Source organism: Halichoerus grypus, chromosome 1, assembly GCF_964656455.1.
Source record: "Halichoerus grypus chromosome 1, mHalGry1.hap1.1, whole genome shotgun sequence".
NCBI lineage: Eukaryota > Metazoa > Chordata > Mammalia > Carnivora > Phocidae > Halichoerus > Halichoerus grypus.
The window spans coordinates 68842930-68945310 of record NC_135712.1 but is presented as its reverse complement, the minus strand read 5'-3'; the positions used below and the strand labels follow the sequence as shown (position 1 = coordinate 68945310).

General features: G+C 46.2%; 1 protein-coding gene and 1 non-coding gene across 5 annotated transcripts; both read left to right on the top strand.

Moving 5' to 3' along the window:
- The first annotated feature begins 12469 nt into the window (after positions 1-12469).
- On the top strand, positions 12470-83515 carry HEG1 (heart development protein with EGF like domains 1). Of its 4 annotated transcripts, XM_036071645.2 has the most exons (18): positions 12470-12599; positions 25384-25671; positions 27320-27601; positions 33695-34048; positions 35199-35546; positions 39137-39406; positions 40033-41367; positions 43366-43482; positions 44106-44225; positions 48759-48862; positions 51530-51588; positions 51835-51995; positions 56226-56360; positions 61826-61868; positions 62001-62038; positions 73200-73287; positions 76103-76277; positions 78282-83515. In XM_036071645.2, the coding sequence occupies exons 1-18, from the start codon at positions 12485-12487 to the stop codon at positions 78429-78431; spliced, it is 4182 nt and encodes a 1393-aa protein (XP_035927538.2). In that variant the 5' UTR covers positions 12470-12484; the 3' UTR covers positions 78432-83515. The 4 variants fall into 4 exon arrangements, with proteins under 4 accessions (XP_035927538.2, XP_035927540.2, XP_035927541.2 ...); XM_036071647.2 differs by lacking the exon at positions 43366-43482; XM_036071648.2 differs by lacking the exons at positions 12470-12599; positions 27320-27601.
- Positions 83516-93958: 10443 nt separating this feature from the next.
- On the top strand, positions 93959-94060 carry LOC118522574 (U6 spliceosomal RNA). Its single transcript, XR_004910692.1, has one exon. It is a non-coding gene; the product is annotated as a U6 spliceosomal RNA (small nuclear RNA).
- The last annotated feature ends 8321 nt before the right edge of the window (positions 94061-102381 follow it).

The window sequence follows — 102381 nt, the reverse complement described above, 5'->3', positions numbered from 1 at the left end:
GCCTTCCTGTGGGTGACACAAGGCATATGCTCTCTCTCAGGGTTATTCTGGAACAGCAAGGTTGCTGGCAACACTAGGTATTGATTCGAAGTTTAGGTGAAGGTTGGGAAGGTTTCGTCTTCCTAATTGGCACTTCATTTAAGTTTCTCGTATTAGACACACTATCTGGTATAGGAATTAGCTGGCTTCGTTGAACCTAGGGATGCTTCCTCTAATTAGATAAGAAAAAAGTTTTTTAAAAAAATGGTCAGGCCCTCAGTAAAAACTCAACTCCATCTTCAGTAGTTCTCCCATCATTGGAGAATGCCTTGTCCTTGTGAATTTCTAAGCCACTGGCCCGAGACTGAGAAACTGAGGAACAGTAAGGGAAGGGAGGGGAGAAAGAAGCTTTAAAAGACCTACCAGAGACATAGCCATTGTGACTCTGACTTCAGATGACTTACAACGTACATTGTTTTAAGTTCCATGGGAAGGAATCAACAGAAAAGAGAATGTTCCCTGGCTTTCTCACACTAGAAAAGTAACTAAGGAACACTGTGTAGTATTCTGTGGGTTTTCTAAGTGGAGAGGGAGTGCAGGGGATTGAGGTCCTTTCAGAGGAGACACCCAAGAACTGGAGGCAGGTGTCTCTGGTTGGTGGCCAGGCATTCTTAGCTGTGGGGCCCCATCTTATTAGGGATGGGTGGGAGGGATGCTGATTTGTGGGGACACTGGTTGGATAAGGCTTGCACACGAGTCTCCTTCCTTTGCACAGCTGGGCATCCCCACACATCACAGAAAGCTGGGCTTTACAGGGAGAGGGACAGTGGAGGGAACTGGCTTAGGGGACTCAGCAGGTAAGAATTGGGGCTGATCTCCTTTGCTAGTCAGGGACACCCCGCTGCCCTAAGTGACCCACACTTCTTCATAGGTGTGGCAGTAACGCTGCTAGTCTTGGCTTTGCAACCTTCCCAGTTTGATGCATTTGGGGTGCTGAGAGCAATGGAGGCTTCAGGTGCATGAGGCTTTGGAGGAATGCACGTAGAGATCCCAAAAGCAGGTAGCAGGAGCCAGAGTAGTCCAAAACTTCTGCTGCCTGAGCAGGTCTCTCCTGGCACCCCCACACAGCCCACCCAAGTCATGCCTGCTCTTAAGGCTGATCTCAGGTGGGATGTTAGAAAGGTGAGATTAAGAGAGGAAATGGATTACCTGTTGAAAACTGCTAGAAGCTTCTAATATGGCTGAGGATCTGGTGGTGGTTCACACAATGTCACTTAGAGGGAAAAGACAATGAAGAAGAAAGCCAGCAGAAATGATTTCTGTGAGTCTGAGTTTCCTAATAAACTCTCAGGCTTTTCTTTGGACCCTTTTTGATTGGTCACCATGTCTCACAGAGTAAAATCAGTTATTTCCCAAGGCAGCCAATTCTCAACACTGAAAGAGCTTCCAGAGGCCCTCTGGTCCACATTGAGTCCCACGAGGATATCTGCCCTCCCAGCACCCCTGACAGATGGCCATCCAGGCTCTGTAGTAATGTTTTTGTGTTTGGGGAGGTGCTCGCTCCTACAGGTAATGAGCCCTAAGTCTTAGAAATAATGTGCTTCATTTGACTGTTGGGGAAACTGCTTGTAGCCCCTTCTGCTGTCGGCATCCTGGTGGTCAGTGCCTGGCACACATGGCTTGGGCTTCTGGATACATGGGTGTCCACAACAGGGACCAGAGATGTCCTTTTCTTCCTTGGGGCCATTTCTAGCCCTTTCCTCTTGGCAGAGTTCAGGACTCTCGCTGCTGAGTAAGCACACTTGTGTTCCCTCTGTGGCGTGTTTGCCTGCATTAGGCTGCAAGTCCCCCACTTGTGTACCCACCTATCACCCTGCCGGCTGTTCAGATGAAGTTCGTTGCTGGTGTTTGAGCTGGTGGAGATTGAGAAGATGCTAAGTCCTAGAGATTTTCTTTTTCTCGGTGTGTGTGTGTGTTTTGGAACAACTTAGGGCTTCTGAGCCGCAGTTCTGAGTGCTTAAGTTTATATGCCTTGATTTTTTTGTGCTCCATGGACCATGCTTTAATGGTGAGATCTGCAGATGAAAGGGGAAGAAAAAGGCTTAAGTCTTAATGAGAATCAATGCAGAAGGAAAGAACTTTCCCACCCAAAGGGGAAATGACGTTGAGTAGCTGAGCAGCCAGCCCAAGGAATAATAATCTTAGAAAAATGCAGCTCCCTCGAGCAAAGGAAGCGCTGTGAGCCCAGCCCCTCTTGGGCTGCTACATAGCTGTCCCCTGAAGTGCTGTAACTTTTCAGGCCAACTAGCTGGAGCTGCCGGGGGAGAAGCATTACACCATGCAGCAAAGCCCCAGGCTGGGCAGGAGGCGGCCCCATAGGGAAGAGCGGGTGGCTACCTCTCCCCTGGCTGAGGCTGGGAGGGGTCGTGGTGGGGGTTCCTGAGAAGCCTACTTGCTTTGATGGAGGCTGCTCCAAATAGAAGGAAGGGTGTGGGGAAAGGGATTCTCTGTGGCGTGTGTGTGTTTAAAAGCCACATCCTTTTAACCTTGCAGGAGCCCTTTTATTGCTTCCCTCGACGGGTGTGCAAATGCTGAACTGGTGTTTTCTGCCCAAGACCTGAACTGGTGTGGGTAGAGGAAGAACAAAAGAGGTTCGGTGCCCAGCTGGGCAGTGACCACGTACTTAGTCCTGGGGGGCTGGGGAAGGAGTCTGTGCCTCCTGGTGGTCCCCTGTGACTTCAGGGGCCCTGCCGAGCTGGCTGGGAGTGGTGTTCTGCCGTCTCAGAGAGTCTCACAAAGCAAGCAGAGAACAGATGACAGTTGTGGTTGTTAGCCACTTACTGCCTTCTTCCGTGGCTTCCCTCTGCCCACCCGCCTCTGTGTGAGCAGGAAGTACGGGGGAAGGAGACCGGTTTGGGGCTGTCCTTGGACTAGCAGCCTTTGAGCACCTATGGGGTCTGGTTGGCGTTTTCCCATGTAGCCCTCAAAAACAATCCTGGGAGGGATAGCACTGCTCTTTTACAGTGGTCGGAATGGAAGCCTGGTGAGCTTGGATCACATGGTACATGGAGGAGCCAAAATTCAGATGGATTTGACCAGATTCATTTGTTCTTTCCACAGTATCGTGCAGCCCCAGTTTTCTCAGCGGGATCTCCATGACCAGTGCAGCATTCTGCTTCCTCTCTTCCTTGGTCCCTTGCTCTTGCCCCTTCCTGGAGATCCAGGAGGAGAGGCGGGAGGAGGAGATGGCAGTGGTGATGGGGACAGCCTGCAGAGTAGAGAGCCAAGCAAAAGAAATTTTTTTTGGAAATTGCTCAAGACAAGACCCTAAGCCTGCCTCCATGTATAAAAATGGCATTTTATATAGACATGGTGAACCATGCCCTTTCTGTATGCCAGTCCATATGGTATTGATGCCAGAGGTAACGCCGTTAATTATCGACCCTGCTGAAATGAGTTGATGACGTTCCCGCTGGGCTCTCCGCTGGGGACGTGGCTGGTGTTAGGAGGCAGTTGTTATGAATACCCATTCACCAGGAGGAGAGGTTGGATGGTACCCCGATTCAGAGGCTATAAAATTGTTTTCTTTCTAACGGCTTTGCATGCTCTCTTCGACCCATTCCCTGTTCATCTTGCACAGACAGAACAAAGATGTTTCTATCCTGGCTTTCCCCTCTTGTTGGCGTGTGGCAGATGTGTCAGGCTGTGTCAGTTTGGCTAATCTGTAAGCCAGAAAACACTGACAGAGCCCTTTCTACATCTGGGGAGCTCTGCCAGGGGATGGGGCGGCCCCAGAGGACAGGAGCCTTGTTGGAGCACCGGCATCCACACGGTAACCAGTAAAATGATGGTGTGTTAGTGATCCAGAACTGAAGAAAGGCCACAAGGAGATCATACTGACCCAAGGAATGGTGTAGAGAGAGGTGACTGGAGAGGTGGAGAGGTTGCTGGGGGCCGCTAATCCAGGCCGGAGGAGGGTGTGGACTGGGATGTGGATAGCACAGAGTGGGTAGGCTATTGGCATCAGCAAAATCCCACGGACTGCAAAGCTCAAGACTGACACCGACCTCTTTTCCTTTTCTTTTTACAAAATTTATTTATTTATTTTAGGGGCACCTGGATAGCTCAGTCGGTTAAGCGTCTGCCTTTGGCTCAGGTCTTGATCCCGGGGTCCTGGGATCGAGCCCCGCATCGGGCTCCCTGTGCAGCAGGGAGTCTGCTTCTCCCTCTCCCTCTGTCCATCCCTACCGCTTGTGCGCTCACTCTCTCTGTCAAATAAATAATGAAATCTTTTTTAAAAAATTAGAGAGAGAGCGGGGGTGGGGAGGGGTGGGGGGAGAAGGAAGGGGCAGAGAGAGGGGGAGGGAGAAAATCTCCAGCAGACTCCCCACTGAGTGAGGAACCCAACTAGGGGCTCAGTCCCATGACCTGAGCCGAAATCAAGAGTCTGGTGCTTAACCGACTGAGCCACTCAGGTGCCCCTGAAAAGCTTGACTTTTCAATTGGAAGTGGTCAGTGGCCAGGAAGTCCGGGGAAGAGGAGACCTGTTAGGGTCCAGAGTCAGTGGAGTGGAGACTAGACTGGAAAGGAGGATTTGGGCCGATCTTGGAGGGCTTTAGAGGCCGGCTTGAGGCGTTTGTTTCTGTCAGTCTGCACTGAGGAGCCTCTGAGAGCTCTTGAGGAAGGAGTAGTACGTTTGCTTGGTCAGTGTTCCTTTGTGTTTGGTGCTGGGGCTCACGGATGAACCACATGTGGGTCTGCCCTTCCTACAGTCCAGGACTCACGTCAGAAATCGGGGAATGCAGACACGCAGTTTATCAACATGTTGGGAGGAAAACACTGAAAGCACAGACTGGAATGGGGGCAGTGGACATTGAAAGGGAGCACTGCAGGGACCATTTACAGGAGGAAGGCGGGAGAGCCTGGTCACTGCCTGGCCGAGGGGATGACGGGGACAAGGGTAGGAACTGGCTTGCCTGTCGAGGGGCTGCCTCGGTTGGAGGTGCTTTCACTGTAAAACCTGCAGCCTGTCCTGGCGGAAGTGTCATGCAGTCGTGGACGTGGACCTGAACGAGGGGGAAGCCAGGCCCAGCGCCAGCCTGGAGGGGTGATCCTCAACGGCAGCAGGAGCCACTGGAGAGGAGGAGGCAGGCTCTGACCCAGCCAGTGTAGATGGTGAGAGAGGAAGCGGCACCAGTCCAGGGCCAGCCCGGCCTGCAGGTGCAGCTGCGAGCGGGCAGTTGGGAGGCCGGCCGCGCCTGGGCAGCGGATTCAAACGTAGTGCCCGGGTTATGCGTAAAAGGCGGCTGTGGAGGTGCACGTAGGTTAACACGAACCTGCCTGGACTTGCGGGCTCATCCTGGTATTATCCAGGTTAAAGGGAAATAGGAGCCGGGGAAAGACCACGGGATTGATCCTGACAAGTTCGGGGGAGCCTGTGAGAGCGCAAGAAGTTTGCTCACCTTGGGGGCGACAGCAGATGCCAGCCGCGTGAGGCGAAGTTTAACAGGGACAGCAACTCTTGATTCCCACCCCCTAAATCTGGTGTGGACTCCCTACTCTGCCATCAGGAATTGGCAACATGATCCACTAGTTACTTAAATGAGAAGCTGAGAAGCACTCAACATGCATCTCCTTCCCCCACCCTCTGCATCTCTGTTCTAGTTGGGGAAGGGGACTCCAGTTGCTTCTGCTTCTCCCTAGATCGCAGATCTGCCCTCACAATCTGCACAGCTCTGTTTTGCTCTCCCTGCCTCCACTCACGCGCTCCCTCTGATCCACCTTCACAGAGCCCAGAGCGATCTTCTTAAATGTAATTCAGGTCACCTCACTCTCAGGCTAAAAACCCTCCAAGGGCTTTGCATTGTACTTAGGATAAAATAAAATAAAATAAAAAATCCAGACTCCCTGCTGGAATACCAGGTCTGCAGGACCTGCCCTGCTGACTCCCTGGCCTCTTCTTGCCCGGCTCCCTTTCTAACCACGCCAGGCAGTTGCATGTACGTGCCAGACCCCGTCCTGTCCTGCAGACTCGGCGCGTGGTGTCCGCTGCCCACAGTGGAACCGGCCCTCCAGGCAAGGGAAACAGCCAGTGCAAAGGCCAGAACAAGCTTGCATGTCTTGGGTTTGGAAAGAAGGAAGAGCACTGTGGCTAGATCACCAAGGGCCCCGAGAACCATGGCAGGAAGGTCAAATTTTCTGCTTGGCACCATGAGGGGGTTGAGCAGAGGAGTGATGTGGAGAGTAGACTGGGAAGACAAGACAGGAAGTGAAGGCGGAAGGCAGGGCTAGTTCGGTGCCTGACACGTGGTAAGCACTCACGGTATTTGTTGAATAAATGGTTGCTCAAAGGGAAAATAGGTCCAAATACAAAAATTGGAGGTAGAAAGAAGAATGCATGCTTGCAGTAATATTTCTCTGACTGAGCAGCCCTCGTGTTCTTGGATCATCAAACATGGGACGGGCAACACCTTCCTCAGGCTTTACCTCTCAGTGCAGTGGGACAGTGGACTGGACAGTTGTGTTCTCCAGCCGAGGGAGAGCGCGGAGACGCAGTCTGGGGTGCCTGGGCTGCTCCCTTGTTGGCCCAGGAGCTGTCGGGGGGCAAGGCTGCGTGTCCCTGGCAGGCAGGGGGCCCTCCCTGACATTTGTTTCTTCTGGAAGCCCGCCTTGCTGTCAGTCAACAGTGAGGCCATGAGGTGACATTGTTGACTTAGGCTCCAGACAAAGTGCAGGCATTGAGGTCTTTCCAAGCTGCATCGTCATCTTTGCCTTCTAAAAATCATAACATTTCTTTTTTTCCGATTTTATAAGTTTTATGTGTGTAGCATATACGATTTGGCAGTTATAGAAAAATGAAAGCAACAAATAAAATATCACCTATATTCCATTTACTAGAAGTATATTAAAACATTAGCAATTGTTACATTTTTCATTTATAAGGAATATAAAATTACGTATTTCAGAATAGGATACACAAGGGTACCTGGCTGGCTCAGTCAGTAAAGCATGTGACTCTTGATCTCGGGGTTGTGAGTTTGGGCCCCACATTGGGCATAGAGCTTACTTAAAAAAATAGGACACACACCCCCACACCCCCCACATATATATGATACATGTGTATTTCCATATGATATCCAGAAAGGATACCGTTCCATTATAACTTTTAGCTATGTCTTTATTGGATATCTAACTGTTTCCAGTTTTTCACTGTCATAAATAACGCTGTGATGAACATAGTTGTGCATCAGTTTTTATATTTGTCTCTGATTATTTGCTTAGTGTTAATTCCTGGATGTGGAAAATTTTAAGATTCCTGACACTGCTACCAAATGGTACCCAATTATTTCAACGGCATTGTATGACTGTGTAGATCTCACCACACCCTGTGTATTAGCAGGCAGATTGATTAAAATACAGTAGCTTTCTCCTGCCTTTCTTTTTCATCCAGATGTCTTCTGAGAGTGTGGGGGGTGTGTGTGTGTGTTGGGTGTGGCCAATCACAGCATCTCTCTACTAACCACATTTCTGGAAGCTTCTGGGGCTCCACCTCATCCTGTGGTGGGAATCAAGTTGAAGAGAGGATGTTTTGGTGGGTGACAGACTTTGCAGGGCGTCTGACTAGCAGGAACATGGCGGACACCGCTGATGGAGGTGGATTCCTCCAGAGCCGGCAGGAAGCTCTCCAGCATGTTGTGTCAGCGGGGCTACATCAGGGCAGGGAGGCAGCCTAGTCGAATGCTGTGGGCAAAGTGGCCAGGCAGAAGGGAAACAAGTATTTTAGAAAGAACTGGAATGCAAAATTTGGGATGGGGCAAGAGAATGCCACAGGGACCTTGTATCTTTCTAAATGAGAGTCATTTCGAACGAAATTAGATGTCTGTTTTGGGTCTGTTAGAACATTTTGAGAATTCTCTTTACATTCAGAGAATCCTAGACTCTCTGGGTTTGAAGGGACCTTTATAAAGCTTTCTTGGAATGCCTGGGTGGCTCAGTCGGTTAAGCCCCTGACTCTTGACTTCAGCTCAGGTCATGATCTCAGGGTCATGAGATCGAGCCCCGAGCTCTGTGCTGGGCGTGGAACATGCTTAGGATTCTCTTTCTCCCTCTCCCTCTGCCCCACCCCCAAAAGGCTTTCTTTATTCATTAAATGATAGACTTATTTCCAAAGTAAGCAGGGAAGGGAAGGGGGCTCTCACTCTTTTGGCTCATCTCCCCTGGTTGATTTCCAGCCAGGGTGAGTAAATTTTACTTTGTGCTCAGAAAGTTTTGGTCTCTTTGTTCAGGACATGATACAAGATGAGAGGTCACCTTAGATTGGGAGATATCTGACAAATCCAGACACTTCCAACTGAGTGATGTGACTGGCTGCATTTCACAGACATAGTTATTCCCAGAAAGGTTCTGGAAACCAGTGAAGCAATTTCACAGCCAGGCTAGTGACAGAGCTATAGCTAGGTGTGGAAATGGTATTCCAGCAGTGTGGAGTGGCCAGACGTAGAGGCTCCGACCACTCCAGAGGCACCAGAAGGCTCAGGGTCAAGGTCTGGCTCTGCCTCTTAGACATGGGGTGACTTTGGGCATATTGCTTCCTGCTCTGGGCCTCCATTTCTTTACTTAAGAAATAAGGGGTTGGTCCATCCCGTGCTAAAAGCTTCATTTCTAAGGGTGTCAGGTTTATCCTGTGAATACCTCCTGACTTCCCTGATGCCGGCCTGAAGTGTGAGGAGACTCAACACCTGGCTTCTTAGCTCAGGGTCCAGGAGCTGTAGAGCCTGTGTGAGGGACGCCTGTGAGCCTGCCGGACCTCTAGCTCCTTGAGAGGAGGCATGGGTTACATCCGTCTTCGGCCCTGGCCCAGGGAACATCTGCCCAGGTGGTACTGCGGCGGCTCCTGCTCCCACGTGACCGAGGACTCCTGTCATAAGATCTCCTAAGGAGCTACAAAGCCCATCTCTAATTCCACAGAGCCTGTTAAAAACGGACACATTCCTTTTGCTCTATACTTTGGTTCTGGGGTACTTGAGCTTCACTGTACTCTCGTGGCTTTCCCGCCATGTAAAAGTGTTCGAGGAAAGCTACCGGGTCAGGTGGTGTGGTGGGCAGTCTCTGTGCTCTTCGTTCCTGTGGTTGTGGGGGCCTCACGGGGAGGCTTCGAGCTCGCTGGAGACACTGAATAACAGCAGCCCCCATGTCTCTGCTGGGAAGGAACTGGGCTACTGGAAGCGAGGAGACGGATTTGACATGTGTGACAGATCTCTGCTCAATGTCTTTGATAAGTCGGGAGATGAAGACCAAAGAGGAAGACGGGTGACGAGAAGTGGGGGAGGCCAAGGTCAAGCTCGCTAGCTGACCCTGGGCCATCCTGGTCCATGTGCACTGAAGCAGTCCCTTTGGAGGACAGAATAGTGGGAATACAGGAGGGAGACGCCAGGTTGGAATCTGGTCGTTGTTCTTTGTGCAGGGTCGTGACTAGTGATCGTCATGAGTTAGGCTGGTATTGAAAAACCACTCCATTTTTCCTTCCCTTAGTGGTAGGGGGAGATGGAAACAGCTTCAACATGGGGATGCATGTCACACCTGTAGCCTCTGGGCCACCTGGATGTTTTCTGGAATCATCTCTTGCCAGGGTGTGGATAAGAACCCTGTGGCTTTGCAGTCACGGACCTGGGGAGGTCCGGGCTTAGGGGGCAGGCAGCCTCAGTTCAAACTCCAGTGGTACCATTTGCAGCCTATGGGACCTTGGTAGGTTACTCAGCCTCTCCGTGCCTTCAGTTTCTCATCTGTCAAATGGGCTATTAATGGGCCCTACTTAGGGAACGTAAGTGTCCTCTATCTCTGTAAAACAGATTGCTTGTGGCCGGGGCAGGAGAGCTCTGTAAATTCTGGCCATGATGATGCTCCTGAAACCAATGCCTGTGTATCCTGACCTTTGTATTGATGACAATACCCCCTTCACCTCCAGGTGCTTTGGGTGGGGGACAAGTTCTGAATGCAAGGGGCTCAAGTCCACCTTCCAAGGACATTTGTTACTTTATCCCCCTGCCCACACATGGGCCCTGCCAACCTCACTTCTTGGTATTCCTAGAACTTTCTCTCCATCCTTAGCTTCAAATGCAGGGAGGAAAGAGCAAGATTTGAAGACTTGAAGTCAGAAAAACTAAGTGCCACCCATACAGCCCTCACCCATAATCATCAGAGGAGACTAGATTAATGCACATGGAGCAGTAAGGATTCGATAAAAGCAGTATGTGAGGTGTGACTCCAAAATAATAGGCCTTTAAAATCATAGTAGGACCTCTGTGCCCAAAAGGTATTCTCCTTCAGGTCATACTCTTTTGAGGTTATTGACACACCCCTCGAAAAGCATTTGAAGCAGTCTGGAGCCACCTGTCGAGCCATGCCTGGGTCACAAGACAACTCACTGGTGTTTTCTTTGCACTTCAACATCATCCTGGACCCAAAATGGGGTTACATATTTCAGTCTCCTGCATCAGTCACTAGATTGGGCTTTGGCTTTTTGTCTGTCTCCAGAATAACCCAAATCCATTACCAAGGGATGGAAATGTGTCATTATTCAGGAAACTCGAGACTATTCCTTAGGCTCTGTTGAAGATGAGAGGATTTTAGGAAACAGCTTGAGGAATAACAGCGTTATTGGAGTAAGTATGGTCTAAATGGGGTCTCTTTGAAGAGGACCATATTCATTGGCAGGTGGATTGCTGTGGTTGATTAGGAATTATTTATAGTATAGCCATGCCTGGTGGTAACGCAGTACTGCTGTGTCTAGCCACGGGCAGAATTGGGGCAGAGAGATGCCAGTGACAGTGCAAGAGCTCTGAGGGTCTTAACCCCTTCACTTTCTAGCTACGTGGCCTGGGGCAGCTGCCTCACGTCCCTGGGTCTTAATTTCCCTGTGTTAGAAACGGGGCTAATGATACCTATCCTGCTTCCTTGACAAGGCTTTCGAGGAGGACGAGGAGCAAATATAATTATGACTGTGAATGCACTTTAAATGCAGACACAGCGAGTAATTTGAGTCAGAATACAGTGAACTGACTAAGAGCTGGGCCAGGCATCCCATCTCTGAGCCTGTTTTCCTATCTGCAAAATGGAGACCATACTACCAGTTCCGTCCACCTCACAGTGCTGTTGTAGGGGTGAAATGAAAATCCATCCACATGGACAGGCGTTGTAAGCATGGGTGTGCTGTGAACGCGGGACCGCATTGGGCCTTATTATTATTCCAAGTGAGGAGGGGCTTCACCGAGCAGGCAGATGCAGGCGGACGAGTAGAAAGTAGGGGAGGAGGTAGAGAGAGGGAGAACATTCTAGGAAATCTCACTGGCCGCTTTTCAGTCCCCTATCTCTGTCCTGTCAGCGGCCTCTGGTCTGAGTGACTAGCTCTTTCATCTGCTCTCCCTCCCACCAAGTGGGATGTTCTTCTCAGGCCCGCCCTTGACCTTCCACCTGCAACTCGGTTTAGCACCTCCCAGGAGCCAGTCTCTCCTAAGGGTCATAGAAATATGACCACATAAATTAATAGTTGTATAACACGATAACACAGTAGTCAAGAGGGAGCGAGTTCTTGGGGGAAGACTTCTTGGAAGTGGTGTTCTCTGAGCTGGTTGTGAGAAATGAGTCAGATTTTGCCAGAAACCCAAGGGACAGGGAGGGCATTTAGGTAGGGAAGACATAGTGTGGCTTCACCTGTTTTCTCTGAGGGGGTGATTCCCACAACTACCTTTCTTCTCTTCAGATATCCAGGTCGATGCCTTCAGCCGCCTGCCAAACATGTACACATTTATCATGCTTCACTTTCAACACAACAGATAACAGTTATAAATGCACACATGTCACCCCTTCCTCCCCAAGAACCTGTCCTCCCTTTGCTTGTTTATGGTCCCATTGATTTCCCCATCACACATTCAGAACCTCGACCGGCAGCCTTGTCTTACGGCTTTTCCTTACTCACGTGATCACCACCGACTCTTCGCTCCCTCCCTTGCTTTCTTCTGTTGAATCCTGTCCGTACACTTAATTCCTTTTGGACAGTGCGCCCCATAGGCTGCCAGGATGTAATATCCCCATTTGGGTCCTGAAACTGCAGTTTGGATCCCGGTGTCCTTAGGGAGATGCCCCAGAAGCCCACCTGAGGAGCCCTGCCTATGTCTCTCTGGCTTTCCCTTTCAGAACACATTGCCATTTCTCTGTAGCTCTTTGTCTTCATCTTGCGCTTTCCTTTCTTATCCTTCATTCTTTTTTTATTTCTGGGTTTTGGGTTTTTTGTTGTTGTTGTTTTTTAGGTTTTTTAGATTGGCCTTTGGAGTCAGACCTGGGCTGGGGTCCCAGTGTATTATTTGCTCTGGAATCTTGGGCCATCTACTTGATCTCTCTACACCTCAGTTTCCTTATCAACAAAATGGGGTAGTAATGGCGCTTACCTGCCAGGGTTGGGGTGAGGATTGACTGGGACAGTCTATGTGAAATGCCTGGCAGTGCTAGCATGGGCTGCCGTGGCCATCGTCATCATCATCGTCGTCATTGTCATCGTCGTCATCGTCATTGTCATCATCATCATCATCATTGTCATCGTCATCATCATCATCATCATCATCATTGTAATGACCCTGTTTTGGTCATTAATCTCCCTAACTTTAATCTCTTTCCCTCTCTAAGTTTCTCCTTTCCGTTTTGTTTTCTTTCTCTCTTCTGCCTTCTTCCTTCCTTCTCCCTCTGTTTTATCTCTTTCCTAACTAGCTGTGGCATACAACTGATTTAAAAGATATTGGTTATATTTGAATTGAGTGTCAAGTTTCCCAATCTTAACTGTAAAAGCCCATTAGTAAACTTTTAATTTATGTCTTCAAATAGGTTTTATTTATGCACCCCCACGGGCTCCCATGGGGCCAGGGGCGAGAGCACCCTGCTCTGGGACAGGCGGTGACGGCCCTGTCCTGCTCTCTCCCCCTGCCCAGCTCAGCAGGCCCTTTGTGCCGCGGCATCATCCCACTGTGTACATCTTCTAACACTGTAAACTTTCCAAACAAATGATGTTCTCTGATTGCCTTAGAGTCCCGGGCCCCATCACACAGGGCTGCGGAACAAATTAAGGGCAGAACTTAGCAAAAGTCAGGTGGCCACGCACAGCGTGTGTGAAGGCCCAGGGCCGCATCTCATTTTGTCCTCCCGCCCACCTCCCGCCCGCCTCCCTCTTCCTCCTCGGAACCAGGATGTTTTTCCTTGCCTTTTTATTGTTTCGTCAAGCTGGCAGCCCTCCTTTGGTGGAGCTCTGCCACCGGGCTTCCTCTCTGGGTGTGAGCGAATGTTAGGGTGACAACACGGGAGGGAGACAGGCCTGCTTCCCTGCCCACCCCCCCAGCTTCGCCTCCAGGCACCACAGGCCCCCTTCTCAAAACTGCCCCTGCCGAAGAGCCTCCTCTTCAGCCCCTCTGCTGGGTGTTTCTTTTTCAAAGGATGAGAGGGGCAGAGAAAACAGGCACCAGATAGATAGCTGTGCCCAGGAACAAGATAGCGCCCCCCCCACCCCCACCCCGCAGAGAGACAGAGAGCCTTTTTGTTTACTTATTTAATTGAATGGGAATCTTCTGACCTGGCCCCAGGGCTTTTTCTCCAGGCTTTTTTTTTTTTTTTTTTTAAAGCCTATAGAATTATTTTTAAAGCAAGGAGCACAAGGTCACATCAGAGTCCTTCATCTTCCTCTCCTGCCTGGGTTGGCCTGCTTCCCTCCTTAGCAGCCCCAGGCCACCTCAGAGGAGATTCTGTTCCTGGAAGCCTGACCCCAAACTCAGGGGCTCCAGGCCAGCCCCACTCTGGGTCACAGCTCAGTCCCACAAGCCTGCCTTGCTCCCCCAAGGAGGATGCTCAGCTAGACAAAAGCCCACTCTCACAGGGAGGGGAGGATAAAGCGCCTTGTACGTTTTATACTTTTCATTACTAGAGGCTGTTCCAGGGGGATCTGTTTTTAAAAATCAGATCATTGGGTCTCAGGTCTAAACACTTCTTAATGTGTATAGTTTTTCTTAGGGTTGCTCCTTTCAGGGCAAGAGCAAGGAAGGAAATGAAACTCCCCGAGAGCCCTGCACAGTCCCCAATCGAGGGCTGCCTTTTGTTCACACAAACTCATTTGGCTCCTAAACGTCCTCCACCCAGAATCATTACATCCGCAGCAGTGTTTCAAAACACAGCCCAGGGCAGCTGAGCTGAGTAGGCGGCTGCCCTCTGGTGAGATCGAGCCGCCTTCCCTCCATGCCCCCAAGGTTCCTGCCTGCCCCCAAATCTCCCACCTGCTGGCCATCCGGCAGGAAATCCCCCCCAGTTGTTGGATTCCTGGGGTGAAGGCAGTGATATGGAGAGAGAGTGCAGCCGTGGAAGGGAGGATGGGAATCTGGTCCCAGCCCTGCACCTTCCAAACTCCTAGAGCACCTTCTCCGCCCAGCTGGGCCACTTCTCACAACCCAGGGCCATTGGCATCGGCATCATTCAGCTCTCTTGGAAGCGATAGGCCCCTTGAGGCAGATTCCACAGTATCTTGTGTGTGGTTGATGCTCAGTAAATATATTTTTTCTTATTGTGGTAAAATATACATAACATATAAGTTGCCATTTTTCACCGTTTTGAAGTGTACACGTTCTTGGCATTGAGTGCATTCACAGTGTTGTACTTCTACCACCACCACCCCTTTCTGTTTCATTATCCCAAATAGGAGCTCATTAGGTCAGGACTCCCCATGCTTCCCTCCCCCCCAGCCCATGCAAACCTCTATTCTGCCTTCTGTCTTTTTGACTTTACCTCTTGCAGGCACCTCATATAAGTAGACCATATAATATTCTCTTATGACTGGCTTATCTCACCCAGCATGATGTCTTCCAGGTTCATTCATGTAGCAGGTGTCAGAATTTCCCCCCTTTTTAAGGCCGAGTAACATCCTGTTGTATGTATTAGCCCATTTTGCTTATCCATTCCTCCATCAGTGGATACTTGGGTAGCTTCCACCTTTTGGCTCTTGTGAATAATGCTGCAGTGAACATGGGTGTCCAAACATCTGTTTGGTTCCTTGCTTTCAGTTCTTTTGTGTGGTCCCTAGCAGTGGAATTGCTGGATCATATGGTAATCCTATGTGTAAGTTTTTAAGGAGTGGCCAAACCGTTTTCTGCAGTGGCTGAACCGTTTTCTATTCCCACCAGCAATGCACGAAGGTTCCAATTTCTCTAAGTTCTCACCAACACTTACTTCCCTTTTTCTTTTTCTTTTTTTTTTTCCTTGATAATAGCCATCCTCATGAGTATGAAAGTAAACATTTTTTTTAAATTTATAAATTAATACTGGCTGTATTGTGGACTTGGAACTGTTCCTGCCCCTCTTGGGCCCTGTTCCTGTTATCTGAGGTCAGACTAGTTGGTTGCTATGATCCCTAAGGGCAGGGGTCACTTTCGGAGAGGGATGGGGGCACCAAAGTCAACCCCGGCAATTTCCCAACTTTGGCCAGAATGAATGATGCAAAGCACTGCGGATGCTAGCTAGCGAAGCAGGCTGCATGCCACAAATTAGTTTGGGAAGAGTTGGCTGAGCTTCTCTCCTCCCTGTCCTCATTGGTTTCATTTGGGTGTGGTTAACTAGCAAAGACCCCAGAAAGAAAGCGCAGGGCTCTTGTCTCCAGTCTGCCACTTAGTTCTGGGTTACTCTGGGCAGGTGACCTCAGTACTGGGTCTTAGCCTTTTCTTCCTAAAATGGGGCAAGAATTCCTATCTTGCCAGCCACTCAATGTCAGGATCTAACAGGATAATTTAGCCCCCTGAAATTATCCTGTAAAAAAAAGTGCTTCCCAGATTGTAAACATGTGGTCTGCCAGGCGACTCTCAGGAAAGTCCTGGGGGCTTTGGTTGACTAATCCCTGGCCTTTCACCCTTTCTACAGGCCTGCTCGAGCCTCTCTGCTGTGTCCCGGCATTCATCGCCTTCCTGGCTGCTACTTCTAATTCATCCTAGCCTTCCCTGGTCCTCTGTCTCCTTCACAGACTCTTCTTCTCCCTCTGATCCAAGGTTCCCCTTAATTCTGTCCTTCATACCCCATCTTCTCATCCTTCCCTCTGACAGTCCCAAATTTTTAACCGCCCGTCAGACATTTCCACTTGGAAGTGATAACATCACCCCTAACTTCATATTTTGAAAACAGGCTTTTCTTGTCCCTCAAACTCATTCTCCATTCTGCTTCCACTCTTTCTTTATTATTCTTTTCATGACCCATGGAAATTATCTCTGAGAAGCTGATGTAGAGGTCTTCTTGCTCAGTCTTCCTGCTAGTAAGTGCAGTTGTAATCAAACCAAGTCCGTCAGATTCCACAGCCCATGTGACGCACACCGTGTCACTCCTCTTAGGGAGGAGCAGGGCAGTGCCAATGGGCTTGCAGCAGGAGTTTGAAGACCAAGGGACATTATACTGACCGGCCCCATGTCACAGAATAAGCTGGGATGTGATGGAATGAAACCTGCGTTCAGATTGTGTCTCTCTGCCATTGAGCGCATGACCTTGAACACCCACTTAACCTTTTTGCCCCTCAGTGTCCCCGGGTGCCATGATACCCACTTGACCAGCTGTCATTCTCATTAAATGAGATAAATGCCTGTAAAAATACTTAGCATGTGTTAAGGACTGAATAGATGTTTGTGAAATCTGAATCCAAATGGAGGGAAATGAAAATAAAGGGAGGCTGCTTTCACTCTGTGACGTAGGGCCCGCAGGAGCGGGGGATGGTGCCGTGTGGGAGCGGGCTGGGCCCTCTGGGAGGAAATCGCCTCTTTGGATGACACAGCATGCACCCGGTACACACCCACTGCACGGCTCAGAAACAATGCAAGTTGAAAACCCCCAAATCGTGGGGTGGGTGGTGAGGAGTTGACTCTGTAGCAGCCGCTAATTAGGAAATCCTACTCCTGGGCTGTGCTAGCATCCCTGATGTTGGTTCACAAACAGATGTTTTGGAACATTAAGACACTACAGAAGTGGAAGTTGTCAACAACTTGGGGGAAAAAAACAGTCAAAGCAATGAAAGTCTCTTGTTAATTGAATAGCCATTCATGGTACAAGGGAAAGGGATGGCCTGACCCAGGGGGCTGAGTGCAGAGGGAAGGATGGTACCTCCAGCTCAAAAAATACCCAGGGAATCGGGATATCTCAACTCCAATGTGAGTCTGGTTGGTGTGGCTCGGTTGCTGTGGCATGTGAGTGGGGTGTGAGCAATCGCCTCTGGCCATCTGGGGAGAGGGATGAGTGAGGTGAGAGGTGCCAGCCTCCGTTGAGCCTCAGGGTGTCCCCTCCCACTTCAGAGGCTGCCCCTGAGCATCTGGTAGGGCACAGTCTCTTCTCCTCACTCCCCATCTGGCCCAGACTCCGAAGCCTGAGCCATCCCTTCTTTCCATTTCTCCAGGGCCATTTCTCTTCTGCACTAAGTGTCAGAGCAGGTTCCTGGATAGCTTCCCCTGTGTGTGGTAGGTCCCTGCTGACTCCTGTCCACTTTACTCTGAATTTCTCTCCCACTCGGGATTTACACCTGTGCTGAATAGGGAGACACACCGAAAACAAAATTTAACCACAGTAGCCCTCAACAACTCAGGGCTTCTGAAAGGATTCATCCTTGGGCCTCGATAAATATTTGAGCATTTGACGCATTGTTGTCCCCAAGCTACCACGTGGAATCACATAAAGCACTTGTATGTCCACAATCAAAAGAGACCTCGGTGTGGCAGAGCTGGGTGGGGGGGGCCTGGCGGGCTGCGTGGTTGGTAAACCCCTTTCTGAAGAATAATTCATAGGCAATAAGAGAAGTGGAGGGACATCCAGAGCTAAACAGGGGGCAGTGGGATACTGTTCTTCTGGAACCCTGGGCCAGTGACATCGGGGGCTTGTCATGCCAGAGGTGGGCCCGGCTCTCACCCTGGGCGCCCCCAGCCTCTCCCTGAACTTGCTAGGAGAGCGTCACAGAGCAAAGCCGGAGCGAGGCCCCACGCTGCAGAGAGTAGCCCGACAGCCACTCAGCCCACCTCCGTCCTTTCACTGGAGGGTTTTGACCTCTGCTGCCACCTCAGCTGCCCAGAGAAGGATTGGGGGACTGAGACATACCTGCCAAGGTCATCTCCAAATCTATTTGTTCAAACTTGACCGAGATCCCCCGAGCAGCTGTCATGGATGTGGCGCGCACGGCGTCCCAGGTCCTCTTGGAAGCTCCCCCCTGTGTGTACTGTGTCACAGCCCAGGGCGGCAGGTGCTGTCAGTACCCCCGTTACAGATGAAGATGCCGAGGCCCAGAGGAATTCTGTGTCCTGCCTAAGGTCACCGGGCATGTACACGGTAGAACCAGAAGTCTAACGCCGGCAGCCTGACTTCAGCCACGTCTGCGCCTTACCCACAGCTTCTCTTTTGAAGCACTGAATTTCTAGGTCCAGGCAGGGAGCTGGAGGCAGGCTCGTTTCCTTTTAGACGACAGGACCCTCCGGTAGAGAACACAGATTCACAAGGTATGGGGAAAGCGAGCAACTTTTTAGTGTTGCTTCCTGTGTTCCTTCAGGAAGAAAAGGAGAGATCCCCAGGTGAAGAGGGACCCTACAGGTAGGCGTTTCTCATCAATCCAGGTGGCCGTGACACCTGCAACTGAGGGGAGGAGGGGAGAGGTGGCATCTCAAGCCCACAAGTCTCTAAGGTCAACAGGGCCAGCAACTGTGGTGCTGGGTGGCTAGGTACCCCAAGGCTGGGTGGTCAGTCCTTCAGCGGGGTAGTCCAGGCCACTCACGTGCGGATGTTTCAGAAATGGCTGGATTCTGAGCAAGTTGCAGGAGCCACCTTTATATTGAAAGTCCACAGGCTTTACCTGCCTCTGGGAGCAGGTCGAGGGACCAGGGAAAGCCCGTTATAAGGTGGTTTCCAGACCTGGAGTCCTTTTACCAAGATACCAACCTTTTTGTGGTGGTGGTGGTGGTTCTTTTTCCTAGGAGATGCATTTTTTAAACATATATTTTTAATAACATAAGATCATATGGTACAAGCCATTTTGAAATTTATGTTTTCACTTAACAGTACAGGGCGAGCATAGTACATATCTGTATCAGTAATATATTTTGGCCATCCCACTTTTTGTTGTCTCATAATTAAGTTAACCAACTTCCTATTGCAAAAATTTAGGTTGTTTCCAATTTTCATTATTATAAACAGTGCTGTGGTAAACTTCCCTGTGCCTGAAACTTTGCACACATCCTTAATAATTTCCTTGGGATTAATTTCCAGAAATGGAATTCCTGGGTAGAAATATATGCCTATTTTTAAGGCTTTTGCAGTGGATTGCTAAATGTCTCACCAGAGAGAATGTGCCAGTTACATTCTTACCAGGGCTGTGAGGGAGTGCCTGTCTTGTATGCCCGCGATGACGCAGCATCTTATCGTTTTTTGAGTCTTTGCCAATTCGATAGGCAAAAATAAATATACAAAAAGTTTAAAAAGTCTTTTCTAGCTTGGATTTGGATTTTCTTTCTTTCCAACAATGCTGTCATGTATTTACTCTCCAATTACACATTTTCTTTTGTGAATCACATATTCTTGTTCTTTGTCTGTGAGATGTCCATCTTAGGAATTTGAAAAACTTCTTTGTGTATTAAGAATGCCAAACTTTTATCATGCACTGCAGACATTGACCCTGGCTTATTATCCAACGTCTTTAAATGTAAATTTTTATTTTTTATCAAACTCATACATAGTTTAAAGATCAAATGTGTTTTATAAGGCTATTATAAAAACCCTGACCACTCCTTCCATTATCATTTTCTGCTTCCCAGAATCAACCACTTTCAACCCCTATAACAGCTTCTTTTAGTAATCATGTCCATACCTCTAAATAACATGCTTATATTGCTATTTACTGAGTCGTTGTTTTGGTTTTCGGCAATATTTATTGGTTTCTCTCAGTGGAAATCTCATATTGAAAGCTCTACAAGTTGGAAGTGATACACCCTCTTTCTATTCTTTCGGGTCAATTTGAGGAACATGAAAAGGTGTTTCTGACGCAATTTAAAGTCACTCTTCAACACAACATGATTCTGATTATCCCCTCCTGATTTATGTGCTATTATTCTCCAGGATTTGCTCTACCTTGTTTTATTAATCCCACAAATGAGAAACCATTTTATACATTCAGTGTTGCTTTGGATTTATGTACATATTTACCGTTTCCTTTGCTCATTATATCTTCTTGCCTCTTCTGGCTTTCATCTAGGATTGTTTTTCTTCTGCTTGAAATAAATTCTCCATAATTTCCTTTAGTGGAGATGGTTGATAAACTGAAATTTGACTGAAATTGTTTCTATTTTGAAAGCTAGTCTGAAGATATTTTTCAAAGATAGTTTTACTGAGTGTACAATTCTAGTTTTTCCTCTCAGCACATTGAAAATATTTATCCACTGTCTTTTGGCTTCCATTGTTGCTGTTGAAAAATCAGCTGTTAGTCTAATTATCATCTTCTGTAGATGATTTGTCATTTTTCCCCCTCTGTTTTGTGTTTTTGTTTTTGTTTTTTAAGTAGGCTCCATACCTAGCATGGAGCCCAACACGGGGCTTGAACTCACAACCCTGAGATCAAGACCTGAGCTGAGATCGAGAGTCGGACACTTAACCGACTGAGCCACCCAGATGCCCCTGCCCTCTGGTTGTTTTTAAGACATACTTTTGTCTGTGGTTTTCTGCAGTTTGACTATGATGTGGGTTTATATTTTTGTTTTATTTAGTCTCCTAAGGATTTGTTGGGCTTCCTTAGTTTACTTGGTTCATTTTTATCCATTCTGGAAAATTCTTAGCCATTACTTTTTTGAATATTGCTATTTCTCTCTTCTCCACCAAGAAATCCAGTTATATATATGTTAGACTTTCTCACTCTATCTTCATTCTCTTCATCTCTTTTTCGTATTTTCTATCTTTTTATATCATCCGGGCATTCTCTCATGATCTGTCTTGTAATTATTAGTTCTTTTTCAGTCATATCTAATCTGTTGAGTTTCCTAATTTCAGTTATTATAATTTATTCATTTCTAGAATTTCCATTTAGAGTTCTTTCATATTTTTTGATCATTATTCATAGTCTCTCTCTCATTTTCAGTTTCTTATTCCTTTTCATGTACTTTTATATACTTACATTCTTTTACTGATAATTCCAGTATTTGAAGTCTTTGCTTATCTAGGTTGCTGGCTTTTGCCCATTGATGCCTTTTTTTCCTTATATATTTTGTGCCTTTTGATGGTGATTGATCTCTTATTCCTTAGAATTGTATCAATAAATGATAAAATTGGATTGAAGGTATGTTCATTTAGAGAGCATTCACATTTATTTCTGCCAAGCAGGAAGCACTGTATATCAGAACCACTTTTCCTTCCCATTAATGAGGTATATGTGTGTACGTGTGTGCACATACGTGATGTGTATTTGAGATATAATTTACATACCATAAAATTCACCCTTTTAAAGTATAATTTAGTGGTTTTAGTATATTCACAAAATTCAGGACCAATTTTAAAATATATCCTTGGCTTGAGGTTTAGACCACACAGGCATTGTGAATTCATGCTGTACACCCACGTGAGGGCTACCTTTATGGTTACAAATTCTTGAGTGAGATTTACTTTCCTTTACCTAAAACCAAGATCAAAAGGCCACTTTTCTTTGCTGTCCCGTTCTGCAGGGCAGATTTTTTTTCTATGTGCCTCATAGATATGGTATAGCCCTGGTCCCAGCTTTATACAAGAGTTTCCTTGGGGTGCCTGGGTGGCTCAGTTGGTTAGGCATTTACCTTTGCTTCAGGTCATGATCCCAGGGTTCTGGGATCGAGCCCCACGTTGGGCTCTCTGCTCAGTGGAAAGCCTCCTTCTCCCTCTGCTGCTCCCCCTGCTTGTGTTCTCCCTCCCTGTCAAATAAATAAATAAAATCTTTAAAGAAAAAAATAAAATAGTCTTAAAAATTCAAAGAAATTTTAAAAAAAAGTTTTCTCTCAGACTCTCTCCTTAAGAGCTTTGTCTCCTATCTCCTATATCCTCATGGTAATCAGAACAGAAGTTCAGGGTCACAAAAGTTAAGCAGGTGCCCCAGGGCAGCTGCCGGTTCTGGAATTAGCTCACTTCTCTGAATTCCAGCTCTTGGCTCATGTTTGGTCTTAGAAGATTTGATTCTTTACTTGCCAACTCAGCAATGCATTTAGAAATATTTTTTTAAAATTACATTATTTAGCATATTTAGTTTGTAGTGGCAGGGTTGTTTGGGACAGTGCAAGACTACTGTCTGCTTTTCTCTTTTGTTTATAGTGCACATTTTTTTCTTTCTTCCATCTTTAGCCAACCCTCCAGGGAGACCGCGTGGTTCAGTTCTAACCACGTCTTGTTTTATGTGGCCCTTCTGTTCCTTCTGCGGGCTGTAGTGGAATTCCTTGAGCTGACTAAGGACGTTCCCAGTTCCTTGAAGAAGGGCATGTTGCTGCTTCCTCAGAGACATAGCCATATGAGCCTGAGAGGCTCAACAACAGCCAAATCTCACACTCATCTTAAGCCTATAATAGAGTGAAATTCATTTTCTTCCTCTGCTCGTGTTTTACCAGCTTCAGGGTATGGGTTTTGAGTCCTTTCTGCCTCCCCACAATCACATTTATTCTGACTTCTTTTAAGAGACTAATTTCTCTCATTGTGCCCGAGGAGAGAGAAAGCATCCTCAAACCTTTGCACCTTCTCTCTGGAGGCCAGCTTGCCTTGCAGCTCAAATAGGAAGAACAAAGGGAACAAGCTGTATGGGTGGGTCTCTGGTCTCCGTAACCCGGGAGTCTCAAGTTGAACTTACAGACTTGGCGGCTGCCCCTGGAAACACCCCTCCATATCTCATTGCCAGCTGAATGTGGGCCTGGCCTGTCTGGGGCTGGGCCCCAGAGGAGCCCAAATGCCTGGGCAACTTCCCTCCCCCTTCAGGAAGTTTCTGTTAATTATCAGTTACAGGAAACAGAATAGGAAGCATGAAAACAGCAATTCTCAAGGGATTTGGGGAGAAAAGGGTTCCCTTAGGAAAGTTTGTCAGAATCTCTTATGGAAGATTTTAAAATCACCCCCCCCCCAGACCCCAATAAGTGAGCCACACTTCTGGTAGGAGGGGACCAGAGTGCGGAAATGCGGAGAACCACTGATCTAGAACTGCATTGTCCAGTATTGTAGCCATTAGCCACGGGTGGTTATTGTGCTCTTGAAGTACAGCTAGAATAATACTCTGGATTTTACAGGTGTAATACCAGAAAAAGAAGGCAAAGTATCTCAATAATTTTTATATCAATTACATATTGAAATGCTATTTTAAATATGTCAGGGTATGTAAAATATTTATTAAAATTAATTTCACCTGTAACTTTTTAAAATAAGGTTACATATGTGGCTTGCATTTGTGTCTTACTCTATACATCTCTTAGACAGTGCTGATCTAGAAGATAACTTGTTCCTTTTGGGAAAGTGTGTGTGTATGTGTGTGTGTGATATTTTGAGCCCAAAACGTTGGTTCAGCCTATAGCCTCTACTGGTCAGATGGTTGGCCAACTTTGCCTGACTCATACAGATAGAGGTGACTTCATTCACTCCCACAGAGGTTTCTCAATAGTACCCACAGCCCCTGATCCTAGGCAGAAAGGAAAATATCATTCCCAAGTGAGGAAAATAAAAATAGGTTTTTAAAGGAACCATGTAATCAGCAATAACTTTAAATGGTCCTTGTCCTCATTGCATTCTCTAGAAACTCGTTATACTCCGTGCCCTCCAATTAGCACATGTATTTCATATTCACTTCCATATTAGTTTAGATATCCAGGCTCTTAGAAGGTTCTTTTGGTGTGATCTTCAGGAGCTGGCATCCCGGCAGTGGCGGGCTCTGGCTTCCAAGCCGTTTCTGGGCCATGTGCACACGTTGTCAGAGTAGCAAGACAGCCTTCTTGGGTTGGACTCAGGCGTCCCACCTACCTGCTCTGACTCTGAACCCCCTGCCTTGACAAATGGCACTTGACACCACCAATGATTACCTCTGTGCCCAGTTTTCCCACAACTTTTACAGGATCCTGACATTTTTAACCACTGTTCTCTTTGCCACCATCTTGGGCAATATGGCAGAAAATGATCACTTCAGGATATTTTCTGACTAACCTGCATCCATCCCTAATTTATAAATGTCAAACAACAGTCCATACAAGTAAGCACCCTTTCCTTGGCACCCCTGCATGGGACATGACCCCTCCAAAACCACAGGATTTGCTACAATGCACTTTGTCCTGCCTGCTGGGTACTGTGAGAGCTCAGGGACCTGGGCAGGGAGCAGGCTGCCTGGTGACTTGGGCAGGGAGCATGACCCCCTGTACCTCCTCTGCCTCCCATGCAAAGTAGGGAGAATGAGAGCACCTACCTCAACGTTGTGCAAGATTGAACAAATGAGGGCACATCGAGAGCTTACATCGATCGGTGTTTGGCACACACACACATACATGATGGCCCTTCTTTTTTTTCTTTTTAAACAAAATGACATCATAGTCAATTCTATTTTGAAACCTGTTGTTTTAATTTGATAATAGCTGTAGAATATCTTTATTTTATGTTACAACATTATTTTAATACCTCAGAGTGTCCTTTCATATAGATATACTACAACTCATTTAATTGATCGCCTACTGTAGATTTTCAGTTTTGTTTGTTCCTTCCTTCCTTGCTTTTTTGCTATTATAAACAATGACATCATGAATATCAGTGCAGCTAAATTGTCCACATTCTTGAGTATTTCCTTAGCATGAATATTCAAAGAAAACAGAATCACTGCCTCAAACCTGTTTATATTATAAGGTTTTGATAATATGGCCAAATCCTTCATAGGTGTTCCAGAATTATGCATGTCCCTGCCCCCACCCGCTGCCGGCAAGAGTAGGTGTCAGGGTGAAGAGCTGCTGGCTTTTACCCTCCTACCACACAGAAAACACAGTTCACAACCTTGACGCTTGGAAGTGCTTCCTTCCCTGCGCTCACACCTGACCTGCACCCCCACGCCCCTCCCTGAGCCTGCCCAGACGCCTGAGCTTCAGATGCTTGCCCCTGAGCCCCACACCGGTCTCCTTCGAGTGGTTTTCATCATTTATTCCACTTCCTGTAAAATGCAGTCCTACCTGGTATTTTTGCTTCATAATTTCTCCCACTGCATTGTCAGAATAATTCCCATGGGGGAAAAAGAGAAAGATGAAATTATTCGACCTGAATCCACTTCTTTACTGATACATCCGCTCCTGGCTTTTCTGAAGGTTTCCTTCTCTTTCAGAAGCCAGCAAGTTCTCACTGATCCATTTTCTTGTGTTTCAGCTGCTGAAAGGAACAGTTGGCCAGAAAGTAACACTGAATCCCACATAGAAAACGTCACCTTTGATCAGAACCAAATGGACTTATCCACAGCGGTCTCCAAGGAGGGTGTGAGGACTCAGACCCCCAGAAAGAACCACACTTCTTCAGATGCTCCAGAAAACTTCGCTCCACAAACTGAAGCAGCAGATGCTGGAGGAAGAAACGACTCTTCCGGGAAGACAAATTTCACCATTTCCTCTGTCGGGGCTGACACAGCAACAGCTCTGACTTCCCAGAGCATCACCATAGGTGAGTTTGTGCCAGTGATGGCCCGTTTCATGCATGTATGTCCCCTCCTGGAAAACGAAGTTTCTGCGTCTCTCTCTTCCCCAGCCTGAGCCCTGGTGCCCATCCAAGGGTCCTGGGCTGTGGGTCAGACCTGTGGCTTCGACTCCCTCTGTGGCATGCTGTGATTAACTGAGTTAGCCGTGTAGACCAGGTGAGGGTGCAGATTTGCCTGGAGGCCTGAGCAGCCCCGTGGAATTGACACTCCGTGGCCAGACTGAATCCCAGCGACACCGGTGACCATGCCACACACCACAGTCTCAGAGGTGCCGGGTCTGGTCCAGCGGGCCGTACAGCTGCGTCTGTGTGCACGTCGCTCCAGTGGTTTCTGCGTCAGTCTACACAGCTCAGTGGCTTGGCACTTTTTGCAAAAAGGTTTCAAGAAGGGGCTGGGGCTAGATGGGCCAGATTTGACTGAGGAAGGGAAGACAAAGAAAAGTGGCACCAATTAGGTACCTACTGCATACCGACACACCTGTTCCCTCAATTCTCACAGCAAGCCAATGAGGTCACATTATCCTCATTTTAGGAATTTGGAAACTGGAGGTGGGGAAGTTAATTAATCTGAGGTGTCTAGGTCAAACAGCTAATAAGTTTTAGAGTTGGGATTTGAGCCTCTCTGTGCATCTGAGCAAGGTGGGAAGGGTAGCTGAGGAGCGGGATGCACAGACCATGTGAGGAAAGAAGAGAAGCTTGGTCTCTTTGTGGGGCGGGAAGGCCAGCAGCATCCCATGGGGAGGGCGTCGGTCACACGTGCTAGAGAGGACAGTTGTGTGGATGGGGTTAGGGGCAGACATTGAGGACTTTGAAAACCAGGCAGTTTAGATTTGGTGTGGTAGGAAGAGTCACCGAAGGTTTTTGAACAAGACGGTGACACGATCAAAGCGAATTTGGGGAAGATTCAGCTGGCAGGCAGGTAGAAGACATCTGGGGTAGGAGATGGGGCAGAGTCAGGGGGACCACCCAGGCAGATGCCAGGTGCTAAGACCCATGACCTGGTGGCCTCAGGGGCAGAGAGGAAGGGATTGGTGAAGACTCTTCACAAAGAAAAATGGATACAACTTGGCAACAGCCTAAAAGGAGAGAATGAAGCCATCAAAGATGACCCCATGGTCTCACGAGCTAGTTCCAGGAGATCGGGCTGAGGGACTCAATTCTATAAAGAGTACAAGTGACAGTATTTTATGTTCCATTCATGAGTGATGGACAGAGAGCTTAGAACCGCACAGGATGCCGCCTGGGTGTGTTGGTCATGCAGATATTGGAAATTTTGTTTATGTTGACTTCAGGTCAATTCTGAGACCAGCTTTGTGGAATGTGAGTGACAAGTCATGGTGATCGGAATCGGATCTTTGGTTCCATATCGTCTGATACTTAGCTTCATTGTGCCCCTTTTATAATAACTTGACCACTACAAATGCTGTCTTTGTTGGGGAGATCTGAACACAGGCTTTGTCTTGGTTTGCGGTCTCTCATTCAGGAGTGAATTTTTCACAGAATGAATAATTGCTCCTCATTTCTCCTCAGAGAGGTCAGAGGTGAGCCCACTACCCGTTACTCAGACATTTGGAAGTCTGCTGGTGGAATTGTAATTGTTGCCGTCTGCTTTCAGCTTTGGGAACTCCTCACTTGCCATCCAGCTCAGAGTCTGAAGGAAGAACTGCCCCATCGCACACGGAGAGCGCAACATCCCGGGGTTCCCTGGCGAGAGGAAAGGGGCTCCCAGAAGAAGTGACCGTGCACAGCCAAGTGGCTGCCACTTGGGTTTTAGGCCAGTCCCCTCTTCCTGCTCTGGAGGTGGGAGAAGGGAAGAGAAACATCTCAGGACCGGCGTTCTCCTGGCTGCCTTTCTCCAGGACACCGGCTTACTCTCCTCCCTCAGAGCCCTCCTCGGGTGAGTGCTCCTATCCAGCCTCCCTCGCGGAAGTCATCCAGAATAGAAGTAGGAGATGTGCACAGCTCGCTAGTAACATCCCTGTCACAGGGGCTGAGGGGAAAAGACATTAAGGACAAATGTGAAGTATTTGGGGGCAGAAGTACCATCTGTACAATGTATTTTCGTCCTGAAGTCCATCTTTATAATGTGTTTTCTTTAACTGCGTAAAGAGGAACATAAGAGTTGGTCTGGTGGCTGCTCTAGGCCCTTTGTGTCCACCATCCTCTGCTTGTCCCCCCTCGCCCCACGTGCACGAAGTGGTGTTGGTGTGTCTCCTTGCACAAGAGGCCATGCTCTGGGGTGAGTGAAGTGGTGAGCGTTGTCATTTGATTAGGAGTTAGATTTGTGTTTCTTCATCATTGCAAAATCGTTTCTTGCAATGGCAAAGATAGCATAGATAGGCATTTTTCTAGGTATCATTAAAAAAAACAACAAACCCACAGTGCCAGTGTTTGCAAGGCTGCAGCGGTGGGGGACTCGCCTCTCTGCCTCTTCAGCATCTAGTCATCAGCTAAGGCCCCACACAGGCATTCCGTTCCAGCAAGCCCGTTCTCAGCCCTGCAAGCCTCTGTGCCATCCACCCCATCACCCTAGGGTATCCGGCACCTGTCTACCCAGAGGGACTGTGATCCTCTCGAGGACACAGGCTATGTCTATCACTTCTCTCAGGTTCCCTGCCATCCCAGAACAAGGTACAGTTGGTAAGTAATGGGGATTAGCATGTGCCCCAATATCACAAGGCTCCCCCAGCCGCAGGCCAAAGAGAATGCTGGAAATTCTGCCGGCCTTTTCTCTTCTCTGAGGTTTTATTCAGAGTCCGTGCATGCTGTGTGTGTTTTCATCCACATGCCTGAGGAAGCAGGACAGAGAAGGCTGGAAATAGAGGTTAGGTTGCTTCCGAAATTGTCATTTCCAAATTTTCATAGGTCAGGGGATTTAGGGATACTTTGAATGACCAGAGGTTTGGGTTTATGTCACCAAAGTATGAACCTGGATGTCCTTTTTGGAATGCCTATTTAAAGCAGCCAATTCCTCCTTTATGTACTCTGTATACAGTTTCTGCTGACTAGGTATGTATATAATTTATGATTCATGTTTTTGGAGATTCCTTTTAAGATTATTCTTAAACATTGGTTAGATTGGATAAAAGCTATGAGCCTATTTCTAGCTTCAAAGTTCTGTGGTTCAGTGATTTACAACCAACTTTACTAAATGGTAGAAAAGAAGCATTTTCTAGGAAGCTACACTTTGATTCTGGTCAAGGTCATTTAATATTTATAATTTAAACTCAACCCACTACTGTGGTTTGTATTTTGAAAATCAGCCTATGTTTCTAACTTTACTGGACTTGGCTCTGTTGTCACCTAGATTTTTCAACATTAAAAAAATTAGTTGGCCCTCAAGTTCCTTGAGCATTTGTCCTTTTAGAACCTTATACTTATACTTTTAGTTTTTGAAGAGTTCTGCCATATCTTTCCTACTCCTTGAATCTTTCACTGAGCATTTCTCTTCCTTTTTACTGACCTGGGTATTCTGTGCTAGGTCGAGGCCCACCTCCCTCATGTGAGTCCTGGCTAGCCAGGAGTTAGGTGCTTCCAAAAACTAGATGCTAGGGCTCAAGGTGCTGCTAAATGAGGGAATGTTAAATGACCCATCTGGGTCTAGCCTGCCAGCCTGCCCCCTCCCTGCAGAGACCTGAAGTCACATGGGAAGCACAGTTCTGCTTTTACTTTTAAAGCTGGGCTAGTAACTGCTCACCTGCTATAACCAGAGCTCTGGTATACCTCCTACCCGCCCTTTATTTTTTTTTTTTAAGATTTTATTTATTTATTTGAGAGAGAGAGTGAGAGAGAGAGAGAGCACAAGAGGGGGGAGCGGGAGAGGGAGAGGGAGAAGCAGACTCCCTGCTGAGCAGGGAGCCCGATGCGGGACTCGATCCCGATGCGGGACTCGATCCTGGGACTCCAGGATCATGACCTGAGCCGAAGGCAGTCGCTTAACCAACTGAGCCACCCAGGCGCCCCCTACCCGCCCTTTAAATCTAGATCCCGAGACCTTACTATTTCTGCCCGAGCCTGACGGGGAGCACTGAGAGCCGGCAGCCCTTGGCCCAGGCAGACCTGGAGGCGCCTTGCCCAGCTCGCACTCCATAGAAGGGAAGCAAAGAGGGGGGCGGGGTGGGGGGGGCGCCTGTTGACACTTGGCCACTCCATCCACCAGTAAATGTGACCCAGCGAAAGTGCTGACACTTAGACCAGTCAGATGAGCTGTGCTCCCCTCAAAGTGAGCTTTTGTATGGCCCCCGGGAGCCTGGCCCAGGGAGGATGGGGCTCCCTAGGAAAAACATGAAAGGATTAGACCAGATGATCCTAAAGATCCTTTCTAGCTCCAGCCTCTGTTACTCTAAACACATCCAGCCTTGGTATTCTGTGCTCCTGTCCCTCCTCACTGTACTACAAAGAAACAGGCATGTAGCACAACCTCATCTGAGGCCTGGCTAGCCAGGCTTTCCCTGCTCCCCAAAATAAATTATATGCCAGGAACGTATGCCTTAAAGCAGGTATAGGCCCAGACTGCTAAATCAGATTTTTAAAAAAGAGATCAGAAGCCATTTGAAATGATTTTTCTTGCTGCTTTATGTCTTTCTGTCCTTTCCATATGTTCCGTAAGGACCATGTACTATTTGATCATTGGGGGAAAAACAAAGCAACTAACAGGGAAAAAGTTCTCTTTTGAAGGCAGAAAGAGATATGTATATGTTGAATTGTGTGAGAATGGCTACAGTTGAGCACTAAATTTAGTCCTGAGCTTCCTGGAAACCAGGGCACAAAGGGAAACTGGGTGGGGCGTGAGACCATTGTCAGATAAAGTAAGCATACAATTTCATCCATAGGCATGAGTGTGTTGTGGGCCGTGAATTCTAAGACGACTGTTTATGTAAGGAATGTTGAGAATCGTAGTAGAAAATGCCGCCAATTGCTGTTTTGAGGAAATTGTGCTAATGTTCTTTAAAAGGCGATATTTTATATGGATTCTCAGTAGGAGCTCAGGGTGTAATAATGGATCTCAACTCATGAAAGTATTTCTATGGATAGCTGAGCCAATGTGGTCCAGGTAAATTGCTTTGTGGTGATTTCACTTTGTAAAGGAAGAGAGGATAAATAACTCAGGAGATTGTAGATTTAGCATATCTTTCTCAACTATCAGCTGCTTCAAGTAGATTTTTGGCAGGTTCTGGACAGCAGTCAAGCCAAGGTTGAGCATTTGCTGCATGCCTGAGGTTCCAGCATTTTGTGTTGAGATTGGAGAGTGACCCATATACTTTTACCAGATGGGTGGGCATTCTTTCTACCTCCTGTTATATGGATTAGGGAACTTGGCTTGTTTCTGCTCCCAAATGGATGGTCTTCCCATTTTTGAATGGGGGCTTCAAGGGTAGAAATGAGCAAGGGATGGCAGTTATTAAACAACCAATATTGCTGGCCTGTTGATTAGAAACATGGTAAATTTCCCCCTAGATATTCAGCAGGGAGAATAGTGTAAGTGGTGACTACAGATGAGTTTGACCAACCATTCTCTCCTTTTGTTAAGAGGTACGACTTGGATAGAAGTCTTCACTACTTCATAGCTTTACTGTGAGGATTCAATGAGATTATGTATATCAAGTACTTACTTAGCACAACATATAAGGTTGTATGTAAGATACTGGCACATCGTACTTGGTCCGTAAATGGCAGCTTTTAATAATGACTGTGAGATGATGAAGCAGTGCTCCACAGAGCCTTGGTCAGGGACAACATAGCCGTTGTCCTTTTGTGGTTTTCAGTGTTTGTGACTTCCGTAATTGTATTTCTGTGGCCATTGATTTGCTATACAGGTATTCGGGCTGAGTCTGCCTGAATAACTGCCACTGTGCAGTGAATCGATGAAGTAATGCAGTTGGCTAGGAATAAAAATGCTTTGAAAGAGCACCCAGCAACTGATGCGGTTGTAAGTTGGCAGATTTAGATGATGATTCTAATGACATCAGGCCTGAGAAGCTAGGTGGTTAGTGAGGATTTGGGGCACATCTATATTCTGCATTCCTTTTTTTATACTACTGGATTTTTATTTGTTTGGTTTTTAAGTAAGGGTGTGTTTAAATAGGCTAGGACTCTATTTTGGAGTCCAGTCTATTTTTTTTGTCTCAATTACTAGTTGTGTGGATTGCTTGCATCTTCATTTTGCTTTCCTAAAGCCCGGTGAGCAGAGCTGCAGGGTGTTCTAGGTACAGCTGGTTCCATGGTTTGTACAAGAGCAGGAGGAACCTTTGTGTTTCCTGTGCTCGTTCTCTCTCTAATTATATTTGATATTTATTTGCGCCTTTGGTCACAACTGCACATAGGACTGGTCTTCAAGAGACCTTTTGTTTTTTTTTTAAAGATTTTATTTATTTATTTGACAGAGAGAGAGATAGTGAGAGCAGGAACACAAGCAGGGGGGAGTGGGAGAGGGAGAAGCAGGCTTCCCACTGAGCAGGGAGCCCGATGCGGGGCTCGATCCCAGGACCCTGGGATCATGACCTGAGCCGAAGGCAGACGCTTAACGACTGAGCCACCCAGGCACCCCAAGGGACCTATTTTTTTTAAGATTTTATTTATCCATTTTAGAGAGAGAGTGCAAGCAGGGGGAGGAGTAGAGGGAGAGGGAGAAGGAAGGGGGAAAGAATCTCAAGCAAACTCTTCACTGAGCATGGAGCCTGATGCGGGGCTCAGCCTTGTGACCCTGAGATCAGGTCCGGAACCAAAACCAAGAGTCGGGCACTCAACCGACGGAGCCACCCAGGCGCCCCTTTAAGGGACCATTTATAATGAGAACTTAATTCTTCCCTTTCTAGGTCATAAATAACAGCTTGAAACCTTTCATTATAAAGGTATAGAGTACTTTTTATTATTTTTGGCTTAAAAAGAAAAATGTTTTTTCTTGTCCTTGGATCTTGCCGGCCATGTTTCTTCCCACTCACCACGCTTTCCTGCGGTTTATTCCTGTTTGGAATGAGGACGTCAGTGTGCCCTTCCGGAGGCCAGTTCTCAGGGTGTCCTTTGGAAAGTTCTTCGTGGAAGAGAGCCATCAGCAAGCCACCTTATTTCTGTGGAACAGACTGCATATTTTTACCAAAATGGCCTATAATTCAATTTTTGAGGTTCTTGACAATTAATCCAGTGTCTGCCATCCTTTTCATCAGAAAAAGTGTTCCCTACCTGGAGTCCTTGATCTCCCAGGGGTCCACTGGGGTCGTACGTAAGCTTGAGAGCCGGTCTCCAAAGCCTAATGAGGCTGACTATAATAACGGAGCCTGTTTGCTTTTGGATGGAATTAAATAAATCAGTGGGGTAACATTGAGCTGACTAGAAGCTCTGTTACTTCTTAAATGCGGTCCGGTTAATAGTCTTTCAAAACATCAGGTTTACGTGGCCATGAGGTGGGAATAATAAAGAATATAGAACCCTTGATGGGGACAAGGCCCGGAAGGATTGCTCTAGGCTAGTATTATTCCCACTGTGGTCTGCAGAGCCCTGGCCTCCCCAGGGGTGACCTGGGGGCTGGGCTCCTGGAACCGCCTTACTTTTATTCATTTATATATATGGCTTTCAATCTATAATAGCATTTGAACAAAAGGGTTACATTGCTAAAATAAAACAAAACAAGAGCCTCTACCTTATCACAATGGCCTATCCCTGTATAATCTCTAAGCTGGAATTCCAGAGTAGAAGTTTTTTCCTTCCTCTATAAAAACCAAGGCAAAGAATGTCTAGAGGCTTTCTTCCATCTTCCTTTCAGCTAGAGCCAAAGCTTTCCATTGTGCTTGGTGCAGGACCTCACCGCTTCTCTGCTTAGCGCTATGAGAATCAGAGCCCGGGAAGAGAGAATGTCGGATGTGTTTATCTGTATTTAGGTCCACATCATCTAGATTTATGCAACAAAATGTAATAAGCATTATTCGTATCTAGATACATCCCTGATTTTCTTAAACCCTTGAGTAGCCTTAAAGCATATTTTCTTCTATTTTAGCTTCTGGAAGCACAGAGGTGCTAAACAGCTCCACTGTTCTCCCAAGTGCCTTGGCGAGTCGGACAGAGAGTATGCATGTTGCCACCACGCTCCCCAGTGGTGTCCCAGGGTTGCTCCAGTCCTTAACCATCAGTCTGCGGCCTCTAAATAAGACAGAGAGTTTCCTCAAGGACTCCGAAATTGCCCGGACTTCAGTATCAGCCCATTCTTCACACTTTGAGGCAGGGTTGCAAAGAAATAGTGAAGTAATCAGGAATCCGGGGGATGGGGGATTCATTGAGCCGTCCACAGAAAATGGATTTGGCCTCGCATCTTCCAGGGTCTCCGTGGGATTCTGGCAAAATGATTCCCCAAGTAAGTATTTCATCTTTACTTGATCTATTATGGACATTTAAAAACTGTTGGATTGTCTTGAAAGATGGCTTCAAGACCATTTTCCATCTCAAAAAAAAAGAAAGGAAAAGATGTGTTCTTAGCTAGCACCATCTCCTTTATCTGGTATACCACGTTTTGATTTTCATCCTTATGAGAACACTGTGAAGTTCGTCAGAAGGCATCACGCCTCCTGCTTTTTTATGGGCGAGGAAACTAAGGCTCGGAGGGTTGAAGAAGTGAGGGCGCAGTCCTGTCTCCTGTTCCCAGCAGAGTTGAGCGCTTGGCCTTGGAGCTGGTGCTGTGGGTGGCCTCTTACCACCTGCGGGATTGTGCTTAGTGAGAGCTGGCCTGCTCTTTCAGACGGCCTGGGGTTCGTTTGCGTACAGATCATTCTCCCAAATAAAACATGCAGATAGAAATATATTCCCCCAAAGTCATCATTTCAGTATACGCCCTCCAGTTTATTTTTGGTTTGCTGTACTTGAAAATTTGAAATACCTTTATTAATAATGGAATTGCTTGAGAAGAATGCTTCTGAGCAAGCACTGTATGTAGGCACAGCATATTTGTTGGACGTAACACACTCCGTCCTTTGACCACTCTGGGGGAAAGAGAATAAAACACCCAAGCATGTAAGCTACTCATTCTCTTTAAAAGCTCCCTCCTTGGGAGATGAACCATGAGAGATGATGGACTCTGAAAAACAAACTGAGGTTTCTAGAGGCGAGGGGGGGAGGATGGGTTAGCCTGGTGATGGGTATTAAAGAGGGCATGTTGTGCATGGAGCACTGGGTGTTATGCACAAACAATGCATCATGGAACACTACCTCAAAAACTAATGATGTAATGTATGGTGATTAATATAACAATAAAAAATTTTTTAAAAAATTGAACCTAAAATAAATAAATAAATAAATAAAAGCTCCTTCCTTCACCAACGCTGCTTTTTAGTATTGCTCTCCTATTGACCCTGAAGAGATTCGAAATAATTATTCAAACTACGAAAGTGCCTGTCAGGTTACACATGTAATAAATACTGTACAAAGTCCTCACGAAGGGACTCACATCTCGGTTGTTGGGGAATCTTTCACATCCGGGTCATGACCTTTGTTTCCCCGACCCCCTCCAGCCTTGGGAGGAGACCAGCTTGCCAGCAGCTTGGAGGCAGAGCATGGAAGCCCCGTGTCTCGGACCGAGGCTGTGTCCAGGTCCGTCCCGTCGGGCAGGAGTGGAGACAGCACGGCGCGCTCCTTCTTGACCAACAGCAAGGCGTTCGCAGACGTGACAGGAAGCTCTACTTCCTATCCTGAAGTTGTGCACCCTTCAGTTTTGACCCACTTCTCAGCCTCTGCCCCCCAGTCTAGAGGAAGTGACGGAGCGCTGGGCGATAGGAGTTCCGCTGAGCCGGCCACCGAGTCCTTGTCCTCATCCTCCTCCGAGAGCCTGGATTCCTTGGCACCACGTGGTGAACGCTCGAGTGAGTCTCCCCTTCACAGGACCGCCTCCCCTCGGAGGGCGGAGGGGCCGCGAGGCTTGGGCTCTTCTGTGGCACGGTAACGGAGCCACTGGGGGCCCTCTGCTTTCGTCATTCCCAGGCCATTCTTCCAGTGTATAGCCCCACTTTTTTTCTGGGACCTCTCCCAGGAGCTGCTCTTGCCACCGGCCCCCCTCCCACATGCAGCTCGGGGACTTCTCTGTCCATGTCCGTCCATCCCCTGCAGCCCACCCCACGCCCCGCATACCTGCCTCAATCACACAGCTTCTGGAAGGTGGAAGTATCACATTCTCAGGGGTGGTTGCTCACCCCAGGTCTAGACATTCCTCAAGAGCAACTCTCCCTCCCCCTTGTTTAAGCAGCTTTATGGAGATTTAATTCACATTCTATGCAATTTGCCCATTCAAAATGTACAATTCAGTGGCTTTTAGTATATTTACAGAATCGTGCAGCCAGCGCCGCTGATTCCAGAACACTTCCACCACCTCAGAAAGAAACCCAGTGCTCATCAGCACTCGCTCCCCAATGCTCTCCTCCTCCCAGCCTCTGACAACCACTAACTTACTTTCTGTCTCTGCGGATTTGCCTATTCTAGATAGTTTGTGAAAGAAATCCTACGACCTGTGGCCTTCTGTGTTTTTCACTCTGCATACCGTTTTCAGGGTTCATCCCTGTTGTAGCCTCTGTCAGTGCTTCATTCCTTTATATGGCTGATAGTCCATTGTGTGCATATGCCACATTGAGTTCATCCTTTTATCAATTATTGCACATGTGGGGCTTTCCCACCTTTTGTCTATTATGAACAATACTACTGTGAACGTTCCAGTATGAGTTTTCATGTGGACATGTGTTTTACATTCTCTTGGAAATACCGGGTTATAGGGTAGCTCTGTTTTTAACCATTGAGGAATCATCAAACTGTTTTCCGTTCCAGTTCCTCGGGGCTCCCCCAGCACTCACTGTGGATCATCTGTTTTGATGATGGCCATCCTCATGGATGTGAAGTGGCATCCCACGTGGTTTTGATTTACATCTTCCAGCTAATGATGTTGGGTATCTTTTCACTTTGGGAGAAGTCTATTCAGATCTTTTGACCATTTTAAAATCGGTTAGGAGTTTCTTCCTGTAGTGTCTGGACCCTAGTCCTCTATCAGATATTCCATTTGCAGACATTTTCTCCCATTCTGTGGGTTTTCTTTTCACTTTTCTGACAATATCATTTTTTGAAGCATAGAGGTTTTTTAATTTTGATGAAGACCAATTTTATAAATTTGAGAACACTTTTTCTTTGATGCTCTTTTTTAATAATGTTTTTGGGTAATTTTATCAACAATTCTCGGCCACCTTGTCAATGTAAAGTGTGTGCTGACTAAAGCAAAAATGCAGTAATTTACCATTTAAGCTTATAATGGGCTTAAATCCTTACCTCTCCACCACTGATAATAGCAGCTCCATTTCCCCCATATGAACATCCTAACTGATGAGGAAAATTAGCATTTATTACTACTGATGTGATGTGGAAAAGCATATGCTTATCATGAAAGAGTACCACATGTATGGGTGGAGAATATTTGTGCTTTTTCATGTGTGCGCATGGAAAGTGCATGATCTGTCTCCTACACAAAAGGATTCATTTTCTACCCTCACAATGTGGGGCTCGGCGTTTTCTCCTTCTCAAACTGGGAGCTTAGATGCCGTGGCCTTTCCTGTGTGCATCGCCTCCATACGAGTACCCTTCGCTCCATTGTGCATGCTCAGTTGGTTTGTGTGGGAAATGTGATCTCAGTGTGAGCAGGTCTTAGGGTTCCGTTATGAAGAGCCAGATAAGGAATAGCCTCATTCCCGAAACCAACTCACTGTCAGTTAACCTAATGCTTTATCTCGTTTGCTCTGAATCACTCAAAGTGGATTCATTCTGCCATCCAGCCTTTCAGAGTTCTTGGTCTGTTCCTTTTTCTGGGTTTGGATGCAGCCCCTCTGTTTCAGGCCATGACTCTCCACTTTCTTAATTCTATAAGCCTGATGGGGTTGTTTGCCTAAATTCCATTTAAGAGTTTTATGATCTCCCCAGCCCAGGCCTTGTCCCCTCTGCCCAGGGGACTTGTGCTCAGATACACTCAGCCCTCAAGCCTCTCCTGGTGGACCCATGGGTCTCTTAAGCCCTTCAGCCCGGTCAGGTCACATCTCTCCCTGCTTCCTGGCTGTCTCAGCACTGCTCCAGGTCACTGTGTATCCCTGTCCCCACACTCATTCCTTTCACTTAATGCAAACCTATCGTGAAGTGAGCTTACCTAACATGCAGCTTTACCTCTGTTTTCCATGGGGTATCAAGAGCTAGTCTGGGGGCACCGGGCTGGCTCAGTCAGTAGAGCATGTGACTCTTGATCTTGGGGTCATGAGTTCGAGCCCCACGTTGGGTATAGGGATTACTTAAATAAATAAACTAAAAAAAAAAAAAAAAAGAGCTAGTCTGGTCTGGGAATAGGAATAAGAACCAGGGAAAGAACTTGTTTTCTCATAGAACCAGATTATGAGTATTTAGGCCAGAAAGAGTTGGACCTCATTTCCATAATTTCTGAGAAGGGTTTATTTGATAATCTAATATAAGAGTCTTTGAGCTTATAGCATAAAACATACACCCAAGAAAGGAGGGAAAGGATATTTATTCATGTGTCACCTGTCCCATTCCCACCAAGAAAATAAATGCATTAAGAAAACAAAAATTGGGGCACCTGGGTGGCTCAGTTGGTTAAGCGTCCGACTCTTGGTTTTGGCTCAGGTCGTGATGTTAGGGTCATGAGATCAAGCACCACGTGGGGCTCCAGGCTCAGCGGGAAGTCTGCTAGAGATTTTCTCTCTCCCTCTCCCTCCTCTCTGCCTTTCCCTGCCCCCACCTGCTTGTACATGAGCACTTGTGTGTGCACTCTCCCTCTCTCTCTCTCTCAAATAAATAAATAAAATCTTTCTTAAAAAATTAAAAAAGAAGAAGAAAAATAACATAGAACAGAAAATAAGCCCATCTTTAACTTCCAACCACCATGCATTTCTCATTGATGCGTTAAGGGAAAGAACTAACGCTCTAAAAGAATGATAAGCCCCATGTCAGTTCAGGCCCGACCAGGAGGAAAAAGCCTTACAAGCAATGGGGGTTCTCCCTCCTGGGCCTCATCAGAAAGTCTAAAGCCCCCGTGGGGTGGTTAGTCTTTTGCTGAGCATTCACCTCCCCCACCACCACCACCAGTTTCCCTGACATAAACTCTGTTATGTATCACCGAGCAGAAATACAGTATGATCCTGTTCACTGAAGTAGTAAACCATCCCATCAGTCCAGGTCACCTGAACGGATGTGCTGATCTGCAGGGCCTCCTGAGGTTTCGGTCACAATACGGGTTTGCAGGAAGCAACACATCGTGGTTTCCCGAGCGCGAGTTTCAGATCAAGACCCGGGAAAAGCCAGGGAAGCCCTTTGACTACCTTAGCGCGGGAAGTGAGGCTCATTGCTGGGACTCCCGCGCGGTGCTGCCGCTCCAGCCCTGTACTGATCGGCCATCCCCTTTCAATCCCCTTTGCAGCCACTGAAGATGGTCCGGAGCCCGGAGGCAGTTCTGATGTGGAAGAGAGGACTTCCCAGGCTCACCACCCGCACACTTCAGCTACTTTCACTGGAACTGGAGAGCGCACGCTGCGGTCTCTCACCAACGCGAGCACAACTTCTGGGGAAGTGAGGCACTCTGTGGTAGTGCCCAGAGAAACCGAGAGCGCCACCCAGCACGGGAACGTGACTGTGACTGGTGACGCCCACTTGGTCTCGGGCTCACTGGCGGCCTCACCGTCCCTGGGAGGTGAGGAGCAGGATCTCTGCCCACATTCCTTCAGCTCACCTGTCGGTGTACTCCCAGTCCTAGAATGATTAAGTTTGCTGTCAACCCAGAAAGTACCTTATAAGCTCTGTCTGAAGAGAACTTTCTGGGTTCTCCCACTTCCCCCCACTTGCCTCAGCCATGTGTGATGTTGTCTGCCAGGATGCTTGGACTAAAGGAGACCAGCCAGTTGTGGCCAAAGCCAATCTCCTGGGAAAGAAATATCTCATTATCATTATACAGAATGGAAAATTGGGAGGGTTTTCCTTTTTCCATTTAGACATAACAATTGTTCTGTTGGGGTCTTAAGAGCTTTTCAGATACCAATTTGCTTTTATCAAAAAAGGCATGTGGAAGGAATTTGGACCTATTCCCTATTCTTCAGCCGCTGGCCCCACTTCTCTTTTATTACCATTTCTATTGCCGCCACCCAAGGTCCTCCCAGGAGGGTAAATATACTCCGCACAGACTCTGCCCGTTCCTGCCTGCCCACACTGCTCATCCAGAGTGCTCGCCATCGAAAACCGCCTCCAAAGAAAGCATTAATATGTGTTTGGGAGATTGCTTGTTTGTTGAGTTGACCTAACTTTGGTTTTTTCCATTTGCAGTCACTGGAATTAGCTACAATCAAGTGCGTGGCACGGATATGGAACAGGGGACTTCCAGTGACTACACAGACCACACCTATGTCTCATCTACTTTCACCAAAGGAGAACGGGCGTTACTTTCCATTATAGACAACAGTTCATCCCCGGACTTAAGGGAGAGTTCTACCTCTTCTACTAAGATCTCGAACTCTTCACATTCAGACTATTCTTCCTCTTCTCAGGCTCAGACTGAAAGAAGTAATGTGTCATCCTATGAAAGGGAGTATGCCCAGCCTTCCACTGAGTCGCTGGGTCTGCGCACAGCCAACGTTCCCTCCTACGCACCCACCATTAACATGTCCAACACTTTGGTTCTTCTGGACACTGATGCTGCATCGATTGGTGACTCTTCTTCTTCTTCAGGGCCCCCTTTGCCCCTGCCCTCAGTGTCCCAGTCCCACCAGTTGTTCTCATCAATCTCACCATCAACCGGGGCCTCTACTCTTCCACTGCAGTCCACTCCGGATGCGCCCACACCGGTGTCTTCCTCACCACCACCCTTACCAGGGTCCCTGACAGCATCTACCCCTGCCTCACCATCTGCCTCCCAAACAACCCTACCACCTTCACTTTCTACCCTGGTCCTGCCCAGGGCAAGAGACACCCCTGTGACTTCAGTTCAGACGGGGACAATGGCATTATCTGTGGCAATGCTCCCCAGCGGTCAAACAGCAGATCCTAAGAACCAGAGTAACCCACACCATGAGAAAGTCATTACAGAATCAAAGCCACCAGGCCCGGAATCTCTGCCCACAGAGGCCCCTGAAGCTATAACAGTGAGATCTACGTCAGGGATCCCTATGCCCTCGACCTTAACAGAGTCCTCCACTCAGCAAACCCTTCCAGCCACGAGCACCAGCATGCCCCAAACGTCTCCAGCTTTGACAACCACCGTCCTCGAGACCTCTCATCCCTTCAGCCCTGCATCAACCACAGTAGCTCCCATGGCTGACCCCACAACAGTACAGACTACGGCTGAAAAACAGCTCTTGCCAACCAGCCCCGAAATCCCAGCACCACGGATCTCCACAGAAAGCTCTGTCACCACAGAAAGGAGCCAAGTCCATGGAGATGCTACCAGCCAGTTGATCCCCCTGACCAGTGTACCCACATCAGCGAAAGGACTGACCCCAGGACCTGGCATGACAGAAGAGTACAGCCCGGCTTCACATTTCCTCAGAACATCTCCCCCAACCACAGGTGTTTCCACGGCTGAAGTATTGACTCCTAAATCTACCACCGTCGCTGCCCAGAGCAGCACGCAGTCGCCAAAAGCATTGTCATCTCCAGCCTCAGGTAAAGGGCAGTCACACAAGCACACGCTGGGCTGCACAGGCTCGGGATTTGTGGGAACGCGTGGCAAGGGCTGCTGTCTGCAGTAGGTCCGTGTCTGTGAGGTCACCTCATCAAATAATGTCATGGTGGACCTCATGTCCTCACCTGTGAGTTACAGAAGTCTGCCTAAAGAAAGAGGGGAAGATGCTTCGGCTGTGTGTGACATCCGTAGATAGTGCCCTTGTAGCTTTAATGCCCCAGATTGCAAGAGCCTTTTAAGGTGCCTCAAAGTCTCCCAAGGCCAGAGCAGGGCAGTGATGTGGGATCGGACGGTGGGAACACTGCAGTCGAGAAGCTTCAGGTGGTCTTTCTGAGACACGGAGTGAGTATGCGCTGCTCCCAGGTCAGAGGCCTGAGCTTCTCAGTTGCAGGGAAGGCTTCTCTGGATCCAAGGGAAGCCCAGGCTCCTTGGTCTTCTGGAGAGTGTGGTGCAAGTTGGCAAATGCAGGTTAAAGGGACACGTTCCGTAAGAGGACGATGAACTAACAATTTCCCGTAGTGACAGGGCAACCCAAGCTTCTTTACAGTGCCCTTGAGCTTATCTTTATATTCGTGTGGGAGTGGCTGGTACGGGGAAAATAAAGCCATTCACGTGACTCTTCGTAATTTAAGGAAAGGTAGAAGAAATTAGAGTGATCCATCTTTCGATGTCATGTTCGGAATTGTACCTTTGGCTTGTCCAGACCCAGGAAAGGAAAACTGCTGTTGGTGCAGGGGGGGATAGGGAGACTGACACCTTAAGGAAGGAGGAAAGAAGAGAACGCTGTGTAGTGACTAGAGCACGGAGCTCAGTTAGTGTCCGAGTTCCAGCCAGTCAGCCACGGCCAGCCGGAGGGCGGGAGGGCCATCACCACTCCTGCCCTTTTTGTGCAGCGACCCGAGCACCTCTGAGAGATGGAAGGTGGATTCTTCTCCAGGGAGGCTGGAACCCTGCTTCAGGTTTCCAGGAGGAGCTTCATTTCCAGCCAAATATATTCCAGTACCAGATGGAACATAATTCACAAATCCCCCTTAAAGCCGATTATGGTCATTACAACGATAACTGTAGGGGAGAATTAGTAGCATCATGACTGGCTGTTATTGTGGTTTTTCTGACAGTATCTGTGGGACGGTGTTTGGTTATGGAGATGCTGTGCTCCAGTAGGTGATTTTAGGGATATATAAAGTAGCCTTGTAGAATAGGAACACCATCTTTAGGGTTAGCTCATTTGTTTTCGGGGTGATTTTTTTGGCATTACAACTCTTGACTTCTGCCTTCTCTTTCTCCTCCTACCAGCGATTTTTCTGCTTGGAAACGATGCAGTTATGTTGTGGGTTTCAGCTCTCCTGAGCATGTGGCCGAAGTCTTTAGTAGGCAGTTATTACATAGCTGGAGCATGACAATGCTGGTTCTAGATACCGAAACCCAGAGTGTGGTCTCTGCTTGTTGTCACACTATGGAAAGAGAGGGCACCGGAGTGCACCACTTCGATTGTTTGTCCAAATGATTGCACCATATGTGGAGGCCCGGTTATATTTTGAGATTTTTTTTTTGGAAAGGGGGGAATCCTGGAGCAGGGAGGATGGTTAATCAGGGACCTCTTCCCCCCTGACATGTGTTTTAAATTGGCATGGCTTCAAGTCGCATTTTCTAAGTGTCAAAGACAATATAATCATCAGTCCTGAACTGAGCGACCTGTAAGCGCGTAAGTAGCATTTAGATTTGAACCCGTTCTTGCATTCAGGGATCCAGTTGTCGAACACCTGTGTTTGCTCACGAACTAGTGCCGGGTTCTAGTCCCCACTGCATCTCTTCTGCACCTCCCGGGAACCTGCTCTATTTTAGTAGTGTGACCTTTCAGGGCAAGTCAACAGAAATAAGCAAAAATCAAATATTAGCTGGGAGAATTAAATATTTACCTAGAGCCACTTTACATTTCCTATGTGATTAACTGCTTTATTCCTGGAATGTGTTTTTAGTTAACAGCTGTGCCACTAACCCTTGTCTTCACGACGGGAAATGCGTTGTGGACCCCACTGGCCACGGGTATCGATGCGTGTGCTCACCCTCCTGGCAAGGGGATGACTGCAGTGTGGGTAAGAGGAAAAGTCATCTCCAGTGGTCTGTACCACAGTATCTCATTGAGATAGGCAATAACACTATTTCCCTTCAAAGTGTAGGAGAGTAAGATTTTTTTAAATTAATACCCTGCTGATTGGAGAGTTAGCATGCTTCTGTGTTGTCTGCAGAATAACGTCAACAATGACAAGCCTCCGTGATCTGGCTCCATTCTGTGGGCTCCCTGCACCCCTGCCACACTGGACCCTCTCTAGCTCCCGAAAGACCCCTATGCTTTCCTGCCTCTGGCCTTCACTGCGCTGGTGCCTCAGGCTACCCCCCACCCCCCATCTGCTTGTTAAAGTCTTTCCTGTCTTAGTTCAGATGTTATTTGCAACAGTCCTTAATTCTCCCTTCCGTCGAAATCTTCCACTCTCTCTGTACTTTCAAATCCTGATTCATATTTAGTGTCAGTTGTACACCTGGCTGCCTCCACCCTCAATAGACTGGTAGCCCCTTGAGGACAAGGGTAGCATCCTCCTTATCTCTGGGCCCCACTGTGCCTCGTGCCCTTTGGCTCTTAGTAAGTGCTTACTGGACTAGATAGTGATTTTGCTGTCTGCCGCGGATTCAGTATGGCCCGGTTTTCTGTCCTCTGCAGATGTGAATGAATGCCTCTTGAACCCCTGCCCACCCCTGGCCACATGCAACAATACTCAGGGATCCTTCACCTGCAAATGCCCGGTTGGCTACCAGATGGAAAAAGGAATATGCAATTTGGGTAAGAGAATGAATCTATCTTGGAATGTATCCTGCACCACAATATATTTTTTAAAATAACGTTTATTGTTTTCCTCCCTAAACAAAATGGGTATTTGTCCAAGGTATGAACTTAAGGAATATAGAAAGAAGTGAAATTGCTGCCTATTTTCAATCACTCAGAGATATAGCACCTTATTTGCAATCTTTTTTAGTGTGCATTATATTTTTATATAGTTGAAACCATGTGGTATTTGTACAAACTTTATATCTTAAACATTTTTCCATGTTTTTTTTAAAGATTTTTATTTATTTATTTGACAGAGAGAGAGACAGCGATAGAGGGAACACAAGCAGGGGGAGGAGCAGAGGGAGAGGGAGAAGCAGGCTCCCCACTGAGCAGGGAGCCCAGTGTGGGGCTCGATGTGGGGCTCAATCCCAGGACCCTGGGATCATGACCTGAGCCCACCGAAGACAGACACTTAACAGCTGAGCCACCCAGGTGCCCCACATTTTTCCATGTTATTAAAAATATTATACAGACTGGGCACCTGGGTGGCTCAGTTGGTTAAGCGACTGCCTTCGGCTCAGGTCATGATCCTGGAGTCCCGGGATCGAGTCCCGCATCGGGCTCCCTGCTCAGCGGGGGGTCTGCTTCTCCCTCTGACCCTCTTCCCGCTCGTGCTCTCTGTCTCTCATTCTCTCTCTCTCAAATAAATAAATAAAATCTTTAAAAAAAAAAAAAAAATTATACAGACTTTCTAAGGACCACACGGACATGCCATTATTTATGCACAACACTATTTGCCTAACCATTCCACCCTGCAGTTAGAAAAAAATATATATCAAAGGGATCTTCTAAGTACATAATAAAAAAAAAAAAAATTTTTTTTTTAGGGAGAAAAAAGAATAAAACCCTGATTATCCTACCGCATTCACACATTCTTTTCATTTGTAAAAATGATCTTCACAGTCCTGTTCATAGGCAGATACATTTTTCTAAAGCTGCTGTAATTGGACCATGCAATTTGTCCTATTTCATTATCTAATTTAATAGTCTTGAAGCTCGTTGATTTTTAGATATAATCTCCAGTTTGCAGGTTAAAAAGCAAACACAAATGAAAACTAAGGTCCTGGTGAGGTGCTAAGTGGCCAAGTTTATGCACCTGTTTGCTGAGAGGCTGCATTCCAGCCCACAGCTCTCATCACATAATAATGTGTTCGTCATAAGAGCTTCCCTGCACACAGGGTCAAACCCTGCTTTAGAGTGCTGAGTTCAAGACATAACTTGTTGAAGAAATGAGAAGTGCAGAACATAGAGTTAGCTAAGCTCATAAGGAAACTGGCAGGTAAAATGACTCATCTTTGAATCATCTTCAATTGAACAGTGTGATATTTAACATACAAAAAATGCTCAGGAAATATCTTTTTGAGAAAACAAATATCTGTGACCTTTGAAAAGTGTTATTTGCATGAATTCCTATTGCCCACAGGCTGAGGGGAATCATCAGATATTTTAGGAAGGTTGTGTCAGATGACAAAACCAAAACGGTTAGGTAATGAGTTTGATGTGCTTTTTAAGGGAGAACCACTGTGGCCTGGGGGAGTCTGGGGCCTCCTGGGCAGTGGAGCTCTCTGCCTGAGGGGTTTGGGTTAGGATGAGTTTGGTAGAGCGTTAGAAGCCGTATCACTTCTGAAACAGGGCCTTATTGGCTAGGGTTGCATATCTGACCTTATTTAGAAGGACCAAGGACAAGGGAGTAAGTACAGAGCCCAGAGGTGACTTGGTGTTGGGGGCTTGGCTGACTGAATCTATTATGTTTCTGGTCCTGGGGACCGTTTACAGAACTTCAAAGTTCATTTTGCTGACGTGGCACCCTGGGCAGGAGCAGCTCCATCCTGGGCCTAGAAATTTATTTCAAACACTTGGTACCCTACTAAAATAATGGTAGAATTTTGGAAATTGCTTAAAATACAAGGATCAAGTCAAAGCATTATTAAAGAAAAAGAAAATCTAGGAATCTAGACATCTGTTAAAATCAATAATTCCTCTTTCTCTAATAATTTATTTGCTTTTGGGTAACCTATTCCATTTAGCTACACCCTGGAAGAAATAAGCTAGGAGTCTTTGGTTTAAGAATGGAGAAGCGCCTGGGTGGCTCAGTCGTTAAGCGTCTGCCGTCTGCCTTCCGAGCCCCCGCATTGGGCTCCCTGCTCAGCGGGAAGCCTGTTTCTCCCTCTCTCACTCCCCCTGCTTGTGTTCCCTCTCTTGCTGTGTCTCTCTCTGTCAAATAAATAAATAAATCTTTGGGGGAAAAAAAAAATGGAGAAGCTGGGATGATTTTGTTTTGAAGCAGTGTGGGAAATGCCCCTGCCGGGAGCCCCACTGCCTGGCTTCCAGCTCCAGAGCTACCAGCTACGGCACATGACTCCTCAGCCTCAATGTTCTCATCTGTAAAATCAGATTACCACCTGCTCTGCTTCCCACTCAAGGTTATTGTGAAGATCAAATAAAATAAAGTATCTGAGCAAGCTTTGAAAATGGTAGAGTTCTCCAGATGGGAGGTATCATTTAACATTTGGTCCCCAACCTCTTGGACCAGAATTGAAAGCAATGAAAACACTAGGTACCCTGAATACAAAGTAATAATCATGGATCTTTAAAAAAAATCATTTATATAAAAAAGAGAGAGAGACAAACCAAGAAACAGACTCTTAACTACAGAGAACAAGCTGGTGATTACCAGAGGGGAGAGGGTGAGAGGGAGGAGGGAAACGGGATGGGGATGAAGGAGCGCGCTTGTCCTGATGAGCACTGAGTAATGTACAGAATTGTTCGATCACTGTAGTGTACATCTGAAACTCATATAAGTATGTTCCTTATTCTGGAATTGGAATTTAAAGCTTAATGAAATAAAAAATACGTAAATAATTTAAAAAATCATTTCTATAGCCTATGTAAATCCACAGTTGAATGTGAAGTAGAAGATTGCCATAAAGCCAGGTGAGGTAAGATAGGCACGAAGATGTCTGTGTGCTGGGCAGGGTGCAGTGGCTGGGGGATGCGATATGATGCCATCTTCACAGCTGCCTAAAAGCAGAGACCACATTTACTGTCCTGATTCGGAAGAGGTCTGTGTACTTAACATTTACGAGATGTGTATTTCCATCCAGAGAGTCTGGGTATCAGCCTGGACCGGGGAGAAGGGAAGATGAAGGAGCGGGGTGGTGGTTCTGGAAGCCTGTGTGCTGAGGGTCCCCCAGGCATCGTGGATCAGGGGGAGAGCCGTTCTTTTGTGTTAACAATCATCTTTCCCTTTTCAAGTCATTTAGCTTCATTGTTCATAAACATCAGAGGAACATGCAAATTAGAGCATGCTGAAATGCTTTCATTTGGCCAAGAATGTTTTCAAAGAGCTCCCTGCTGCTCAGCAAGAGACCTGAGCAGCTGGCTTCACTGAACTGTAGAACGAGCAAAAAGATGTTAAATAAGGATTAAGGGCTTTAGACAGTAAGTATAAGATGTTAAATGTGTTCCCTGGCTCATTTGTGGGCCTTTTTCTTAATTCAGCAGGCAAGCGTTCTGTGAAAGAGCAGCTTCGTGGTTCCTGTGTTTGGGGTCTTGTTTTTTTCCCCTGTCCAGAGGGAAAGATAAGAATTTAACATAAAGGAAGATAAGAGGCAGATATAAAGCAGGCTATACTAATTTTTGGTCGTCTGCCCATTTGTAAGTTCCATTCCCCCTCAGGCCCCATCAGCACAAATTGACGTTAAATACAAGTTTATTTTATGAGCGAAATGGGCCTTGAAAGCCAGGCTGCTTTCTTTCAGGCCTGCACTCAACAATATCTTGACTATGGGGCATTTGCATTGCCTGGCTTGTGACCGTGGGGCCTGGCAGCCTCCAGTGTCGGCCCACCACAGATGTTTGGCACCTTCCTCCATAGCCCCTCGGTTGTCCTGAATCAGTGAGCTGATTTCTGGAAGTCTCTTTCATCAGTGATAAAATGGGCATTTCCTCTGAGCGAGAGGGGTGGGGGCTGGTGGGGTGACGCTGACCAGAAGAGGAAACCAAAGCACGCCCTTGAAGCTGAGGGCTTCACAGTGTGGGCCTAGAGGACAAGAGTGTTGCTTTGTCGAGAGCTTTCTCAGGCCTGACCCCACATCCCCTCCCCTCCTCCTGGGGTTATGTCATTTAAACCAGCTGGTCTTTCTTCTTTGCCACAGCTTTACTTAGCACTGATTATGTAGGAGGCCATTAGAGAGGGGTCAGGGTGGCTTCTCACAGCAGCCCACACACACTTGCAGAAGGCTCCTTGGAGTTTCTCACTCAAACTTTTACTCGGTCCGAGCCTCCTGCCCAGCTCAGTGGATGCCCACCTTCCTAGAGGGGAGCTAGAAGAGGGAGAGGTGTTCTCTACCCTCAAGGAGAAAGACGTGCACCAAGACTGTCCTGCGAGGTGCAGTAAAGAGTGATACACCAGAGACTCACAAACACACAGCCATACGTGGGTCGGCCTGTTGCGTGTCTAACAGGTTATGTTTTCATTTTCAGTTAGAACCTTCGTGACAGAGTTCAAATTAAAGAAAACATTTCTCAATACCACCGTGGAGAAACAGGCAGACCTACATGAAGTTGAAAATGAGATCACCAAAACAGTAAGTTTCCTGAAAAGCATCTTTCTTCAAGTCCTTCGTTTTCTAGAACAGATTTTATTCAGAATTGGGAACCTCATGGGAATCAGCTGTATTTCCTAGGATGTTCATTTCCATTATATTTGGAAGGTAAACTTCATAGTGAAATTAAAAGCTTCTTGGACATAGAAGGAAGGTGCTGAGAACAACTGGTGCCCAATAGAGGCGTTTCTTCCATGTGCCCTCACATGCAGCCCTTACCTTTTTCATGTGCAGACTCATAGTCACAGATGGTTAGATGCTGTGCACCAATAAGAACTATTGGTGATGAGGAAAGATCCAGAAAATCCTACTATCCCATCTGCAGTTGACATGCTGTGTGACTTTCTCTCTGTGTTTCCAAACTTGGGGAGAAGGATGCTCTTTTTCCTCGGGGCAATGCCAAAGGCATAACAGTTAATCCTGATTTTCCAGGGTTGAGAATTCACTGCATAGATTATCTAGAGGCCTTGATTCCTCTTCTTTCCCTCTTTTCTTCTTTTTGTCAGGGGAAGAAAAAAAAAAGAAAGGAGACGAAAATGAAGCTCAGATAGTAAATTTTACCTCTCATCTGCTACCTGAGACTAAGATTTGGTGTTCAGAACATCAAAAATTGCCATTAAAATAAGTTTTAGAGATTAATTGATTTCCAATTTCAATTTTACTTGCTCTTTATGAGTAAGAGTATATTAGCCAAAACCTGTAGGGTTTTAGAGGACTGTAGATTTTATTTGTGTAAAATTTAGATTCCAATTCCATTTCTGTATCAACTGAGCATCTACTCTATGACAGGCGCTTTGCCAGATGCCTCACTCCTGTAAGAGGTATTGTCAGTGCCTTTACAGCTAGAAGAGTAGGAGGCCCTGAAAGTTAATGACATTGCCTGAGTTCACACAGAGCAGGTGCAAAGTTAGGGAACAGTCCACTAGACCAGCCTCGCTTCTGACACCATTTGCAAGTTTGGGGATCCCCAAGACCACCCTCAGATTTGATAATTCACTGTAAGGACTTAGATCTCATGGAAAGCTGTTAAACTCATCGTTGTGGTTTATTACAGTGAAAAGGTCCAGGTTACAATCAGCCATGGGAGACACACATAGGGCAGAGTGAAGGAGGATTCCAAATTTGATGCTTCTAGTTGTCCTTTCCCCATGGAGTCCTGTACCGTGTTAACTCCTCTTGTCAATGATGTATACAATATTCATGGAGTATTGCTGAACAGTGAAGCTCCCCTGAGCCTTGGCGTTGGGAGCCAATATGTGAACATAGTCAACTGCTCATATGGCTGACTTCAGTCTCCAGTCCCTCTGGAGGTCAGGCTGATACCATGTAACCCAAAGCCCCCACATAAGTTACGTTGTTAGATATTTGGAGTAGCCCAGGGTCTCCAGGTAGACAAAGGCAGGACATTCCAAAAGCTTATTAATTACCTCCTGGAAGCCAAGGGCCGGACTTCTCGTTGGGCAAGGTTAAATTCTTCACCATACAGCAGGATATTATGTCTACTAACCCTATACCTGGTGTTGTCACTGCAGTACATCTGCCTCTTGGTTGTGCTGTAGGTCAGTATTTCCTTCTGGGGTCATGCAGGGGCTTCATGCAGGGGCTTCGAACCCTGCACAGAGGTGCAGTCCTTCCTTGTTCATTTTTACCCAGTATGAATGTATAATTTATTAGTGATGTGACATCCCCACTCCCAAGAATAGTGAAGATTTAAGCAGTGCCTAGAGAAGCCATTTAAGTAGTCTTCCCTAAGGTGCCATTCTGTTCTGAAATGTGACTTTTCTCTTTTTCCCTGGGGAAAAAAAAAGTTTAAATCATTATACTACGAATAAATCATTGCCCATTGGAATGTAGAGCAATGTCACACAAAGCCGAAAAGGGTTTAATAACATCCCATGTTTGAATCCATCTTATGAAGAATCAAGTGTGCCTGACATACAGGCTTTGAAGACAGGCGCATCTGCATAGGTCAAGGTATTGTGACCTTCTGCTGCCCAGAAAGGGTCCCCAGCCCCTACTGTTGGGGGAACAGAAAAGCAGGCATGGAACTTTATGCCCTAGAGGGGTTTTCTGCTTTCTCTGAGGGCACAAGGCAAACACAGGGAGAGTCACCCTTAATTTGCTCTCAACAAAGGGGCTCTTGACCCACGTAATATGATTTCCCATGGAGAGCCTTTTTGAAGAGGACCTATCTTTGAGCTAGGTCAACCCGCTGTAGATTGTGAGGGGTCTGCGTCAGGCCTGCCAGACCTGGGGTAGCTGAAGCCTTTTCAGTGAGCCTTGTTCACTCTGCAAAGTCCAAATAAACAGTTGCCTCTGAGTTTTTTGAAACCCTGGGTCTTAGGAGAGATCTGTTCCTTTGAAGATGTGTTGCATCCAAGGGTGCTGTTCTGAACATCATTTCCTGCCAAGATTTTCCCCACTGATTTACTATCTGCCTCTCTCCCTTTGTACTCGGGAAACAACAGAACAAGAGCAGGGAGGCATTTAAGAAGGGAACAAAAAAAGGACACCACTGCTCTGTAAAGCTGCCTGCTGATAACCTGATGGCTGGAAAATGCCTGTTTTATCGTGAAAATAGGAAATCGGTTCTAGGTCTAAGGCTTTTATCTAACTCACAGTTACCGACAAACCTGTTTTTCCTTTCAGTTAAATATGTGTTTTTCGACATTACCTGGTTATACCCGATCCACAGTTTATGCTTCTAGGTAAGTAACAGAATTACACTCACTTGTGAACCAATCTATACAAAGGGGAGGCTGTTGTAACATAGGCGACAGCAACAAAACTGGGCCCTGTTCTGACCAAGCCACAGAGTGACCTGGGGCCAAGGTCACTGGACCTCCATGCTCTCCCATTCCCTTCCTGGAGAATGGAGATGCATTCATTTTCCAAAAGCCCTGGGCCCACATGTCATTTTAGGACAATTAAAAACCTACACACTTTGCCAACAGGGAGCCCAGTGCAGTGGTCATGTCACTGCAAACCACCTTCTCCTTGGCCTCCAACGTGACGCTGTTTGACCTGGCTGACGGGATGCAGAAATGTGTCAACTCCTGTAGGTCATCTGCTGAGGTCTGCCAGCTCTTGGGATCTCAGAGGCGGATCTTTAAAGGTAAAGAACGGCCCTCTGGGAGCACCCTAACCATATGGTTAGGTACAGAGGCACTCGGGGCTCAGGCTCAACACATTCATCACAGAGCCAGTCTGTGTTTGACATGGGTGTTAAGCGAGGGGCACTTGGGTGGCTCAGTCGGTTGAACACCCAACTCTTGATCTCAGCTCAGGTCTCGATCTCAGGGGCATGAGTTCAAGCCCCGTGTTGGGCTCCATGCTGGATGTGGAGCCTACCTTAAAAAAAAAAAGAAAAAGAAAAGAAATGTGTGTCAAGCGAAAGGCCGTCATGTGTCTGTACCTTTGTACACATGTACATGCACACACACACACAGCCTTAAAGTCCCCTGGTCTTTGGCACACTGCCTCTCCCTTTCTCCTGGACTTCATTGGTGTGGGAAGGGATATAGGAGCTGATATAATGAAATCATTCTTCTTGACCTTGAAGAGTTCCAGCTCTCTCTGGGGAGACAAAGTCACACACAGAATATACATGCTTATCAATACCCCAAATCTTCACCATATAAAAAACAAAACAAAACAAAAAACCATGGGCAGTGTTACTCATCTTGTGTGTTTGTTTGCAAATTATCAATGCACAGAAATAAGACCAGAATGATGTAGGCCAGACTCTACTCACGGTGCCATTCGTGATGATCTCCCTTTTCTTGTTCATGCTTTATCTGTTTTGTCAAAGCTTCTGCAGTACATCTATGTATGAAGCAGATAAAAAGGGGATTATAGACAACAACTTCATAAGGCAAATTTGGGTCTTGGAGAGGAAGTTTTGCCTCTGGGATGGGAAAACTGAGCTAGAATTAAAAGGGGGCTTATTCCTGCTGCTGTCTCGTCAATAATCAAAGTGAGCTCCAGTTAGCAAATTGTGCTACACAGTCAGGACTAGCGAAGGATGCGGAATCTGTGAGCCTCCCCATCGGGTGGCCAGACGCCGATGGAAGTTGCAGGGAGCAGGTTTGGTGCTGTTTCTGCTGGAAGATCCAGGACATTCCCAGTGGCTCAGGGCTTTCTGAGTGCTGATCCAGAGGGCTCTCCTCACGGCCCTGTGCACCGCAGAGCCTGGGAGCTGGGGTTAACCCTGTACCCTAGCGTAGACGCCGTAGCCTTAGCTCATTGTAAGGCTGCTATTCATCTGGGGGAGAAAGCTAAGCCCTCTGGAACTGAAGTGGATGTCATTTAGCATCACTGGGGAATTAACTAAGAAGTTTATGCCCCATTATACTGTGCTCTCAACTTCGAGGCAAGAGCTCTTTGATTTTCCTTTGTTTCTCTTGCCAGTGATTCCAAGGTCCCAGTTTTTCCTCCCCAGTGAGTAAGAAGGGGACCTTCCAATTCACTAAATACTTCGAGTACATCCTGTGCGGTCAACATTGTACCAGGTTACTTTTATGTCCCTAGTAAATGCATTTCATGTCTTGCAAATCAAGTGGCCACATACTTGGATTGGTAAGATCCTGCTCGGAAGTAGCCGTGCCCACTCTCCGACCCCATTCTTTCTACTGCTTTGATGTGGCCTATGGGGAAGCCCCTAGCTTCCTTGCTTCCTTGCCGAGGTCCCATTCTTTGTTTTGTTTTGTTTTTTAAAGATTTTTTATTTAGTTAGTTGACAGAGAGAGACACAGCAAGAGAGGGAACACAAGCAGGGGGAGTGGGAGAGGGAGAAGCAGGCTCCCTGCTGAGCAGGGAGCCTGATGCAGGATTCGATCCCAGGACCCTGAGATCATGACCCGAGCCAAAGGCAGACGCTTAACCGACTGAGCCACCCAGGCACCCCATTTGTTTTGTTTTTTAAGATTTTCTTTATTTATTTTCTTGGAGCAGTGTTAGGTTCAGAGCAAAATTGAGAGGAAGGGCCAGAGATTTCTCATCTGCTCCCCTGCCCCGACATGTGCTGGTCCCCATTCTGTACCTCCCTTTTCAGAGCCCTTGAAAACAAAGGCAGCCATGCATCTTGGCTGAAAACAGGCTCACTTTTCTGGTTTTGCTCCCGGTTCTTCAGGTTCTTGTCCATACCCAGCTCTGTCTTGCCCCCCTTTCTGAGTGCGAGAGAGGTGGCTCTGATAAGCAGGGGCTGTCATGTTCCAACACCTGGGTGTTCCCACTGGGCTACTGGACCCTCCACTTCCTCACCTTCCAAGGAACTACAGTTCTCATGCCTCCGGAGGCTTAGAGGCTTTGGCAATCCCCCAGGGAGTGTCTCAGCCTTGGGTTTACATAAGTTCTCATTGTCTGTCCGGCGGATGTTATGCCCAGGAACGACCATGGGAATTGTAGATGTAGAACAATCACATTGCCAGGCTTAAAATGAAAATGGGATTATACATGGTTGCATTTGGTGGATTTGTGACGGAATGTTCTCTAAGGATTTTTAGGATAGCGACTCCTCTGTTGCAGAGGCAAGGCCAACTTTCCTTGCTTCTGTGCAGGGAAGGGTTGCTTTAGCAGGCAAGTAGTATTTGCCAGCAGGCTGGATTAATGGGCAGGATGGAAGGAAAATGTGACATTGGCTTCCAGAAAATATCTAATCAGGCCAGGCAACTCAGGCCGGCTGCTGGACAAGGCCAGCACCAGCCTTTTGCCCCAGAAGTGTTTCTTTATATTAAAGCTTAAGGATTGGCAAAACCTTCAAAAAGTTTAGAGGAGGGGCGGAGGGGGGTTGGTCCCTCTGCAGTGCCAGCTTTGCAGCAAGCCTGGTGAGGTTTTCCATTTTCTTAATTTTTCTCGCTTAAATACCAACTTTTCACAATAAACAAAGGAAATTCTATCACACGCACAAATAGAGTTCTGCTTTAGCACGCCAGCTTCCAATGATAAAGACAGGAAATGCAGTGTTGAAAACCAAAGCTGTGTCCTAAACTTACCTCCCTGTGACCAGGCCGTACGGCAGGTGCCAAGCCCTTGGGACTCAGAAAAGGAGGCAGAGGCGGGGACCCCGTGTGGGTGTCAGCTCACAACACTACGGTGGGGGCCGCTGTGCCATGATAAGAGCTGACTCCTGGTTTTTGCATACATTGGTGTCTTCCTTAGGGTGGGAGAGGGGAGACATGCCTCCCTGCACCATATACATGCATTGCCCTTCGGTGGCCTCTCCTGGTTGCGAACTTGCTCTTAACCTCCCGGCAGCAAGAGCAAATCTCAGCGTTGCCTTCCCCTTCCCCCTGCTGTAAAGATGTTCGTGTTCGCTATCCAGTTAGTTGCCTATTTTTGTTCTACTGGGTGCCCCACTTACATGTGTCTTTTTGTCGGGCCTGTCTTAGATGGGAGGCGTACCCTCGTCAGGTCTCGTGTATACATACAGAGAGGGCCTACTGTAGACAGCCTCCGAGAGGGCCACATGCCCAACAATGAATGCTTTTTGATAAAAAGGAAATACTTCTTTGTCACCCATGACAGGAGCACGGCCCACGTGCCCAGAGCTGGACAAGCCAAGTAGATTTACATGTAGAAAGTCAGGCCCTAAAGAGAAGGAGGTAGCAAGCCTGAAAGAGACACTCCTCTGCCCACACCTGCCTTCCGTGGTGACAGCCTGGTAGACTGACAGCCCGACAGCACCTTCAGCGCATGTCCTGAGCGCCGTGTGTCACCATCTCTGGGCAAGGTGATGGAGCCCCCAAGATGAAGAAGCCCCCCAAAAACCGCCAGTGTAGCGGGGAGACAGCCAGGAAGCATAATTAAAGAACATCATGCTGGGGCAGCAGGTGATCTGCCGCGCCGACCCTGGGAATCCATCTGTGGGCGGCAGGCTACCCTGTCTCGGGAGTGCACGGCCTCCCTTCAGGCCGCAGACTCAGAGCAGACCCAGACACAGCCTCCACTGGAGACAGGTCTGAGCCTCACCGAGTCCTAAGCAGGGCATGGTGACGTTTCCCGGCTCTGTGCTGGCTCCCGCTGCGGTGCTTTAGCAGGCAGCCACGGCAGAGAGCACGGCATCCGGGGCCAAGGTTGCCGTGGATGCTGGAGTCGGGGACAGCACGCTCTTTCTTCCGTCTGGGTTCTCTGTCCCACGACATGCTTGGGGCCCCGGGGGCCTGGGGGCTGAGCCAGGGAAGGAATGGCGGAGGGGGCTCCAAGGGGGCTTCTAAAAGGAGTCTTGTACCAGGCAGGCTTTTTGGAAACTGTTCTCAGAGGCTCTTTAAATAGAAAGTTCATGCATCTTCGGGTTTGAAGTGGAGAAGGTTTTGTTTTATGTCACCGTCTTGTTTTTCCATTCTAGCGGGCAGCCTGTGCAAGCGGAAGACTCCGGAATGTGACAAGGAGACCTCCATCTGCACCGACCTGGACGGGGTCGCCCTGTGCCAGTGCAAGTCAGGCTACTTCCAGTTCAACAAGATGGACCACTCCTGCCGAGGTACCAGCAAGTTCTCGGGGCTCCTGCGGCCTGTCCCGGCACGGGGAAGATGCTTTTCTCTGCCCCAAGCCCTCTGCTCTAGGTGTGACGGTTCCAAACTGGGAGTAATTTGTTCTTGTCCTGTTGGCCACAGCAGGACTGGGTATGTTATCTCCGTAGAACAATAGCATTATCTCTGACTAGTGCACACTGGTCTGGCCCTTCATGTTCGGAGGAAAAGAAGACAGAATGGGAAAGCCCATGCCTAGCTTCACTTAGAGAAGTTAGGAAAATTATTGTTTTAATTCCCAAAGCTTGATTCTATTGTCTGCTAATCTTTGAAAATGGAAACCCAAGCACGGAGTCAGGCCTGTCCCTTTTATTTATTTATTTTTTTTATTTTTTTTTTATTTTTATTTTTTTTTTATTTTTTTTATTTTTTAAAGGTTTTCTTTTTTTTTTAAAGATTTTATTTATTTGACAGAGAGACACAGTGAGAGCAGGATCACAAGCAGGGGGAGAGGGAGAGGGAGAAACAGGCTTCCCGCGGAGCAGGGAGCCCGATGCGGGGCTCGATCCCAGGACCCTGGGATCATGACCTGAGCTGAAGGCAGACGCTTAACGACTGAGCCACCCAGGCGCCCCTTTTTATTATATTTTTTTAAAGATTTTATTTATTTGACAGAGAGAGACACAGCGAGAGAGGGAACACAAGCAGGGGGAGTGGGACACCTCAAATCTGAGGTCAGTGCTCATTCAGTGGGAGAGGGAGAAGCAGGCTTCCTGCCGAGCAGGGAGCCCGATGTGGGGCTCGATCCCAGAACCCTGGGATCATGACCCGAGCCAAAGGCAGACACCCAACCAACTGAGCCACCCAGGCGCACCAAGCCTGTCCCTTTTAGAGGCAGCTGTGGCCTCATGGACAAAGTCCTGCTGAGGCTTAGGAGAGTCAGAGTCCAACTCTACCTCATGGATCATGTATCTTCCTGGGCCAGACACTTTGCTTTGCTTGAACCTGTTTTTCCTCTTCTGCAAAATGGGTATAGCGGTGGTCCCTTGGACATTCTAGGAATTGAGGAAGGCCATGTATAGGGAGGTGCTTTGTAAGCCATCAGCATCGACCCTTGCTTTTCACCAGGACAGGGCTGAATTAGTGAGTTCTAGGTTTAAAGGTTTCATGAAGGGTGTAAGGGTGTAATTCTGCTAACCGTTTAGGTGAGACTCAAATTCATTCAGTTTGAAATAAAGGGCGCCCCGTGAGTGCACGGCCAGAATGCTGCTATAAAGTAAAATTCATTCAAGTCCAGCGCGCTGTGTCTCTGCCTCATAAAAGACTGCTGGAATTTGTAATCCCCAGAAAAACGAGCAATCCCAAGGCCCTCGTGTAGCTGGCAGCATATTGCACCACATGGGAGTGTCTGCGGCACAGGCTTCCTGCTGGCCAGCACCTGCTGGGGACAGATGTACTGGACCCTGAGTGAAAGTCCCATACTAGGGAAAGATGACATGCTATCAGGACCTCCCAGTGGAGACTGGCTCCATCAGGAGAGGATAAAAAATAAATCTCAGGGCCGTGCGGTCGTCCTGAGCTTCAGACCTCCTGACTCAGGTTTGTACACAATGGCTTTGGAAGTGCGGACCTCTGATCTGCACGCCGGCCCTGCCCTGGGCTCTGACCCCGTGTGCGGGCCAGCAGTCCTGAGGCATGGTGACCTCACAGCGTTGATCAGCGCATGTCAGTCTGCCCCTTTGATGCACAGAAGATTCCTAGTTCCATCTTACCTGGTTTAATGCAAAGTATTCCTTGCTCTTCTTGGAGACTGGGGCGTTGAGCCCTGCTTCATGTGGGAAGGTGACCTCTGCTAAATCCATGTGCTGGGGTGCTGGAGAGCTGGCAGGAGGGAAGGCAGGGTGGGTAGAAGTGGGGCCATGGGAGTGGTGGGCCCAGTACACCGAGTCCCTGGAGTCTCTGAGAGCCTCGAGAACGGCCCTGCCACCTCTGCTCTGGCGGCCCCAGCCACTTGCCTCTGTTTCCAAGTCAGCGATTTCTTACTTGTCTCGCTTGCAGACTAGCATTAGCGATAGCAGGACTGTCCAAGACTTTTCAAATGCAATGACAGCCTCCGGCAACCTTATGTTGATCAAGTAAGGACCCAAGATGCAGCATGAGGATACCTTGGTTGGCTCTCGGGCTTGCTGCCAAGGCCCTGCTAAGCCTCATTTCTGTGGTATCCTTGTTGGTTAGACTTTCATCCGTGGCCATCAGGCCTCTGATGAACGGAATTGGCAGGGCCTCAGGCCACAACCCCATTGGCTGGGTTCTGATGGGTTGCAGTGACATCTTCTGGCCATCGGTGTTGGAGCACAGGGGTATTTAAAATAAGTCCCCTTTTGGGCACCTCAAATCTGAGGTCAGTGCTCAGTCTAAATGGGGGATAGGGGTATGTGGGTATGTTTTCTAAAGCTGTACCTCAGCGAGCCTGTATTCTCTGTTGTACACATATATGCACTCATTAGTGTTTCACATAAAAGAGCTTCACGGTGTCTTTACCAGACTTGCAAAGCGTCATATAAAATTAAAGTACAGGTGTCCTTCCCACAGGTGTCTTAGCTTCCTTCCATCATGCAGGCCTCTTTCTCTCACCAGGCTGCAAATGCCTTGAAAGCCAGACCTGTGTCTAGAATATGCTTAGCACATTGTGGGCTTTAACAAATGTCTGTCGAATTAACAAATGGATGGCAGGGCAGCAAATATGATAGGACAAGAGTGGCAGGTCTTGGGAATAAAATGAGTCTTGAAGACTCCACCACTTATTTTATCAAAAAGGCCAGAAGACTTGCATTGGCTTGTGTCGCATGTCAGTAGGTGAAGCCCAGTCTGGGCAAAAAGACAGGCCGTTGCTACACTCATCTTGTCTTCAGTGCCCCACGGGTCACTGTCCTGCCAGTGTGTGGAGAAGAGGAGCTGGAACCTAAGGTACACTGGAGCCTTCTGATGAGCTTTCCCTCCAAGAACCCCGAGGACAGCACCAGGCCCCTGGCGGCACACTGTCTTTGACGAATGACGGAATGAGCCCATTTGAAGTAAAGAAGTATTGTTACACCAGGAAGTCAGGCCCCTTCCGAAGCCAAGTGAAAACAGCCCAGCCCGTCAGCTCGCGGGCAGGACAACAGATGGACGTTCCGTCTGGCAGGATGACAGCCACGGGGTGGAAAGCTCCCACCCAGCAGATGAGGGTTGGGTGGGTCGATCTGATGTAAAAACATTTCCAGGAAGAAGTGTTCAGAATAGAACAGACTGGTGTGATATCAGCCTGCCTTGGTGCCGAGATGGATGGGGATGAGTCACGGGGATGCCAGCCGTCCCTGGGAAGCTGCCTGCAGACAGAGCCGTGGGGCACCCAGGGCTGGCTCCCCGGCTCCCATAAACCACTGTAGCATGAGGACAGCCTGGGCCAGTGCTTTCCACACCCAGGGAAGCAGGAGTGCTCAGCTTGTTCCTCAGAGGAGCCCCGCCTGAGTAAGGCCAGCAGCAGTCTCAAACATGTCAAAGGTGTGGGAGGGCGCCTCGTTCCTCCTTCCCTAAATGGGATGTGATTTTGCCCTACTTTGTTGCAAAAAATGCAGAAAGGTAGGCTATAAGGTCCCACGTGTTTGCTAAAGGCGGGCCACTCACTCCAGCTCTGAGCTTCTTGGATACTGAGACAAAGAAAGAAATATGGTTTTAAAAAGAGCCAGGGTCCATAAAATAAAATACAGTTGTTCAGAAGCATCCCCATCTTTTTAGGACCCAAGGCCCAAGAGGAATTTCTGTGGGGCGTCCTCCCTGAGAGGTTACTGAGTGGTATTGTGGCAGTGGGGTCCATGGCGGCCTGCGCTAAGTCCCAGGGACTTGCCCAGCACTGCTGCTTAGAATAGCCCTTCACGCAAGAGACTGTGGCTCAGGAAAGGCGCTTCTGCGGAGCCACAACGGTGCGGGCCAGGTTTCCAGCTCTCAGTGATCTGCTGGAAGGGATTGCAGACTATCAAGAGCAGTGTTTTCTGAACTGTTCTAGTCAGCTCTAGTGATTCGTCAATAACCTCTGACAACAAAAGAGATGCTAGAAAAATGTAGCATCCAACATTAAACATAGAAGGAAGAACAGCAATGAGCACATCTACATAAGTTAATATTATCATGCACTAATCCGTAGCAGAGGATGCGGGATGTGGACGAGAGATCTCCTGTCCCAGCCCCCAGGGTGTGCGCCGCCCCCCCCCCCCAGCCCCGAGCCGAGCATGCTGCCGACACTCACATCCCACCGTCAGCATGTGTGCTGTCTGTCTGGGGATCGCTGCTCTACGCTGTGTACCTTTTCTTATCTGTGATCTTTTATGCAGTGTGCATGGTACATTATTCATGAATCAAATTTCTATCACTTCTTGCAGCGATGAATTTGACGATGAGGCCATTTTTTATTGTCTGCTTTCATCCAAGCATGCATTATAGCTCATGCTGTTCTGTCAGCTTATTGTAGTGTTGAAAGTGTTCCGTGATCAAATAAATTCAGGAACTGCTGACCCACAGGAATGGCTGGACCACAGCCCTCCAGTCCATCAGCAGCACCACCAGAGGGTTCCAAGTTCCGTTCTTGGGTGCTGTGCTGATTAGCACTCACCTAGATATGTCCAGAATCCCCTGCACAGACTATAGATAGGGCGAGCATCCTATGAAAACTGAGGCACCCACCAGGACCATGTCCCAGAGGGTATCACAGCTCTACTTCCTGTTGGAAGGGGCCGTTGGGGCCAACAGCAGGTTAAAGGTTTGACCTACGTTAAAGAAGGTAAAGCATTTGTCTTTGTGTATATGGGAGGATGTTATACAGGGGCCACAGAGAACTTCCAAAGAGAATGGCATGTGTTGGACAATAATTATAACTATAATCATGTATTTGGTGCTAACTCTGTGCCAGGCACTGTGCTAAGCCATTTACATGTCTTATTTTACATAATTGCCTCCAAGAAATGATAAGGTAGATATTACTATTGCTATCATGATCCTTTTTTTTAATATAGATGGGAAACTGAGAGCCACTAAAAGGTTAAGAAAATTTTGTGATATAAATAAAATCTTTAAAAAAAAAAAAACTTAAAAGGGGCGCCTGGGTGGCTCAGTTGGTTGAGCATCTACCTTTGGCTCAGGTCATGATCCCAGGGTCCTGGGATCGAGCTCCACATAGGGCTCCCTGCTCAGCAGAAGTCTGCTTCTCCCTCCCCCTCTCCCCCTGCTCATGCTCTCTCTCTCTTTTTCAAATAAATAAATAAAATCTTTTTAAAAAATTGACAGTTGAGCTCGCAAGTTATGGAGAATTCTAAAGCTGTTTGTAGGCTTCTGGCTCTAGAATATTCTTGTGGACTTGAAGATGGCTGGTGTCTAATAACTGTCAGTTTGGGCCAAGGGAGGTCAAGGGACATATTCATAGATACTCCTTTTTCTCTTTCAGCATGTGAAGATGGATATAGACTCGAAAATGAAACCTGTATGAGGTAGGCTCCATGCTCATTTATTCTGATGAATTTGTTACAAACCTTACCTAGAAGTTACTTGGATAGATTGCCTCAGTTATTTCTTTTGATTGTTGAAACTAATTCTCATTCTTTTTCTCTGTTGACTTGCAGTTGCCCATTTGGGCTTGGTGGTCTCAACTGTGGAAACCGTGAGTATGCAAAGATCTCGAGATTCGTGGGGGCGGGGTGGGGGGGAGGGCTGGCATGGTTTCCATGCACAAGGCTTGCGTTTCTTCCCCATTCCATCACATCTCAGCTGCTGTGCTGGGAGGTATGGGGAAGGCAGAGCACCCTCAAGGGCCTCCAGGTCTGACAGAGGAAATGATTCCTGAACAGCCCTGACTGTGGAGTGTTAATACAAGAAATTAGGTGGGAGGGGGAGGTGGGAGGCAGGGAGGGAAGGAGCAGGTCTAGGAGAATAGAAGAGCCTCCTGAGCCCTTGGAGGGGATGGAATTGGAGGTTTTGGAAGACTTCCAGTGGCAGGTGTGGAGAAGAAGGAATCCGGGCAGAGGAAACAACTTCAAGGTCTCAGGGCAGCCCGGGCTGGTGGTGTTCCAGGGACGGTGTGTGTGGTGGGGCTGAGGACAGAAGGAGAGGAAGGCCAAGTGGAGGGTTAGTTTGGCAGAGAACATGTGGACCGAGCTGTTGGGGTGTTTGCCAGCCAGCCCAAGACTTCAGACTCTAATCAGTACCCATTGTGGAAGCAGCAGGAGTCCCAGAGCAGGGCAGCAGCTGATGGAGAAAATCAGGTCAGGCTGCAGGATGGAGGGTGGATTCAGTGCCTTGAGAAAAAGAGTTGTGACTCGTTTCAGATCACTTTCACTGACATTTTCGGATATCCAGAGCTGAGAAATTAATGAAAGAAATTCTGGGATATAGGATATAATAGGAATAACAACATTCAGTACTTTATTTTAGGAAAGCTTTGACCCTCGTTCTGTAGATGAGTGTGCCTTAGACGTGACCTTATTTAACACGCGTCAAAGTGCCCAGTTCCTGTTCCCCAGTGGTATCCCTAACACTATATGTCTTCACTGGTACTTTCTTTGCTCATAAAACTTTCTTGTTAGTAAGTGTCATTATTGCACTTTCTTTGAGCATAAATAAAAAGTAAATAAAATGAAATAAGAAAGTAAAAAAATTCCATACTTAGCTGACGTAAAGCTATGTCGGTGTGCCAGCATGGAGGCACTCTGAGGCCAGAGTCTAGAGACTTGGAATTACATATCCATCTAGGATTCCTGGTCATTTGGGGTATCGGCTTTATCCTTCCTGCAGACTAGCAAGTGGACAGCCTAAGGGAAAGACTGGGGAAGCACTTCTAAAAACAAATACATTCAGAGTCCTGTAGAACAGAGGGAGGAGCTCACAGAATTAATGTTTTTTTTTAAGTAATAGGCTGAGGCCCCGGCGTGGTAGACAGCCCTATCTTATTTAGGAATCGCCGGGGACACCTTGGTGTCGTAAAAGCACTTACGCATCATTCATCATGATGGACCTGAGTCATCACACACCAAATGGTGTTCCATGCTACCGTGAACTGGTTTTTACTCACAAAGCTTCTAACACTAAATGTGGGGGTGGGGAGGTTTCCCTCACAGCAGGCGATTCTGACATTTTCCAGAGTGCCAGACACCAGACATTAAGGTCTCAGTGTCCCAGGACTGCCCCTACTTCAGACAGTCCCAAGTCTAGGCCTCTGGTACTTCTGACCAGCCAGCTATAAATCTGAGGTTCCCATGATCCCCTCCTCACGTTCAGTAATTTGCTAGAACAACTTACAGAACTTGAAGCTACAGTAGAGTTGACTCACATGTGCAAGAAACTTAATGTTACCAGTTGATTATAAAGGAACAATGCAGAAACAGCCAAATGGAAGAGATGCATGGGCAGGGATAGGGGCATCTGCTCAGAACTTCCATGCTTTCCCAGGTGCATCACCTTCCCCGCACCTTTGTGTCTTCACCAGCCCAGAATTTCTCTGAACTTCATTGTTTAGGATTTTTAGGGGGGGTTCCATTGTATAGGATCAATTGATGAAATCAATGATCATTGGCCATTGGAGGTTGGAGGTGGGGCTGAAAGTTCCAACCCTCTGGTTGGTTCTCCTGGCAACCAGCCCCATCCTCGGAGAGGATGCTTCATTAGCATAAACTGAGGTGTGGATGAAAGAGGCTCCTTATGAATAACAAAAGATGTAACTCTCACCCCTTTCACTCAGAAATTCCAAGGATTTTAGGAGCTCATGCTAAGAAGGAGGAGTGAAGACCAAATAGATATTTCTTATTATATCACAGTATCACAGGTGTATTCGGTTTAATAAGAAGAGGAAGTTACCATATGTTAGGCTTTTTAAAAATTAAAAAGTAGTCAAAATTATTTTTTAATATCAGTGCTTGGAAAGGTAGGCTTCAGGAGCTCCTCTCTACTTGCTAGATGGAACTCTGCCTGACTAATGAAACACTTAATAAAGCCAATTAGATCTTCAGAAAAAAAAAAAGTAGGCTTTAGTTGTTTGTTTTTTTTAATTGAAGTACAGTCGACACACAGTGTCTCAGGTGTATGCCATAATGATCGGACAAGTCTGTCCATTTTGCTGTGCTCACCACCTGTGTGGCTCCCATCTGTCGCCCTACGGCACCGTTACAATACCATTCCCTGTGCCCTATGTTGGACCTTTTATTCCTGTGACTTATTCATCCCATAACTGGAGGCTTCAGGATTTTTTTTTTTTTTTGAGAGTTGGCTTATGTAAAACAGTATGGATAACAGTGTATGTCCTTTTCTAAAAATCACTAGACAAGCTTTCTCAACTGGGTTCAGGATCTTTAAATGCTTCTGTTCGGGAAGCATTTAAAGATCCTGTGCTTTACAAGGGCTGCCTGGGATATGGAATTACCTTGTTCACTTTCTAATGTGAATCTCACGCCTCACTTAAAACCAGAACTGAGCCATAGAGCACTCTTAAACTGATCACAGAATGGAGTAGCCTGCACACAAAATTAGACAGAAGAAAACCTAGAACTTTCAATGTAGAAAGAGGAGGCTGAATAGTCAGGCACAACGTTTAAGCTATTTGAGACCTGTTCACTAAATGCTAGAATACTACAACTAAATGGTCTAGTTCTATAGAAGAGGTGGTTTTAGAGCTAACAGGCCCCACAAGCCTGCAAACCTGATTCTGAGACATTGTAAGTATTAGAAACAGAGAGGCTTAGATAATGTCATAGAGGATGGCTTAAGAATAATTTGAGGAGGGGCGCCTGGGTGGCTCAGTTGGTTAAGCATCTGCCTTCGGCTCGGGTCATGATCTCAGGGTCCTGGGATCGAGTCCCACATCGGTCCTGCCTCTCCCTCTCCTGTTCCCCCTGCTTGTGCTTGCTCTCACGCTGTCTCTCAAATAAATAAATAAAATCTTTAGAAAAAAAAGAATAATTTGAGGGAGGGACGGAGGAAGGTTCAAGGTACAGTAGAGTTGTATCACATGTGCAAGAAATAGAATAGAACACCCCTTCTGATGGCAGAGAGAGAGTGAGGGAAACAGGTGAGGAGTGTGGAGATGTGGCCGCCTCTGGGGTTGAACCAGCCATCTGCCAAGTCCTCCTGGTGCCTCCTGGTCCTGACAGGCCTCTCGTGAACTGGTATTTCAAACCTCCTTTGGTCAAACAACTCTCTAAATAGGCTTTACCAGAAAAGGCTTCGATTTCTCAGTGAATGGAAGAGTGATCCAAGGAGGGAGAACGGATCTAGGGGAAAGCCGCACAAAGAGTTGAGGGAAAGGGGAGAGAGCTGCAGGGCATTGTTCTAAGTGGCATTTAGTGATTTTTTTTTCAGAGTTCATTAAATACTATCGACGTCTGGAGATGATATACCCCTACATCCATTGACCCTTCTGTAAGTTCCTGTGTCCCCCCATTATGTTTGTGGGGTCTTGGCGGTAGCCAGGATTTCTCTCTGATCTGAGACTTCTTTTCCTTCCCCTTTCATCCAAGTTGTCATCAATATGTCCAGCAGAGGGCAGGCTTCTGTCTGGATGGCTCTCTCCCAGCCACCTTGTGTTGGTGACTTAGGTTAACTCCTGGATGGTGTGTGGATGTCACTGTGTGATTCTGATCATCTGTTTTAGTGTTGCCAAGCAATGAATAGTGACTGATAATAAATAGCACCTGCCACCCTAGCCCCTCTCTGAGCTCTCTGATCAGTCCTCAGTGTTGGTTAAGGAATGGGAAACACCTGAATTTCACCCCCTCTGTGGTGATGGCACCTTGTGGAATCTGTGGCTCATCACTCATTGTTTTGTGTCCAATAATAGGGCCCTGACCACTCACCATTGTCACTTCTGTTGTCGCCACCAAAGAGAGTGAGTGCCTTCTTGGGGCTACGGCTTAGGCTGGATCCTTTGCAAGCAAGAAATTCTTCTTCTCTGTGCAGATGTCTTGGGGCACAGGCCCTACCCAAGCCCAGTGAGATGGAGAGCCCAGCTTTGTTTAGTCACGGTCTTCAGAGTCCCTCATCCCTACATTCCTGGGAGTGATGCAGCTCACTGTATTCTGGGTTTAGGCATAACCTATGGCCTGCCTTTCTACAAGTTTCTGTTAGCTTTCTAGTTGTGTGCGGATTCCACTCCTTGTTCCGTCAAGCTGGAGGGGTCAGGACAAGGCTTCTCCCTAGCCCTTTAGTCTCAGAGGTAGCACGGGCCAGCTGGAGTCCTGTGGGCTCCTGGCAGGGCCAGCCACCTGCGCCCTGACACCCATCCTCCAGCTCATGTCTGTACCTGTCCCTGCACTCCTTTTTATTTTCTTTTCATGTCACCTATGTCTGTTTATACGGCAGATCCAAGCAAGTCTGCCTTCTACCACTTGTCCTGGCCTCAGGATTCTCTTACAGACCATCAGCAGAGGTGCCCCAGGCTCCCCGTGCCCCGCCTTCTCTCTTCTCTCAGGCGCACATTCCCTCCTCTGCCTGGGTTTACACTGGCTCCCCTCGAGTCTCCTGCCGCGTCTCGGTCTGCTTCCCCTCTTTTCTCTCTTTAAAATAAATTAATGTGGTTGTCTCATCATAAAAATAACACATGCCCATTAATTTTCATTTTTAAACTCAAGTTAATTAGAAATAGAAGTTGAAGAAAAGTTGTACATGGGGAAAACAGAAGAAAAGAAGGAAAGTGCAGTCACCCATTAAACACTGTTCATACCCTGGCCTCTCCCCTGGCCCACACCCCAGCAGCGCCGGCTTCACCCCCCCTCCAGACCAGCAGAATCAGAATCTGAGCTTTAACCAGACCCCTCGATTTGATCAATATGCAGATTGGTATGCATATTAAAGTCTAAGAAGCACTGGTATTATATATCTTTCTAGAAGTATATATGTGTGTATCTCCTAACAGAACATAGTGTTTTGTAACCTGCTTTTAAGCCTAGTAAGCTGTGCAATATTTTCATTTACGTAATTTTATAAGGTCACTTTCAATAACTATGGAATTCTACTCTCCAGATATACCATTCCCCTCTTGCTACCTTTTTAACGTCTTTTTTTTTTTTTTTTAAGATTTTATTTATTTATTTGAGACAGAGAGAGCGCACAAGGAAAGGCAGAGGGAGAAGCAGACTCCCTGCGGAGCAAGGAGCCCCATGCGGGGCCCCATCCCTCCTGAGATCATGACCTGAGCCGAAGGCAGACGCTTAACTGACTGAGCCACCCAGGCGTCCCTTAATGTCTTTTTTTAAATATTCCCATCCTCCAAGCCATTTTTCTGTTTTGTGGTTCTTTTCACTTTGTGATTACAGAACTCACATAATTTTCCTAGATTATCTTTGGCTGCAGACATTTTTACCCATCCCTCTTTTATGTTCACAACATGCCTTTTGGTAGGGCATTCTTTCCATTCAAAGGTCCTGTGCTCCCCTCAGCAGAGACTCCTTCCCCACCAGCCTCCTAGCATGGCCTGAAAGGATTTAGAGCCTGTTTTCCCCATGTACAGTCCTCTTCCTCGGCTTCCAATGAAACTAGGATGTTCAACTTAAAGATCTACATTGTCTTCCCGCCCATCCCACCGTCTGGTGGCAGGTGTATAAAGTATCTTTGAAGTGTGTTCAGTCTATTGTTACACTAGGCTTCAAAAAGATTCACACCAGTGGAAATGCTGTGTGTTGGCAGGAGTCAGTCAATCATCACAGACATCCAGGATGACAGCACTAAACTGCTTAGGAGGAAAAAAAAAGATAATTGTCCAGAAGTCAGCTGGAAATCTCATTCACCTTGAAGCCAGCATCTCACGCAGTCTTCACTGGACCTCAATGTCAGAATGGAAAGGAAGCAGGGCTTGGGAGAGGGGAATCCTGCTCTGTGTCTGCTCTTGGTCATGGCCACATATGGCCTATAGATGTGAGAAAGACACATTTCAAAAGGCACACAGAAGGAAAATATGCTGTGAACAGAAATTCTAAAGGAAAGCTGATGCAAAAGGAATGGAAAGATTTAAAAGGCAAAATTTTAACTGTGCATTACTAATGAGCTCAGTGAGGGGGGATATGGGGAGAACTGAATGAATTTTAAAATAAAACTAATGAGGGGTGCCTGGCTTAGTAAGTTAAGCATCCAACTCTTGATCTCAGCTCAGGCCTTGATCTCAGGGTGGTGAGTTCGAGCCCCAAGTTGGGCTCCACACTGGGCACGGAGCCTACTTAAAAAAGTAATAATAAAATAAGGTAAAACTAATGTGGCCACCTAGAAAGGTCTGTAATGGGTTCAAGGGTTTTAAAACAAGGTGTATTGGTTGGTTCAATCTGACACCATTTCTGATGTGTGTTTTTTCCACGCCACCAAGCAATTAACTCACTTCTGACATTTCTGATCTACCTGGACATAGCATCAGATCCCACAAGTTGAGGGCTCAGTCCCATAAGACCGTCCCCCTTCCTCATCAGATGCCAACTGCAAACCCAGGTGCCTGTTACCTGTACTTCTGACCAACCAGCTATAGATCAGTGGTTCCCACGATACCCAGCTTGGGTTGGATTAATCTGCTACAGCGGCTCACAGAACTGAAAGTAAATAGTTTACTCAGTAGATCACTGGTTTATTATAAAAGGATGTAACTCATGATGAACAGCCAGATGGAAGAGGTGCGTAGGGCAAGGCCTGGGGAAAGGGTGCGGAGCTTCTCCCAGCGAGCCACTCTCTCCAGCTCTCTGCATGTTCACCCACCCGGAAGCTCTTCCAACTCTGTCCTTTTGGGTTTTTATGGAGGCTTCATTATATAGGCATGATTGACTAGGTCACTGGCCATTGGTGAACTCAACCTTCAGCCCCTCTCCCCTCTCCAGAGGTCAGGAGGTAGGAACTGAAAATTCCAACCCTCTAATCACAGGGTTGTTCTCTAGGCAGCCCGCCCCACGCCTCAAGTGTTTTCCAAAGGTCACATCATTAATATAACAAAAGACATACCTTTCTGTTCTCTTCACTTAGGAAATTCCAAGGGTTTTAAAAGCTCTTTGCCAGGAAGGGGAACAAGACCAGATATATATTTCTCATTATAAATCACAGTGTCACAGTTGGCTAAGGTCCTTCTGGAGTAAATAAGCCTCGCTAGCTTAAGCAACAAAAGACCGTCTATGGGAAGGATCCTGGGGTGTGTCATGGAATTCCAGCATCAGGAGGAGTAAGAATCGGGGAATCGTGGGGAACCACAGCAGCTGGAGGTTGGGGGCCTACTTTTCAGGGTACACATTAACATGACTCCAACTTCATCTCTCATCTTCACTCTTTGCTGTGTGTGTCTATGTACAGGCTTTCCCTCCTTCCCAGACAACGTGACTGAAAATAGGCTCCCCCGAGAGCTTCAAGTGCATGTCACTGATTCAGCCATTTTGAAAGAGAAGGCCCTTGTGCTCTCTCTCTCTCTCTCTCTCACTCTCTCTTTCTCTTTACCAAATTGAGATTCCCAGGAAGGAACTGACTGATCCAGTTTGGATCATGTGTTTACTTCCAGACCAGTTAGCTGTAGCCAAGGTTGGTGCTACACATTCAAGCATGACCCCCTGTAACCGCCTTGGCCATAAACTGCACACGACGGGGTGAACGTTCCCAGGGAGGGGCTGGCTACGTAGACAGTCCAGTAGTAGTTCCCATCCCAAATGAGCATAGAAGCAAGGACAGATGTCGCCTGTAGGAGAGACCAAGGCCCCCAGCGGGCTCCCAGCAGCAATGCCAGCAGTAGCCAACTATGACCAGACCAAACCACAAAAAGAATCAAGAAAAGATAAAGACCATGAAATATCAACAAATGTTAAAGAGGAAGACTTAAGAATTCCAAGTTCATCATTCTGGAGAATCTCTTCAAACTAGACAGGATAGGACAGACAAGCCTAAGACGACATTCCCTGCCTTCTGTCTCACCCTAATAAATAAACATTCAGAGCTCCACAACACTATAAACGTTATAGTTGATGTTGATTCAAATCCCATGCACTTGTTTGTTTGTTTGTTTGTTTAAAGATTTTATTTATTTATTTGACACAGAGATAGAGCACAAGCAGGGAAAAAGCAGAGGTAGAGGGATAAGCAGGCTCCCCACTGAGCCGAAGCCCCATGCACGGCTCCGTCCCAGGACCCCAGGACCATGACCTGAGCTGAAGGCAGATGCTTAACCAACTGAGCCACCCAGGCGTCCCTAAATCCCATGCACTTGTGATCATTTTATGGCCTCATACTAAATTCAAAGTCAGTCTTAGGTTCAAAGGATCAGTTGTAGTTCATGAAGTGACTTGATAGCAGATATGAGGAAAAAAAATCTGGGTTATCTTGTCCATAAGCTGATTACAAGTTCCCAGTAATAAGAGCTAACTGCCAAAGAGCACCAAACATACTCTAAAAAAGCATACGTATATATATAAAATAAATTATATCTATATGTTGTATGTATTTGTATACACACACAATTTCTAGGTTGCGAGGAGGTTGTGAGAGAGAGAGTGTGTGTGTGTATGTGTGTGTGTGTGTGTGTGTGTGTGTGTGTGTGTGATCATATGAATAACAGTTGGGAAGTATAGGAAAGCACAAAGAAGGAAGGAGAAGTTAGCCACGATTTCCCGAGGCAGTGCCAGCCTTTGAATGTTTCGGTAGGATCCCCTCCTGGACATTTATGCTCATGCGCATGAGGTCTTTTGGCTTTCAGGACTGGTTCTTGGCCACACGTAGTTTGAGAAGCACTGGCCTACTCCATCTGTGCCTTTCTTTAGACAAAACCGTGTTCCAGGGGCGCCTGGGTGGCTCAGTTGGTTAAGCATCCAACTCTTGATTTCAGCTCAGGTCCTGATCTCAGGGTCCTGGGATCCAACCCCCCATCTGGCTCCCCACCCAGGGAGGAGTCTGCTTCCTTCCTTCTCTCTGCCCGCCCGCCCCCCGCTTGCACGAACTCTGTCTCTCTGTCTCTCTCTCTCTCTCAAATAAAAAAAATAAATCTTAAAAAACAAAACAAAACAAAACTGCTTGTTCCAAAGAGGACTCTGCCACAACTGTGGCCACTTGCAAGGGTCACTTCTCAAATAAGCGCCTGCTTGTTTTGCTGAAAGTGGGAAAATTTGAACTTGGTGTGGAGGGATAAGCAGGAGTAGACTTCCGTCTTTCCTTAGGAACAAAGGAAGTCAGTGTAGGATTTTAAAGCAGAGAAATGGCATGATCAGACTTATTTTTTTAAAGGAATGGGCAAGACTGGGCACAGAAAGGTGAGTTGGGAGGTGATTGCAGTTGCCGGGTCAAGAGTTGATGGTGTTTTAGGGTGGTGTTGGTGGGGATAAAGAAACGTCAACAGATTCAAGAGATTTTGTTAAAAGTGAAGCTTGAATACATGTGTCAGGAGGTGAAGGAGAGAATTACCTTATTCCATGGTTTGGCTTTGTTGCCTGTATGTCTTCATACCGATGGTTTTTCAAGATAATCAGGTTTCTGTGCTATTTATTTAAATAAATGATAGGTAAACGGTTGAACAGCTTCTATTTGCTTTTATTACACAGTCTGCTTGCTGTCAGCTCTGACTCTACCTGAATACCTAGAGAACATGGTTCCAGTTGTAATTTACTATAGAAAATCTGATTATTGGCCCTTTTTTGAAACCCTGAGCCTTACAACCTGAGAACAAATTTTAATTATATTTCCACAACAACAAAAAATCAATCTGAATACTTAGTAGACTTTATTGAAAATATCAGTTTGCCAGAAATACACAGGTATAAAACCATTGTTCATTACATATGTGTGTGCTTACTAATATGACTGCTAATATTTTATATCTACTATATCACCATCAACTCAAAAAATGTAGAAACAACACCAAAGGGTGGTAAGTAGCCAAGAAATGATTCTTGTTTTCTCCATTACTTAAAAAAAAAAAAAAAAAACACACTTTACCGGAGGCATAATGTACACATAATAAAATGTACCCATCTTAAGTGAGGGAAAAAAAAGAAGGAAGGATAGAATCTTAGAAGATAGAACTGTTATTAAAACCAAACAGATTTCGTTTTTGAAAACTTCATGCGTGTCCTTTAGTTTTCTCTTTTTACCATGCATTGGTGAACATGATCTCGGGGCTGGTCTACAGGTAGAATTTGCGTTCCACCCACCGTTCTAGGAGTGGCTGAGAAAGGAGAAGTCTTCTCCAAACAGTGCAGGCAGGGGAGGAAAAACAATTTTCCCTCTACCCTTCTAGAACTCTACCTCCCCCCCTCAATAAAAGACAGATTAACAGGAGAAAAAGAAAACAATTTTAATTACATAGCACACACAGGAGCCCCACAAAGATGAGACACGAAGGCAGCCGGATATTTGAGGCTTCTCCACCCTTCTGAGTTAAGGAAAGGGCTCGGTGTCCGCGGCTGCCCAGGGCTGGGGTGGGAAGCCACCAAGCAAGTGAGAGGAGGAACTGCCTGGTAAACAAAGGCTGCCCTGCCCAAACCTCAGGCTCTCTGGTGAAAAGGTGATCTCTGGTCAGAGCTGCCTTCCTGGTAGGGGCCCCTTTTCTAATGTAAATCTCCCTTACAAAAGGGTTACTCCCACCGTTTTCAGAGCTTCTCCCGAGTGGTAGTTTCCTGAAAATAATCGGTTCAAAATAATAAGCATGCCAAAGAGGAATATTTTGGGTAGTATATCCTGCCACCCTCCAACAGAGCAAATGCCAGAGCTAGCCTGTCACCAGCTGAGGTGCACGGTCATAGCTGTGGGGTGAGGAGGGGAACTATTCTTTTGTATTCATTTATTTCTTCATTATTACCTCTCACCTGTCCACTTTTCTCCTTTTTGACCCTGTTTAGCTTATCAGCTGATCACTGTGGTGATCGCAGCAGCAGGAGGTGGGCTGCTTCTTATTCTAGGCATCGCGCTGATTGTTACCTGCTGCCGGTGAGTGAGTGACTGGGGGTTCACGTTCTAATTCTCTTTGCCTCTGCTAAGCAAGGGTCAGTGTTTATTTTAAACAATGTTTGGGCTGCTTTACAGTATTAAATCATCCTGTATGACTGAACCATTAAAAAAAGGAGAGAAGGAAATTCTTGATAGATAGTGCCATTGAGAAAAGACAACAAACGGGACTCTTATTTCCTTTACTAAAAAAGAATATCCCCAAGCACAAGCAACAAAAAAGTGATAGATTGGACGTCATCAAAATTAAAAACTCCTGTGCTTCAAAGAACCCTATCAAGAAAGTGAAAACACAACCTAGGGAACAGGAGAAAGTATTTGAAAATCATATTTCTACTAAGGAACTTGTGTCTAGAATATATAAAGAATTCTTACAACTCAATAATAAAAAGGCAACCTCATTTAAAAATGGGCAAAGAACTTGAATAGACATTTCACCAAAGGAGATGAACAAATGGCCAGGAGACACATGAAAGGATGCTCCGCATCATTAGTCATCAGGGAAATACAAGCAAAATTGGGAAACCCACTAAGATGCCTATTTAAAAAACAAGAGGGGAGTGGGGGGATGGGGTAACTGGGTGATGGACATTAAGGAGGGCATGTGATGTAATGAGCACTGGGTGTTACACATATGACTGATGACTCACTGACCTCCAGCTCTGAAACCAGTAATATATTATATGTTGATTAATTGAATTTAAATAAAAAATAAAAATAAAAGTAAAAAACAAGGAAACAGCAAGCATTGGTGAGGCTGTGGAAGAATTAGAATGCTCCTACTCTGCTGGCGGAAACATAAAATGGTGCAGCCCCTCTGAAAAAGTCTGTCAGTTCCTCAGGAAGTTAAACACAGCGTCCCCATATGACCGAGCACCTCCGCTCTGACGTACATACCACGAGAAGTGAGTATGTGTGTTCACACAGAAACATGTACAAAAGATCACCTATTGTATGATTCCGTTTATATGAAATGTCCAAAATAGGCAAATCTAATAGGGCCAGAAGGTAGATTAGTGATTGCCTAGGGCTGGCAGGTGGGGGGTGGGAATTGGGGAGTAAGGGGTAAGGGGTTTCTTTTTGGGTGATGAAACTGTTGTAAAAATTGATTGTGATGATGGCTGCACAGTTCTGAATATACTAAAACCATCGGCTTACATACTTCAAATGAGCAAATTTAGAAGCAAACAAAGGTGAAGGGGTTAGCTGAGCTATTTTGGCAGAAAGCAAGCTGTAGCAGGCACATGGGGTGAGCAGATGCTCAGCAGCATGCTTGGCTTTGGGCTTCTTGGAAGCCAGTGCAATTGGGAAAAGGAAGAGTAAGGAAGAAGTTGGTCCCCTTTCTCGGTAATTATCTAGCCAGATAAGGGAAAACTATGACCTTTGATTTAGATGATTATAAACGGCAGGAATTTTTCTGACGTAACAGATGGAGGGAACCTACCGAAAGAGCAAGTTATCTTTTCGACCGTTGATATGAAGATATCAACGGGAAGATACCTTTCACCTCCAGGAAGGCTACAGAGAGCAGTTTGCCCCAACTGCCCATCCGGGAATGCAGGCCTCGTGGTACTACATTTACCCGTCATTTGCAGAGTTGCCACCAGATCATCAAACCATGAGTGGAAATAAAATCCTGGGTAGGAGACTAGAAGCTAGAGGGATTAAACCTCAAGGGGATGTAAGCCTCATATTTGCTAAGTGTCCGAGAACCAGGTAGTGTGACCGCCTGGAGAAGGAGCTGGTGACTATGGGCTTTGGCAAAAGGGAAGGTAGTTGTGAATTAGTTAAGTCATTGTTTGAAAACGGATGCCCCACCCTCCAGGGAAGCAACACAGTGGCAGGTCTGTTCTTGAACTTACAAGAAGGGACAACGCCTAAGCCACATGCTGGACATTTGGTTTTATGACCCTGAGTCATTTTGTGCCTTCCCAGAAGGTTTATTTATAGGAAAGTGAGGTAAGAAGGAAGAAACTTCAGATTATCTTACCCAGGGCAGATATAACTAAAAATGTCTGATCCTAGGCCCATTCCATAGGTAAATCACACATATTTCCACCATTTCCAGCCAGGGAACCCTGACAAGTAGGGGCTTGTCCTGGGCTTTCCCTGACCTGTGGAAATGAGAATATGTATGGGTAGAATAAACAGGTGGGCATTTTTGCAAATGAGACAACCTGGTTTTATAGTCAGTGGAGTAGCTTCATGTGGTTAAAGGGCCCTGGCTGGCGAGGTAGGAGGCCTGCACTCTCGTCCTAGCTTTGCTAGTAGCAAAGTGTGACCTGGGGAACAAGTCTCATCTTTTTGCAAAGCCAGAGCCATCCCATCCCCAGAGCTCCTCTCTTAGTAAATCTTGGTGGGACCTACAAGCTTCCGTGTACGTTCTGATGCTCAAGCAGGTTTAGAACCATTGGATTATAGAATCCTAAAGGCCTTTGGCTCCAGCATTCTGGGAATTTATGACTCTGATTTCCCTGGCTGCCCCCAAGATGCAGCGACCTCTGTCCCCTGCAAAACACTGCTTCACTATAGATAGCTGTGTTGGTCCTCTCTGTCCGTGGTAACCTGTCCCTTCCAGTTGGAAGATTTTTTTTGCATTTTTTTTTGCATCTAATTGCATTTTTACTTGTTTTAGGCAAAATATAACAATAATGCCATTTTTCAGTGGGCATTTACAAAAGAATGTAATGGTAGCTTTCCATCTAATTTACCTTCTAAAATAATAAAACGTGCTTTCATACATATCATTTCTTTACAACTTGTTCATTTAAGTTGTGAACTATTTTCCATTCCACAGAAAGAGTAAAAATGACATAAGCAAACTCATCTTCAAAAGTGGAGATTTCCAAATGTCCCCATATGCCGAGTACCCCAAAAACCCTCGCTCACAAGAATGGGGCCGAGAAGCTATTGAAATGCATGAGAACGGAAGTACCAAAAACCTCCTCCAGATGACGGATGTATATTACTCGGTGCGTATCGCTGTGCCCAGGGCAGCTCAGGCTCTGATTCCCTCTGAGAAGTACAGGGATTGTGTTTTGTAGCAAAATTAAGATACTTCAGCTGCTTAAGGGTTAAAGAGAATGGTGGCCTGAGCCTCTTATTTACATAATTTAATATCCAATTTACTTACAATCTATTTGCATGGTATTTGTTAGTTTTGACATCAAGATCATGAAGGCTGTTTCCACCAAGCACCTTACTTTTATGGGGTTGTAGCAATAACCCTTCCTGTGAACAAATTTGCTTCTAAGTTATAAGATTGGAAACTGAAAGATAACAGAAAGAATTTAGTGATATTTAGCCTGTGGCCCTTGCATTTTCATCTCTTACATGCCATGCTTTACCTCCCGTGGTTGGGAGATTGGAAACTGGTATAAAGAGAACAACTCAGTGTCGTCGTCAGCAAGCACTTCTCAGAGGTTTAGGAGAATGTTCACTCAGCATAGGTCTTCCACAGCTGGCCCCATCCAGCCCTGGGCTGCATCCTTTGGAAAGATGGTAGACCACCTTGAACCCTGGCTCCTTCTGTCCCACATTGAATAACCCGTGAGCTGCCCAGTTCATTTGACATCACGTGGCAAACACAAACGGGGCTATCTGACCTGAAAAGTAAACAGACGTAGGTGACTTCTCATCCCACGTGGACCTCTTTGAGGTAGCAATAAACATGAAACCTTGCCCCGTGGGGACTTAATAGCCCTGTGACAGAAGTCACAACCCTGCTAGTTGCTATGGGGATGAACCCTGAGGGTTCAGACTTTGGATGGGAGAGGTTCATGCTAAGGAAGCTGTTGTTTCCGTTGACGTACCCTTTGGAAAACGAAACTGGAGGAAGAGCAAGAAGAAATAAGGGGAAAGATAAACATAGACACAAACCTAGCGCTGGGTTTAAGTGTTGATGTTTCCACCCAAGTGCTTTGCTGTCTTCTCCGTCCGGGAAGCCCCGTTACTCGCACGGCCGCCCGGTATCTGCAGGGGCAGGGCCTGCTGCGTGAGCACGTGTGCTCGCACCCCCACACCGTTCGCTAGGGACCCCTCCCCCGCGCCTGGCGGGGTCACATAGGGACAGACAGACCCGTGGCGTCGGAGGACCAACCGCACCGTGTTTCCATGGAGTTAGCCCAAGAGTTGCCTTAAGTAGAAATAATCAAGAACTTAAACCAGCCCCATCTTCCTTTCAGAAATGGGCTGAGCAGTCCATAGAAGCAGAGCCTATGCTTAGGGCATGAAGCTGCCCCCCTGTGAGAAGGCTGTCCCTCACAGTGGCCTCAGGTGTACCTTGGGCACTCCTGGGATCCACGTTCATTATATGCTGTCTCCAGTGTTTTATTTCTGCCAGGCAAGCATTTTCTCCCGGTGGGCCTCACTGAGGGCCTCCTCAAGGTAGCCGTGTCATTCCCTGAGAGCTGCGTTTGCGCATCAGCTAGGTAGTCATGATGGGCTAGGCCGGGATCTGGTCGGAGACGGCTGCCAATCGCTGGTGGCCTCTCGCTCTGGGGTCCTAACTCCACCTTTGACACGTGGTCCTATGTCCTTGTAAAAGTCAGTTCCCCGTTCGTGGCAGGGACATTGGTGTTCTGCTAAATGCCGGAGAGGATTTAAAGCCATAGTGCTCCACAGGGAAAGACACTTTTTTTTTTACAGTCAAGATAATCAGGTAATAATTAATCTTGATGATAATTAGGATAATTAGCCCAGGTCTGTTCCTATGTTGGTGGGCTGTCCTTGACCGTTTTTTTTTTTTTTAGATCTCCTTTGAAAATATGAGCAAAGGTATCCCAGGCTGCACGGAGAGAGGGCCTGGGAGATCCCGACTTCTAGGTTAGCCCCTGCTCCGCTCTGGTTAGCTGGCTCTGTCTTAGGTTTATTAAAACATAGCATTCTTTTTTCTTTGTTTTTTTCAAAGAAAAAACCATTAAATTTAAATCCACGAATAATAAATGGACTTTTCTTCTTTTCTCTCTGGCCACCAGCCCACAAGTGTAAGGAATCCTGAACTTGAACGCAATGGACTCTACCCGGCCTACACTGGACTGCCGGGGTCACGGCACTCGTGCATTTTCCCTGGACAGTATAACCCATCTTTCATCAGTGATGAGAGCAGGAGAAGAGACTACTTCTAAGTGCGGAAGACAGAGGGAGGGCCCAGCACTCTGAGCAAGTTTTGGGCCCTCAGCCGCTCAGAGGACTGCAGCAGGGGGGAGCGTGCTCACCGGCTGCCCCCAGGACTCTTGGAGCCACACTCCAGTGGCAAGCGGGAAGCGGGACAGGCGTGAGGGGCGTGACCGCAGGGGAAGGGCACAGATGGATCCGGGACGTGGAACTGAGGGCCGCTCCTTGGGCACCTTCGCCCTTACTGTGAACATGAACGTGGGCCAGTACCGGGAGTCTCTGAGTGCCGTAGCCGCCCCCGGGCTGACTCGTAGCCAGGGCACGTCGTCGGGCGCCTTCGCCAGGACCCAGTCTTTCCTTAGTTTGCACTTTAGTAAATTGGATAGGGAGGTCTCCTTTCGGATTTTTTCCAAGACTGTTCCAAAAAGAAGGCCTCTTTTCCTCAGACACTCCCATAGGCCTCGATCTGGTGATTAATTTACCGCAAAATACAGGTTCTTTCGTTGTTTTCCTGCCCGGTATCTCCGTGCTAAACAACAGACGATGATGATGAGCATACCACTAAGGTTTGGAGACGCTGCGGGTGAGCATAGAGCATTTTAGCAGGTTCTAGGTCTTCTGCAGTTTCCAAGCCAACCCTCAAAATGAGGAACTGAAATGTGGGAGGCATAGCACACACTCCATTTTTTAGTCAAGGTGACATTTATTTAAGATTATTTTTTCCCTCTGCAGTTAATTCTCACTTTTTCAAGTAAGTCCGCATCAGGGCAAAACAAGTTGCATTTGCTTTTAATTAGAGGCCTCCCGCTGCCCGTAGTGAGGCCAGGCAGGCAGCGCCGGGCTCGGGGCCCTGGGGGGAGGAGGCCTGGAGGGTCACAAAGCCGCAGGCCGTGGGGCGCTTCTCATCCCTGAGGGCATCGCCCAGTGCCGGTCCAGGGGAGTGCGACCCCCCCCCCCCCCCCAGGCCGAAGCTGCCGTGTCTGTGCAGTAGAAATGGGAAGCTGAATGCAGCCTGGGCCCGAGCGGCTATTCCACCGCCGAAGCAGAAGCAGTGGGATGTGGCTAGAGGACTGGGCTGACCGGGCACGTTCCGCGTCCTGAAACCCCTGCGCTTTGGGAAGCCGTGCGGGTTCCTGAGGAAGACCCGAGAGCTGGGACAGAGCCACACGGCCGTGAGTCTGCTTCCCTCCTGGGGCCGCTTCTGTGATCCTATCCCGCATCTTGTCCACAAACTCAGTGTCCACTTTCACCCAACGGCCCAGAGCTGTTTATTCACTGAAGAGATCACTTATTTTCTCTCATGCAGTAATTTGTCCCCCTTTATACTACTGCCGAGTTCCCTCCAGAAACGTAATTTAAGTCAGCATTGGAGAACGAAAGACTTCCGGCCAGTTAAGGAGTTGAGAGTTTGCCTTTGGGAAGGAAATGCCACATGTCTTATTTATTATGCCTGTGACATGGGTCCTGTGGGGTAGGGGGGGCATCCCCAGGGCACGGTGTCTTTACCTGCTATTTGTGGAACTGCGATTATTCCCGCCATGTGCTTTTGACACATCCTGGTTTGGGATGAAGTAGAACACAGTGGTAAAGAATTGTTCCCACCCTGAAGCTTGGAGCTCAGGGGCACCCACATTTCTGGAAGCGGTCTAGCCTTTGGGGACAGTTCTGTCCTGGGCATGGTTGTTTCTTCAGAGTTCTCTTTTTATCTCTTCAGAGTGTATCTCACCCTTACTGTTCTGTAATCCTAGTCCTTAGAGTTTTAAGTGTCAACTCCTGTGTCCCATGGTCTCCACGAGCCACCATCAGCCTGCTGCTGCAGGAACACAAGTCGGGTGTGATGCTTTTTAGTCATTACATTGGACTCATCTCCTGAGATACAAATTCTGTTTTTGTCAGCGGATGCCAACTTCAAATTTCAGAGCATCACCTTTCTGAAATCTTTGGGTCTTGCAGCTCTCTGGGGAAGCACACGGCCTCTGGTCTCACATCTACGTGGAGAGCTCCGAGCCCCTGCCCTCCGCTCACCCTAGCCAACAGACCTGGCTCCCTCATGAGGTGGCCTCGCTTCCTGGCTCTGGGTGCAGATCCTTGCTCATCCCCAGAACCCAGAGCCACGGTGGGGGGGGGCTGTTCCCAAGCATACTCAGCTAAAGGTGTCAGATGCTATCTCAGCTGAGAGATCATCTCCTGTGTCAGGACCAGAAGCTATAAGCTACACAAAATGAAGTGTGCTGTCTCAAAAGCATTCTTGAGAAGAATCCCAAAGTCCAGAAAAGAGTGTCTTGTGAGTTCTGGGAATGCTTCCCTTTGAGTAGGTTTTGTGCATGTGAAGTGGATTAAGAATGTTGTTTTTCTTTTACTGTGAAAAAAGGAGGCCCCCGACAATGTTACGTTCAAATGTATCTCACTTCTAGGAGGCTGTGGGGTTGGGAAACGGACATCTCAAGAGCAGGAGGGTCTAAGAAGGCATGAAAACAGCGTGACCGTTACCCAGTTACACTTTAGCTGCCCACCCTGAGTGAGGATAGGGGAGGCTGGCTGCACCCCTGTCTGGGGTTAATACCTCCCAAAGGGCCCTGTCTGGGCCGAGGGCAAACATCCAGGAGGACAGCAGAAGCCTCTGGACTGGAGGGACAGGGCTGGGTGCACCCCTGGGAAGCAGAAGCTCTCACTTCCGGCACAGGTGCTCCATGTCAGCCCCTGCACCTGGAATGTGTGACTCGTGGCCACAGGAATACCACAGTCCTGCCTCGTTGGGGCCCCACAGCTAGGGGAAGGTGGAAGGGAAAAGGGACACTTAACTGCTCATGAGAGCCTTCAACTTCTGGAGGGCCTGGCGGGGCCGAACGGAAGCCATGTGTCCTGTGGCATGCGGCGGCACCACACCGTGACTCAGAGCAGACCGGGGTTCCCTGCCAGCTTCCCAGCCACTGTGGGTTTTGTTTAAGCTCCAGGGAGTCTTCTTTCTCCTCTTTTCCTCTCGGCCCCATGAGCCAGCCCAGGGCCCTAAAGACCATTGATGAAGTCTACCTGTCGCGACCAGAATCTCTGGTGTTCCCCCGCATGACCAGGCTCTGTGCAGGGTCCTTGGCCTCACCACACCCTGGTGAAGTGTGCATGAGAGTGTCCGTTTCTTGCACACGTGAACTTTCAGAGAGGATGAATATCTTGCCTTAGAGAGCCAGGACTCAAACCCTTCTCCCTTTCTTGCCTTCCTGGTGAATGCTTCACCATCCAAATGGACCTGACATGTCAAAGAGGGCAGGAGAGAGTGGGCTTACAAAATACTTTTTTTTTTAAGAACCTTAATATTATTAAGCATTAACTGAACTAATGATATGAAATGCAAAAAAAAATGAATCCTTTTTGAAAAGGTCCTTTTGGGTTCATTGCATATAATTGCATCTATTTTTTGGACACGTGAGGTCATCATTAAGAGAAGAGTGGCTTGTGTTTAGCGAGAAGTGTACTGGTACGTGGCTTTGGGTGTAGGAAGGGTGAGGTGATGACCTGGGTTTTTGACAAACGCAGCCAGACTTAGATGCCCATCTGAGGGCTGCTTTGCCTTGTATTAGAAGCATATTTTTGTGAACGTGATCAGAGTCATGATCATATTCAGTTGAATGTCTTAAATGCTGACAAATCTTCCTCCTTTGACGAAAATTTATTTTCAGAAGCAGCTAAGTCATTTAGAGCCAAATTTGTTGAATGGATAGTGTAATCAAGCTGGCTGCTAGCATTTGGAATTATAAACAAAGATGTGACTATTAAGTTCTCGAAGACGTAATTCTTAAAGTTGGTCCCAACAGAAGGGCAGCATCTTTGCAGTACAAGTGTGGATGGCTGCCCAAGAAAATGTTTTGAAGGATGATATTTATTCAGATGTGGAAGTTCCCAGAGCAGGCACATTAGGGTCATTCCTCACATGTGGCTTTGTGGGGTCTCCATGAAGCCATCTTGCCCACTGGCCAAGTGCCCAGGTGCCTGGTAGGCTGGGGAACTTTGCCTGAAGAAGCTAAAGCCGAGCATTCTAGTTGCTCCTGACTTAGTTTAGCCTAGCATGCCCCAAAGTCGGGTTCTGACCCATTGTTCTAAGATACTTACCCTGATTTCAAAACTAGGCACTTCTTTGGAGACAGGAAGAATGCAAGGTTCAGTATTTCAGTATTTTCTGTCTTCTTTAAAACTGCCCTTAATGTCAGAGATATTTTTTTTATGTGAAGACTTTTTCGGGATTAGGAGGGACATGTCATTTCCTCCTTCTTGACAAAACATCATTCTGAGGTTCTTATGTGCATTTTTGGAAACAGATAGGGTTTTGTAGAGTTGTCTTTTGAGTATGTGTTCTTTTTTTTTTTCTGAAATCCCCAGAGAAGGAGACTGGTTAAAAGACTAGAAATATTAAAGTATTAAATGCCAGTTAATTTGTTGTGCTAAAGTATCTTTTCAATAGTGTTATAATCCATCCTGTTTGGTATCAACTGCTCACAAAAAAGCCTGTGAAACCCAAGGGGACAATTTAGATCTATAAAGAGAGATCTTAACCAGCTTTGTCCCCTCCGCATTTTTTAAGAGGACATTTCAAAGGATTTGCCTAATAGATTCTGGTTTTATCTTTTTTTTTTTTTTTGGACATGGAATGCAGATGCAGAGTTCTTGCCTAGGAAGGATGGGACTGGACAGGGGTGGGATGGAACCAGTCTATGCGAAACTAACCCAGATTTCTGTATTACCTTGGCCTGTTTCTTCAAAAAAAGAAGGTCTTTCATTATGGGTTGCTGTGAGTTTTGTTAATGTTTGTGTTGCTGGACTTATGGTTAAGTGAAGCATGTAGCTGGAATATGAGCTTCTTGAGTTTTCACATTGTCCCGAATTTCTTTTTGCAAACCTTTAAACCTTAGCCCCTGGTTGATTGTGTTAAAACCATTATGAGAATGTTATTTAAAGTTGTATTATAATTGCCACCTCCACTAATTATTCAGTACTGTAGCAGCAAAGTATTATTTGTAAGAATTTGGTTATTTTTATACTTATATCTACTTTAAGTCTGGCGTTCTAGTCAGTAAATGATGCAATAAAATGAATATCATTTTCATTGTGTGTTTTTCTCATAATAACAAGCAAACAGAGTGCAGCAGGTTACCTTTCATGAGTTAACAATGGAACCGTACAGGGAACTCTTGTGTGGCAAATATATGGATTGAGTCATTTCTGGATCCTCAGTGCCCAGCACAGTGAAGAAATATACTTTTGATGATGGATGGATGGACAGACAAACTGACCTAAATGATAAAAAGCCTAATTCAGGTCTAACAACTGCTTTTGTTTCCTTTCTATGGATTAGAGAGCATAGATAACCAGTTCAGATGTTCAGCATTTCCTCCTGAATGCCGCCCCCCAACCACCTTGGAAGGGAGGGCGGGAAGCATGTCTGTGCTCCATGGCAGGGAGAATCCGTGGAACTTTCAGACAGCGGGCCCTGAGCCTTCCACTTGCGCTGGCCAGTGAATGCGGCTGTCTGGCTAGATGGATGTTCATTAATGATTTGCTTCCTTCAGTGCCTTTCATGGCAGGGATGGGTGAGCCTCTCAGACGCTTTATGACAGAAACCTTGGTCACTTGGAGAGGCTAATCATGTCAACTTGGCGCCTGACGGTGAACTTTGGGCACATTAGATCAGGGTTGCAGCCCATCAGACAGCTTGGAATGGAGATGACCAGCAACACTCTCCTCTCCTGACCCGGCTCCCCAACGGAAATCTCAGCAGGACCCCAGGACTGAGCCCTCTCTTTTTCCTACCCACCTCAGCTAGCCATCACAGCATTTCCAGACCCACTCACCCCTGGAATCTGTTTAGGGCCTAAAAGCGGGTCTACTGCTCTCCGCTGACAAGCTGGCCAGAGTGCTTGTCCTACTTGTGCATCCGACCGGATTTGATTCGCCAGTAAGTAAAGATCTAAAAAATATTTTTAGACCCTTGGGCTTAAAGGACATCATCAATGCACACTGAGTTGTTCCAGTTGCTTGGGAAGTGACAAAAGATAAGGGGCATAGACCAGAGTCCTTCTGTATTGGATACTGGATGGCCAAGACAGCTCTGAATCCCCATACCTGGGTTGTGGCATCATGCAACCATCTGACACAGCGAGCATGAACTTCAGAAAGAGAGAAGACAGATGCCAGGGGCGCCTGGGTGGCTCAGTCAGTTAAGCGTCCCAACTCTTGATTTTGACTCAGGTCATGATCTCAGGGTTGCAACATCGAGTTCTGTGTTGGGCTCACACTCAGCATGGAGTCAGCTTAAGATTCTCTCTCCTTTCCCCTCTGCCCCTCCTCCCACTCGCACATGCGAGCTCTCTCATTCATAAATAAATAAATAAATAAATAAATAAATAAATAAATAAATAAAATAAAATCTTTGAAAAGCGAGAGAGATGCCAAGAATAAAGATATTTATTGATTTTTACTGACCTCATAAAAACTTACAGCACCACTGGAAGCCCTGGGCTCTGACCGCTGGTACAACACATTCTGTAAATTTCATGGCTGTTCTTCCCAGATCATGATGTCAGGCCAAAGTGGCTGCTCAGCTCTCTGAGCCTCGGAGTCCTGATCCCTGACACAGGGATAATAATTATTGCCTTGCAGAGTTGCTGTGAGGATTCAAAGGGAGAATCACGTGAGAACACTCTGTGAACTACAAAGAAACGCAACCCAAAGAGAACATACCGGTTCTCTTCAGGAGGGTACTCCGGTCACCAAAAGAAAGACAATTGCAGAATTAATATGTTATCTCAATGCTGATTCACTAGTAACTGGTCCCAAAGACCTTGGACTTGCTGTCAAAGTGTTCCTATCACTTCCCCTCCCCTCCCCTCTTCCTGCTCCCCATATTGCAAAGGATTTAATGAGCACAAAACTGTAAATCTGTAAGGGTGGGAATTAAGACTGTCCTGTTGAACAAAACAGAATGAGTGAGTAAGTGAGAAGATGAACCTTGCAATAGAAGAAATACACTGAAGTTGAAGGTCCTAGGGACTTTGTCACTCTAGGAGCTGCAGGCTGGTGACTCCCTGAGAGCAAGCATGTGCACGGCTGTGACGCGGAACTGAACAGGAACCCTTAGCAAAGATCTCTTGTAGCAAAGCCCAAGCAGGCACGTGTAGAGGAAACACTTTAAAGATGCACTAGGAAGCCCTTCACCTGATGAGCTGGGGAACAACGGTACAATGGACTAGTACTCAGCCAAGAAAAGGAACAAACCACCGCAGTAGGTAGCCCCATGCTGGAGTCTCAAAACCATGTGCAAAGTGAAAAGAGCCAGAGAGAAAAGCCTTCACACCGTGTAATTCCATCTATATTACATTCTGGAAGAGACAAAACTGTGGGGACAGAAAACAGAGGAGTGGTTACCTAGAGGTGGGAGGAGGATTTCTGTGGTTCACTGAAAAAATTTCCAGCTTTCCTCCTTCCAGGCACAAGGTAGGATGCACTTCCCCACCTCTTGTGAAATATGGCCACGGGACTTGCTTTGGCCAAAGAAATGTGAATTAAAGTGAAATGTGTCCCTTCCGGATGACACTTTAAGAGCCGGTGTGTGAGGTTCACTTCTCTTGCCTCTGCAATCATGGACATACATGTTGAGACTGAGCCACTACTGTTGGCCTGGGACCCTGGCTCTCTGGGCTTGGAAATGTCCTGTTGTTTTGTGAAGGCGCTGAGATTCAGGAGTCACCTGCTGCGGCATTACTTGGTCCATCCTGACTAGTGCAGCACTCTTTAATTAACACTAGTTTAACTGTAGCTTGTATGAATTGCTTGGTTCCTAGTTCAATGCCATGGAACATTTACGATTATCATTGAAATTCTTTCAATTTGTTTGGTTGGGTTTTTTGTTGTTGTTGTTGTTGTTTTTAACAAGAAGTCACATTGGAAACATTCAATAGTGGCTAATGTTTTCTGAGCCTGCTGCTTGAGGCTTTGTGATATGAGTGAGTTTTGAGCCAGAATGACCTAGGTTTGAAAGAGCTTATTACCTATGAGATCTTTTTTTTTTTTTTTTTAAGATTTTATTTATTTATTTGAGAGAGAGAGAATGAGAGAGAGCACATGAGTGGGGGGAGGGTCAGAGGGAGAAGCAGACTCCCTGCCGAGCAGGGAGCCCGATGCGGGACTCAATCCAGGGACTCCAGGATCATGACCTGAGCCGAAGGCAGTCGCTTAACCAACTGAGCCACCCAGGCGCCCGATCTTTTTTTTTTTTTAAAGATTTTATTTATGTATTTGAGAGAGAGAGGGAGCACAAATGGGGGGAAGGGCAGAGGGAGAAGCAGATCCCCCCCACCCCACCCCGCTCCCCCCCCCCCCCCCAGCTGAGCAGGGAGCCCAGCCCAGGACTCCATCCCAGGACCCCGGGATCATGACCTGAGCTGAAGGCAGATGCTTAACGACTGAGCCACCCAGGCATCCCTAGCTGTGTGATCCTGATGAATTTCTTTATTATTCTGATCATTAATTTCCTCCCCTATAAAATAGAAATAATGAGATCCTAATTCAGAGGTATGTGGAGAGATTAAATGATAGGATGTCTCTAACTGTATCTAAACAATAGGATGCATCATTTAGCTCTAGCCTGGGATGAAGCCAACATTGAACAGATGTGTGTTCCAGGCTCCCTGGTAGGCATGCTTGTTTATATAAAACTAGAATATTAGTTCCTCTGTCTTTCCCTCCTGCTTACTTCACGGTTGCCAAGTCCCATTGTAAGGCATTATCACTATGAAATCAAGAAGACAAAAGTTATTTTGAGCAATATGCTATAATGTTATACTCCATGGGGAATTTGATCTATATTTAGCCCAGTGATGACTAGGGAAATTGAGGAACAAGATCTGTCTTTCTTGTCTCTCCACACCATCACCCCAACCATAGAATATCTTCTTCCTTACTTTATTTGTTGGTTCACATTTCACATTGAGACTGATTCCTTTGTAAAGACCAAGGGACCAAGGGACTGGGATCATAACCTGGGAAAGCAAGAACAGGTGCACCTTTGCTCACAGAATCCTAGAATATGCGACCTGGAGAGCAAGGCAGTGAGGTCATCCTGGCCCGTGATTTACAAAACCTTCCCTTGGAGAGGGGCTGGGCCAGGGAGAAGTCATGGCTGGGCTGAGGCCAAATGCATGAAATAAGTGGTCAGTTTCTCAAAAAGTTAAATTTATTCAATTTAAATGCAATATCTTTAAGAGATACTGTCTTTTCTACTTTTTTTTAGTTATAAAAATGTCCTTTATTTTATGAAACGATATTAATAGCAGATGGTAGTTCTTTCTTCCTTCTTCCTCCCCTCCCTCCCTTCCTTCCTTCTTTCCTTCCTTCCTTCCTTTGTGTGTGTGTGTGTGTGTGTGTGTGTGTGTGTGTGTGTGTGTGCGCCCACATCACTAGTTTGGGACATATCACTAGTTGTTGTTGTTGTTGTTGTTTAACACCTTTGAAGCTGAGAACCACTGACATGGTCCATCTGGGCCATTTTATGAAAGAGGACATTGAGGCCCTATGAGGCCAAGTTACTCTTCCCAAAGTTTCCTGTTGCCCCTGGTAGTTGTGCAAGACAGAGGCAAAGTCGTGCAGTGCTTAGAAGAGCACAGGCCTCGGAGAGAGATGTGGATACAACTCCTGGGCTCAGATGAGCTACTCAATAGGATAGGCCCTTGACAAAGCATCGCATCCCTCACATAGTAGTTGTCATTGGTTTTTTCCCTTTTTTAAAACTAAGTTAGTGTCAAGTATGAAAAGGAAGTCCCCTTCAAAAGGACAGAGTCGAGGTGGTCTCAGACTTCACAGCAACATGTAAAGCTTGAGGGCAATGAAGCAATATCTACAGAGTTATTCATTTCATCATGAAAGCAATAGGCAGAGATTGTCTAAAAGAAAAGATTTTAGGGAACCCAGCACCCAAGAAAAACTACTCCATAGTGAAGTCCTGCCAGCCAAGAGAAAAATCAAAATATTGAATACAGGAATGGAGAAGCCACGAGGTTAAGTATTGAAACTGTTTAGCTTAAAACTAAGACTGAAGAAAAAGAATTAAAATTTAGGAATAGAATAGAAATGTTACAAAACCCTGACAAAGTAAAAATAATGTAAGTAACCAAAACAGGAAGTGTGGGAGAATGGGATGCTCTCTCCCTTAGTTTTCGTAGCAGGTAGATTAATCCATACTGTTTGAAGTTAAATAATAAGTTTTTAAAAATACTATATTTTATGGGTTTTCACAATACAGGCATACCTCATTTTATTGCACTTTGCTTTATTGTACATTTCAGATACTGCATTTTTGTTGAGAGAGAGAGAGCACAAGTGGGGAGCAGGGGAGAAAGGGAGGGTGCAGGGACGCCTGGGTGGCTCAGTCCTTAAGTGTCTGCCTTCAGCTCAGGTCATGATCCTGGGGTCCTGGGTTCAAGCCCCACATCGGGCTCCCTGCTCAGCGGGAGGCCTGCTTCTCCCTCTCCCTCTTCTACTCCCTCTGCTTGTGTTCCTGCTCTTGCTATCTCTCTCTCTGTCAAATAAATAAATAAAATTTAAAAGAAAAAAAAGAAAGAAAGAAAAAAAGAAAGAAAGAAAGAAAGAGAGGGGCAGAGGGAGAAAGAGAATCTTTAGCAGGCTCCTCGCCCCTGTGCCAAGCCTGACATGGGGCTTGATCTCACCACCACCACTCACCCCTGCCCCACCCCAGATCATGACCTGAGCTGAAAACCTTCCTGAGTTGGAAGCTCAACTGACTAAGCCACCCAGGTGCCCCACAGATACTGTGTTTTTTTACAAACTGAAGGTTTGTGACAGTCCTGCATCGAGCAAGTCTATAGGCAACATTTTCCCAACAGCATTTGCTCACTTCGTGTCTCTGTCACATTTTGGTAATTTTCACAATATTTTAAAGATTTTATTTTTACTTATTTGAATGAGAGAGAGAACAAGTGGGGGCGAGTTGGGGAGGGACAGAGGGAGAGGGAGAAGCAGACTCTCCACCAAGCAGGGAGCCCCATGTGGGGCTCGATCCCAGAACTCTGGGACCACGGGGGCACCTGGGTGGCTCAGTCAGTTACGCGTCTGCCTTCAGCACAGGTCATGATCTCAGGGTCCTAGGATCGAGTCCCGTGTCAGGCTCCCTGCTTGGCAGGGAGTCTGCTTCTCCCTCTCCATCTTGCTCTCCCTCTGTGTGTTTGCTCTCTCTCTCTCAAAAAAATAAATAAAATCTTAAAAAAAAAAAAAAAAAACTCTGGGACCACAACCCAAACCAAAGACAGATACTTAACAGACTGAGCCACCCAGGTGCCCCAATTTTCACAATATTTTAAACTTTTTCATTATTATGTTAGTTATGGTGATCTGTGATCAGTGATCTTTGATGTTACTATTGTAATTGTTTTGGGGCACTGTGAACTGGGCCCATATGACAGCCAACTTGATTGATAAGTGTGCGTGTTCTGAATGCTCTGCTGACCAACCATCCCCCCATCTCTCTCCCTCTCCTTGGGCCTCCCTAATCCCTGAGACACAACGGTATTGAAATTAGGCCAACTAATAACCCTACAATGGCCTCTAAGTTTTCAAGTGAAAAGAAGAGTTACATGTCTCTCTTTAAATCAAAAGCTAGAAATGATTAAGCTTCATGAGGAAGGCATGTCAAAAGCTAAGACAAGCCAAAAGCTAGGCCTCTTGTACCAAACAGTTAGCCAAGTTGTGAATGCAAAGGAAGAGTTCTTGAAGGAAATAAAAAGCGCTACTCCAGTGAACACATGAATAAGACAGTGAAGCAGCCTTACCACTGATACCGAGTAAGTGTTAGTGCTCAGGATAGAAGGTCAAAGCAGACACAACACTCCCTGAAACCAAAGCCTAATCCACAGCAAGGCCCTAACTCTCTTCAATTTTATGAAGGCTGAGAGAGGTGAGGAAGCTGCAGAAGAAGAGTTGGAAGCTAGCAGAGGTTGGTTTATGAGGTTTAAGGAAAGAAGCCATCTCCGTAACATGAAAGTGTAAGGGGAAGCAGCAAGTGCTGATGGAGAAGCTGCAGCAAGTTCTCCAGAAGACCCAGCCCACATAATCCATGACGGTGGCTACACTACACAGCCTTCTATTCAAAGAAGATGCCATCGAGGACCTTCATAGCTAGGGAAGAGAAGTCAATGCCTGGCTTCAAAGCTTCAAGGGACAGACTGAGTCTCTTGTTAGGGGCTAATGCAGCTGGTGACTTGAAGTTGAAGCCAGTGCTCATTTCCCATTCTGAAAATCCCAGGGCCCTTAGGAGTTGTGCTAAATCTACTCTCCCTGTGCTCTGTAAATGGAACAACAAAGCCTGGCTGACAACACATCTGTTTACAATGTGGTTTAGTGCATATTTTAAGCCTACCATTGAGACCTGCTGCTCAGAAAAAAGATTCCTTTCAAAATATGACTGCCATTGTCAATGCACGTGGCCACCCAAGAGCTCTGATAGAGATCTCCAAGGAGATTCATGTCATTTTCTTGTCTGCTCACACAATATCCATTCTGAGCGCATAGATCAAGGAGTAATTTCAATTTTCAAGTCTTATAATTTAAAAAATACATTTTGTGGGCACATGGGTGGCTCAGTTGATTAAGCATCTGCCTTCAGCTCAGGTCATGATCTCAGGGTCCTGGGATCGAGCCCCGCATCGGGCTCTTGCTCAGCAGGGAGTCTGCTTCTCCCTCTCCCTCTCCCTCTCCTGCTCCCTTTGTGCTCTCCCCCTTCTCTCTCAAATCAATAAATAAAATCTTTTAAAAAAAGAAAAAGAAGTACATTTTGTAAGGCCACAGCTGCCAGAGATATATTAGCCACCACCCTGCTCAGTCAGCAACCGTCAACATCAAGGCAAGACCCTCTGCAGCAGAAATATGTCTCCCCGAAGGCTCAGATGATGGTTAGCATTTGTTAGCCATGCCATATTTTTAAATTAAGGTATGTACATTTTTTAGGTATAATGTTATTGCACACTTTACAGATTAGAGTATAGTGTAAACATAACTTTTGTATGCACTGGGATACCAAAACATCCATTTGAATCACTTTATTTATTTTTTAAGATTTTATTTATTTATTTGGGAGAGAGAAAGAGAGAGAGAGCATGAGAGGGGAGAGGGTGAGAGGGAGAAGCAGGCTCCCCACTGAGCAGGGAGCCCAACACAGGGCTTGATCCCAGGACTCCAGGATCATGACCTGAGCTGAAGGCAGTTGCCCGACCAACTGAGCCACCCAGGCGCCCCTATTTGAATCACTTTATTGTGATATTCACTTTATTACAGTGGTCTGGAACTGAACCTGCAATACCTTCAAGGTATGCCTGTACTTTCTTCATTTCTCTTGAAGGAGTGTTTTGGGAAATAATATCTCTTGTAGTAAAGAAACTATTTTTTTAAGTTTAGAAATCATTTCATTTTTTACCTCAGTTGATTTTTCTTCTGTTAATTCAAATTAAAAACTAAATGTCTTGTTCCATTTGAAAAAAAGGAATCTATATTATCGCAAGCTTATACAATTAGACCTATCCACCTATCTACCTCCACCCACTCTCTCTCCCTCTATCAGTCTACCTGTGTGGACAGAGATGTCTCCCATGGCATCCTCCACATGTTGACACTAGTCACTGGATTGTGGGTGGCTTTTCCCTTCTTCTTCATGCTTTTCCATGTTGCTTGAATTTATTTTAACAAGGATGAGTCCTTTTAATAAAAACAATAAAATTAATAATTAAAAAAATAAGATGATGGGGCGCCTGGGTGGCTCAGTTAAGCATCCCAACTCTTGGCTTCGGCTCAGGTCATGATCTCAGGATCATGGGATTGGGCCCCTCATCGCGCTCCGTGCTGGGTTGTGGAGGCTGCTTGAGATTCTCTGCCTCTCCCTCTGCCCCTCCCCCTGCTCACACGCTCACTCTCTCTCAAATAAATAAAATAAATAAAATCTTTTTTAAAATAAATAAAAAATGAAAAATAAGATGACAATAATATATAACTTTCGGAATTGTTGAAAGAATATATGTGTGTATACCATATATAGTGATGTGCGGGTGTATATGTACACACACGACACACAAACACACACGCGTGTGCACTTATGGCCTAGCACACTTCCTGGCATACTGTAGGTACTCAGTGGACGGTAGGTGCTATTATTATCATTATTATCATTATTATTATTATTATTATTATTTTCCTAGAGAGAAGAAGAGCCTTAAATCCTGACTGTAACAATCTCCTGTATTAGTTGGGGTGCTTAGTTGCAGAGCTTTGCGTCCACTCCGTTTGGCTTTTTGAAGGCTATCGGGTGGCTCACAGAACTCCAGCAGGGACTCAGAAGATCCCCAGACAGGAACAATGGCCACATCACCCTGCAGGAGCACTCCAACAGAGACAACTCTTCTGCCACCACTGCTCTGCACAGACCCCACAGCTCCCAACATGGACCCCAGGCAGGACGCTGACACCTCAGCTTCTGCCGCCCCTCAAAGCCAGAGAGTGGACTCCATCTGGTGCTGCTTCCTTTCACTTCTGTCTTCTAAATACAAGTCCTGTGCACGTGCCTCCAATTTATGGCACCAAGTCATAGGCCTGCATCCCAGAGACAAGAGAGGCTGCAAAAGCAAGGTCTTGACTTCTACCTTGGAGACACAGGACTCATGATGGAGGAGACCCCCCACATACGGAAAGGTGGTCAAAGATGCTGGACAGCCTCAAACAGGGCAGTCACTATCAGCAACACTTCCTAAGTATCCCTTACAAAGCTTGACGATCCAAAGACCAAAAGGATCCCAAGAACACTTGAATATTTTGGTAAACTGTTTCCTTATTTATCCACAGGTTCCTGCTAATTCACTGAAATATATTTACATAAAATTCTAAGATCTCAGAGAAGGGACCCCTTATTTGATGTAAACAGTGTTATCAGAGACCTCTCAATTCTTAGCTAAAAGAGGGACAGAGTTGTTATAAAAACTATAAACTGCCTATAAAGAAAAATATTTAAAAAGCAAATAAGAACTACGGATTTACAGCAGATACGATGGAAGGAGGTTAATATATGTTGATGCTCCAAACCTCATACAAATTACTAAAAAAAAACAAACTGGGGTGCCTGGCTGGTGTATGTGACTCTTGATCTCAGAGTCATGAGTTCAAGCCCCATATTATGTGTAGAGCTTACTTAAAACACAAAAAACAAACAGACAAAAAAATCTCACTAAAAACCCAATAGATACATGGGCTAAGGACATGCACAGATGACTGACAGAGGAGAAAGTGCAAGAAGACCCACGATATAGAAAATATTAATTCTCACATACTGCTGAAGACGAAGGGAGACTACCTCTGTCTGGGGATCAAGCATCTTGTATGTGTTCTTATGGCATCCTCACGCCCATAAGCATATTAGATTATCATAATTGCCATGTTTAAGTAAGGAAACTTGACGTTTGGAAGGGCTGCGTCACTTGTTGACCAATATCACTTGGTGTGCTCGCTTCAGCAGCAGATATACTCAAATTGGAACAATACGGGGAAGATTAGCATGGCCCCTGCTCGAGGATGACCGATATCACTTGACAAGCTGGAACTGAAAGACCAGAGTCCTTTCATTCACCAAACTATGTCTCTAGTGATTGGTATGATTCAAATCAAACTCTTTTCACCTTTGAAATTAACAAAACCTAATGCTAATGAGAACATGGTGGAAAGGTCCTTCTCATGAGGGACTGTGGGTGGGTGAGTAAATTAAAAAATCCTCTGAAATCTGTCCGTACCTATTAAGAGCCATAAGAATTTGATTTCCATTGACCCAGTCATTCCACTTTGACAGAATCTTGTCTTAGGGAATAATTCAACATATGGAAAGTGTTATGGGCAAAAAGATATTCTTCAAGGATTTAAAAGAGTGAGCAATTGGAAACAACCTAAATGTCTAGAATTATCTAACTCAATTGGTACATGTTCACTTTCCTCCTAATAGATTATATAGCCATTATAAACATGCTATAAATATTATAAAGGGAAATATTATTCATATAGTTTTTAAAATCTTTTTTTAAAAATTATAGTTGACAGGGGCGCCTGGGTGGCTCAGTCGTTAAGCGTCTGCCTTCGGCTCAGGTCATGATCCCAGGGTCCTGGGATCGAGCCCCGCATCGGGCTCCCTGCTCCGCTGGGAGCCTGCTTCTCCCTCTCCCACTCCTCCTGCTTGTCTTCCCTCTCTTGCTGTGTCTCTCTCTGTCAAATAAATAAAATCTTTAAAAAAAAAAAATTATAGTTGACATACAATAAATACTGTATTAGTTTCAGGTGTATAACCTAGTGATTCAACATTTATGTACATTATGAAATGCTCACCATGATAAGTACAGTTACCATCTATCACCATACAAAGTTATTACAATACCATTGACTATTTCCCTATGCTGTACTTTTCATCCCCATGACTTATTTATTTTATAACTGGAAGTCTGTACCTCTTAATCCCCTTCACCTATTTTGCCCATCCCTCACCCTCTCTCCCATCTGGCAACCAACCACCAGTTCTCTGTATTTATGAGTCTACTTATTTTTTCTTGGTTTATTCATTTGTTTTTTAGATTCTACATATAAGTGAAATTGTATGGTATTTGTCTTTCTCTGTCTTAGTTCACTTAGCATAATACCCTCTAGGTCCATTCATGTGGTCACAAATGGCAAGATCTCATTATTTTTTATGACTAATATTTATTTTCTTTATCCATTCATCTATTGATAGATACATCACTTCCATATCTTGACTATTGTAAATAATGCTACAATAAACATAAGGGTGCATGTATCTTTTTGAATTAGTGTTTTCATTTTCTTCACGTAAATACCTAGAAGTGGATTTACTGGATCGTAGGGTAGTTCTATTTGTAATTTTTTGAGGAACCGCCATACTGTTTTCCATAGTGCCCGCACCAATTCACATTCCCACCAACAGTGCACAAGGGTTCCCTTTTCTTTATGAGCCTCACCAACATTAGTTATTTCTTATCTTTTGGATACTAGTCATTCTGGCTGGTGTGAGGTGATATCTTACTGTATTTTTGATTTGCCGCTCCATGATGATGAGTGATGTTGAACATTCTCCATGTGTCTCTTGGCCATCTGTATGTCTTCTGTGGCAAAATATCTCTTCAGACAGGTCCTCCGCCCAATTTTTAATCAGATTGGTTGTTTTCTTTTTTGTGGTGAGTTGCATGACTTCTTTATATATTTTGGAGATTAACCCCTTATCAGGTATATCATTTGCAAATATCTTCTCTTATCCAGTAGGTTACCTTTCCATTTTGTTAATGGTTTCCTTCATTATGCAAAAGTTTTTAATTTGATGTACTCTCAATTGTTTATTTTTGCTTTTGTTGCCCTTGCATGAGAGACAGATCCAAAAAAATATTGCTAAGGCTGATGTCCGAGAGTTTATTGCCAATGTTTTCTTTTAGAAATTCTGTGGTTTCAGGGCTCACATTTAGGTCTTTAATCCATTTTGAGTTTGTTTGTGTATGGTGTAAAAAAGTGGTTCTGTTTCATTCTTTTGCATGTAGCTGTCCAGTTTTCTCAGCACCATTTATTGAGGAGACTGTCCTTTCCCGATGGTATATTCTTGCCTCCTTTGTCATAGGTTAAATGCCTATATAAGCATGGGTTGATTTCTAGACTCTGTATTCTGTTCCACTGATCTGTCTCTGTTTTTGTGCCAGTACCATACTGTTTGGATCACTATAGTTTTATAGGGTAATTTGAAATCTGGGATTGTGATACTCTGGCTTTGTTCTTCTTTCTCATGTTTGCTTTAGCTCTTCAGGGTCTTTTGTGGTTCCATACAAATTTTAGAATGATTTGTTCTATTTGTGTTGAAAAACACTACTGGTATTTTGATAGGGATTGGATTGTAGATCGCTTTGGGTAGTATGGACATTTACTAAAATTAATTCCTCCAGTTCATAAGCACAGTTTATCTTTCCATTTATTTGTGTCATCTTTAATTTCTTTCCTCAATGTCTTATAGTTTCAGAGTGTAGGTCTTTCACTTCCTTGGTTAAATTTATTCCTTTATTCACATCCTTGGTTAAATTTTATTCTTTTTAATGCAGTTAGAAATGGAATTGTTTTCTTAATTCCTTTTCTATTTCATTATTAGTGTGTAGAAACACAATAGATTTCTGTATATTAATTTTGCATCCTGCAACTTTACTAAATTCATATTAGTTATCGTATTCCTACAACCTCCTAAACTATGAAAGAAGTTGAGAATCACCTTAAAACAAGAGAGGCATTGTCACGAACATTGCTAAGAGAGTAGATCTTAAAAGTTCTCATCACAAGAAAAAAGTATTTTTGTAACTATGTGTGGGGATGGATGTGAATTACACTTATTATAGTAGTCATTTCACAATAGAAACCTATATCGAATCATTATATTATACACCTAAAACAAGTACAATGTTATATGTCACTTACACTTTGATTGAAAAAAAAGAAGACAAGGTCTCCTCCTGAAAGTGAAGGCAATTGTGTGGAGGGACTGAAAGGAGGGGAGGAGAGAACATCTGGAGTAGTGGTTGAGGAATGGGGGGTGAAACTGACTAGGGACATGGGTGGTATTGGACAGAGGTTGAGAACAGTGGGATTATGGTGGCAGCAATCTTCATATAAAATAATTTCCCTGTAGGAGAACTCAGCAGTGGGTAACAGAGCAAGAAGGGGGCCAGGGTTGACCTGGAATCAAGGTTTTGTTTGGCAGGTGGCACCAGGATGGGAGGGTACCGGCTGGAGGACTTTTCTATGAGTTATAGCCTGTGGGTCTGGACTTAGAAGCAGGAAAGGCTGGATGACAATGAAGGGCCGACCAAGGTTAATAGCTTTAATCCATAAAATATGTAAAAAGCTCATATACTTTAATCAGAACACTATTAATAGCCCTTCCCTTAAAACAAGAGAAAAAATCATGAACAGGAATTACAAATAACCTAACAAATATATGGAGTCTGTTCACCCTCATAGTGGTCAAATAAACGAGAATTTAAATGCTGAGGTATCATTTTTCACCTACCATGGTAGGAAAGAAAGCCTAATTTTTTTTTTCTTTTTAAAGAGGGAGAGGAGTGGTGGTGGGGGTGGGGCAGAAGGAGAGAAAGAGAATCTCAAGCAGGCTCCACACCCAGCATGGAGCTCAATCTCATGGCCCTGAGATCATGACCTGAGCCAAAATTGGGAGTTAGACACTTGACCCACTGAGCCACCCAGGGCCCCAAGCCCAACTTTTTGAAAAATGAAAGTGCTTCGGGGCTCCTGGGTGGCTCAGTCGTTAGGTGTCTGCCTTCGGCTCAGGTCATGATCCCAGTGTCCTGGGATCGAGCCCCGCATCGGGCTCCCTGCTCAGCAGGAAGCCTGCTTCTCCCTCTCCCTCTACCCCTCCCCCCTGCTTGTGTTCCCTCTCTCGCTGTGTCTCTCTCTGTCAAATAAATAAATAAAATCTTTTAAAAAAAAATTAAAAAAATAAAAATGAAAGTGCTTCATGCTGTTGAATGAGAGGAAAACTTCAGGGGTATAAGTTAATGTAAATCTTTAAGAAAATAACTTGGCAACAATTTCTCAAAGCCTTAAAATTTTTACCCCTTGAATTAGTAATTTTACTCCTGGGAATTTATACTGAGGAAATAATACAAAAGAAAAACAAAAAATTGGGAGAGGGACATCCTTTGCACTCCCTTGCCAGTCAACACTACACTTGCACCCAAAGAACTAAGTCAGGTTAACTTCAGGAATAATGAAACCTTGGGACTATTAATGTCCCATGAGGCTCTCCGTTCCCCAACTGATAGACATCACAATAAAATAAGCTTTCTCAGCCTACTTCTCCACAGAGGCAGGTCATAAAGTCCCTTAACTTGATTGCAATTACTCCTGCATTTCTATTCCTCCTCAATTTCTATTTTTAGCCCTTTGGTTACCACCACTAGACTGTGAACTCCTCAATGGCAGCGACATCAGTCTTATTTATCTGTCTCCTATCCACCTCTACACCCTTTTGCTAACACTCATGTGGTAGGTGCGTCATAGACTTGGGTAGTATTGGCTTTCATTTCAGCCGCCCCCTACTCCATCATCTCCCATCCTCTACCCTCTTCAGTTTGTGCATTTGTCTAAAGATCAAGTTGGTCTCTTTGTTCAGTTAATTTGTTCTTAAGTGTCCTTGTGTATGTGCCAACCAGTTGGCATTTCAGAGGTGCCATGTTTATTAATAGACTCTTGTGTCACATATCTTAAAGCAAGGTTCAGGGTCAATGACTCTCTGGATTTATCAGCATAATAACTTTCTATAACTCTTACTAATAAAGGAATGTGGCAACACATGGGTAATAAAACATGATAGGGAATCAGCTGACTCATGAAAAGTTAAAACTGGAGAGAAGCTCAGGAAATGATGGTATTGCTCCCCCCGCCGCCACTCTAGTTTTGCAGATAAGGAAACCGAAGATCAGAGAGGGACAGATTTCCAAGTTTACGTAACTGGTTCATGGGATGGCTGAGATAAGAGTTTATTGTCTAGGCATCTGGTGTATTCTGATTAACAGGGCACATGTCATCAAAAATATGTGTCATGGGACGCCTGGGTGGCTCAGTCAGTTAAGCGGCTGCCTTCGGCTCAGGTCATGGTCCCGGGTCCTGGGATCGAGTCCCACATCGGGCTCCTTGCTCAGCGGGGAGCCTGCTTCTCCCTCTGCCTCTGCCTCTCCCCCTGCTTGTGCTCTGTCTCTCTCTCTCTGACAAATAAATAAAATCTTTAAAAAAAAAAAAAAAGTGTCATGAGAACATGTGAGCTACCGAAGCGTATGAGAGAGGGCAAGGCCAGCAAGCCCAGCTATGTTGAGTGACCACGGCAGAACTCCATAGTGGAGGTAGAAGTTGCCAGTGATTCTGTGAGAGGGCCTGGTTGGAGAACAGGGGCAGGGATGTGGGGCAGATGTAGACAGGTGTCTGGATGACATAGAACAGTGTGGTATGGTGAGTAGAGCATGGCCTTTGAAAGCTGGAATGTAGTCCCAGGGTTGTCACATAACCCCTTGCTACTTAATTTCTCTAAGACCCAAGTCATTAGTCTGTAAAACTTGCCCATAGAACTGGCTTCTCAGGGTTGAGTTAAAGGAGACAATGGCTGTGTTGTATTATTCAACTCAGTCCCTGGAGAGAGCTCTGGAAGATGGTGGTTTGTGACATTCTCATGGAGGGCACGTCTTGTGGTCCTTCTAGGTGGTTAAAAGTGAGCACCGATCCCTACGTCAATCCTCAGAATGCTTTCGGACAGGGATGAGTTCCTTCCCTGAAGAGGGAGGACCTAACCCTATTGGGCTGATTGCACTCTAGAGCAGATTCAACAAACTATATCCCGTGGGTCAAATTCAGCCAGCTGCCTGTTTTTCTGGGACCTACAAGCTAAGAGTGATTTTTACATTTTTTAATCACTAAAAAAAAAAAAATCATATTTTATGAAATGTGAAAATTATGGGGAATCCAAATTTCGGTGTCCACAAATGAAGTCTTATTGGCACACAGCCACACACACATTTGTTCCCATATTGGTTATGGCAGCTTTCATGCTATCAGGGCAGAGTCCAGGGGTCAAGACAGAGATGCTATCTCATTACTTCACACTGCTCCCCGGCACATGACACCCATGGCAGTGACGCAGTCCGAACTCAGCGGTGTTTCAAACGCCATGTGTGTGGTCTTACCAGGACTTTTTTTTTTTTTTAATTACCAATGCAGGGCACCTGGGTGGCTCAGTCGGTTACGCATCTGCCTTTGGCTCAGGTTGTGATCTCAGGGTCCTGGGATCGAGTCCTGCAACAGGCTCCCTGCTCAGAAGGGAGTCTGGTTCTCCCTCTCCCTTTGCCCCTCCCCTGGCTCCTGCGATCTCTCTCTCTCAAATAAATAAATAAAATCTTTAAAAAAATTACCAATGCAAACCCATCACATCAAAACAAGAAGAGAAAAATGGATTTCAAATATCATGCTTTTAAATCACAGTATGGATTATTTTGTTACCAACTTAGATGGCCAAGCATTATTTATTATACAGTGATGTGATATGTGGGCTAAAATAATAGATTATGTTACTATTACCAGACTAAGGACATATCACAGTATTCCCAACTCACAGGAAAGTAACCATCAGAAAAAATAGAAAATTTCAAGTGGAATATTTCATTGCAGCAGAATGTGTTCATAAAGTTAAATAATGAAAATGAAGCTGCAATCAAAGCAAGTTTCCAAGTAGCTCATTTGTTAGCCAAGCAAGGAAAGTGACTTAGGGATAAGATAATTAATTTGTGTTTGATTACATCAGTTAAAGAAATGTGTCCAGAGGAAAGACACCTGTTTTTTGTTTCTTTGTTTGAAGATTTTATTATTTATTTGAGAGAGAGCGAAAGCAAGAGAGATCACAGAGGCAGAGGGACAAGCAGACTCCCCACGGAGCGGACAGCCCAATGCGGGGCTCGATCCCAGAACCCTGAGATCATGACCTGAGCCGAAGGCAGACGCCTAACTGACTGAGCCACCCAGGCGCCCCAGAAAGACACCTGTTTAAGACTGTTTCAGCAAGAACAGACAGTTGCTCAGAGAGTTGAGAACACTGGGAAGAGTATCAATAGTCAATTAACAAATACCTTTGAGTGGCTTTCCCTGGCTCTTGATGATTGATAAATGTTACTGGGACTACCCAGTTGTTGTTTATTCAAGGAGTCAGTGACAAGTTTGAAGTGACTGAAGAATTAGCCTCTGTGGAACTATAGGAAAGAATATTTTCAAAATGGAGGGGCGCCTGGTGGCTCAGTTGGTTACACGTTTGCCTTCGGCTCAGGTCATGATCCTGGGATCGAGCCCCACGTTGGGCTCCCTGCTCAGTGGGGACTCTGCTTGTTCCTCTGCCCCTGCCCCTCCCCCCTCTTGCACATGTGCATGTGCGTGCTCTCTCTCTCTCAAATAAAATATTTTTAAAAATGGAATTATACACTTTAGGTGCACTGTATGATGGCTGAATTAAATCTTGATAAAGCTTTTTTTTTAAAAGAATATTTGCAAAGAAATTGAGAAAACACTATTTCAGTATAAACTGAAGTACAACCTACTAAAGTATGTTACAACTGAAGGTGGTAAAATAAATATGGAGCAGAAAAAGCTATAATTGGATTCATTTACAAAGCGTGAAAACATTAGGCGTTTAAAGTTTATGGTAATTAGGGGCACCTGGCTGGCTCAGTCAGTGGAGCGTGGGACTCTCCATCTTGGGGTTGTGAGTTTAGGCCCCACATTGGGGATAGAGGTTACTTAAAAAAAAATAAAAATAAAGCTTACGGTAATTCATTGTATTATTCATGAGTATTCTGTGGACAATATTTCAATATATTATGTGTTGAGGAACCAGTAATGTCAACAGTGAACTTTATTCGCCATCAGTTGACTTAACCATCATTGGTTTTGTGCATTTCTCTCTTTGTTTTTTAAGATTTTATTTATTTGAGAGACAGAAAGAGATAGCAAGAGATAGAGCATGAGCAGGTGAGGGAGGGAGAAGCAGGCTCCCCGCTGAGCAGGGATCCCGCCCGATGCCGGGCTCGATTCCAGGACCCCGGGTTAATGGGACCTGAGCCGAAGGCAGACGCTTAACCAACTGAGCCACCCAGGCGCCCCTGCATTTCTCTTTTTAAAGACTTTTTTTTTTTTTTAATTTTTAAGAAATCTCTGCACCCAACGTGGGGCTATAATTCACAAGCCTGATCAAGAGCCGCATGCTCTTCCGACTGAGCCAGCCAGGCGCCCTGCTTGTATCAGATACGGAAGCTAGCATCCTGACTTACCCTACCATAAAGCAGTTTGATGGCT

Coding starts and splice junctions, on each gene's coding strand:
- HEG1 (XM_036071645.2), top strand. CDS start 12,485: ATGGGCTGCCGTGGCCATCGTCATCATCATCGTCGTCATTGTCATCGT. Junction 27,602..33,694: donor TCCCTCAGAGCCCTCCTCGG/GTGAGTGCTCCT, acceptor CTTCTATTTTAG/CTTCTGGAAGCACAGAGGTG. Junction 51,589..51,834: donor TCCACAGTTTATGCTTCTAG/GTAAGTAACAGA, acceptor CTTTGCCAACAG/GGAGCCCAGTGCAGTGGTCA.